A 144,179-nucleotide genomic window follows, 5' to 3' on the forward strand; every position below is an offset into this window, starting at 1 on the left:
TAGGAATTCCAGAAGACTAAAAACCCAGATTTTTATTTCTTGAAAAAAGTGCTGAAAAAGAAAGGTGATAACGTTTATATGAAGTGGCTGGATTTTGACAGCTCACACAATAGCTGGCATAATAAAAGCAGTGTTATTTTTTATGATCTTGATCCATAAATATCTGATAACCGTTTTATCTCTGTATTTGCCTGAATTCGCTTTCTGAGTCATAGCGATAGCTATGAAGCCAAAATCCTCGCTCCAAGATTTACTGAAAATTTCTCTAAATTCGTTCCACTTCTGATCTCCAACCACAAATTCGGTGTAAATGTTATTTAAATCTTTCCTAAAAATATTCAGAAAATTAAGGTTATCTCTCACCAACTGCTTGGGAATTTTTGAGTACGTTTACGCTAAATAGAAGTTCTCAATGTTCCTAGGTCATCCTCTGGTAAAGTATTCCTGACTATATCTTGATTTTCAAGAATGAAGTCGTCAAAAACAACAACGGAGTTATCTTTATATTCATTTAGTGGAATAATTTCATCAGAGTTGCTGATAAAAGTAGTAATTTTTTCTTTGTGTTTATCTTCACTTTTTTTGCATGCTTTTATAAATTCTTGATATTTCGGCTGATCTAAACTTACAAAGTAAACATACCGGTGGTTAATTTTTTTCCAGCTCAACCATCTTGGTTCTAACATATAACTGCCAATCATTAACTTTGTTTTGCTACAGCCACTTGGGCCTATTATTGCACATCGTACAGAATTAGGTAAAAGTTCACCATGTGTCTTTTTCTGTTGCTCTTAAAGAATTATGATTTTTGGCTCCCAACCAGTCTTCATTTATTATAATAATATAATAATAATAATATAATATAATAATAATATAATAATAATAATAAATGAACAGAATTGTTGAACTCAGTGGTAAGTCTTCGACTTTAGAAAAAAGACTGAACGCACCTATGCCAAGTCTGTTTACAAGAATAGGACTGGTTGGATTTTACTCGATATTTTTTACTCGAAATGTTGGTGTGAAAACAACATACTGTACTTCGAGGAAGACTGTGACTTTAACACGTTGACTATTCCCACAGGCCAGTACAGTATAGATAATGTAGAGAAATATATGCAGAGTCACCACCCATTCAATGCTGATAATTTAAAGATTAAGCAAAATAGTAAGCTCAACAGAGTCGAAATTACGAGTACACGCCATACGCTGTATTTTTATAGAGAGAACAATATTGGGCGGTTGCTGAGTTTTACGGAGATCAAACTGTGGAGCTCGCAGTAACCGCTGTTGCAGCACAGCTGCCGAAAATCATTCCTTTCGATAAAAACAAAGTCCATTTTTATTTAGCAGATAGCATCCTCGTAAAGGACTCTGTTAATTTTCATAGGGAAACGAACATTATCCCTTCATTTAAGCCAGTTTGAATTAGCTGGTCATTTGCAGTTTGGTAGTCCTATCATATATGAACCAAGCTATCCGTTATTTTTTCCAGTTCATGATTAAGTTCAAAATATGCAAGTCACTATTATGGATGAAAACGATAGACGATTCTGTGTTAGATTTTGGTGGTGCGAATGTAGCTGTTCGTCGAGAAATTGTATAATATAGATTACCCAGATAGAAAGTTACCGGTCTTAGTCTTTTTCAGTATATGAGAAAAAATAATTTGAACTTTCCAAACAAAGTTGTAGAAAAAGGCGTCGAAGCTGGTGATGGCTGGTTTGATAATAATGCTCACTTGTACATGACATTTTATGTGACACATGATGACGGTTCAGATTATACTGCCTATGAAGGCAAATCGAATGTAAAAAGAGTTGACAATTTTCCAAGTCAACTATTAAGTGTAGGAATTGTCAAGGAAAGAGGACAGATTATCTACAGGCTAGAACATCAAGGCGTTTCTTCAACAGTTTAGTATGAACTAACGTTTTCTCTGGTCGATGACGATAAATTTGAGGGAGGTTTCATTAACAACGGGAAGTTGCAAAGAAAAGAAAATGAAGTACTTCATCAGCTGAAAATGCTGGGCGCCTTTTCTTTTTAAGATTACAGAGAAATCATGTGGGAAGGAGATTTAATGATAACGTTTGTAGAAAGTCCATATGCTGGCGACACGTTATAGAGATGGGTTTCAAAGAACGATGATGGCACTGACATTCCAGATTCTCGTCCGTACCATGGTAAAGTGACAATTACGAATATAGAAATTCGAGTGCCTATTGTAAAGTACGAAGCAAACTATGAAATGGAATTGAGAGAAAAGATCCTTAAACAGCCTAAAATATCTATTTCATTTTTTGACCTTCAATTGCAGGAAATAGCGGGAATCACCGGGAAAAGAAATTTTGAACTGGATATTACAAATTAGTATAATTCTATGGAATTTGACATGCCGTATATTGTGTTTGTGGTATTTCAGACCAGCAGGAAAGGAAACCACGATGCAGACTCGTCATTGTATGATCATGTTAGGCTGCAAATTATTTATCCCATGAACGGTCGAAACGAGAAATTTCCCGAATATCTGTCGAACATTAGTCCTCCAGGCACTTGTTTGAATGCATATAATGCGTTCACAGATTTCAGGAGATCAGCTGAATATAGTAATGCTGCTAAAAGTAGTGTATACGCTTTCGTTAATTCATATCCAATTTATGTTATCAATATGATCAGGCGCAAGAATGTTGTCACTGCTCAAAATACAGCTATGAAACTTAAGCGACTTTACACGGACCTATTCCTGATGGCGCTTTGGCATTCATCATTATGTATAGCAAGAGAAAATTTGACTTACGATCTTAAGCATGGAATAATGACTGAGAACGATTAAGCATATTTTTAATGAATCTTGATCCATTAAAAATGTTCACTCAATATTTCTATTCATAACTGTTCTGCTCATTGGACAATTATTTTGCAGTAAACGCCCTTTTTATGAAAAAAGTTGTCTGCATTTTCTTAGCACAAATCGGCCATTTCCATCTGTTAAACTTGTAGAACAATCATTTTCAGGTCATTCGGTTAGTATTTCATATGGGCATAATATCTTTTGTTTCGACGATTCAGATAGATATTGTAATTTTGAAATTAATTCACAGTTTACTTTATGCAGAAATACCATTATAAAATCTTGATAGTTTTGACACAGCGATATACCACTTCAGAATAATCTATCTTGGAAAACTCTCATCAAATCTTCAGACTTTTATGATGCAATTACATAAATCCCCCGTCCAATCTATCTGCGAATTCTCGCATGACATTTTGAGACAGCTTTTGATGTGCATATATATAAAATCAGTTTAATGTCTAGAAACCCTCTCATGAAATCTTCAGACTGAGTTTGATGTTTTGATACGTGATACCAGTATACTTTGTCTTGAAACTCTCTAATGAAATCTTCAGTTTGTGCTTCCATGCTATTGCATACCAGTCAACCTATCTTTCAATTCTCTTATGAAATATTCAGACATTTCCCGATTATACCAGTCTAATCTATCTTGGAATTCTCTAATGAAACCTACAGACAGCATTTTGTTGTATGATATTTGAATCTGTCTTTCAATTTTCTCATAAAATCTTCAAACAATTTTTTGATTACATGGTATTTCAGACCAATCTAATTTGTCTTGAAAGTCTGTCATGAAATCTTCAGTTTTTCCCTTCTTGATATATTTCTCCATTTGGAACGTTTGAAGGGATTTTCTTTTTTGATATAATCAGCAATTATTGCAGCGTATGTTTCATTTGACGAATAAAATTTTACACATTTCTTTAATCATCTGAATAAGTTTTTGTTGTTCAACCAGTGGCTGAATAGGTTGTTCTTCTTCTTGTTGCTTTTCATTCTCTTGAGCATTATTAATGTCAATAAGTCGCTGTTTTTCAGCTTTAAAACCATTTTTTTCGCTTCATCTTTTAGTTCTTGCGTAGTATAATTGTTTAAGCCATTTCCTTTCGTAGCCGTTTTATTACATACACATATACATAAGATATTTCAATTATGCAATTCAATTTTCATATAAGACAACTCGTCAGTTGCTGCTGACCAGAGCCTGACTGGGACCGACTGGAAGTCGCAAATTTGCACCCGCAAAAAAGTACTCGTAGAAAAGTGGCTGCCAAGAAGTAGTTGCAGAAAAAAGGACCGCCAAAAAGTGGCTGCCAAACAGTGGTTGCAAAAAAGTTTCCGCTAAAAAGTGCTCGCCATATTTTTGTCAAAAGATGCGGGTTGTCCTCAACCGCCGCATTTACTTTCAGTCGCCAAGATTTCTGTAAAAAAAGCGCCGCCAAAAAGCGGTCGCCATCTTTTGCGCAAAACGTTGAGGGTCCAGGAAGGCGTCAACTTTTGCGCAAAATGTTGGGGTTTTTGATCCATACTGCCCCCTTTATTACTAATTTTGGCGTCATAAATTCCGGCGACACAAAAGAGACCACCGAAACGGAATGTGCTTTGTGCCGATTCTGTTCACAAAGTCTACGGACCTTTCTTTTTTACAGTGGAAAGTGTAACAGAAATGTCATACCTGGATATGATCCAAAGCTGGTTGTTTCTTCAACTTCAAGAAGATTCCAATAATTTCACTTTTATGCTTGATGGTGCACCACCTCATTTTCAGTTTGGGGTGCGACTTTATGATAACATTTTGAAAGAAATGGTCGGCAGTATCTGTAAAATACTTTTTATTAAAAGTCACGACAGGTTTCGCGTCAAGTGAAGCCGCATCCTCAGGTGACAGATTCGTTTTAACAAGTCATGGCAGAAAGATAACTGCCTTAGCGCCACTTTCCGTCTTGCAACGTTATAAACAAATAGCATGCTGAAAAAGGTAGTCCAGAGGTAAAATGAAGGGGATAGGAAAACTGCCACGAGCAGGGATGTGGTAGAGCCGCAGCAGGCTAGACGGACCATCCCACAACGTTGGATTGGGAGAGGTGGATAACGAGATCTTGTTCACTGCTGTTGGCCTTCCAGGTCACCAGCCCTCGCATCTTGCGATTTTTTTTCTATGGGGGTGCGTAAGTGAGAGTCGTTGTCGCACCAGCAGCAAGTACCCGTCAAGAACTGAGAAACGAATTCTTGAAACTGTCGATTCAATAAGCAAGACACTGTCGGCTCGTGTGCGGAATTAACGTTCCGATGTGTCTCGAGCACCACATGGTTGTCACGTAGACTGTATGGTATAGTGTCTGTACGAACGTAAAACTTTGAAGATTCCTCTATACATTGACATTCCCAATGCATTTCTCTCTTTCGTGTTTTGTCTGTGATAAACAACTGAAATGTGTTGTTCCTTCTTGAACCAGCATGTAGTACGTCTACAACGCATTTCTCATCCCCTAAATTTGTTGTCGACTGAGGTCGTGTCCTGAGCAGCGTGCACGTCAGGCTCCGGAGGTGCGAGCCCAGAATACGCTGGCAGCTAGCTGGGCCGGCAGCACGTCGCCTTGCGTGGGAGACGCCATTTCCTGCCGGCACCTTCATATCCGGCGGCGCCTCACCCCACATCCGTCACGCTAGCGCCACCTTTGTCCTGGCGGACCAGCGGGCGCTCTGTCTGGGATTGAGGACAGCAGTTTACCCAATCTGAGTACACATGTTTGTAAAGATTACACCCACAGGAAAAAAACACGAACCTAACGATGTATATTCATCATTTGGATTTGTAGCTCTTGTCTCTTTCGTGTTTGCAGTGTGTGCTTCACAACACCTCATCAGGATGCTGCGAAAAACAGGCTTGTCAGACAAAAACGTAAGTAAAAACGAATATATGCGTGAAATACCGTGATGAACTAAATTACGTTTAAAGGATAAAATAATAGGCTAACTCCCAACAATAAATTTCTCATCAACATCGTTTAGTTGCAGATGACAAGCTGTTAGTACGAAATAATACGCAAATGGTCCTTCACAAAACATGTGAACCGAATATTAACGTATTAATTAACAAAAACAAATAGTTGTTTGAACTAAATATTTCCATAATTTTGTAATCATTTAGTAAAAATATTTACATTTTAGATGAAATAGAACAGAAACCCACTGTTGATAGAACAGAGGTGCTGAAAGATGTTTGGAAACTTTGCAAAAACAGTGTTTTGTATAACTGGCGGACCTTACATCCAACAATCCTAACGATACAGTTTATACGTGTGATTAACAATAATAAAACAGTTTTGGAGTCACAGTTTGAAAACAAAAGAGCAGGGAGAATATAACGCAAAAGACTCGTAATGGCTTTAACGTTGTCCATCTTTCAACAGGACCTGGTAAGGGGGGATGTAAGTGAAATGGGGTTAAAACGTTGAAACTTTTTATGGTGACCACTTAGTGCTGTAGCATGATAGAAGTTATGTCTCCAATTTTCAGAGCTGAAAATGAAGTAAATGCCATCTTGTTTCAACCAATACGTAGTGCGACGATCTCTTTCCTATGCGACTCGGTCCTTGTTTGTGATGTTATTCTATTTCCTGAGGATCAGAGAAGCATAGGAAGAATATAGACGGCAGTGAGGCAGGTTACGATGCGCTATTTTTGGCTGCCATTAGCTACATGTATAGACATACATGACTAGATTGGAAGTACCGTACATAGTATCATCGGTGTTACTGATGCCGACACTTTAATGTATCAATATGGCGGCGAGCGCAAAGAACATGTAAACATTTGTTTATACACTTATAAAACAATCGTAAGGAATGGGATTAAACTGATATAACTACGTTACCTTTAGAGTTTTGACAAATTAGTTGATACATACGACATGAGAGGTTGTAATTTCTTTTACAGCATACAGTAGATACAAGTAAAGGAACATGTCACAATGTTAGAATAACTAAAATATCTTCCCTATTTTTGCTTTTGTGTAATTACGTTAAGTTTGTCTTCTCTGAAACAGCGGTAATTTGTTTATGTACTTTTAGGGGGTTTCATAAATCTAGTATTAACAGACGTAGCTAAATGATGTGTTCTTAACCAGTTTTCAACAACTTTGGCTTTTCCTCATTGAAAGTGCTCCTTTAAGTAGAACGTGCTATTTGTTGTTGATAACAAAGTATCTTTATTCATTTGAGTTTTGTTATGAAACCGACGATCTGCATTAAGAGAGTGTATATGTAATATGACGTTCTTCTCATAACACGATAGTACAATGTACGTGTTATCCTCAACTAGCACGCAAATATTTGCTCATCTGCAGAACTTCATTAAACCACCTCATAAATTTACAACTTTATTTGTTTTCATAAAATCGTAGTAATACCATACACTAACTCATCAAACGTCGGGCTTCAGTAAAAGATGCAACTGTGACAGTCTAGTAAAGTATGTATGTGGCTACATGGACGTAAAGATTAGCTATCTCTCACAAGTTGCTATATGGTCACGGATTAAAACAACGCTCCAAGATTTGTAGAACGATTTTCTTTTATTTTCGTCTATGATCATAAAACATTTGGTCCTTAGACTACCAGTTTCGAACATCAGCGACCTAGTTTTCATTATATTTTAAAGTTGTGCTACGTTATTATGGTGATTCGGTGTATATTTTGTGCCACTATGGCTTCATTATTCTAGGACATATTATAAAACAGATCTAAAGATGGTCACTGCTGAGCGAAACCGGTAGTCTAAGGTTAACTATATTTGCCTGCTGTTATTGTCTTTGTTGTAGTAATACGAACATTTATTGTTCTGCTGTTACTTTGAAGAACGAATGTCTGTAAACTCTTGGACTGAATTTCCCTTTAAAATGCCAAGACACAGGGGTTTTTAAGGAAGTATCTACAAGACGTAATTTAAGTTTATAGTTTCAGCAAGTTATTCTAAGATATTGGTAACATGCATGTTGCTAGTTTTGAAATTTCATTGAAGAATGTAGCCAAAAGAACACGCTACAGAACAATAAGACAAATGATTGGTTATGGCTAACATGAAGGTACTTGTTTGTGGCTTAAATCCTAATAAAAATCTCCTTTTTACATTCCCCACAAGTTACATTTTCAGTGAATAAAGAATATTTTATGCTGAATCACTACAGCTAAAAACGTGAAATTTTCTACAGACTTTTTAAATAATGTAACAAAACTTTAGGTGATACAAAATTTTTCAAAGTGCATTATTGCAAAATTTATTCAAAATTTAGAGAAATAACAGTTGCTGTGTATCAAGCACATAAATTTCAAAACTGACTGTGAGATTTGTAAAACTGATATTAAATAACTGATTTCTTTATCTGACCACTAAGAATAATGTATAAGATTGTGGGAGTTATAAGTAAACTAATCTCTGAGAAAATGTTCCACAAGTTGTAGTATGTTTTCTAAAACTATGCAATATCTTCATGATCTAGTTATTTGACAAAAAATGAAAAAAATTCAAATTTAGCAAAAACCTTAATGACAACATTTGCAAAATTTAGTTCAATTATCTCTCAGACTACAAACTATATTATCATATGCCTATTCATGCATTTTTCTCATACATTCGCCCTTAAACCTGTGAGTAATTATAGGGCAAATAAATCTTTATATATCTGAAGGTGCAGAAAAGTCAATACTTTAAGGTATGATTTAAACTCAATATTTTACACCTTACATGAGAAAAGCAATTATGTGACAATATTAAATAACAGGTCTAAAGAAGAAGACACACTTTGCCACATTGTTGCAGTCATAACAAGTGATTTTTTGCTATTGAATAGGATATGTACTGTAGTGCATATTACAGAAAGTGAAGTTTTGTAATCGAAGGATTTGAGGGTTTTAGCTAATTTGTCAGACAGCTTCCCTAAATGTGGAATAGTACACCAGTTGGTTTCAGGTATGACTGTTGCACAGGGGGAATACACATAGGAAAAAGTTTTCATCTTTATTTTTGTGTGAAATGTTGTCAATTAATTCAGAGGTATAACAATTGTTTGATGCAATATGTTTAATGGCGTGACATTGGTATGGATGTACATAGATGTACCACAGAATGGAAGGTAGCATGTTTGTATGATATTGGGTGTTGTGAACATGATGGCATTACATTGTCTGTTGTGGTGTTCTTTTTGTAAATTTTGGAACGATGTGTATTTTTAGTGACATCTATATTGAGGTCTAAGAAGTTAATGGATTTTTCACCAATGTCTGCAGTCAACTGTATGTTTTCTTGTTGTGAGTTTAGGTATTTAGGGAATGTGTTCAGTTGACTTTTGGTTCCAGTCCACAGACAGCAGAAATGTTCATGGACCATTTTAAAAAACAATTCCAACTTGGTAAACCTCTCAGTGATAATATCAAATATTGGTATAGATTTGTAGATAATGTACTGTATTCATTCCCTCTACATAAGCAGTCTGAAGCTCTACATGCAGCAGAAGGAAAGTTATCTTGTTTTTGTAAAGTGACTGACTTTCGTCAGAGTATGCCATGGTACGTTACATATCTAAACAATAAAATAATAAACAATACTTTCACCAGAGCATGCAATGGTAGATTACATGCTTAAAGAATAATATGTACTGTTGATTTCATGTGTTTGATTTTGACCACACTCGCATAGATTTTCAAAGAACAAATGTATGCCGCAGATCCAATTTGTACATTTAAAACAAACTCTCTTCACATACTTCCACATTTTTGAGCTTTGTTGATCTGAGTGGCCTAATAAGTTTCCTCCAAATTGTTAGACAGCTTTAGAAGCTCTTTTCCAGTCGCGTTCGGAATAGACATCAAGACTTGGTCTAATTAGGTTAACTCTTCTCTGCAAGTTTTCTTCAGACGACAGTGCACATTAGCCGCTATTTGGAGGTTCGCTTCTTGTTACAAAAACACGAGCCGCTTCTGTCAGGCATAGATTAATGGCCACCTTATCTGGCTTGCTCCAACTTTACCTCCGTCGTTTCCAGTTGCTTCAATTAAACTTTCAAATTAATAACGAAAGTGGTTGCAAAATTTAGCGGTATCGAGTTAATATTTAATTAAGGAATCCGAGAGCTTCTTCCTTTCGCTGGCGGTCTAGCAAAAGAGACGATTTATAAAAGAGTACAAACAAACAACGTAGCCTGCAGAAGCTTCTAACGACTTTACCACAGATTAATGTCTGTCGCTTTTCGAATCGTTTCAGTAAATAGCCGAGCAAAAGACTTGCTACATTTCATTTAGAAGGCTTGAAGTGGCTGATGTTGCTGTCGTGTATCATTTGGTGCTTTCTACTAAGTCTTTCACAATAATGCTGAACTTTGCTGAAAGTGTCTGTCAGCTGCCATTATTGTGCTTTTAAAACTTACAGAAAATGAGCGAAACTATAACCTTGACCTTTTTGTATTTTTATAACTTAAGCAGAAATTTGTGACATATTGAAATTTCACTATTAAATGTTACATGTTATAATATCAACTACAACACTTTGTAGAAGTATAGATCTAGACAGTATATTTAAAAAAAATTCTACCTTTACTATTATGTTCTAGTTATTATTTTTTGTAATAAATATCATTACAGTCAGATTCTAAAAACACACTTACCTGAACATAATTGTTTTACTATATACTATTTATGATACAGTTGATATGGAGAAAGAATGGGAATTCCCCTATTTTCAGCACCTCATTTTCGCACCGTACTCTTCGTCTTACCTGTGACAGAGCGAGTCTTTTTCCTGAATCTGTTGCATCTGTGTAGGCATTCCGAGCTGCTAGTGCATCTGTGGTAGTTGAAATGTACTTATGAGCCACAATCATGCCGATCATTACAAACTTTAACAACAGCGTGTTGATAGTGTCAGTGTGGGTACTACATATGTGACGACAGCCCCAGATCTCCTAGCGGCATCTATATTTCTTGTGTCAACTATCAGAAAACATACGAAGTTTTATGAGTGTGTCGTCTGCCAAATAGTTAACTGGATCTTACTGACAGAAATTTGTGTGCCAATAGAGAACTCTTTGTTACGAAAGTTATTGCTGAGATTTATTTGTTTCAATACGAGATAGCACACAGTGTCAACAAAAGCATCTTGTGGGTATAATCAAGTTTTTTTCCCGTCTTAGGTTTCAACTGCTAAATAAGATTGTATTTTGAATTTTTCGCGTGAATGGGGACGAGGCGCCTCTTCAGGACAAGTCAGAAGTCGACAGACGTCGAAGTGTTAAGTTGCCACACCGAGATGAAAATACCTGGTCGGAGGCGATTATAGAGGTTCCATGAAGGAAGCTGCCGCCCTAGCAGAGCGCTGACTTTTCTGGATAAAACATAAAAAACGACAATGTAAGGATATTTTTGAAATACAGTTGCGTCTGAGGGTTCTTCCACTTCTTCTTCATCTTTATGGTCTAGGTCATAGATCTGTTCCGTCCTCTGAGTTTCCATCCACCTTTTTCTTGGTGTTCCCACACGTCTCGTGCCAGTAGGCCTGAAATTTAATGCTTGATCTGGTGGTCTAGAATTTGTGATTCTTTGTAGATGTTCCAGTCAGCTTTGCCGATTAGACTTTATCTTCGCCTTTACAGCATTCATTCCAAGCTCAGCTCTTACGCCTTCATTTATTAGTTTATCTAAGCTTGCGCAGCTGTTTATTCCTCTTAGAAATTTACTTTCTGCCTCTAGTATCCTACTTTCTTTGCTTTTATAATAGTTGTTCAAGTTCCAGTTCCAAATGTTGCCTTATAAAACTCGTTTATGTGCGTTTCCAAATTTTATTTTTCATTCTTCTAATTGATTGTCCTGCATGTCATTTGATGTTTCTGCAGTTTATTGCAAATGTCGAGTCGATTCTGGTAGTTTGAAGAATTCCCAGGTAACTGAAACGACTTACTTGTTCAGTTGTTTTGTTTCCTATTATGATCTTCGTCCTCAGCGGTTTCTTCCCTATGAAAGCCATCACTTTTGTTGTTGGAGTGGGTATTTTCATATTATATCCTTCAAAACTTGATTAAGTCTACAGATGGATTTTCTAGTGGGGCTTTACTATCCTGCACGAATGGGAGAGAGCAAAGGGCATAGTGTTAATAAATATGTCTTGTGATAATATCAAGTCTGGATCAGTTTGGTGATTCCATGTCTCAATCATGTCGTGAGCTGGAGTAAGTGATTTGCATATAAAGTGGGAGGCGTGTATTACACGTATTAGTGTGCGTAGATCTCTTTCATCTGAGCACATTTTAGTGTAGGACTAGCATAATAAATACTAACGTGGATATAATGTCTGTTCTTTCGGACATGTGTCCCTCCCCAACACACTCATTACTCGTGGAAGATATTCTGACCACGTCCCGTGAGAGTTCGGGGAATATGTATGAATCCGTACAGAAGAAGACGGTCATGGCTGGTATTGCCAGAACTATATACTTATATGGATATCGTGTCTGTTCCTTTGGACACACACAGACACACACACAAAAAGGGAAAAAAATCCTCAGATCTCCTGTCCATTCTCTCTCTCTCTCTCTCTCTCTCTCTCTCTCTCTCTCTCTCTCCCTTTTCTCCCTCCCTCTCTCTCTCACACACACACACAGAAAAAGTAATAATAATAATAATAGTAATAGTAATAACGCAAAATCCTCAAACCTATCTCTCTCACCCCCCCCCCCCCCTCCGCCACACATACACACACGCACAGAGAGAGAGAGAAAGAGAGAGAGAAAGAGAGAGAGAAAGAGAGAGAGAAAGAGGGAGAGGGAGAGAGAGAGAGAGATAATTGATTAATTTCAGGCATAGCCATAACAATTTTCAAAGTCACAGATGACAATCAGTGAAACAAAACAGTCACTGTTGAAACGCAATACATTAGGAAAACCACGCCATGTGGTAAAAAGGTATGAGTTCATAATTTTATGTGTTTTCTCATTTATCTATAATTACGATTTAAAAACTAATATTTACATGTATACAAACAGTAAAGAACTTCCTTCGTCTTCAAAATCCATAAAGTAGAATCCAACTCTAGATGCTGCAACAGCAGTGAAACATGTTTGGGTTAAAAAACAAAACGGGTGTTTTGCTAAAGGCGGCCCCTATGCAAAAACATATGTATTGTTAAAGCAAACGCGGGAAAAAGAGAGCTTCAATGCCAAGATGAGTACATTCCTTTAATTTGTCTGTCAGAGCGAAATTTGCTACAGTTAAGCTTATGTTTTTAAATGATGAATGTAAATAATCTACATAATCTCCACCAACAAGGAGATATAATATGTTCAGTTACCTCATAAATGTGAAGTCGTAGCAAGTTGAATGGGTACGAGAAAACATCGAAGTCCACGTCTACTAGGAATTTGCAGTCTGAAAATTTGTCTGATTCAAAGAGATCATGAGAAAATTTATTCTGCTGACTTGTCTGCCCATAACCACATTCCATATCAGTCCCACTGGTTTTTCCAAACATGACTCTAAGTGGGTATTCACTAACGTGATTGATTTTTCTCATGTTGAGAAATGTGAAGGACCGATTCGCTTTACTTGATAAACTCCATCAAAGGTGGATCATCAGCGTATGGAAGACGACAAGAAAACTAAAATATATGTGAGAATATACACTCCTGGAAATGGAAAAAAGAACACATTGACACCGGTGTGTCAGACCCACCATACTTGCTCCGGACACTGCGAGAGGGCTGTACAAGCAATTATCACACGCACGGCACAGCGGACACACCAGGAACCGCGGTGTTGGCCGTCAAATGGCGCTAGCTGCGCTGCATTTGTGCGCCGCCGCCGTCAGTGTCAGCCAGTTTGCCGTGGCATACGGAGCTCCATCGCAGTTTTTAACACTGGTAGCATGCCGCGACAGCGTGGACGTGAACCGTACGTGCAGTTGACGGACTTTGAGCGAGGGCGTATAGTGGGCATGCGGGAGGCCGGGTGGACGTACCGCCGAATTGCTCAACACGTGGGGCGTTAGGTCTCCACAGTACATCGATGTTGTCGCCAGTGGTCGGCGGAAGGTGCACGTGCCCGTCGACCTGGACCGGACCGCAGCGACGCACGGATGCACGCCAAGACCGTAGGATCCTACGCAGTGCCGTAGGGGACTGCACCGCCACTTCCCAGCAAATTAGGGACACTGTTGCTCCTGGGGTATCGGCGAGGACCATTCGCAACCGTCTCCATGAAGCTGGGCTACGGTCCCGCACACCGTTAGGCCGTCTTCCGCTCACGCCCCAACATCGTGCAGCCCGCCTCCAGTGGTGTCGCGACAGGCGTGAATGGAGGGACGAATGGAGACGTGTCGTCTTCAGCGATGAGAGTCGCTTCTGCCTTGGTGCCAATGATCGTCGTATGCGTGTTTGGCGCCGTGCAGGTGAGCGCCACAATCAGGACTGCATACGACCGAGGCACACAGGGCCAACACCCGGCATCATGGTGTGGGGAGCAATCTCCTACACTGGCCGTACACCTCTGGTGATCGTCGAGGGGACACTGAATAGTGCACGGTACATCCAAACCGTCATCCAACCCATCGTTCTACCATTCCTAGACCGGCAAGGGAACTTGCTGTTCCAACAGGACAATACACGTCCGCATGTATCCCGTGCCAGCCAACGTGCTCTAGAAGGTGTAAGTCGACTACCCTGGCCAGCAAGATCTCCGGATCTGTCCCCCATTGAGCATGTTTGGGACTGGATGAAGCGTCGTCTCACGCGGTCTGCACGTCCAGCACGAACGCTGGTCCAACTGAGGCGCCAGGTGGAAATGGCATGGCAAGCCGTTCCACAGGACTACATCCAGCAGCTCTACGATCGTCTCCATGGGAGAATAGCAGCCTGCATTACTGCGAAAGGTGGATATACACTGTACTAGTACCGACGTTGTGCATGCTCTGTTGCCTGTGTCTATGTGCCTGTGGTTCTGTCAGTGTGATCATGTGATGTATCTGACCCCAGGAATGTGTCAATAAAGTTTCCCATTCCTGGGACAATGAATTCACGGTGTTCTTATTTCAATTTCCAGGAGTGTATATCTTACTGTACATTGTGATTTTTAAGACTTAGCATTCATCTATGAGCGTTTGTTTACGCACTTGATCATTTGGACAAGGTGCTTTTTGCCTGTAAATGTTTTATCTCTGACAAACCTTTGTATAGTAGATTTTGCTCAGTAATATGACAACTTGGCATGCGGTGCCACCTTACAATGAACACGCTTTGTAAGAAAAGTATTTGGTAAATAGGAGATGATAGCAGAGTCTCAGTAAACGGTTTTCGAAAATAAAGAAGTATTTATGCGATTTTGTCTTGGCCTGGCTTGGCGTTGACCTAACAGTCATCTACACTGGTAACTTTTCGTACGTTCGCACCACCGCCTGCCTGCTCCGCAAGCCACCAGTGAACTAGTGGTCTGAAGGTGACGAGTGTAAGAGGTTACCAGAAAAATTAAAAAATATTAGTTATGATCTAGATCGACTGTTTTTCTTATATTATTAGTTGTAAATCTTTCGTTCCTTTAGACAGTTCATGTGTCTCAATGGTGTTTTGTGTATTTTACACTGCTGGAATGAAATCACGTATTTGTTTTCTTCGTTTTCTAATATAAGGGGCAAAGACACATGGAAAAAAGTCAGTAGACTTTTTCTATTTCATTTTTAATACATTCATCCCACCGTGAGAAAAGACAGTCGGCTTCACAGCGAAACGTTTACAGCATAGTCGAAAAAACCTTGGCAACATGTGGGCAGGCATTATCCTGAACAGAATGATGGCATCCATGAACTTTCTTGGGCCTTTCGATTACGCTGCAGAAGTATCGCTAGGAAGCTCTTACACATCCTTTATACAGTCGCTATCCGTACCCATACGGTTTCTATATTTTTCGAGTGCTGCAAAAAGATATTTGTGGCCGTCTATTTGCTTCGGACGAAGAGGTGCACGCCTGGGTAAAATCATGGTTTCGCAGACCACCGCAAACATTTTTCTATAAAGCCACTGAGCCTCTTGACTCACAGTGCGATAGATGTGAAAACAATTATGGTGACTACTTTTCAAATAATAAACAGTTTACTTACTTTTTTCCGGCTGTAATAATGTATCGGTCCCATACACACTGACGAAAAAAAAAATTACTTATAATGTAGAGCAATGAAATTTAGAGGCTACATCTGTTTCGGTAACTTTTTTCAGTGGTTAACATTATAAGATCTCAGGTTAATGTAAGCGTGAGATAAGCCATTGCACATGTGAAATTCTGGCACATTCATAACCGGCGTAACAGCCAGAATGTTGAAATGAAGCATGCAGACGTGTATGAACTCTGTTGTACAGGTGCCAGATGTCAGTTGTGGGTTGGAATTCCAGGCCTGTTGCACTTGGTCGGTCAATACAGAGACGGTTAATGCTGGTTGTGGATGACGCTGGAGCTACCGTCTGATAACATCCCATATGTACTTGACTTGAGATAGAGATGGCCAAGGTAACATCTCGACTCTCTGTAGAACATGTTGGGCTACAACGGCGGTACGTCAGCGATTGTTATCCTGTTGGGAAACACCCACAGGAATGCTGTTCATGAATGGCAACACAACAGGCCTAACTACCAGAGTGACATACAAAACTGTCGTCAGAGTGCGTGGGATAACTGCGGGAGAGCTCCTGCTGTAATACGAAACTGCTTCACAGACCATAACTCTAGGTATAGATCCAGTGTGTCTAGCAAGCAGAGAGGTTGGGTGCAGGCCCTCATCTGGCCTCCTTATAAGCAACAGACGGCCATCACTGGCACCGAGGCAGAGCTAGCTTTCGTCAGAAAACACCTACACCTTATCCTCCAATGAGCTCTCGCTTGACACCACTGATGTCGCAAATGGCGGTGGTTGGAGGTCAGTGGAATGCACACTCCAGGGAGTCGGGCTCGGAGCTATCTTGAAGTAATCGACTTAACAGCAGTTCGTAACGTCAATATGGTGCCAGCTGCTGTTCAAATTGCTGATGCAGATGCAGTACCATGCGCCAGAGCCCTTCTCGGGACCACCAGATGTCAGCAACCATGTGCAATGGCTACATTCCTGCCAAGTCTTTCTGCAGCTTCTCGTAGCCCTATTACACGGCATCGTTCAAACTCAATCAGGTGTTCATAATGGCGTCTTTGTTGCCTTAAAGGCATTCCTGACTAACATCAACTTACCACGTCCAATATTAAACGTAACAAACGTTCATGATTGTGACAGCGTGTATTTAAAGGAAACCCATAGAAGAAAATCTCATAGTGGTGCTACTATTGCCACTCGTATGCGATTGGCCCTTAATCAGAATAGACATCTTTCGAATGGTGAAACATGCCCGTCAACCATCGTCAATGATGTACAACTCCTTCTTGGGGTTGCGATTCTTGTCCGTCATTTTATTATGGGATCTCTGCACCTTAAAATTCATCTCGACACATTTGGTTCATGCATTCCACATTTTGTACCTTTTTATCGTTGAGCTGCACTTACTGCGTCCTGTTTACTTACTAAGCAGTTTTTGTGGTATATTTCTCATCTTTACAAAGTTAACAAGTTTCGACTAGCTTGCCCAGTAGTTTACAATACGTCTGAGGATAACTGATTCACGATTTCCGTTCTGACGATTTTCTTGTAATTCTTTACTTCTGGGAAACGTAAATTAAATTAAGCTCCAGGATTCATACACTCCTGGAAATGGAAAAAAGAACACATTGACACCGGTGTGTCAGACCCACCATACTTGCTCCGGACACTGCGAGAGGGCTGTACAAGCAATGATCACACGCACGGCACAGCAGACACACCAGGAACCACGGTGTTGGCCGTCGAATGGCGCTAGCTGCGCAGCATTTCTGCACCGCCGCCGTCAGTGTCAGCCAGTTTGCCGTGGCATACGGAGCTCCATCGCAGTCTTTAACACTGGTAGCATGCCGCGACAGCGTGGAGGTGAACCGTATGTGCAGTTGACGGACTTTGAGCGAGGACGTATAGTGGGCATGCGGGAGGCCGGGTGGACGTACCGCCGAATTGCTCAACACTTGGGGCGTGAGGTCTCCACAGTACATCGATGTTGTCGCCAGTGGTCGGCGGAAGGTGCACATGCCCGTCGACCTGGGACCGGACCGCAGCAACGCACGGATGCACGCCAAGACCGTAGGATCCTACGCAGTGCCGTAGGGGACCACACCGCCACTTACCAGCAAATTAGGGACACTGTTGCTCCTGGGGTATCGGCGAGGACCATTCGCAACCGTCTCCATGAAGCTGGACTACGGTCCCGCACACCGTTAGGCCGTCTTCCTCTCACGCCCCAACATCGTGCAGCCCGCCTCCAGTGGTGTCGCGACAGGCGTGAATGGAGGGACGAATGGAGACGTGTCGTCTTCAGCGATGAGAGTCGCTTCTGCCTTGGTGCCATTGATGGTCGTATGCGTGTTTGGCGCCGTGCAGGTGAGCGCCACAATCAGGACAGCATACGACCGAGGCACACAGGGCCAACACCCGGCATCATGGTGTGGGGAGCTATCTCCTACACTGGCCATACAACTCTGGCGATCGTCGAGGGGACACTGAATAGTGCACGGTACATCCAAACCGTCATAGAACCCATCGTTCCACCATTCCTAGACCGGCAAGGGAACTTGCTGTTCCAACAGGACAATGCACGTCCGCGTGTATCCCGTGCCACCCAACGTGCTCTAGAAGGTGTAAGTCAACTACCCTGGCCATCAAGATCTCCGGATCTGTCCCCCATTGAGCATGTTTGGGACTGGATGAAGCGTCGTCTCACGCGGTCTGCACGTCCAGCACGAACGCTCGTCCAACTGAGGCGCCAGGTGGAAATGGCATGGCAAGCCGTTCCACAGGACTACATCCAGTATCTCTACGATCGTCTCCATGGGAGAATAGCAGCCTGCATTGCTGCGAAAGGTGGATACACACTGTACTAGTGCCGACATTGCGCATGCTCTGTTGCCTGTGTCTATGTGCCTGTGGTTCTGTCAGTGTGATCATGTGATGCATCTGACCCCAGGAATGTGTCAATAAAGTTTCCCCTTCCTGGGACAATGAATTCACGGTGTTCTTATTTCAATTTCCAGAAGTGTATTTATAAGCATGATGCACACCAGCCGTTTTTGTACCTATTCTCAAAGGAATTATGAATACATTTTCATAATGTTCCTGGAATTAAATATGAAGTGGTCCATTGGGATATCATTGCACTTAATATTTTGAAGCATTACTTATGGTAGTCAAGGACTGCCATTCATTACGCATCTTGTGTGTCAACAACACTGGTAGGTTTCTACACTTCACAAATTTTTTGATTTGACGTTTCTGGTACCTCAGTCTGGCGTCTTCGAAAATCCGTCGGAGAGCATCGAATGGGATCTCGGCCTATTGGAGGAGTTCCTGACTGTCCTGTAAGTTCCGCCGAGCAGCGACAAGAATCTCTCGAGGTGACTACACTGCAATCAAAATTTAGTGATTTTTTTATATTTATGGTACGTGAAGTTCAGAACTGAAATATCAATAACCCGAAGCTCTTCGATGCAACTCTCGAAATGCTAGAGAAAATCGTCTTCACAGTTTCCATAACGCTTAAATACCTGAACGTAAGATCAATTTTCTCGATGGGCAACGTGGAACTGAAGTAGAATGCTTGCTTCCGTACAGGGTTCCTGAAATTGGTTCTCTGTTGAAGGAAACTTTTTTAATGGAGTGTCTTGTTCCACTATCATTTATGTGAAACTTAAAATACATAAAGATGCAAAATAAGGCAACAGAGTTCGAGAGTTTTAATTGTTTGTTCAGTTCTCGTTTCAGTCATTACCTTTTTCGTCTTTCTGTTCTGTTCGAATGTCTCCTTATTTCTAATTACATATCGCGCACAAGAATGCTGTTTACATTCCAGATATAAATTAGTAGCTACCAGTTTTTCATAAAAGATTGTTTAAACAAAGAAAACACTACGATTTTCATCCTTATGTATTTCACGCATCACAGAAATGATAATGGGACATGCACTTTTGTTTAAAATTTTACCACACCCAGTACGCGACCACAGGTCATCTCCGTGACTCACTGAAATAGAGATTCCTTTCGGGTGTCAAAGACAGTCGGAGAACATAGAAGTCGATTTTCTCGAGAATTTTTTACAGTTGCAAGGAACTGTTTTGGGCTATTAATATATGAGTTCCGAAATTCAAGTACACAAATTAAAAACAAAAACATACAACAATCCGATTGATGTGTGGTCTTCTTGTCAGTGACGTGTTCGCTTCACTAGCGTTTTGGTGTTACACACTGTTGGTCCGTGGTTTCCACTTCCGCTACGTCGTAGGTTCTCTCTCTTCAGAATATTCGTCGGCCTTGCTTTATCCGTAGTGCCATCTCCACTTGTCCTCTTATTCATTGTTGTGTTTTCTGTTCTCCTCCTAATTCCGCTGTTGATGCCTACATATCATCGTGTTTCTTTCGAGTGATTCCCTATTACTGTCGGAACTTTGTCACTAGAGCAATGGTAATATCAACGCGGCAATAATTTTGGTTACTTTAATTTTCACATAGGATACAGTGCATTTATTTAGTGATGTTTTGGAACACTGTTTACTTTCGCTGGAGAATGTCTGCCTGTTTCTCGTTCATTCAGTTGCCTCTCCTTCTTTATTTGCTTTCATCTTTGTTGTTTCTCGTGTTTGTGCCTAGGGTAATAGATATTTTGTCTTATATTTAAAATTTTAATTATTTTTTTTCTGCTTTCACCATATTTTGCCCTGGAAATTCATTCCATGTTACACATACCTGACGAAATCAACTTACTGTACCTTGTATTTCATTGCATCTATAGCTGCTTCTTATTAGGGGAACGCGGATTTAGATTTCCTGTGGTTTCCCTAAAATAGATGAATCATATGTTTTAAGCTGCCTGCAATGGCCACATCGTTTTCGGGGAGTTAAAATCAACTTCTCTCTAACAGAGTAAAAAGATTCTAGAGTATCTCTGGATTCTACAGTGAGTTGCCATAGTCAGGTGAGATTCTTATATTCGGCCATCCAATCATACATTTCCTGCGCCTTTACTGAATCTATTAAGAAGAACATAGTGATGGTTTATTTGTAAATTAACAGTCGATTTCGTTCTCCACGTTGTTCGGTTGTGTTTTTGTTCAATCACAAATGGAGTAATGATCGAATAGTTTAGTTTCTCTTACTTTCACTTCTACATTACATAAAAAAAATTGAGCAACCTGCTTTAGTATTTCCGATTATTATTGATTAACTTTATTCAGCGCTCGTGGTCTTGCGGCAGCGTTCTCGCTTCCCGAGCACGGGGTCTTGGTTCGATTCCCGGCGGCGTCAGGGATTTTCACCTGCCCCGAGATGACTGGGTGTTGTTATAGCGTCTTCATCATCACCATTCGTCCCTATTACGGTCGGCAACGGCAAACCACCTCCACGAGGACCTTGCCTGGTGCGGGTCTCCCGCATCGTTCTCCTACGCTCTGTCAAGAAGCATGGGACTTCATTTCCATTGTTGGAGACTCACCGCCGCTTGTGTTTGCCCATGACCACTGTGGTTTTCCACTTAAAACTTACGATGCATATGGGCACACAAGTACAATTTGGAAGAACAAACATACAAAGCTAACGTTGTGGTGATACTTATAAAGTTATGCCGATATTTTTGTGCTTATCTTTATAACTTCTATATTTTAACACTTTTAAGAAAAATTTTCATATTTTTAAAATTATTACGATGTTTCAACAACAGCGTATCTCTTCGTTTCCGAAAATCTGAGGATAGTTGCTACTCAGCCGCTACCGTTTATCATTAAGTTATTATTATATTATATTCTGATCAAGACAATTGAAATTTATTCTTAATAATATGGGTTACTGTGTCTCCTTCACCTGACGATTCGAGGTCTTACAAAGAATATACTGACAAAATTAAAAGAGGGTGAAAGTCTGTGGCAAGACAAACGTTTATTTATGTATCAATTGGCGTCTTATTAGAAAGACTTTATTATAAAATTGCAATCATAATGTTATTTGTACTAAAGTACAATTTTTAACATAAAAAAGTGTGTACTATGAAACGAAATTGGCAGGTATATGCTATCATACACTAAAGAACCTACATTAGTAAACAGCTATTCCAGAACGCAGTACGAGGTGCAAGTTGCCTATCTAGTGGCTTCCAGAGGCAAAAAAATTGATTTTCAACATTTGGTATAATTACAAAAAGAATTTAAAAATTTAAAATCCTGTCATAATCAATTATTTACGAATAGTAATCGAAAGTTAATAGTTTAAATACTAAAGTTAGAAAGTGAGTGTTTTTCTAGATGTAGCATAAATGACAGCACGCAAATATCTGGATGTTTTTCTCTGTTATAAAGATATCATTAAGCAACTTACAATAACCTTAACACATAATTTCAAATCATTAGGAAAATTTTTCTCGCTGTGTACCCTCTAAAAACTGATGAAAGAAAAAAATTTTTTTTTGGATTCTATATTTTCGCTGTTCACTCGGTCAAAACTTCATCAGACATTATTTTGAATTGCCTACTTCTTCACTACCAACTCAATTCGCCCAAGCCATCCCCACCTGTCCACCTCCTCCAATATGCTGATGACAGTGCCTTCCTGGTCCCAGCGCACCCTCCAAACCCACCATGACCAGTTCACAACTTGGTATAACCAGAGGTTCCTCTGTATCAACCCCTCCAAAACCCAGGCAATCATCATAGGCCACACCATCTGCTCCTTCTGTCCCCATCATTTCTACCTCACTATTTATGGTCATCCCACCCAGCTCACCCCCACACTGCGATACCTCGGCCCCACCCACAGCCGTCACCTCACCTGGAGCCCACATCTTCTGACTATCCAGCAGAAACCCCATTCCCACCTCCAGCTACTGAAACTCATGTCTGACCAGACATGGAGATTGCATCCTTCCACCATCCTCCAAACCGACAAATCTCTCATCTGCCCTATCCTCTGTTATGTCAGCATTGCCCAAATCTCGCCCCACCGCTCGCCGTTTTTAGAAGGCTCTCCAAATCCTTGAACGCCATGCACTCCGCACTGTTTTCTGTATCCACCTGTATCATACAGGACACAAGTCCTGTATGACCTACTCCTCATCCTTTTCTCTAACATCTCGGCACCCTTTACACTGTCTGCAGGCTTGATCCCTCCAGCCTCTGGTTTCCTCCTTCCTCTCCTCCCACTGACTGTTGCTGTGCCTGATGACTGTACCTCCACCCCCCTCTCCACCTCCAAATCCTCAATCTCCTTCATTCAGCACCTCTTCCTACAGCTTGTTGAACTCTGACATGACAGCACCCTTCCTACAAACTATAGCCTGGCCTTGTTCCACTTCCTTTCCCAGGGCCTCCCTTTTTCCTCTCCCCTCCTTCTCCCAGAGCGGATTTCCCTCCTTCCCCCTGAGTCCCTGCACCCTTCCACAGCTGTTTTCCTCTCCCATCCCTTTCCTCCCCAGCCCTCCTTCGATGTGCCCTCACCTCATCCCCCTTTCCCTCCTCTACTTATTGCTTCCTTTTGGTTTCTCCCTTTATACCTCTCCCCCCTTCCTCCCACGGCAGAACCTCCCCAATTTTTATTCATTATCTAGTGCGCTGCATTTGTGTTGTGTTCGGTGCCGTCATAAAGTGTCAGAAGTGATGAGGTTTTAATTCTGTGCTCGTATATAGTCCAAGTTGTTCATGTGCTATTTATACTGTGGACGACCTTTAATTGTTTTCGCTCCAGTGCTTTTTCATTGCACTACACATTGCCAGCTGTGTTCTTTTTAACTTAATATGGACTTTTTAACGGTCCCCCATTGCATGTCCAAGTATTATAGTGTATTTTAACTCACATCATCTCCATTTACAGTGTTTTTTGTCTGTCTTTTTTATCCCCCTTTTATGTAAAAGTTCTCCTTCTGTATTTGTAAAGCCCTTTGGCTGAAGAGTGTGAACTGTGCTACTGCCAGCCATCCCCTGCCTGTGTTGGGCAAGGGAATGAAATTATAATAAAGAAAAAAAAACGCTAGTATCCTCGAACATGTCCACATCTTCTACACCTCCAGCCCACTTGATCCCCCTCATCCACCAGTTGCTGCTCTCCTCTACAATCCCCGCCCACTGCCTCACCTCCACCGTTGTGTCCCCCCTACCACTGCCCATGATTAGCGGAGCAGTCTAGGCGCTTGAGTCATGGACTGTGCAGCTGATCCCGGCGGAGGTTTGAGTCCTCCCTCGGGCATGGGTGTGTGTGTTTGTCCTTAGGATAATTTAGGTTAAGTAGTGTGTAAGCTTAGGGACTGATGACATTAGCAGTTAAGTCCCATAAGATTTCACACACATTTTGTCCCCCCTACCCTCCACATCTACACGCTTCATCTCTTTTTCTGAGGTGGCTTCCATCAATTTCCCCTCCCAGATGATTCCCTCTCTCCCTCCATTTATCCCTCCTATCAACTATGATACTCACCCTCCCCATCCCTCCCTCCATCCCTTTACCAAGCTCCCTCTCCCCCACTTACATCCTGTTTCTTCTCCAACAACTCACTCCTTGATTTAATTCTCTCCTCCCCTACTGAGTTCTTTTTATTTCTCCTCCACTGTCATCCCTACACCTTTCTCGTATCTTCTCTGCTCCCCCCTTTTTCTGTGCCCTCTCCCTTCATCGGCTCCCCCAGTTTCCCCCTGTTCTTTCTGGGTCCTCAACCCCCCACGTCCATGTGTTTTTGTACTCTATTGTGCAGTGTTGTGCATCCCCTTTTTACAGTACTGTGAACAGAAACCAGACTGTCGCCATGCTTTTTAATTGTGTCTGTCTATTTCCTAAGTGTTTTAACCAGCAATACTGATCTCTTTGTTTTTATGTATTCTTCTCAACTTTATCGCCATGTACCACTTTTAAACAGTTACCATTTTATCACCTCTTTTTATTGTTATATCTCCTCATAATGTTTTTAACTTTATCTGTTGGCTGCAGAAGGCGTATTATGCTGCTACAAGCCTCACACCCCGCCCCTCCCTGGGATGGGGGAATCGAAATACAATAAAGAAAAAAATGCTTATCCATCATCCTAGGTCATAGCACTCGCTCCTTCCAGCTCCTCAAATTTTCCCTTACCATCTGCGCTCGTCCTGTCTGCCTCTCCCCACCCTCACCAATCTTGGACTCACCATTGACTGTCACCTCACCTGGATCCTGTATCTTCACTCTATCCAATCCAGAGCCCACAATTGCCTCCATCTCCTTAAACTTCTCTTAGGCTGCACATGGGTATTGAACCTCTCTACCATCCTCCACACATACAAACCCTTAATGAACCCCATTCTCTTTCATGCCAATCCTGCCTGGATATGAGCCCCTTCCCCCAAATTCTATAAGTCCCAGTTTCTCGAGCGTTATGCACTCTGCCTTGCCTTTTGTATATGCCTCCCATCCCCCAAGCAGATCCTCTATGCCCTGATTCCATTCACTTATACGCTATTTTTCCTTGAACATGTCTGCATCCACTCTCTACACCACCTACCGACTTATTCCCCCTCATCCTTTGGTTGTTCCTCTCCTCTCCAGTCGCAAACTCTTGTCACATCTACACTGTTCCCCCTCCCCCTCTACACCCCTCATCACCTTTCCTGAGGTAGCTTCCATCAACTCACCCTCCCAGATGATGCCCTCTCTCCCTCCATTTATATCTCCTACCAACTATGATCCTCACTAACCCCTCCCTCCCTCCCTCTGTCCTTATCCTAGTCTCTCTCTCTCCCCCTTTCATCCTGTTTTTTCTCCAACAAACCACTTCCTGACTGCATTCTCCTCCACACACAAAGTTCTTTTTCTATTCCCTCCACTGTCCTCCCCACTCCTTTCTCTCATCTGCCCTGCTCCCCTACTTTTTCCATGTCCTCTCCCTCCATCGGCTCCCCACTTTGCCCCCCTCAACTTTTTGGGTCCTCCCCCACCCATACCCATATGCATTCGTATAGTGCAGTGTTTTCCATGAGTGTTCAGTGTTGTGCGTCCCGTTTTTACAACGCTGCAAACAGAAACGACACCGTCGCGTGTTTTTAGTTGTGCCTGTCTATTTCTTATGTGTTTTTAATGAGCATCACTGACCTCTTTGTTTTTTATGTTTTCATCACAACTCTATCGCCATGTATCAGTTTTAAACAGTCACCAATTTATCACCTCTTTTTATTGTTATATCTCCTCATTATGTTCTTTAACTTTATCTATAGGCTGCAGAGCGGCATATTACGCTGCTGCTAGCCCTCCCCCCCCCCTCCCGAGGGGGAATCGAAACACAGTAAAGAAAAAAAACGCTTGTCCAGTCATAATAATTACACGGAAGACACAGTATTGTTAAAATGGTACATTTAACAGTCGCAGAAAAGATATGTATGGCTATCGTGATCGAAATTCCAATAAGCTTGTGCTATGTATGTTGATAGTTATCCTGGCAGACAGTATCCAAGTGCTCGGACCTTTTTTCGGATTGTTAATGTATTTAAAGAAACCGGAAGTGTTCAGCCAAAGAATAAGACGCAACCAAAATCTGCAGCTAACGAAGATGCCAAAATAGAGCGGGAATTTCAAAAATATCAGTTTTGAGAATTCTACCTCATCATAGATTTCATCCTTACCATATTTCATTGCACAAGGAATAACATAGCGATGATTCATAACGTCGTGTAAATTTTTGCCACTGGGCACACAATACATTACGAGACTATAACAGGTTTTTTTCTAGAGTTCTTCTTAGCGACGAAGCGTCATTCACAAACATAGGTATGGTAAACCAGGATAATATGTACGACTGGGCAACAGAAGATCCATTATGGATGCGACGAGTGGAACATAAGCGAAGCTGCTGGGTTAATATATGGTGTGGAATTATGGAAGGACATCTAATTGGGCCCTATCTTATCGATGGCAATCTAAATGGTGCAATGTATTCCGATTTCCTATCTTACCGATTCTACTACAAGATGTTTCACCACATGACAGAATGGCGATGTACTTTCAACACGATGAATGTCCGGCACATAGCACGTGTGCAGTTGAAGCGGTATTAAATAGAATATTTAATGAGAAGTGGATTGGTCGTAGAAGCACCATGCCATATGGCCTGCATGTTCACAGGATCGTACATCTCCGGACATCTTTCTTTGGGGAAAATTGAAAGATATTTGCTATCGTGATCCACCGACAACGCCTGAAAACATGCGTCAGCCCATTGTCTATGCATGTGCAACAATTACTAAAGACAATCCACTCGCTGTTGAGAGGAATTCCGTTACGCGTACTGCCAAATGCATTGAAGTTGACAGACATAATTTTGACCATTTATTACATTAATGAGACTATTACGGTTGCTCACGTAGTAACAGCATGTGTTACCATAACTTATAATAAGGTCACAAAAGTAATTCTATCACATTGGAACAACATAAATGGTTCAAATAGCTCTAAGCACTATGAGGATTAACATCTAAGGTCATCAGTCCCCTAGACTTAGAACTACTTAAACCTAACTAAGCTAAAGACATCAGAGACATCCATGCCCGAGGCAGGATTCGAACCTGCGACCGTAGAAGAAGCGTGGCCCTGGACTGAAGCGCCTAGAACCGCTCGGCCACACCGGCCGACCGGAACAACAGAAATAATGCCCAAACGCAATTTAAAAAACTACATTCTTACAAACTGACCTTCTAAATGGTTGAGGCATATTGTAATTGTTGGAATATTTCAGCGTCATCCTCCACAAAGCAAATGTTCCAACTTTATTTATAGTCTCATTTATTTACGTACTATACGAATATGTAATAAGAAATGGGGGTACCTGGTTCAAAAAATGCAGTTTATATTAATTTGACCTATAGCAGCGCCATCTAGTGGGCAATCCATAGCACCATCTGTTTCCCTCGTCAGCCTCGAACAAATTTGTTCATCTTATTTTTTCGTTTGATGATAATTTCGTGAGATATTGGGCCCGATCACTATCAATGGATCACCCTGTATAACAGTTTGATTTTAGCTTACGTTAGTATCATTACAATATTCGTGTGCCACATATAAGTGCACCCTCAGTAGATTCTATTCAATTAGAGTTCGATTCTCTTTAAAGACTGGAGACTTTTACTTTTGGAAACTAATTCCCTACTACCTTTGGATTTTTATTCTACACACGTTCAAGTAAACGGATTTTGGATGTTCAAAGTTTCGTGCTCGTCTCCTAAATACTTCGATTCGCGACATATCCTTGTACCAAGTCACAAGGAGCGGTAAGAAAGAGACAAAAGAACTGGAAGATAGGACCACTCCTATTGTTTGCAACTGACAATCAGCTGGCACGGACAGCGCGACGGAAGCAGATTCCCCAGTTTATCTGCGGTCCCACTGCAAGGCAATCTGGGTGGCCTCCTGAAGCCAATTACGGGGAGCCACCCTGGCCGCCAAATCAGCGTTAGCGGTCGGAGGCGGCGGCTAGTGGTGGACCCGATATCGCACCCTGCGGAACGCGGAGGGCAGGCAATCACATCCGAGCCGCCCGATTGGCCAGCCGCCGCTAGGGCTTGGTCCCGGTGGAGGCGGCTGTGTACTGAGCCGCAAACGAGACGGTGCAGGGGCCTCCGTTGCAACTACAGCACCGCAGGAAATTCTCTTTGCACGTCCGACAACGATGAAAACCACAGGCGGCAGCGAGGGCCAATTGCCTTATTCCGTATGGGTCGGGGTTCATTTGCGTCTTCAATCAGTTCCAGAAGGCGTGAGGTTGTAATGAAACCATTACAACCATCTACACCTACAACAACGTTCGTATTCTGAAAGCCTCTGTTAACTGTAATACTACTTATTCCCTAACCTGATCTCACGCATATAGAGCTAATGGGAGAATGACTGCGTCACGACCTGGAGAAACTGCAATCGACTCGTCATAACTGTGGGTTCTTCGGTTGCCCAGTGAGATGGCTGATCGTATATGCACCATAGGAAACATTAGCTTACTTTAATGCAATAACTATAAAAAGATGAGCTGAACGTCATACAATCCATTGCCACAGAAATGTGTAGAACGTTTACAACCGTCTTTGAACAGTGAAGCATAAGTTGATGCACCCAGTTACAAACTCTTCTCTCGAAATACAAGTCAACTTCTACAAAATTAAACATCCATCTGTGACTTGAACAGCACCGGTGTCATGACTAGATGAGGCTGACTGCTTCATTGGATGTAACAAACTCTAGCAGAGTGAGTCCATTCTCGGCTTTATATCGACCTCTATGGGATGGGGCTACGATATTGGGAGAGAAGGCGCTTCTTCAGGAGCGCCTCCCATCTGTCGTTGCGGATTGCAAAGAGGCATCACTGATGCCTGTCGTATCGATTCTCGTGGCCGACTTTTGTGTACCACCGCTATCTTATGATGATACCACTCGTTCGTAGGGGCCTTAACCTTACGATCCTTACTCAAGGTTAACGTTGTAGGCTGTAAAATAATGCTGCAGTCTACCACATTTTCTGTTTACAATAGCAATTCGCCAAAAGAAACTTTTTCCTCCATATATTCCCATCGAATATCATGTGATATTTCTGTATCTGATGCAAGTGACTGGTTAGCTGTGCACCTCAAAATTTCGTCGATTTACAGGGTACGGCCAAACTTTCAGGAAACATTCCTCACACGCAAATAAAGAAACGCTTAATTTATATCTTAGAGCTCATTTTAGTTTCGTCAGTATGTACTGTACTTGGCCCAGTTGAAGGAAGGTAATGTTGACTTCGGTGCTTGTGTTGACATGCGACTCATTGCTCTACAGTACTAGCATGAAGCACATCAGTACGTAGCATCAACAGCTTACTGTTCATCACGAACGTGGTTTTGCAGTCAGTGCAATGTTTACAAATGCGGAGTTGGCAGATGCCCATTTGATGTATGGATTAGCACGGGGCGATAGCCGTGACGCGGTACGTTTGTATCGAGACAGATTTCCAGAACGAAGGTGTCCCGACAGGAAGACGTTCGAAGCAATTGGTCGGTGTCTTAGGGAGCACGGAACATTCCAGCCTATGACTCGCGACTGGGGAAGACCTAGAACGACGAGGACACCTGCAATGGACGAGGCAATTCTTCGTGCAGTTGACGATAACCCTAATGTCAGCGTCAGGGAAGTTGCTGCTGTACAAGGTAACGTTGACCACGTCACTGTATAGAGAGTGCTACGGGAGAACCAGTTGTTTCCGTACGATGTACAGCGTGTGCAGACACTATCAGCAGCTGATTGCCTTTCACGGGTACACTTCTGCGAATGCTTCATCCAACAATGTGTCAATCCTCATGTCAGTGCAAATGTTCTCTTTACGGATGAGGCTTCATTCCAACGTGATGAAATTGTAAATTTTCACAATCAACATGTGTGGGCTGACGAGAATCCGCACGCAATTGTGCAATCAAGACATCAACACAGATTTTCTATCAACGTTTGGGCAGGCATTGTTCGTGATGTCTTAATTGGACCCCATGTTCTTCCACCTACGCTCAATGGAGCACGTTATCATGATTTCATACGGGATACTCTACCTGTGCTGCTAGAACATGTGCCTTTACAAGTACAACACAACATGTGGTTCATGCACAATGGATCTCCTGCACATTTCAGTCGAAGTGTTCGTACGCTTCTCAACAACAGATTCGGTGACCGATGGATTGGTAGAGGAGGACCAATTCCATGGCCTCCAAGCTCTCCTGACCTCAACCCACTTGACTTTCATTTATGGGGGCATTTGAAAGCTTTTGTCTACGCAAACCCGGTACCAAATGTAGAGACTTTTCGTGCTCGTATTGTGGACGGCTGTGATACAATACGCCATTCTCCAGGGCTGCATTAGCGCATCAGGGATTCCATGCGACGGAAGGTGGATATATGTATCCTCGCTAACGGAGGACATTTTGAACATTTCCTGTAAGAAAGTATTTGAAGTCACGCTGGTACATTTTGTTGCTGTATGTTTCCATTCCATGATTAATGAGATTTGAAGAGAAGTAATAACATGAGCTCTAACATGGAAAGTAAGCGTTTCCGGACACATGTCCACATAACATATTTTCTTTCTTTGTGTGAGAGGAATGTTTCCTGAAAGTTTGCCGTACCTTCTTGTAACACTCTGTATTTCTTTAATCCGGTGTCGCGTAAATCCCAACCACTCGAAGTGTACTCAAGAATGGATTGCATATGCGTTCTGTATAAAGTCTCCTTTCTATGAAGCGACCACATGCACTCGTTCCATTTCGTGTCATTTCACAGCACTAAGCCTAGATGTCTTAGTTAACAAATTTAAACTTTGGTTTGGCATCTGGTTTATAAATGGGTGGTTTCACCTAATTTTGGGGCGCTGAATTCACTGGTAAAATCAGTTTTTCTCTGTGACGTTACATTTCCTACATACACACAGAATTAAAAATGGTAATTGCGAAAATTGACACAATTAAGTCAGTCAAGAATACACCTTCAGAACGTTTAAAATCAATAGTATTTTGTATGTATATATGGGCATGATGCCAATAAAAGGTCCAAAATAGTTCAGAAAATATTTTCACCGGTAATCGTCTTTGGCTTTTGAAAAATGCGACGACGGAGCTCCTCTTTTGTTTGCCGTTTCATCGCTCACCCTGACAAGACCCCAGGAGCAGTCACCCATCATCAAAGCGTTCCAATGGCCTTGGTGTTCCATGGAAAAATGGCTTGGTGAAATTGTTCGCCATGCTCACCGCTTACAGCTCCTAAAGTTTCCGGAGAGAAATCAAAGTGAGAATGTAAAAAAGAGAATTTTAAGCGACGTTGTACACCCTATGGCCTTACATTTGTCCAACAGATCATTCACAATGGTAACATAGTTTATGCCTGTTCTGTTACCGAAAAAACCCTTCACAATAGCTTTAAAAGGAGACCAAGCAGCCGGCCGCGGTGGCGGTGCGGTTCTAGGAGCTTCAGTCCGGAACCGGGTGACTGCTACAGTCACAGGTTCGAATCCTGCCTTGTGCATGGATGTGTGTGATGTGCTTAGGTTAGTTAGGTTTAAGTAGTTCTTAGTTCAAGGGGACTGACGACATCAGACGTTAAGTCCCATAGTGCTCAGAGCCATTTGAACAATTTTTGAGACTAAGCAGTTAATCTGATATCTGTGAGTTTGGTGTCAAAGGTCGGATCTTTCAGCAATTTTCTTATTTGTTATACGACCAATGTACCCTCTTTCAGCTTTGCCTCCCTTAATTTGGGAAACTTTTCTTTTAAGTGATTGAAGGCCTCACCTTCTTTATCTAAAGCTTTTACAAAGTTCTTGATAAGGTCGTACTTGATATGGAGGGAAGGCAAAATGATTTTATCGGGCTCAACCAATGGGTTATTGTTCACATTTACGTTTCCAGGAACATATGACTTCCTTATAGTCCATTCCGTGACTGTATAGCTGTTCTTGATGTCACGGCTGCCCCAAAAGCACAAAAAGCAGCAGTATTTCATGAATCCAGCCTGCAAACTTGTAAGGATTGCAACAACTTTTAAATCACAGCAAAGCTGTCTTTCATGATCCTTATATTTGATTTCCTCTAGCAGCAAATCCATGGTTTTCCTAAGTTTCTTTCATGGCTACTGCGTATGCCTTATGTACCGATGGAAATGCATTGCCATTACGCACTAGTACTGCTTTCAAGTTGGTTTTACTGGAGTCAATAAATAGTACACCTAGCTGCATCATCAGACCATTGACAACTCTACATACACACATTGAAATCTGCCTATCGAAATATTGAGCGAAGGAAACACCACTTAATCTGAAATAGGAAATTTTTGTCCCTGGAGGTAGAAGGTTCAGTTGTTGCAGTCCGGAGCCCAAGAGTTCAGCTTGCTCTTTAGAAAATTTTAGATCGTGAACCAAATCGTTCAATTCCTTTTGGTTAAAGAGCTGAGGCGAAGTGTCATGATATTGAGGGCAGTGTTCAATACTTTCTTATTCACTTGACAGGGTGTCTGGTGCCGTGGCTTTGAAGTCACAGACAGGAACAGGTAACCCCTCACAATGGGGCACAAGGCAAATGCACGGAACACACACTTGGATACTTTGTTTTATACCCCGAAATATTGTTAAGGCAGAAGTAAAAGTCTGAATAATGGTCATTAGGCTCACATCACACCATCGGAACAGCGGATGGCATGGCTCGGCGTTTTCCTTTCAACCACTCGGTTAAGGTTGTAGTACAGGTTATAAAGGTAATATGAGATGCAAAAATTTTATATTGATCACCAATAGGACAATCAAAATACAATTTATATGCCTTCTTAACCAAGTCAGTGGTTGGTTTTCTTTGGGCTTTGGAGTGAATTTCCCACACACGAACCAAAAGTTGTCTGGGTTCCTTAGACAGCAACGAGATTTACTAATTGCAATTTTTCTTAGTGTAAGTTTGAGACACAAAACGTTTGCCTGTCTTTCATAGGAAACACTTACTGAGGATCTCTATTTCACACCACTGTATTACCAAACCAACCATTTACTGACGATTTGTAGATCTTCTATCTCTCCTCTGCAAATCAAAAACAAACAATTAAACATCAAAACAGAAGAAGAGCAAAAAGAGAAGTACTGAATACGAAAAATAACAAACCTTTAAAAACTCGAAAATTTTACGTGCAAGAACATTTTGAAGCATATATTCGGATTCCTCACACCAAAATACGTAGTAATTGATGTATCACATTCGAAATACAAAATGGCTGTTAGCTAGTGTATTTAGTCAATATAATTAAGTTAAGCACTATACAGTAGCAGTGTAATGCTGCAATACAAGAACGTTATTTCTATCTGTCTGTTTCTAAGGCGCGCTGGTATCATCAGACAAAATATAATGTCTGATCAAGACGTCCTGAACCCTCCTGCAGTCATTACAGCTGCGGATTTGGGAGAACGAATATTTACCAAAAATCCTAGAGAAATTTGTTTGGCATAGATCCTTGCTGATTATAATGCTGCTTCATGAAACATCACAATACTGATAAAACATGACCTAGAGAGATTAAGAAACATACTTTTGGTGTGAATTATCAATCCTTCTATTTAGTCGATCTCGACGATTGCGAACGACTCCCTTACACTTATACAGTATGTAAACTGACCATTTAAGACAAAATATGCTTAAATGGAAGGAAGTTTATTTTCTTAGAAAAGTCAGCTGAAAACTGTAAATAGTATTTCATGCATCACGTATCTATTGAGAAAATCGCCGTTGTCGCACGTAAATGAGGTGCTGAAAGGAACATACTGCATAAAATGAATAGTGCGTTTATTCTATGATTCCATCTTAAGCTACCAACATGTAACTCTATTCTTATATGTACTGCTACTGTTTAACAGTAGCAAATCTGTAAACACGTCGAAAAATAATATTATTTTTCTTTCTACAAAAGCTATAGTTTTCCTGAAAATGTAACTTACATACACTTAATTATAAAGAAAAATTGAAAATCTGAAAATGTGGCATGAATTTACTACCGTGGGGTCCTGCACAATTATATACACAGTCCTGGAGTCAATAAGCATCTGTCTGGGTGTAAATATGGACTAATCTATAAATACAGAGAAACCATCCTGAAAGTTTTTATTTTGTTCAGGGAAAGGAAGAAAGACTGCTGTGCAATATTCCATCATAGCATGTGTCTTATCTTTACTTACAAGATTACTGTTTCAAAATATGAGACCGATCACATATTGGGGATACCCTATTCCATCGAAATGTCTTGTGAGCGGACAGATTAAAACACTTGCCGGACGTGTCCGGCAGTGTAAAATAGCTTAGGTTCTAGTTCTTGTTCGAGCGTACTACTTTTTTCTTCAGTTACATGCCATAATGTCACTTGAAGTTTGGAGCAGTACACTTTTTATAGCATATTTGTATCGATTAAGTGGGTAGAGAATAAACTATTTTTTATATCATACAGTATACCTTCAGTAGTGTATTTGTAATATTCAGTGTTGTAACCGCAGGAACAAGCCAAGTCTAATTGCAGTACCTTGAGAATAGTACGTAGGAAGAAGTTAAAGTTGTAGTGCTGGACGCCAGGCGTGGCCGAGGGGTTAGCCGAGGCGGCACTCAAACTGCTGGGCAGCGGCGCTTGATAAGAAAGTAAACAGCCAGCAGATACAAACAAAGGTCTATGTAGGGACTCATGATAAGCAGTCAATTAAGGAGTATCAACAGAAAGCATTCCTGGCTAGAGAGAGAGGTCTGGGAGTGGAGAGAGAAAGAGGGCCCTTGGTGGGGTCATTGCTACGTCATAAGGAGCCAATGAAGGGCTCAGGACGCAGTGCGCGACCATATAGGGAGAGGCGTTTGAAGAACAATAGCAACAACGATCCTTTAACGACACAAAATAAGGACAAATTGCCTTCGACGCTAAGTGATGCCAAGCGCTGGCGGGGTCGAAGGGGAAACGCTAACAATACCCGAGAGCATGCCGCTCTGCGGGTCTTGTCGTCTTGTATTGTCGGGTCGAGCAGTTAGAGAGTGATAGCAGCAGCCGACTTGGGCTGAGGAACAGTCTGTAGGCAGGTAGCCGGAGATGGTCGCTGAAGGGCGTTAGGGCGTAGCCGAGGGACTCTAACGTAGGGTGCTAGGAAACATTGCAGAGCCTCTAGTAGGCAATCGGAACGGTGGAGTCAGTTACCGTTACGTGTTAGACTTGGCCTTCCTGTGAATGCAATCACCACGCAGTTAGGGTGAGTTGTATTCATTCAGAATAAACTGCAATTTGTTAAAGTTATCAAGACTTTAATTCTACCCACTTCCTAGCCTTGTACCATCACACAAGGGATTTCTACAGCTTAGCCAGATCAAAAGTCTCCCTCTCACTAAGGTCAACCGGATAAATCCCTTTTACGAACCGTGTCGCTCTATCCCTCGCTATACCCCCGCTTGGGACGCGACAACAGTTCGTGGAGGAATATTATTACATGATCTCAATTTATGTGATACGTTCGCTTCATTAACAGTTTTAACTGGAATTTATGTACTTTCGCCATTTCTGTTTCAGCCATTAACGTCTCAGTTGGTACTGCTTGTGTTTTCTCTGTGGACGAGGTTAACGAAAAAAACGTGACTTTCTCCCATAAGTTTACCTGATTACGTCATTTCAGGTAGTGCTGCACACCTGAAAAATTTATGATGATATTAGTGTAGACGAATGCAAACGCCAAATTAAAATGTTCTTGATAGTTCGCAGGGACCGAAACAAATTTGCGCCCTCAAATTCTTAACATAGTAGCATATGTCGCTGGCAAGTGTGGAACGGAGCCCATTAGCAACTGTCAGATCAGGTAGTATTTAGGAATACAAACTTATGACATGTTGTAGGACAAACAGAAGACCAGGAGTAAACTATCGATGGAATAGAGCAGAACACTGAAGCAGACCAGTACGTGTACGAACCTATCGCAGACACGTGTGAAAAAGAGTGCAATTTTTCTAAAAGATACTCTCACGGAAAAAAATTAATCGGCCTGAACAAGAAACAACGATTGAGTAGTCGGAAATACAATGAAAAATTCTTAAATAGGGTAATGGTAGCGCAGCACTCACACAACGTGGTATAACAACCATCACTCACGCTTAAAAACCTGTTAGAAGATATAAGAGATGATACAGATGAACGTGAGGGAATTCTCAACGTTACCGGTCGAAAGCACGATTTAGTGTTACCGCAGAGTGTCAGTATCCACACCGCAATATTTGCGAAGCACCTTCTCAGCCCTTCCTTTTAATTATAGGAAATAGAAACTGAAGGCACGTACCTATAGGAAGATGCCTTATGTAATAGAGGGCTGTAAAAAGTTATTGGTCACTTATGGAGCAGTAGAACCATTAAAAATCTAATACTGTGAGAGTTTTTCACCATTTTGGCGAGCAAGATGATATGGAAATGTGTTAATAAGTCAGAAAAGCATCGCTATACAGGACTGTGGTCGGCATGAAATTACTCATCCCTGTTCAAGACAAAAGCGTATATCTATCAAAACCCTAATCCCGCCGACAGGTCTGATAGCTGTGCGGAAAAAAAAAAGACGGAGGCTCTGGCAGTGTTGTAACTGCGTGCAACATGGCCAAAAACAGATAGTGTGAACTGTGCAATGTGCCCGAGGTGTCCCTTTAGTTCAGTGATTCAGTGAGACGAGGCAGTGCCGTGGGGGACGGATAGGAACACTCACCGATGTTGGAGTCGCGTTCACGCCAAACATTTCTTTTAGCTAAACATCAAATTTTATCCAATTTACACATCCACAACGCGGTATCTTACGTGTTTATTTCTGTTACTGTTACCTATTATTAAGCATTAAGACATAACATGCACTTTTTGCAGGCGTAAATGATCGCTTTGTTTCTTCCATGATATAAATAAAGGCAACAGAAAATAATTCTAGATGCCGTAACACAGTTTGTATCCAATGAGGTACAAAAAACGTTGTAAGGTGGCTACACTAGATTGCACATTATGCTAGGCACAGTAATTCTACTCTGTACATTTCACGCCCAGGCTTATCTTCACAGAGCTGATACGTACACATTTGAAAACGTTCGTTTCAGAGATGATGTTCAAATCGACCACTTGGCTCTTGGAAACATTTCACCGCTCGCTGGATCATACTTTTCTGGACCGTAAGCAACACGTCTCCATCCACCATTGCCAAAGAGGCATGCACGCAAGATATTATTTCATGTATTATAAACTTGTTCCTCTAAGCGTCCCCAGAAACAAAAATATCTTGGATTAAGTTCCGGGGAACTTGGAGGCCAGAACAACGGACCTCCACGCTCATTTCACCTTCCTGGAAACGGTTCATTTAAATAGTTACGCACATTTATTTCAAAGTGTTGAGGTTCACCATCATGCTGAAACCATTTCTCTCGCATAACACTAACTGGAAAGTTTTCTAATACTTCAGGCAAAATATTACAGAGAAACGTACGATGCATTCAACTTGTCCAGAGAAAGGTAGATGCCCAAATGCACTCCTCCCACAATTACAGCTCACAGGTTTATGTCAAAGCATGCTTGAAAGCCACGTTCAGGGCTGAGAAGTGGATTGTGTTCCACCAATGAAAGCTGTTTCAGGGGTTGAAAATATCTTCAAGGCTGATGCTAGATTCGTCAGTCCGTATCACGTACTTTATAAAGTGTTCATTGTCTTCCACTTGGTGTAAAAGCCATTCATAAAACTGTACTCGTCGAAAGCGGTCTTCCGGCTGTTGGTGTTGATCTGGGTGCAGTTCTTAATCGTGAAATATCTCAATAATCAGTCTTTGAGTTAACTGGAACTACTTTGAAATATAATGTGTACTCCACAGAGGTGATTCGAGGACGGTTCCAAGAATTGCATCGGCTGTTTCTGGAGTATGTCTGGATTTAGACGTCCTCTGTCCGTTTTTTATGGACGAAAATTACCAGCTTCCAGAAGTCGTTGTTCCAGGCAACGAGAAACGTTCTTGTCGGGATGGCGCCTTTGAGGATACCGTGCAGTAGACACACGAGCAGCACCAGCAGCTCAGCTTGATTATCGGAAGCACCCAGCACCTAGAGCATATCGACGTTTGTGTACTCTGTCGGGGCCGCCCTACGTCGTCTTGACAGGACCAATTATAGCTCTGCACTGCGAGGTTATTAGAAACATGACTACAGTTTAATGGATCTCACTGTCATGCGATGGGGTACTTTCGTGTGACAAAATGCTGCCCTCCTCGTAAAGGACGAAACCTAGGGAACGGGCGCCTGTAAAATAAAGAAAAGGAAACCTAATGAGGATTCAAACTACACTCCTGGAAATGGAAAAAAGAACACATTGACACCGGTGTGTCAGACCTACCATACTTGCTCCTGACACTGCGATAGGGCTGTACAAGCAATGATCACACGCACGGCACAGCAAACACACCAGGGACCGCGGTGTTGGCCGTCGAATGACGCTAGCTGCGCAGCATTTGTGCACCGCCGCCGTCAGTGTCAGCCAGTTTGCCGTGGCATACGGAGCTCCATCGCAGTCTTGAACACTGGTAGCTTGCCGCGACAGCGTGGACGTGAACCGTATGTGCAGTTGACGGACTTTGAGCGAGGGCGTATAGTGGGCATGCGGGAGGCCGGGTGGACGTACCGCCGAGTTGCTCAACACGTGGGGCGTGAGGTCTCCACAGTACATCGATGTTGTCGCCAGTGGTCGGCGGAAGGTGCACGTGCCCGTCGACCTGGGACCGGACCGCAGCGACGCACGGATGCACGCCAAGACCGTAGGATCCTACGCAGTGCCGTAGGGGACCGCACCGCCACTTCCCAGCAAATTAGGGACACTGTTGCTCCTGGGGTATCGGCGAAGACCATTCGCAACCGTCTCCATGAAGCTGGGCTACGGTCCCGTACACCGTTAGGCCGTCTTCCGCTCACGCCCCAACATCGTGCAGCCCGCCTCCAGTGGTGTCGCGACAGGCGTGAATGGAGGGACGAATGGAGACGTGTCGTCTTCAGCGATGAGAGTCGCTTCTGCCTTGGTGCCAATGATGGTCATATGCGTGTTTGGCGCCGTGCAGGTGAGCGCCACAATCAGGACTGCATACGACCGAGGCACACAGGGCCAACACCCGGCATCATGGTGTGGGGAGCGATCTCCTACACTGGCCGTACACCTCTGGTGATCGTCGAGGGGACACTGAATAGTGTACGGTACATCCAAACCGTCATCGAACCCATCGTTCTACCATTCCTAGACCGGCAAGGGAACTTGCTGTTCCAACAGGACAATGCACGTCCGCACGTATCCCGTGCCACCCAACGTGCTCTAGAAGGTGTAAGTCAACTACCCTGGCCAGCAAGATCTCCGGATCTGTCCCCCATTGAGCATGTTTGGGACTGGATGAAGCGTCGTCTCACGCGGTCTTGCACGTTCCAGCACGAACGCTGGTCCAACTGAGGCGCCAGGTGGAAATGGCATGGCAAGCCGTTCCACAGGACTACATCCAGCATCTCTACGATCGTCTCCATGGGAGAATAGCAGCCTGCATTGCTGCGAAATGTGGATATACACTGTACTAGTGCCGACATTGTGCATGCTCTGTTGCCTGTGTCTATGTGCCTGTGGTTCTATCAGTGTGATCATGTGATGTATCTGACCCCAGGAATGTGTCAATAAAGTTTCCTCTTCCTGGGACAATGAATTCACGGTGTTCTTATTTCAATTTCCAGGAGTGTATATCGCCAAAGCGGATGCGGGTTCGGCGTCCCAGCAGTCTACTCACCGCACTACACAGCTGGTACGCTAGTGTACAGTGATACCCGATCCTCTGCACATTTCGATATGCTCTACGATGCAAACAGTGCTGGCAGCTCCTCGTGCTGCGCGGGATAGCCGCGCGGTCTGGAGGCATTGTCACGGTGCGCGCGGCTCCCCTCGTCAGAGGTTCGAGTTCTCCCTCGGGTATGGGTGGGAGTGTTGTCACTAGCGTAAGTTAGTTTAAGTTAGATTAAGTAGTGTGTGAGCTTAGGGACCGATGACCTGAGCAGTTTGGTTCCATAAGATCTTAACACATTTCATCTTACAGTTCCGTGTTTTCATACACGTGTTATCAAGATGCAACCAACCTCATTTTGTCAATCTTTTAACTCTCTATGAGGTGTCGCATGTCGACCTGCAACTGCAGCATAGTTTATTCTGCATGCACAGAATGAATGCATAGTCGATTGTCCCAGTATGTACTATTCCAACAGCGGCTCATAACGAAGAACACATGTTTCCATCTCCTCCGGCCTTCTGAAGACACGTTCAATTAAACTGATGATAATACTGACGATGTTGCGTTTTTCTCTCAAGACGCAGCGCGAAGTAGGTCAGCGAATATGCTGCAGAACCGCATGAAATCCCCAAACACAAGATAAATATACCAATCAGAGCATCAAAATCTCAAGGCAGTATTGTTTGCCCCAAGACTTCAACAGTGGCATCTCCTTCACAGTGTCGTCAAAATATTGATGTGCCATTCGCAACAATTCACGATGAAGATCTTAAAAGAGAACTGGAAAACTGAGACTTCGTTGTGTTTGCAGCTGTTGTTGGTTTAATGAATTCTCTGAATGTAGTCAACACAGATTGTGGATTGAGGTAGTCAACTGAAGCTTCCTACCTACGGATTGAAGCGGTACTACTTGTCAACAAAAATAAAAAACTGCTACTCTAATTGAATGTAGAGCGCAGGTGAGGGAAACATGTCAAAATATAATACTTCGATGCATGGGTCGACAGCTTTTATGTAATCATTGAACACAGTCATATGCGCTGCGATCGTGTTTCCCTCTTTTTTTGTGACATAAATTTCGAATATTCCTCATATTCGGGCAGACATCTCAAATGCCCGTATACGTGTTTACATTGAAGATTTCTGGCTGAAGATGAATAATACTTAAACTTCAGTTGGAATAAATAAATAATAAAATACTTTTTTGACAAACTTAAGCTGAAACAAACACGTTAAATCTATCAAAGTACAAAATACCTACTTCACTGTGTGAATTACAACTCACGCAAATGGTGCAGTTGTGATTATTTACAATATGTCGCTACGTTATTTGTACTCCTTTAGGGTTCTACGATGTGCATGTTTGTAAGTCGTATGAAACTTCCCCTTAGAAAAATTATACAAAACTGTGCTTAAACTGACACACAATATTTTTGGCGCAACGCAGTCTGACTTCCAAAAATCCCTACAAAAGAATGGTCCTGACCAACATTAACCTATACGTTTCACAAATCGCTTACCTCACAAAAATCTTGGTTACTCAAACTACTGCAATACACCGAGCGCCACTACTGCCAGCTAGATAAAAGATTCAAACTACGGAAGGCACTAACTACTGATAGGCATAGTTAGCAAATGAAAGATTTTAGTAGAGAACAAACAATGTATTTACCTTGATAGTCATAATATATATAGCAGTTCAAGACATTCAGTCTTACAAAGTTTAAAACTCCGCCATCTCTCTCCCCACATCCACCGCTGCTGGCGGCTCACCTCCAACTGCGCAACGCTACGCGCCGCTAACAGCCAATTGCCAAACGCTACAATGGCGAGTATTACAACAATGCCAACCAGCCACAGACTGCACACAGCACAGCCAGTGATTTTCATACAGAGCGCTACGTGGCGTTACCAATGAAAAAACCTAAACAGCCTACTTACAGTCGGACGGGTAGACATTAGCAATACGAAAGAGAGTACTGACCTCTGAAAGAAAAATTATTGCTTGGTATTTTATCCGTTAGTACTGCCAAAAAAACTACTCTTGCCACCACTAAGTATTAAACAAGAGAAAGTGGAATAGCGTTTTGTGCATGCTCAGTAAGTTTCCGTGGCACAATGAGGCAAAATTCAAGGAAAGCATATCTGGAGATTGTGACATGTTGGTTCTTTGATGAAAGACGATCATTTTGAGACAGTTGCAAAATTAACTTGACGAAAAGATACTTCCAATTGCAGAATTCGCAGAAAACCTATCGCGGTAGGAGATATATTAAATGTCAAAAAATCTCGAACAGAGCATGGAAAACAACATGAATGATCCTGAAAAACTGTATTGTCATCTCTGTCAGACAGTATTAATAAATTTAGATTATAACAAAATTACTTCACCATTCGTCTTGCAACTTTGCATTACAAATTTTCAGATAAGCTGTTTTCATTTACTAAAATGAGAATGATTAAAAAACCTGCATTAAACACGATTGACAGCTGAGCGTACATTCGATATAAGCCTTTAGCCACGTCTGCAAAGGTATAAAATTGATCTAGTGCTGATTAATTATAAGTAATGTTAGTGCAAGAATAAGCAGTAGTTTAAGGTCATTAAAACAATTGATACTGTCATAATTCAAAGATGCGTTATTTAGTGACAAAAATTTTGTTTATAATAATTAATAATTACAAACTAAGGTATATGTGATTGGAAGACAATAAAATGTATTTTGAATTCGTTGTAGTTCAGGAACTAAAGGCACTTTTCATGGGTTCATTTTGTCTGGTGCTTAGGAATGGAGTAGGGAGAAAATAGATGTAATAAGAGTTAATGGATTCACGGAATAATTTCTAAAATCCGTAATTTGTGACACAAGGGAAGCTATTTACAATGTTCACGCTATAGATTTAGAGCAACAGAAAACACCAACCGACAGCGGAGACATCTGTACGTTACTTGAGGGTCTGAAACAAGCTTACAGTAATAACCGTCGTTATCTGACTAAAATATGAGACTTACACTGACGACCCTACATAAACAAACATTTGAAACAGTGACTATCTACCTTAAAAAACTGTTAGCAAACTGTGTGATATCGGTATTGTGCATTTGCAGCGTCAGATGCAGTTAGTGCAATGTTCCTGTGCGAGGGAGAGCTGACAGCTTGGTGCTCTCACGCAACGCAAACCAAATTCTGACGGCGATAACGAGTTATGTGAAACATTAAAGCTGCTCAATAGTTTCATCTGTCACTGCATTCGAGATGTGACATCAACCATATGGCGTAACTCGTTAAATTTCACGCATCTGCATTCAGTAATACGTTAGCTACAGTGTCACGTGACAAATTGCCGTATTATATGATAGACCTCAACGCTATTAACAGTGATGTCATACCACGCAGTTCCCTTGAACATTAATGTGACAACATTTGTGGCATCGTGATGTACCAATTGAACGGTATACTTTAATATCGTTAAAAAGCTCTCCATATTCCCTGAAATATTAAAATGCGGCACCGTTGTGTCTCTTTTAAGAGTTTTCAGTGATTGGTATTCATCCATTTCTTTCCAATGACTTAAAATCTGAGAGGTAGGAGGCAGCATAGTGCAATATGTTCTACAACGTAATTACAAATAATCTGTAATTGTGCGTAGATTAAATGATGTATAGTAATGTGACAACGATAGTTTCCACCATGCCAAATGAGTGTTATTTCAAGTATTGCAGGAAATTTCGGATCAGTTAACCTCTATCATCGCACATTCATTTTACAATCCTCATTTTGAAGCGGAAACAGTAGTTCTAAAAGTTCCATGTTTACAGTTTAAAAGGGTATTTTTTAGCTGATACCACAAACCTGTAATGTAGATAGAGCCTGCAGAAGGAAAGAAAAGAAAATCTAAAATCAATTGTCTTAGCTTCATTTATCGGTATAACTTATTCTAAAGGTGATTTCAAAAAGTTCTTTATAGCGATAAAATAGTTCGGTCGTTTCATTGAGAAGTTACAGTAGAGTACAAATGGTTCAAATAACTCTGAACACTATGGGACTTGACCGCTGAGGTCATCAGTCCCTAGAACGTAGAACTACTTAAACCTAACTAACCTAAGGACATCACACACATCGATGCCCGAGGTAGGATTCGAACCTGCAACCGTGGCGGTCGCGCGGTTCCAGATTGTAGCGCCTAGAACCGCTCGGCCACTCCGGCCGGTCCAGTAGAGTACACTCAGAGTTTGTGATGGGGGTGTGGTATCCACACCCGCGGAATCCGTGGTGTTGAACGGATAACCTTTGATATACAATGTCAGTAACTCAGTGCGAAGTTCTTATTAAAACGAGTGCAGTTTGCGGAACATGGGCTCCAAATTGTTGTAGAAAGGTGAAACGATGTCCGCGTTTTTATCAGGAAATACAGGTTAAGCAGAAGTTATTCCAAGTTGTGCAAGTTTTTTTTATGTCACTAGGTTATATTTTCGTGCTCATCAGGAACTCCCCTCACATTTCATTTTCTGAGGCCAGAGTATCCAGAAGTCTTAACCTTTGTTAAAGTTACAAATATTTTGGGTCAACTTACGAGTGCAGTTTGCGGAACATGGGCTCCAAGTTATTCGCCTTAACATATGATGGTTTGGGAACGCGTGACTGCACATACACGCTGAGATGATAAAAAGTTATGGGTGAGGATGATATGTATCGATGAAAAATTATTGCAAAACTTTAGTGACGTAACCCACTCCATGTAGCTGGAACCCATAATTTTAATCTAACACTTCGCAATTTTGACACATTACCCTTGGGTAGTTAGCAGCATAATAACGATGTTGTTGAAAATCAGTTTAGAATCTCTCCTCATGAGTAGGTAATGGATCTGTATCAGAGATGCGTTGCAAGCGGCATAATGTCATATATCTTAAGCCAAAGTAGTATGCTTGCAACAAAGCATCGTATAGACGTGCCGTTGGCGGAAATGTTAATGTCACAATTTGCAGAGCATCCAAATCGTTTAATGTTGCTTATAACGTTACAGCACGAAAGCGTCCTAACAAACATGTCTGAAAAAACCGAGCGCAACATAGCAGTCGGGGGCGGGGAGTCTTAGTGGTCATTTCCTATATCAGCTAGGAACATGGTTGAAAAAGTTTGTGGTTTACCCCAGACCTGATGGTCATAACCATTCTAACATTTGTCTTACTGTAACTGTGTTACACCATATTAAGCAGGCTTTGTCTGTAGACTACCTCCTAGTGGTACATCCCGGGCAACGGTATAATCGGCAAAAAGCCTATCCAGATGCAAAAGTACAATCACAGACTTTATTTACGTCCGAAATGAACCGCAGAAATCTCGCTCACCGTTAAGGCCACTTGAATAAAATAATCGGACCTTCAGTCCGGATGTTACAGTAGAATTGTGAAGGTTCAAAATGGTTAAAATGGCTCTAAGCACTGTGGTACTTACCATCTGAGGTCATCAGTCCCCTACACTCAGAACTACTTACACCGAACTAATCTAAGGATATAACACACATCTATGCCCGAGGCAGGATTCGAACATGCGATCGTAGCAGCAGCGCGGTTCCGGACCAAACAACCTAGATTCGCTCGGCCACAGCGTCCGGTAATTGTGAAAGGATGTCTAGATCGAAGGGCGAGTACATTGCACAAATTACTGAGAAAGAGTGCACCAGCATCATCTTGCTCCAAAAGCTCCATGTAAATAATGCCAATGAGCTGAATAACAGGGTAAGAATCTGACTGAATTTCGTGCAGAGCCGGTAGTTGTACTGAAGGTGGCCTGCACTGAAGATTTCCTGGAAAGCCGAAAATTCAACAAAACATTACTTCGTTATACAAGTATCCTAATGTAAGATGGCATGATGACATAATCACCACTGTGTATCACCCACCTGTATACGTGGGTGACTTCCACAGCCACCAAATCTCCTGGGAATATGCATCTAACAGCAGGGAAGGTGAGACAGTGTCGGAATAGGCGGAAGCTAACAACCGGTACCTCCTACATGATGCCAAAGATAGCCAAACTTCCCACTCGGCTAAGAAGGCAAAAAGACCACAATTCGGACCTCCGATTTGTCATTAGAGACCAATTTGATGGCCCAATACCCTCATGCCGTGAAGTGTTAAACAATTTCCCTTCGAGTCAGCAAAAGCCTGTCTGTCTCACGATAAGTCTTCAAGTGCCAATCATTGAAAAGTTCAAACTAAAATGATGGGATTTTAGAGGAGTGAACTGGGACATCTTCTGTAAAGAGGTCGAATTGAACATTGAAAATGTTCAACCTACTATTGGAAACCATAAGACATTTGTAGCCACCCTGAAAGAGGTAGCCAAAAGGAATGTACCTCGGGGTTTTCGTAACGGTTGGTTGGGCTGCGGAAGTATTGCTGAAAAGAAATATGAAGAAACTGGAGATCCGGTGACTGTAAACCAAATAATACAATTATTAAATTCCACCAGCGCACAGAGATGGAAAGAGACGAGAGAAGAAAATTTCATGAACTCCACTAGGAAGGGGCGCCTCAGGTGTTTTGGCACTGCTGCTTCCCCACCGGAGGAGACATATCACATAAACAAGGCGTTCACCATACTATCCACATGGCACTGTTGGTCCAGATTGTCCCACTCCTCTACAACGAGTCGGCGTAGATCCCTCAGAGTGGTTGGTGGGTCATGTCGTCCACAAACAGCTCTTTCCAATCTATCCCAGGCATGTTCGATAGGGTTCATGTCTGGAGAACATGCTGGGCACTAGTCGAGCGATATCGTTATCCTGAAGGAAGTCAATCAGAAGACGTGCACGATGGGCGCGGGAATTGTTGTCCATAAAGACGAATTCGTCGTCAATATACTGCCGATATGGTTGCACTATCGGTCGGAGGATGGCATTCACGTATCGTGCAGCCGTTACGGTGCCTTCCATGACCACCAGCGCCGTACGCCGGCACCCCAACACAGCAGGGAACATCCACCTTGCTGCACTAGCTGGACAGTGTGTCTAAGGCGTTCAGCCTGACCGGGTTGCCTCCACACACGTATCCAACGATTGTCTGGTTGAAGGCATATGCTACACTCATCGCTTAAGAGAACGTGATACCAATCCTAAGCGGTCCATTCAGCATGTTGATGGGCCCATCCTCATCACGCTGCATGACGTCGCTGGCCCCGGTGGCCGAGCGGTTCTAGGCGCATCAGTCCGGAACCGCGCAACTGCTACAGTCGCAGGTTCGAATCCTGCCTCGGGCATGGATGTGCGTGATGTCCTTAGGTTAGTTAGGTTCACGTAGTTCTACGTTCTAGGGAACTGCTGATCTCCGATGTTAAGTCCCATAGTGCTCAGAGCCATTTGAACGATTTTTTGCATGGTGTCGTGCTTGCAAAGATGGACCTCGTCATGGACGTCGGGAGTGAAGTTGGGCATCATGCAGTCTATTGCGCACAGTTTGAGTCTTAACACGACGGAATATGGTTTACGAAAAGCATTATTCAATAAGGTGGCGTTGCTGTCAGGGTTCCTCCGAGACATAATCCGTAGGTAGTGGTCATCCACTACAGTAGTAGCCCTTGGGTGGCCTGAGCGAGGCATGACATCGACAGCTGCTGTCTCTGTGTATCTCCTACATGTCCGAACAACATCGCTTTGGTTCACTCCAAGACTCCTGGACACTTCCGTTGTTGAGAGCCCTTCCTGGCACACAGTAATAATGCGGACGCGATCGAACCGCAGTATTGACCGTCTAGGTATGGTTGAAATGCAGACAACAGGAGCATTGTACCTTCTTCCTGGTGGAGTGACAGGAACTGTTCGGATGACAGACCATCTCTGTCTAATAGGCGCTGCTCATGCATGTATGTTTACAACTTTGGGCGGGTTTAGTGACATCTCTGAACAGTCAAAGAGATTGTCTCTCTGATACAATATTCAGAGTCAACGTCTATCTTCAGGAGTTCTTGGAACTGGGGTGATGCAAAACTTTTTCTAATGTGTGTATGTATCAGAAGTACGTGCTTTCGATCTTAACAATAAATTGGCTTACAAAAAACTTGTCTATTTTGACGGAGAAAGAGTACGGCTCAAAACCTGCCCCACATACGTAGGAGCCACTCTGGATAGATCATTGAGATATAAGCAACATCTAACAAAATCTGCCCAGACAGTAAAGTCAAGGAACAACATTCTCAGCAAACTACCTGGAACCCATTGGGCAGCAAATGGGAATACACTGAGAAGCGCTGCGCTGGCCTTAATCTTCTCTGCTGCAGAAAACTGCGCTAAGGTGTGGTAGCCGGTGTGGAGCCGTCTTACCAACGAAGTCGACGTCCAGAGAAACGAAGCAATGAGGATCATAACAGGCATGTTGAAATCCACTCCCACTGCATAGTTGCTGATCCTAGCCAATATCACACCTTCTCAACTCGAAAAACGGCCACGTCCCAAAAGGAGTGGTTAAAAGTAAGTAGCCATAAAAATTTTCACTCCATCCGGAGAACTCTATACCCCCTTCTACCAAATCGTCTTAGATCTCGTCGCCCTGTCTGGACCGACCTGGAGGATAACTACTACAACACAGCCAAAGGGACTGAGCATGTCACCAGCAATAAAGAAATCAGTAACACGGGCGTTAACTCACAATCAGCAGACAGATCTCCGGGAATGCACCTACCCCGTCAAATACAGAGCCACCTAAATAGGTTTAGAGTAGTCACTGGTAGCAGTTCAGACATGTTTTTCAACTTGGGCTTGGAAAGCTCACCAGAGTGCAATTGCAGAGCACCGAATCAGTCCACGGAGCACATCCTGAATGAGAGCCCCGGAAGATCATTCCCGGGTGGCATTATACAGCTGCACTCCGCTTCTCCAGCAACTTTCTCTGATCTGGATATAACAGTTCAGGCTTCGCTTTCTTGCTTACTGCCTATTTCATACCCAAATGAGTGCATTTTATCTACTGTATCTTAACTGCCCCCGTGAACCATTGACCTTGCTGTTGGTGGGGAGGCTTGCCTGTCTCTGTGATACAGATAGCCGTACCGTAGGTGCAACCACAACGGAGGGGTATGTGTTGAGAGGCCAGACAAACTTGTGGTTCCTGAAGAGGGGCAGCAGCCTTTTCAATTGAAGAAATTTATTATGAAATAAAAGAAATTATTTAGATAGTGAAGGGAGATGAAAATTTAATAGTCATGGGTGACTGTAATTCGAGTGTAGGAAAAGGGAGAGAAGGAAATGTAGTAGTTGGATATGGATTGGGGCTAAGAAATGAAAGAGGAAGCCGCTTGGTAGAATTTTGCACAGAGCACAACTTAATCATAGCTAACACTTGGTTTAAGAATCATGAAAGAAGATTGCATACATGGAAGAACCCTGGAGATACTAAAAGGTATCAGATAGATTATATAATGGTGAGACAGAGATTTAGGAACCAGGTTTGAATTGTAAGACATTTCCAGGGACAGATGTGGACTCTGACCACAGTCTATTGGTTATGACCTGTAGATTGAAACTGAAGAAACTGCAAAAAGGTGGGAATTTAAGGAGATGGAACCTGGATAAACTGAAAGAACCAGAGGTTGTACAGAGTTTCAGGGAGAGCATAAGGGAACAATTGACAGGAATGGGGAAATAAATACAGTAGAAGAAGAATGGGTACTTTTAGGGATGAAGTAGTGAAGGCAGCAGAGGATCAAGTAGGTAAAAATACAAAGGCCACTAGAAATCCTTGAGTAACAGAAGAAATATTGAATTTAATTGATGAAAGGAGAAAATATAAAAATGCAATAAATGAAGCAGGCAAAAAGGAATACAAACGTCTCAAAAATGAGATCGATAGAAAGTGCAAAACGGCTAAGCAGGTATGGATAGAGGACAAATGTAAGGATGTAGAGGCTTATCTCACTAGGGGTAAGATAGATACTGCCTACAGGAAAATTAAAGAGATCTTTGGAGATAAGAGAACCACTTATATGAACATCAGGAGCTCAGATGGAAACCCAGTTCTAAGCAAAGAAGGGAAAGCAGAAAAGTGGAAGGAGTATATTGAGGGTCTATACAAGAGCGATGTACTTGAGGACAATATTACGGAAATGGAAGAGGATGTAGATGAAGATGAAATTGGAGATATGATACTGCGTGAAGAGTTTGACAGCGCACTGAAAGACCTGAGTCAAAACAAGGCCCCCGGAGTAGACAACATTCCATTGGAACTACTGACGGCCTTGGGAGGCCAGTCCTGACAAAACTCTACAATCTGATGAGCAAGATGTATGAAACAGGCGAAATACCCTCAGACTTCAAGAAGAATATAATAATTCCAATCCCAAAGAAAGCAGGTGCTGACAGATGTAAAAATTACCGAATTATCAGTTTAATAAGCCACAGCTGCAAAACACTAACATGAATGCTTTACAAACGAATGGAAAAACTAGTAGAAGCCGACCTCGGGGAAGATCAGTTTGGATTCCGTAGAAATACTGGAACACGTGAGGCAATACTGACCTTACGACTTATCTTAGAAGAAAGATTAAGAAAAGGCAAACCTACGTTTCTAGCATTTGTAGACTTAGAGAAAGCTTTTGACAATGTTGACTGGAATACTCTCTTTCAAATTCTAAAGGTGGCAGGGGTAAAATATAGGGAGCGTAAGGCTATTTACAATTTGTACAGAAACCAGATGGCAGTTATAAGAGTCGAGCGGCATGAAAGGGATGCAGTGGCTGGGAAGGAAGTGAGACAGGGTTGTAGCCTCTCCCCGATGTTATTCAGTCTCTATATTCAGCAAGCAGTGAAGGAAACAAAAGAAAAATTCGGAGTAGGTTTTAAAGTCCATGGAGAAAAAACAAAAACGTTGAGGTTCGCCGATGACATTGTAATTCTGTCAGAGACAGCAAAGGACTTGGAAGGGCAGTTGAACGGAATGGACAGTGTCTTGAAAGGAGGGTATAAGATGAACATCAACAAAAGCAAAACGAGGATAATGGAATGTAGTCGAATTAAGTCGGATGATGCTGAAGGAATTAGATAAGTAAATGATACACTTAAAGTAGTATAGGAGTTTTGCTATTTAGGGAGCAAAATAACTGCTGATGATAGAAGTAGAGAGGATCTAAAATGTAGACTGGCAATGGCAAGGAAAGCGTTTCTGAAGAAGAGAAATTTGTTAACATCGAGTATAGGTTTAAGTGTCAGAAAGTCTTTTCTGAAAGTATTTGTATGGAGTGTAGCCATGTATGGAAGTGAAACATGGACCATAAATACTTTGGAGAAGAAGAGAATAGAAACTTTCGAAATGTGGTGCTACATAAGAATGCTGAAGATTAGATGGGTAGATCGCATAACTAATGAGGAAGTATTGAATAGGATTGGGGAGAAGTTTGTGGCACAACTTGACAAGAAGAAGGGATCGGTTGGTAGGACATGTTCTGAGGCATCAAGGGATCACCAATTTAGTATTGGAGGACAGCGTGGAGGGTAAAAATCGTAGAGGGAGACCAAGAGATGAATATACCAAGCAGATTCAGAAGGATGTAGGTTGCAGTAGGTACTGGGAGATGAAGAAGCTTGCACAGGATAGAGTAGCATGGAGAGCTGCATCAAACCAGTCTCAGGGCTGAAGACCACAACAACAACAACAACTGATTATATTTGATATTTGTAACTGTTCATTTTAATTATCTTGTTTTATTTAATATCTATGTACTTAACATGAACGAGCTTGGTGCTAGTCATTGTTATTACGTTGTCTTGTGTACTGCAATCTTTTGTGTTTCTCATACGAAATACAGGTACAGTTATTAAGCAAGTTTTTGACAGACCACACGTAGAACGTGCTCAGGCAAATTGTGCGGATCGATTAATTCCTTTCTCAAAATATGTAAATTGGGCATAAATTAATGCTCAGCTAATGACATCATTTGTATGTGTGCCGTTCGGATTTCACGTGCAGAAACAGTCACCCTTCAGAACTCCGGATTGGAACGAGACTGATGGTACAAATTTGGTCCACCGGTATAACAGATCTTGCTGTAATATAAATTTTAACCATTTCAAAATATCTGGCTTCGTTTGGATATAAGGTGCAAAAAACTCACCACGTCTATACGTTAAACGTGTAGGAATCCGCTCAAACTTTGCACGAAGGTAGATAAATGAATAAAATCAAAACTAATATTTGTATACGGTAATCTATATCCGTTTGAATTTTAAATATTTCTGGGAGGGTTCTGAACCTTACCACTCCTATACTTTAAACTTATACGAATCTGTACATGCTCTACACGAAGTAGATAAATGGATGAAGTCGAAAAGTTGTTTTTTTTTGTCCAGTTATCTTTATCCGTTGTCGAGATAGGATGGCGTGAAGTCGAACTAAATATAGCACGTAAAACTCGTTCTCAAATTAACTGAGTGCGGGTGAAAGATTTAAAGTGAATCCAATTTTAAAAAAGAATGACATATTATCACGGTAAAATGCAAAACCCACTTTTAAAAATTTTAGATTTTTTTTTACTTTACGTGCCAAAAACAAGCTTTTTTAGTTATTTCCTTGCGCGCCTCTTCTATATTTCAGATCTGTGGGAATAGTTTCAAATTTGGTAAGAAGGTAGTAAAACACATAATATTAATGGACGTCCTGTTGCTTTGTGAAACCTTTATCCGTTGTCTTGGTACAAGCAACATGGTTAGAAAGACAATAAAAAAACGTGTATCGGATCAGTCGTCGCACGAATCAACAAAAATTTACATCGATTGCGGAACTATGGCAGTCTAATGTCAAAGTTATGGTAGAGTATAAGTTGGTAACTAGAACGAAAATTACTCCTGTCGCAGCATAAAAAAAACGCGAGTATTTCCTTGGCAAACTTAGGTATATAAAAGAAGGGAACTACCTTTTTGATTTGTCTGCAGCTTCAGTGACATTTAAGTCCTAATACCTTGCCAAGTTCGTGCTTTTCTACGATTAACTCTACTTCCTAAGTGCCGCGAGCTCAGTTAGACTCTCTCCCTATTACATATATGGCGAATGGTGTAGGAACAAATACAGACGCAAATTTATATGCTTCTGAAGGAGGGTATACATTTGCAAAAGAAAGTGTTCGAGACTAAGGGTGCATCTGTCGTATACTATAGTGAGGATGTATGCATCGTAAATTTTTATGATGAAGTCATACTCCACGACATGAGAGATGCCACGTTGCATGATATGATGGCATGTGTCATGTTATGCGACATGAAATCAAGTATCATGTTCCCTTACTTGACACGATGTATTATATTACATTACATGGGTCTTAATACCTCGAAGCAAAAAGTGCGAATATGTCGAGATGTTTTGATGTAAATATCTTTAAAACTACCAGATATATTGGAAAACTAGTGCTCTTCTTTCACGTCCCTGTTCGTATTCTTTCGCCAAAAATCAGATTACTGATGGTTGTTAGTGGGATTTGCTGCTGCGCGCATTGTCAGGACGTTTACACGATGCTCTTTCATCCGTTTCAAATTCAGGACTTAACAGTTCCTAGGTGGATAGGCAGACCGGTGTTACAGGGACGCCACAATTGACGTCCCAGGAGGTAAAACCGTAAGAATATTATATCTGATGCTCAGTGTATAATCTGTAAAGCCAGAAAAGAAAATGCATGAGCAAATAATAGAAAGAGGTTTGCGTATTTGGTATATTAACAAACTTAGCAACGAATCCCAGCACTAACGAAAATAGTTTGTATGCTAAGGGCTCGACCGCAGATTTAATTCAGTTACATCAGCCATACAAACGTTAACAGTTTTCATATAAGAAAACGTTTGCTATTACCACACTATTTGTTTACTTGTTTTCGTAATGTACGTACAAATAGAATTCTTAGTTTTTGACTATACGAAATTGACAATTATTTGTGAAGAAAGCTGCAAGAAGAAACACAGTTGCTGAAATACAAAAGGAAGACGTCGTGAGCCTACATTGCGTTTCAGAAAGGTAGAGCGAATGTTGGTATTGAATGAAAATTGTTACATTTTACAATTTGATTCATAGGGAAATTTTTTCGAATGGCGTAATTCACTAAAATGAATCAATATAGAGTGGCTCTGACTGAATTGTAAAGGGAGTCGTAAAAACAGCGATATACTTTAGAGACACGTTTCTTACACAGAAATAAGTAAAAAGGTCTAGTAAACATGGGCCCTAAAATGCATATGAACACTTTTTATCTTCGATACTATGAAATAGATGTCTTCTACTTCAATGTCTTTCTCTTCCATGTTATAGGAGGAAACACATCTCTTTTACTGAACAATTCTCTCAAGGTACGCATTTTAGAGCCCACGTTTACCAGATATTTTGTTCTTGTTTTAGTCCATACTTCCTCCTCCCGGTATAAGAAGAGCAAGAGCTTACTGTAATAGGTATATGTTCCACATGGGTGGAAATATACGATAGTCGAAGCAAAAACATCTCAGTAGACGTGGGTACGATAGCGAGACTTTGCAAGATAACTGCGAAAGTATAATTACGAGATACCACTAACTTTAGTATGAAATAGTGTCCTAGTCAGTACAAATTTGTCTGAAATGTAAATTTTTCAGTTAAGTCCCTATCGAATTGGGCTCAAACATCGAACTACTCCAGCGTTGGGAAACGTGCCACATGTATGATGGGGCACCGGCACGTAGTTTGCTGCCGGTGTAATATGACATCTAACGAAGCACTTGGCCGGAGACCGATACGTCAAAGGGGGGCTGTATGTCATCCTCCAAGATCACATGACCCTTAACTTTCTGATTTTCCTGTCTAGAGTCATGTAAAGTCATAGGTGGAATATAGAGCACTCCTGTTGATAGCGTAAAAGAAGTAGTGGAACGAACTGTGTACTTTCGTCAAGATCTACGAGATGATATGGGAATTTTGAACGAATTCGCATGTGACTGTAGGATGTAGTGCATATTGCATACAACCGTCATTAACAGGTACTAAAGTACAATAAAATTACATTGTCACGTGCTGGAGTAGGACTGGATTTTTTGCTGAGGTAGGGGGTAGGTTAGGACATGTGCAAAATTTGAGGCGAATAACTTCGAGACTTAATCAATAAGTTAACATTTTAAATAAACTTTTACTAACTAGGACAATATTTCATACCGAAGTCATTTGTGGTTGGTAGCAACACATTCGCAATTACATTGTGAACTGTTGCAGGCAGACCTGTTTTTAACGGAGTATGTTTGTTTCTATTGTACATTTTCGTCAATTTCAGCTTTCTCTATTAATTATGACATGCCTAGCACAGTACATAATGCAGTGCAGGAAATAAAATCTTTCGCTTTCGGTATTTTATCGCTCATTCAACACTTCATCATTAAATGTAACCGTAGGCTTCCGCGGCCGTTGTCAATGTCAATAAAATTCTTCTGGGTTAGAGACCGCATTGTCATTTATAAAATTCCAACGTTTCGGCGTCTGTTGCAAGACGCCTTCCTCAGGGTGTGTTGCTAACTGCTGAAAGAGCGCAAGTGTGGGTGCATATATACTATGGAAGAGTGTTGTGATTGGATGTGAGGATGAGGAGGAAGGGTACTAGGAGTTCATTTTATTGGCGTTTGCATTGCGTCTTGTTATTGGCGAAAATAGGCGTTTTCCATTGGAGTTACCTTTACTGCCTGCCATTGGTGGAAATCGGCGAATAGGAGACTTAGCGGCGACTGCAGCGTAGCGTTTTTTACTGCCTAGTATCGACTAGGCCGCGTCAGCGTTCTGTGTACCATCCTCCGCAGTGGCCTACCGCACGCCTGTTGCTTTGCGCGAGCTGTCCTTCCGCAAAGCTGTCACAGCAGGCAGCCAAGACGCTGGAAGTCTGTACCCGTCTTCTCTGTTCATATTATCGGGTCGCTTGGCTATTTCTATAGCCTCTCTAATCTTCCTCCTCAAACTAAACGGCTGTTTCGCCAGTACTCGGGCCTCTCGAAATTCAATGTTCATCCTGCACTGCTTATGATGTTCTGACACCGCTGATTTTCTATATTGTTTGAGGCGGATATATCTCTCATGTTCAGTTAGCCTCGTGCTTATTGGACGCCCAATCTCACCTACATACACCAGTCCACAGTCACACTCGATTTCATAAACTCCGGCGGCATGAAACTTGTCAATTGTATCTTTTGTCGGGCCCACAATGTCTTTTATTTTGTTGTTGCTACGAAAAATCGGCTTAATACCTGCCCGACGGAGAATTTTGCCCAGACGTTCAGTAACCTCTTGTACATACGGTAGCACGGCGGTGCTCTGAGCTTCGTTCAGTATTTCCCTGTTGCCCTCCTCCTTCGGCGCCATGGTTTTGCGTATCAGCCTCATGTCGTAGCCATTAGCTCCAAAAATGGTCCTGAGGTTCTGCAGTTCAGCTTGCAGGTTGTATTCATCGCTGATCCTGTAGGCTCTCTTAGTTAAAGTTCGCTGGGCCGAATTCTTTTGCATAGGATGGTGGTGGGAGGATGCATGCATGTACCTGTCCGTGTTGGTGGGCTTCCTGTAAACTCTGTGTCCAGGCTTCCCGTCTGGCTTACGATAAACTTCTACGTCGAGAAAAGGCAATACCCCGTTCTTTTCAATCTCCATGGTAAAATGAATTTTGCTGTGCTGCTGGTTAAGATGTTCGTGGAAGTTCTGAAGCTCTTCTTCTCCATGTGGCCAGATAACAAAGGTGTCATCCACGTATCGTAGCCAGCATTCCGGGCGTAATGGCGCGGACAGGAGTGCTGTTTCTTCGAATGCTTGCACAAAATAAAAGACATTCTGGGCCCGACAAAAGATACAATTGACAAGTTTCATGCCGCCGGAGTTTATGAAATCGAGTGTGACTGTGGACTGGTGTATGTAGGTGAGATTGGGCGTCCAATAAGCACGAGGCTAACTGAACATGAGAGATATATCCGCCTCAAACAATATAGAAAATCAGCGGTGTCAGAACATCATAAGCAGTGCAGGATGAACATTGAATTTCGAGAGGCCCGAGTACTGGCGAAACAGCCGTTTAGTTTGAGGAGGAAGATTAGAGAGGCTATAGAAATAGCCAAGCGACCCGATAATATGAACAGAGAAGACGGGTACAGACTTCCAGCGTCTTGGCTGCCTGCTGTGACAGCTTTGCGGAAGGACAGCTCGCGCAAAGCAACAGGCGTGCGGTAGGCCACTGCGGAGGATGGTACACAGAACGCTGACGCGGCCTAGTCGATACTAGGCAGTAAAAAACGCTACGCTGCAGTCGCCGCTAAGTCTCCTATTCGCCGATTTCCACCAATGGCAGGCAGTAAAGGTAACTCCAATGGAAAACGCCTATTTTCGCCAATAACAAGACGCAATGCAAACGCCAATAAAATGAACTCCTAGTACCCTTCCTCCTCATCCTCACATCCAATCACAACACTCTTCCATAGTATATATGCACCCACACTTGCGCTCATTCAGCAGTTAGCAACACACCCTGAGGAAGGCGTCTTGCAACAGACGCCCAAACGTTGGAATTTTATAAATGACAATGCGGTCTCTAACCCAGAAGAATTTTATTGACACTTCATCATTAGTTCATTTATTTGATATATCACTCATAGTTTACTGCCTGTCTTATACCTTTACATTTTTTATTTATTTTTTTATTATTCTTGAGGATTCGGAAGCTGAGTGATACATACATACAGGGTGTTACATAAAGGTACTGCCAAACTTTCAGGAAACATACCTCACACACAAATAAAGAAAAGATGTTATGTGGACATGTGTCCGGAAACGCTTAATTTCTATGTTAGAGCTCATTTTAGTTTCGTCAGTATGTACTGTACTTCCTCGATTCACCGCCAGTTGGCCCAGTTGAAGGAAGGTAATGTTGACTTCGGTGCTTGTGTTGACATGCGACTCATTGCTCTAGAGTACTAGCGTGAAGCACATCAGCACGTAGCATCAACAACTTACTGTTCATCACGAACGTGGTTTTGCAGTCAGTGCAATGTTTACAAATGCGGAGTTGGCAGATGCCCATTTGATGTATGGATTAGCACGGGGCGATAGCCGTGACGAGGTACGTTTGTATCGAGACAGATTTCCAGAACGAAGGTGTCCCGACAGGAAGACGTTCGAAGCAATTGATCGGTGTCATAGGGAGCACGGAACATTCCAGCCTATGACTCGCGACTGGAGAAGACCTAGAACGACGAGAACACCTGCAATGGACGAGGCAATTCTTCGTGCAGTTGACGATAACCCTAATGTCAGCGTCAGGGAAGTTGCTGCTGTACAAGGTAACGTTGACCACGTCACAGTATAGAGAGTGCTACGGGAGAACCAGTTGTTTCCGTACGATATACAGCGTGTGCAGACACTATCAGCAGCTGATTGCCTTTCACGGGTACACTTCTGCGAATGGTTCATCCAACAATGTGTCAATCCTCATGTCAGTGCAAATGTTCTCTTTACGGATGAGGCTTCATTCCAACGTGATCAAATTGTAAATGTTCACAATCAACATTTGTGGGCCGAGGAGAAACCGCACGCAATTGTGCAATCACGTCATCAACACATATTTTTTTGTAAACGTTTGGGCAGGCATTGTTGGTGATGTCTTGATCTTGATTGGGCCCCATGTTCTTCTACCTACGCTCAATGGAGAACGTTATCATGATTTCATACGAGATAATCTACCTGTGCTGCTAGAACATCTCCCTTTACAAGCACGACACAACATGTGGTTCATGCACGTTGGAGCTCCTGCACATTTCAGTCGAAGTATTCTTACGCTTCTCAACAACAGAATCGGTGACCGATGGATTGGTAGAGGCGGACCAATTCCATGTCCTCCACGCTCTCCTGACTTCAACCCTCTTGACTTTCATTTATGGGGGCATTTGAAAGCACTTGTCTACGCAACCCCGGTACCAAATGTAGAGACTCTTCGTGCTCGTATTGTGGAAGGCTGTGATACAATACGCATCAGCGCATCAGGTATTCCATGCAATTGAAGTTGAATGCGTGTATCCTCGCTAACGGAGGACATTTTGAACATTTCCTGTAACAAAGTGTTTGAAGTCACGCTGGTACGTTCTTTTGCTGTGTGTTTCCATTCCATGATTAATGTTATTTGAAGAGAAGTAATAAAATGGGCTCTAACATGGAAAGTAAACGTTTCGGGACACATGTCCACGTAACATATTTTCTTTCTTTGTGTGTGAGGTATGTTTCCTGAAAGTTTGGCTTTACCTTTTTGTAATACCCTGTAGAAGTAGAGCATACACTGCGGTGTGTTCTGGGAAATTTGATGAGGATTAAAATTCGATTCGTGCATCTGTTGTTACTGATTTAACTATCTCATTCTGCTTAGAACAGTCTGTTGCTATGATTGGCGCCAGCTTCGAGAATTTCCGTGGACTGAGTAGGCTCTTCAACACCTTCATAGTAAGAAGCACGGAACATTGCATACATGTCAAATGCTAGACTGTATACATTCTGGTCCCACTGTTGCTGTTAATTGTCATACGAACAGAATCCAGAATTCAAGTACACTCTGGTATTAGTTAAATTACAATTGTCAAATACGGCAGAATCGTTTGTTAAATTCCCCTTCTATTGGTCTGAAAAGCAAACATGATGAATCTTTGTGTTTCCAGCTCCACAGAGGTTTTAATAGCCCATGTTAGTCTACTCGCAGTCGATAGTAATGGATACTCAGAAACCTCCCATGACTGGAAAGTTAATGGCAGACATGTACCGCTATTCAGAACTCTTAAAAGCTTCAACACACGTCGTCTGCCTCAGTGATGTGTGGCATTTCCCACATAATTTTATTGATCATGATCTGATTCTCCTCTTGAGCCCATTAAGACGCTATTCGTTGCACCAGAATAAGTTCCTGTTTAACATTCATAATAATTTTCTGCACGTCCTCAAGGTACCCCATAAGCATTTTTAGTGGTATGCATGCAGTAAATCGGCGGTACTCTTCTGCTGTTCTGCCCACAGGGTCGTCTAAACCATTCAGATCCGAGAGTGATGACGACACATACATATTAGGCGTTGCCTACATTACGTGTATGATCAATCTCTATCCTATTAAGTTCATATCGTATTCCCTGCAATAGAAATGCCAAAGTATTAAGTATAAGCTTTGATCCCACTGTATGACCACCATCCTTTTTCTTAAATGGTCCAGTCAAATATATGAAACACTTGCAAGGAGCAGTTAAAACGTCTTGGTGCTGGATGACTATCCTAATTTCATCGTTCTTGTTAAATGCCTGGGTGTTGTGTGTTGTCCTTAGGTTAGTTAGGTTTAAGTAGTTTTAAGTTGTAGGGGACTGATGACCATAGATGTTAAGTCCCATAGTGCTCAGAGACATTTTTTTTGTTAAATGTATTTGAAGCATAAGGTTGATATGAGAAGTATTCCTGGCGTATGATTCGCTCATCATATTGCACTGGGTGTAATATACTGATCGACGGTATCATTGCGAAGCTTCAAGTCTAATGATTTAAGAAACTCGTAGTTCGCACGTATTATCATCTTGCGTTTCTGCTGCGATGCACTGTTCAGTGCGCTGTTTGCGTTCCTTTATACCTTACGCCCATCCTGTCCTAGATGTAGTTGTACAATGATTTCCTCACCACGAAAGTCAACAGGTTGGTTATTTTGGTCTACAATACGCAGCTCCAGGTAGTCCAATGTCTGAATTGCCACCGGAAGGAGTCTCAACATTCTTATACCCTGTTCCATTTGACAGGAAGAATCCGTAAACTGAAAGAAGCAATGCTATCGTTGAGATATGAGTTCGTTGCAATGTCTCACTCAACACGGGTTGTAATGACAGGAAGAATATCCACTGCCTGATCTGTAAAATTTACTCAGGCCCGTCTTTAAAACCTGCCCTGTTGTGGAAGCCAGTAGTGGGCCTACTGAACTTTTCTGCTGAAAGTCAATCGTTGCATTCACTGTCATTATTTCAGATTGAAGCGGACTGATATTTGCACGGAGCTCAATCTCTTTTCCAGACTGTTTAAAACTTCGTTTAAATCGTCAACATCGTATACACCAGATTCAATTTCCACAATTTCTTTTTTACCATTAATTTACAGATGCAGTTTATTGTTAGCCTTTGTGATATTTGGGATGGTGTTGTATGTCTCCAGTCCAATCAACGCAATACTCGACTCTTCAATTGGTGGGAAGTAATTCGCACATAATACAGGGGAGATTTCTTTTAAAGTCAGAGTGGACGACATCGCATCTAAACGTCAACTGGTGAATGGATGCTTAAGCCCGTCCTTGTATATCATTCGTAAACGTCAGGAGGAACATAATGGGTAGATGACCACACAGGAATGCATTAAAGTCTTAGTAGCGTCGAAAATTGTAGAACACATGTCTTCTGCCTGTGACGTATCATTGTAATTTTTCTGGAGACTGAGGGTCGCTGAATGAGTCGAAATAGTAGACGATAATTGTATTTCTTTTTTTAACATATGCTGCGCAGTGAGTTCCAGGTCCTCCTGCTACACCTACATTCACAATTCCGCACTCTCCTGATTTCCACACAGTCCTCGTTAATGTACTGCGCATAACCACACATCGAAATGGTGAATTTCTTCTTAACAAACTTAACAGTAGATCGGTATTTGTAAGCGCCCTGTCTGGTAGACTGACAGGGAGCTTTTTTTGTTTATGAAAAGACTTAGTCTTTTCTCGCGTGGTTTCAACTACATCCCTTTTCCGATGGCTGCTGCCTCCATCTTACGGTTATGTCTTCATGCCTTCTGCAGCTGCTGCTGAGAGTTTTGTGCATTCTTAACTGTCCTGGCAGTAGCTGCAGTCCCGCAGCCAGTGAACCCACCGCCGAGATACCGTCTAGCGCAGGAAAGAGGAAGGGAATAATTCTGCCCTATGTCGTGGGTAAGCCGGCCAGAGGGGGAGAGCGGTTCTTGGCGCTACAGTCTGGAACCGCGCGACTGCTACGGTCGCAGGTTCGAATCCTGCCTCGGGCATGGATGTGTGTGATGTCCTTAGGTTAGTTAGGTTTAAGTAGTTCTAAGCTCTAGGGGACTGATGACCTCAGAAGTTAAGTCCCATAGTGCTCAGAGCCATTTGAACCATTGTCTTGGGTAAAGGTAGAGCCCTAAGTGGTTTCACGGATATTCTTCTTCCCGCTCCTTTCTGCTTCAGGACGCCTTTAGCTACGTACATCGCTGTCAGGATGCAGTTATCCATGCAACCTTTGGTTGTCATCGTCTCCCTTAGCGCCCGACGTGGAGCGCTCATAACTTAGCTGAACTTCTTCACGCCCAAACCCACACTAACTTTATCACGCATAGTTATTTCAACTGTAAACACTGCAATGCGTTGACCTATACCAACATTCCTTCTCATACGTACTGCCTTAGACTTATCAGCTAAAATTCGATCGGCGGTGTGACGCTCTATACAGGGTGTTACAAAAAGGTACGGCCAAACTTTCAGGAAACATTCTTCACACACAAAGAAAGAAAATATGTTATGTGGACATGTGTCCGGAAACGCTTACTTTCCATGTTAGAGCTCATTTTATTACTTCTCTTCAAATCACATTAATCGCGGAATGGAAACACACAGCAACAGAACGTACCAGCGTGACTTCAAACACTTTGTTACAGGAAACGTTCAAACTGTTCTCCGTTAGCGAGGATACATGCATCCACCCTCCGTCGCATGGAATCCCTGATGCGCTGATGCAGTCCTGGAGAATGGCGTATTGTATCACAGCCGTCCGCAATACGAGCACGAAGAGTCTCTAGATTTGGTACCGGGGTTGCGTAGACAAGAGTTTTCAAATGCCCCCATAAATGAAAATCAAGAGGTTTGAGGTCAGGAGAGCGTGGTGGCCATGGAATTGGTCCGCCTCTACCAATCCATCGGTCGCCGAATCTGTTGTTGAGAAGCGTAGGAACACTTCGACTGAAATGCGCAGGAGCTCCATCGTGCATGAACCACATGTTGTGTCGTACTTGTAAAGGCACATGTCCTAGTAGCACCTATCTCGTATGAAATCATGGCGGTGAATCGAGGAAATACAGTACATACTGACGAAACTAAAATGAGCTCTAAGATGGAAATTAAGCGTTTCGGGATATATGTCCACATGACATCTTTTCTTTATTTGTGTGTGAGGAATGTATCCTGAAAGTTTGGCCGTACCTTTTTGTAACATCCTGTAAATCAGCGTCATCAGGAGCAATAACCAAGCGGATACCGTGCCATTTCACTCTCTCACACGCTAAATTCCATTTGCAGGACTGTAACCCCAATTATCAAAGGTGACATTGTATTTATTCTGCGGGCTCATTGTACTGAATGAATTTATGAAAAATCTGTATCGTTTTAATAGGCGAGTTTTTCTCTCGCTCTTGTGAAATCCCTTTGCATATTTGCTGACAAATACAGGGAGAAACTACCAACTCGCAGTTCTCTACTATACAAACATTAATTATGTCTTCCATTAATAGGCTTAACTAGTACCCACCACATTGTTCGAAAGCGCTTACGGAAACCCTTGATTCAATAACGAGCGTCGTGTGCAAGTGATAATTTCACAAGGCATAGTGGATGAGCATTATTTCTACGAGACAGTAATGGAACCCGTGGAGACGAATAATGTGGGAGCTGAGCGCAAATCTGAAGTCATTTAGTACATTGCATCACCAAAATGTATAAACATGGTATGTCATACTGCGTTTTAGCTGTCTTAGCAGAGTCACTTCTCACATACATACTTCAAACGTTGTCTTTGAGTTAGTCTCTATAAATCATTTCCCGTGGTGGTTCAGCGTTCACACATTTGCCGCCTGCTGTGCTAGGTAACTTACTTCGCTTAGGAAATGAGGAACAGGAAAACGAGGAGTCGGAAGAAGAGTACACACACACACACACACACACACACACACACACACACACACACACACAGACAGACAGAGAGAGAGAGAGAGAGAGAGAGAGAGAGAGAGAGAGAGGGAGGGAGAGGGAGGGAGGGAGGGAGAGAGAGAGAGAGGAATGAAACAGAAAATTGTAGAGCTCGTCTGTAGCCATAATCACGAGAGTTAATACTGATATGTTTCCAGTGAGCAACAGCTACATTCTGTTTTTACTTTACGTTGTGCACAGGCGTTTCGCAAAAATGAAATTCAATGAAATTTCAGAATATCTGGAAGGGTTAGGAAGGTCTCGGCAAGAAGATAAATAGGGTGTTGAACAGCATTTTCTCAAATAATTTCTTCCAATTTGTGTAGCTTTTTAGTCTCTGCAGCACTTATATTCTCTTCGATTATCAGTGACTGGGATTTCATTGACGCGGTTCCTACATCAGTAGTGTCTGACATCAAGGAGGACGTTAGAATCCTAAAAGTTTAGGTCAGTAGTAGTTGTTTGGAAAGAGAACACGGGAATAGTTCTTCTCTGGAGAGAAAATGCCAATGAGCATTGCTTGTGGCTTACTTCTATGAGTGTGTCATACTTTAGGAGAGAGTACACACTTTACTCCAGAAATGGCAGGCCATGATTCGGATAGTGACTCATTCTTACAGGACTACAGACAGTATGTCACTTGGCATGATGGGCTCTGTATGTCATGAAACAAAGTTTTGCCAGGAGCTTGTTAATTGTTTATTGCAATTAACAACTGAACAATAAAACGAATGATTTGATCGTGGAGACTGTGATATCAAGAATAGTAAATGCTAACAAGTATGTCTGCATGGCTATTACCCACAGTAAGAGCGCAAGGTGGTCATTAATAAAACCGACAAACTCCAGGAATGCAGTCCCGACTGGAAATGTAGGGAAAATGATCCTATGGATATGTGTCTATAAATTGACGGTGTGCATGCAACAACAAACCTTTCTGGAACACAATTTAGAGCTATTTCGCATCCCCGTGACAACAGACGTTCAACGTGGCCTCCATGGGGATGCAGATGATAGGGATAGTAAGGTTTGTCATGCACATTATACACAAAGATAATATCTACATATTTACTTTTGCTCATAACTTTCCATTAATTGAATTTTTTAAAAACATCCTCCTTCGCTGCTGTTTCCTACATTTTCTGAGCAAAAAATAATACGGGTAGTCATTCTTAATACGTCTGTTTTTATACTTATTTGCCCTAACGTCCCACACTGCCGGCAATGATGTATATATTTCGGAGCACTCTTATTATCCTGCTCTTTCGTATTATTTTGAACTCAGTTTTCACACAACAAGAACGAAACTAACACAACCTAACCTCCTTGGTCAGTGCGGCATGCAAGAGACTTGTCAAAAAAATGGCTCTGAGCACTATGGGACTTAATATCTGAGGTCATCAGTCCCCTAGAATTTAGAACTACTTAAACCTAACTAACCTAAGGACATCACAAACATCCACATCCATGCCCGAGGCAGGATTCGAACCTTCGACCGTAGCAGTCGGGCGGTGCCGGACTGAGGCGCCTAGAACCGCTCGGCCACAGCGGCCGGCAGACTTGTCAAAGATGTCGTCAATACTGCACATAGCCGCCACAATATTTCGTGCAGCGCAGTATATTTCCAACGCTTTTGATTTTCTCAATATTAATGCGCAACCCCTGATCCTCAATCCTGTACTGTCAAAACTGTTTATGAAATATTGTCAGTATTATTCACCGTCCAGGGGCCGCTCTAGTCTTTCGCTGCCGGAGAGAAACATAAGAAATAGGCAGAGCCGTTAAAGTCATCTTATTTGAAGGTAACACTAGCTCAGACCGAGGTTAATCGCTGAATTATTACTCTGATATTTTATTAAAAACTTTACTAATGTATTTACTGCCCACGAGGGAAAACGGAAAGCAAAAGAGATGCTACAGTACGATGAAGTAATCTCAAGTGGAACATTAGGCAGACAAAATAATATGGACCATGGCCTAATGCCAGTAAATCAAATATCAAGGGTGCAAATATCGGACGTTAAAACTTGCGTTATATGATTTGTCCCTTCTAGTTTTGTGGAATATTCTGGTTGGGGAGAGCACTCTAATGAATCAGTTCATAAATCTAAAATCGGCGCTATGGTAATATGTATGACTGAAGTAGCTGTTTTATTTAGCAAATCTTACACACTTTATAGTTGAAATGTAATATTACATTGTTACATTACATTACATTGTAGTATTTCTTGACTTCCGAATAACATTGCCTCACTACCATATCGATTTTTACTACTGCACAGAGTAGAACCCTCTCAAAAACGCTGCAAAAATATCCACTCAGACGTTGATAAGATTTCAGGGTGATGCAAAGATTGACAACTTGTTTGAATGATTCTGAGTTTTAAAAAAGTGTAGTCTTCACAAAACTTTAAAAGTTAATATTCTATTACAATATCCATGAGTCACAATTGTCACCAGTCAGTATCTGTGTTTGTAGGGATACGTAATGAAACAGTCACGTAGGCTCAGTTGCAGGTAAGCCAGATGGCAACCACTGGTTGATTGGCAGAAGACCACGGAAATGCAGTCAGTTTACAGAGAAGACTGCTTAAGAATCATTTGTATGCCTCACCTTAGAAGGGGACTGCGCTTTCTCGCCACCATCGATGTCGTCCAGATGTCGTTCGGAGCTTGGCCAGTAATGAAAGTGACCGTAGCTGGAGTTCCAGACGGATAAGCGTAAAAAGAAAAAAAATTAAATTTTTGACGTGAGATTCGCGAGACATGAGCTACTTGTGTTAGTGCATTTCTGAGGCAAATTTTGACAGATGATTTTTACGTTACTTAGACTGCAAATAAACCGAAGAAATGGTCAGTGTATTGTATTTATTAATATTTTCATAAAAGGTATGAAAGGAGACCGCGAAGGAAAATGTGGAATTGTAAATAATTCTTAAAAATATTGTGATTACATCGTCCAAGAGGAATATACAAATAACTTTCCAAGAAGGGGTTATAACTAAGACGTACAGGACTTCGCATTCCATTAGTTTCATTTTTACCCTCAAGGAGCCGTTGGAAGCTGCACGAAAACAAGTGGTTTTCGGTGCAGCTAAAATCGGCCCATCGAGAGAGAGAAAGAAATCATTTGCCGAGAACATTGCATCTAAATGAATTATGTTGTACATCACCACATATCTTCGCCAATATTTGGTGAAATGTTGTGTTACGTGTGATTTGTTGCCAAGATGTGCCTTGAGAGAGAACCTTTTATGAATGTAAACGAAATCTGTTTTTTCTATAGAAGCTTTTTAACAACTATGCAATTCTAAAAATGTGACGTTCATAAAATCTGCAAGATGCCGGAACAATAGGCTATTTCCCTATGTTAAAAATATCATAGGTTTTTTGTTTATTCGGAGTGATTATAACATTCAAATCACATTCACGGTCGATATTCTCACAAAATATCCCTTATTTTTATGTAACTGAAGCTTAAAAACTATTAAATATCAAGATTTGGTCATGTGATCGAAATCACTGCTATTGACTGAAGCTCTGGTGACGTCACTGGCTAGGAGTAAGACGAAGGTATTCAGGAGTGTTAGCCGAAGCTACTACGTTTCTACGCACTATTTCTGCAAGTAGTTTAGCTATTTAGTGATGAAAAATGCATTTATAACTCTTAAGTGACAATAGAATGGAATTTTGTGAGCGCTGATAGTAGAAACCTTATCAAAATTGATGCTTTTATGCTCTACTCATATAGAGAGGCGATATGTGCAAGGACGGACATTCCTTTCCGTGCTCCCTGCAACGTCATTAAACCGCTCAAAACTAAAGAACTGTGCACCTTTTGTGCAAATTGGTCCCCATCTTGTACATAGATTGTCAACTATCAGGTATGAAGTACGACCCAAAGCACAATAAAATTATTCTTGGAGAATATTAGTGCAGTGATACAACCAGACCGTGCGCTATGTGGCGCAACGGATAGGGCGTGTGAGTATGGATGAAAGGAACAAAGGTTCAAATCCTATGAGGGTAATAAATCTTTAAAGGTTTTATGCTAAATATGAAAATACCGTTAGCAATATTTCATTGTAGCTGTTGTTTCGACATTGGGATGTATTTTATATAGCTTTGCATTAATTTTTGTCTGAGAAATGGACAACTGAGGATAAACGTATCTACTTTGCTTACAAAAAATTACCTTTTTTTAGAAATCGTTTCCAGTAGTGAAGATATGACCACACTCCCACAGTACAACGATGTGTAGGGCGATGAGGTTTTGTATGCGTAGGGACAGAAAGCTTGTACAGCACGTAGATAATACAAACGTAATAACTGTCTGTTTATGTATGTAAACTAACGTGAGTGTCTGAAGCCGACATCATTTCATGTTATGTAATATGAAAATTCAAAAGCTTAATCAACAAGGACCGTAGCAGGCTAGTACGAATATAAAAAAAGATAAAAAAAATATTACTGATAAAATAAAAAGTGTGTGGTCACATGAACTATAAAATATATTTTTGACTGTGGCGTGTGTGAGCAGCTATTACAAATGTAAGCGCCCAGGAAAATACAATAATTCACTGTTTCTTACAGGTGTGGTGAAGTCTTGTAATTGTGATTTGGTTTTCATATGAAAGGAGTATAGATTTGTTTTATAAATGAGTTAAAATATTATTGGAGGCTAGATTAGACTCAGTGTCTTACGGATATCATCTTTTAATATTCGACAGTTCACTCTCGACCATTTGAGCTACCAATGATGTGCAAGCCAGAGGATATTTCGAAAATTTTTACTAAGTCTTTAATTCCATCGAGAGACGCTATTATTCTTTGTAACAGTGGGAAACCGTATCTCGGAGGTAAATTATGTTAACTTCAGAGTTCAAGACATTTTTAATTAATCGAGGAAACTTGGGCATCGACGTGATGGCATTTTACCGGTACACTGCAACCAATTTTTACACACCTTCTCCGTCTCTGAAACATTCAAAAACAATTTTTCATCGATGTATTCGTACAGTGTGGTACTACTCACCATTAGCAATCCATTATCCGAATCGGAAATTCTAAAAAAAAGACGTGTCTGTGAATTAAATTTATAGCAGTAGCAGCATCACATGACTGGAATGGAACATTTTAATGGGCTGTTAAATTATTTGAACTTAATTTCAGTTTTTATAAAAGAATACTGAGAAGAAGAACGCATGTTATGAGCGGTAAATGACATAATTAACCATTTAAGATGATTACCATGAAAACAGTCAAAAACCTTACTGCTCCCATTGTTTTACAATGAATAGCACCACAGCACGCACAAATCATCAACTATAAATCAATAAAAGTGTCTAATTTCATATACAAAGTTCGCGTGTTAGTCTTACAATGCCTTCCTTGACATTCATTTGCCAACCCCAATTTCCTTTTGCCTTCTCCTTTCGTGTCTTTTATGAAAATAATCACAATATACTGCGCACAATTTTGGTTATTTACAGTGTAAGTAACGCAAAAATTGAAAGTAAAAAGAATCTGTTTGGGCATTAGACGACCATTTCCTTTCTGTACTCATTCCACTGCTCTAACCTCTTCCTGGTAAATGCATTAACATGAATGGCTCATACCTTACCAAAATTGTGCAAGTTTTCCGAATCGCTTGGCATCTGGAGCTCCCACCTCTCTCACTTTCGTTTCTGGCCAACCCCTGCACATCACATTAATTTGGACGACGTCGGTGATGTCGTGTTGGCTCAGTCCCGTTGGTAGAGTGTTGTTCAGGTGTGCGGGACCTGCACCGAATCAGTCTAAGAGCGGATATTAAACGTATACAAAGAAGGGCAGAACGACTGGTCACAGGTTTGTTGGTCTCATGGAAGAGCCTTAGGAAAATGTTGAAGAATGTGAGTTGGCAGACGCTTCAAGGCAGAAGCAAATTACCTAGCCGAAGCCGTTTTACAAGTTGCAAGAATCCGACCGACGTAAAGAATCTAGAAATACTTTTCAGCGCCCTTCCTTTTTTTCATGTACGAATTGTGGACACGAGACCAGACTAAGTATAGAACGGACAGGGGCGTTTAAACAGCTTTGCTTCCCACGCTCAGTACGCGATTACAAAGGGAAGAATAACATGTGGCAGCAAAGCAACTGTCCTCTTCCATGCAATTCATACTGGTTTGCAGATTGTATATGTCGATATATATGTGAATAAGCTACCTGCGTGTCCCAATGTTCATTCGCTTCAGTTAATTCTTATGGGACTGAGTATCGAGATAAATCTGCTAGGCCACGAAGCAGTCAGTAGTCTGCAGTCAAGTAAGCCAGAAAAGTATCAGTAAATTCGTGAGAAAGACTATTTTACCATTCATGATCCCCTCCATGGTGATTTTAAAAATTTGCAAGAATAAAGCCTCCAAAACCGGACATCAATGAAAAAGAAAATAATCTTGTTTGTATGTACACTAAGCATTCTTTTAACTGTCTTCGTTGCCGACAGTCAGGAATAATCAGTAAGAGATCAGCTCCACTATATTACCAGTATATTACTTTTCGCCGCTAGTTCTAGCTAGAAATCCGTCAACCTGAAATTGTGTTTTCCACATTAGGCACTAGGTCACACGTGATGAAACATTTCCACCATCATTTGTGGTTGTCCGTCACAACAAAACATCAAACGCTTCGTCAATTGTCATCTGACTGAGGACATTATAAGTACTAACTACAATCCCGATAACGTGTTCGCCCCCCAGCCTAAAGCAATTGATTCATGAACTCTTGATATTAAATAAGTTTTTCACACAGCAGTGCCTTTCTGGTTTGTAACTTTCTGACCTGTTTAGTTAAATCTCCTCAGCATCTGTGTTATGCAACGGTAATCAGAGATAAACTGACTGCGCAAAGCAGGAAAGATTGAATTACTTACCTTTGGATGAGGAGTGAACTGCATTACATGTAGGTAGTAGAGCGAATGAAGTTGCTGAAAACTTGACGTTTCTGATAAGTTCGGTTTGTCCTGAAGGACTTCGGAAAATAGGCGTACTCAAAGAAATGACGCCTAAAAAAAAAAAAAACGAGGTTCAAATGGCTATGAGCACTATGGGACTTAATATATGTGGTCATCAGTCCCTTAGACCTTAGAACTACTTAAACCTAACTAACCTAAGGACATCACACACATCCATGCCCGAGGCAGGATTCGAACCTGCGACCGTAGGGGTCACGCGGTTCCAGACTGAAGCGCCTAGAACAGCACGGCCACACCGGACGGCTCAAATGACGTCTCAGGTTCATTTTAAAGGTTATCGCAGAGATACCATATATAATCTGAGGAAGACCGATGAACAACTACTGCCTTTAACCTGCATCCCCCAGTTTTGTAACACTAAATCCCATGCGGGGTGGCTCCTGTCGTTGATGTGCTGTGCTCCACAGGACGCCAGATGCCGCATCCGCCCGTGTCATATTTCTAGATCCACCTCTTTTCCCTAATGAAGATAAATTGTCGCGTCCATAAAAGTGATTAATGCGGCCGATTCCTCTCTTTTTATGTGTATATAAATATTCCCGTGGCCCGCCATGGATCGCTGCACCTGACGGACGGGGCACTAAATATCTGCGCAAAAAAGGACCCGCTTAGTAGTCCTTCGTGCATTGCTTCCCCTTGACTGTAGAATGACGTCATCCTACGGCATTTGTCTTCACTGCGTCCTAAGCGTCTAAATGTCACAGAGCAGTGAAAGAAGCTGGAGTGAATAACGGTTTGATTCGAATGACGTGAACTCTACCTTCATGCGCCCTTTTCTGTGCCATTGGAATGATGATAATGTAACCTCTGTAACTCTCTTGATCGCTGTATTACTGTCCACCCCCAGTAGCTGAATGGTGCTGGCACGGTAGCTCAGCGGTTTCTGTCGGAAGGTTAGCTGTCCTCTGTAATAAAAAAATGAGTGAATGGATCATCAATGAATTTGAACATGTGCAGGGGACGTCCGCCCCGGACAAATGCTAAGAACATTAACGAAAAAAAATTAGATCAGAAAAAAAGTGGTCAGTGCGACAGAATGTCAGTCCTAAGGGCGTGGGTACGATTCCCGGATGGTGCGGAGATTTTCTCCTCTCAGGGACTGCGTGTTGTATTGTCCTAATCATCATCATTTCATCCCCATCGACGCGCAAGTCGCCTAAGTGGCGTCAAATCGAAAGACTTGCACCCGGCGAATGGTCTACCCGACGGGAGGCCCTAGTCACACGACATTTTATTGCTGCATTACTGCAACATACATCCAATTGAACCGGTCATGCTTTAGTATCTTTCTCTACACGTTTCACCACCACCTCTCCCATACTTCACTTTTTACCAAATAATCCTTAGTGCATCACTGAGAGTTGTCCTATAAAACATTTTTCTTCGTGAATCGATACAGTAGGTTTGCTTCAGTTACGCGACCAACCCATCTAATCTTCAGCACAATTCTATAACATCACATTTCAAAAGCTGTTATTTTTCTGTCTCTACTGTTTTTTTGCCCTTGTTTAACTCCATATTAGAAGACCTGAAAGACAAAGCGCTTCAGAAGAGATTTCCATACATTTAAACTTTATTTCGTAAAGAACAACATTTCAGTTGTCATGGAGACGTATGTGACTCATAATATTCATTTTAAGAACCTTTATTTTCCAGAACAGTCATATAAATTTCAAAGGTAAGTTACCGGCTACGGCCAATAGCTACTTTCTTTGTATCTACCAGACAGACAACAAAATGCAAATAAATTAAATATGAAGCTAAACAACTTGCTTCATAATTATAATAAGTAAAATGATGACGTCATATCATAAAGTAATGTAAGTTAAGGCTAACTCAGGTGTGGAAATGTAAAAAAAAAAGGAAAGCTATTCATATGTACTACACTTTCAACGAAAGTTTTGAAATACTATCGCCCTCATCTCGTGGTCGTGAGGTAGCGTTCTCGCTTCCCACTCCCGGTTTCCCGGGTTCGATTCCCGGCGGGGTCAGGGATTTTCTCTGCCTCGTGATGGCTGGTTGTTGTGTGCTGTCCTTAGGTTAGTTAGGTTTAAGTAGTTCTAAGTTCTAGGGGACTGATGACCATAGATGTTAAGTCCCATAGTGCTCAGAGCCATTTGAGCAGCCGTTCCCCAGTCATACAAACGTAACGCCGCCGCTGCGGCGCAACGCGAGCAGTCCAGTGTCAACAACAGCTTCATTCAGCTGGTGTTCAGCACTGCAGTAACATGCCACCAGACACTACTTTGCTAGACTCAGGAGAGTGACTTTACTTTCAGCAGGTCATACACGGCAAGATGTCGCAGATCAGGTTTAAATGTCTTTCGAAGTATTGTGCCTAACAATTGGAGAAAGAGCAGAGACACTGGAAATGTGAACGATACACCTTACAGCGATCGTCCTCGTATAACAAAACCAACGTAGAATCATTTCCTCCAACTCTCGCCTCGCAGGCGCTCAACGTCAGCGGGCAACAGGAATTCGTATCTCGGACCAAACAGTGCGTAGAAGATTTCATCACGGTGGTGTTCATTCCAAAAGACCATTGAGAAATTTTACACTGAACAAACGGAACCGAAGGAGTCGAACGAACTGGGCTCTTGCACAACAATATTGGAACATTTTGGACTGGAGTAATGTCATGTTTGCCGACAAGACGAGGTTTGTGACCGAAGCCGGCCCCTGTGACTGAGCGGTTCTAGGCGCTTCAGTCGCGAACCGCGCTGCTGCTACGGTCGCAGGTTCGAATCCTGCCTCGGGCATGGATATGTGTGATGTCCTTAGGTTAGTTAGGTTTAAGTAGTTCTAAGTCTAGGGTTCTGATGACCTCAAATGTTAAGTCCCATAGTGCTCAGAGCCATTTGAACCATTTTTTGCGACCGGGTGCTAGACGTGTTAGGTTTCCAGGTGGTTGTGTAATATTCTGGGCGGCGATTATTGTGGGACGACGTACCACTCTAATTCCCATCTACAGCAATTTGACTGGTCCCCGATACCTCCAAGAGGTCTTACAAACGATCGTAAAGCCCTAGAGAGGTTTTTTGTTTACAGTATGTGCTCTTACGAGAGGGCTGTTTTCCTTTGTAATGATTTTCTGTAATTAAAAAAAAGTCAGTCTTGTTTCCGGAAGTAATTTGTTTATTTATTTAATAAGATATTGTACGAAAATCAATGGATGTAGTATATGAAGTCAGTCTAGTAAACTCTTTGGTATTCCAAACTTCTGTTGAGGTATGCATTATAAGGACATTTGATTTATATGAACAAAATTTAAAAGTTCACTGATAGCTGATTTAGTTCAGATAATATGCAAAATTATTTTACAAAATCCGAAACTAGCAAGCGTATTTTAAATTACAGCTGCTCTTATCGAATTTCATTGTATTTTACATGTTTTCATTTTGATTAAAGCCGGGTAACTTCGCTATTTACATTGTATTTTGACTCTAAAGATGGACAGTTATTGCGAAAATCTGAAATTTGCATATACATTTTATATGGTTGTGCTGTACGATACACGATTTGAAAATTTACATAACATGAGGCAGGAACAGATCATAAGGCCTAATTCTGGAGAAGCAGCAGAAAAACGGATTTAAATATAAATTATAGGTTAAGACGTTTCCCATTTCCAGAAAAGTGTTTTCGATATTGCCAGTCGGCGTTTTATGTATTAGTTACTTATGCCATAGTCAGTTATTTTGCTATTCACGTAGCACAACCGTCGATTAATTTCCAGTCTCATTTTCTAATGTAATTCCTTCAGCACTGGCAGACTTAATTCAAGTATGCTCCATATTCGTAGTTTTACTTTTATTAACATTCATTTTATTAGACTTCATTCTATTACCACTGTGAGCGAGACACTGTTACGTGCTCTGAAAGTGTTTGTCGCATAGATGTGCCTCGCACCACAAACTTATTCTTTCTGTATTACATCCATTAGGTACGAGATTTTAGAGATTAATGAAAAACACTTGGAGAATTTGTTCTTCATTTTGATTCTTATCTGGATTCTTCAGTTTTCTTCATTTTGCATACGTGTCAGCTATTGACACCAGTATGAGTGAAGTGATCAAATACCCACTCCTCTATAAACTCAGGTATCTCTAACCTTTCCAGGAAATCCGTCCTTTATCATTATATAATACTGGGGACTTAACAAAACGTTACATAGTGCACAACAATGTGTCGTTCTACGCAGTATAACACACAGTGCAACGAATGGTGCGTCTGTAATCCAACAGACAGCCGCAAGGAGACTGGGGCGTGAAATGTGACCAAATGCATATAGAAAAACAACGAGTACTCTTACTTTCTGGACGTGGGAAGAAAGGTGAATGAGATCATATGCAGATGTCTGCATTATCAGGAGGCAGGACCTAATCGAGGTTCTGAAAGGAAATTACTTCCCAAAATCACTGATGAACCTCAACAAGTCATTCCTGATATCATATGCAGACCCCTGTGCAGAGCAAAAGCAGGAGCTAAATACATTGTGACCCTATTTGATTTATTTTGAAAGCACATAAAACTGTACAAATGAAAAAGTGCCAGCAGTACTCCAATAACCGCAGTTAGTAAACGATTACTTCCCATAAGTTGGCAAAACTGGGGCAGTTTAGTCATATAATGCCCACAATGTCACTATCCTATGCTGTTGAGAATTCCTGCATGCAAGCAGCATAGTAAATTCCAATTTCTAAGTACCAACCAGAGGTGAACCCCATTGGCAGTGTTCTGGAGTAACCACAGGCGCCGGAACGAAGACGAAGATAGCAAAGTCAGAGAAGGTGGTGAGGAAACGTCAGCCAATAACTCGCTGACAAGGACCGCGCCGCGCCAAGAGCGCCTCCTGCAAGAAGTGAATATAAGCCCCGCTCCTGCCAGCCTCGGCCGCTCAGATCGGCTCCGTATGCGGACAATAGTGGACAGGATTCGGGGAGCAGTATTAGGGACGAGTGTTAACTTCCAGGAACATTACGCTTAGCCAAGGACTCTAAATTATATTGCATGTCACCCCTTGTTCGCGACTACTACTTGTAAATCTCATAGTTAAGTATTGCCAATCTGCTTATTTGAAACAAAACTGCTAATGTTGTTTGAATTGTTGTATAGCATTCAGAGAACGCAGCATCCTGTAGGCACCATATAAGAGACGAGTGAGAAATATCCAACAGGGAGAATATTCAGAGAGTTAAATAGGGGTATGAGGACATTTTGTTCCTGTAAACAGATGGGATGGGAGAAGTATTTAATGTTACTTGAAGAGATCTTTAGTAACTTGAAAACATGTTTACAGAGTGTACGTCAAGTGAGCTGATGTTCAATAAGAGTGAATAGGAAATGAATGAATGGGTAAACCCATTACTGAAATTACAAAGAGACAATGTAACTTTGGAAAAAAAGTCCAATAATGTTTACAGAGAAAGCAGAAGAGAGAAAGAAGTGTTTCGATCCAATATTTAGACGAGTATAGCAATTGAGAATAGGGGAAAGAGTTTTGATTCAGAATCACCAATGGTAGATTCTTTACTGAGGGTTGTTTACCATTTGTGGCATTGTGCAGGAAGACTGAATGTTTGTTGATGTAGTCTGCCACTCAAAAAATAATAATGTTATACCCCCATCAGCTTACAAAGGAGTGTTTTGCTTAACACGTATGATGTGGAAGAAGCAAACGTTTGTACAAAGTGTCACATATTTATGAATATAGATGTATACAGTATCAGTAGAGAAAAGAGATTTTTACTTAGTATGTAAATGAAAATGATAAGTTTATGTATATAGAGATATGTTATTTTAGTGTGTTCTTAGTAACACTTTCGTTAGTATATGTAAGTAACTTAGTATATTTATTTGAAAGGCAGAGTACAATAACCTTATGCTGAAAGGGGTACATGAAGGACAGTTATGGGGAATTAGAGAAATTCATGAGCGCTACTCACCCCACAAGACAATTACGGAGTGAAATACAGTCGAGTAATTTGAGTGTAAAGCGACTTATGTATATGGGCTGATCATTTGCTTAAGTTTAAGGATTTTGTTGTTGTTGCTTATGAGCATTTCAGCAGAATAATTATAGTTAAATCTTCATTAATAGTAATCGACTTTTGCAGTCATTAGAGTGAAGTGCTTCTGTAGTTTCAAGGAAGGGTGGCTGAATAAGAAATAAAGACACCATTAGTGTATAACCTTTATTTTCATGAAGGGCTTTGAAAAATAAAAGTTATCTGTATTTAAAAGGAGAGACATTTAGACACAGCAAAACTATGACACTAATGCTGTCACAACAAGACACCAGTACAAGATGCGATACGTTCTGTTGCATTCTTTACTGTATTCATTAGATTAAACTAGATTTCTTATCCTCGTTTGTGGGTGTTTCGCCGTCTTCACTTCGTGCTATTAATTTATAGGGCAATTTTCTAGTGCAATGAACTTGATGAAAGTGATCTTGTCATGAAAGGGTGTAAAATGAGGTTGAGCCTGCTCTGAATTGATCAGTTCTGCAGCCATGAAAGGATGATCAAACAAGGACGCAATTCCGGACACTAAGGAGCAGAGATGCTCAAAAATGGTTCAAATGGCTCTGAGCACTATGGGACTTAATATCTGTGGTCATCAGTCCCGTAGAACTTAGAACTACCTAAACCTAACTAACCTAAGGACATCACACACATCGATGCCCGAGGCAGGATTCGAACCTGCGACCGTAGCAGTCGCGCGGTTCCGGACTGAGCGCCTAGAACCGCGAGACCACCGCGGCCGGCACTGGCGCAGAGATGCTATCAGGGTTTGGATATATCAATGTTATCAAGTTGTTAGACTTGATTTTTGTATAATATAGTCCGTAATCGCGAGAAAGTTGGGATAGTGGTTTCTGGAAAACCATATAAAGAACAAGGGGTATGATTCCGATGATTTACTGTACGTTAAACATACATATGAGGCTCAAAATGTTCAATTAAGCAGTGGCACGTTAGTGAACTGACATTATAAGAGGAACAGAGGAAGGAAGTAGTGGTAGTGCGCCTGCCAGACATGAATGAGCTGCACTTGTCTTTCTCCATAGCGCTGAACTCAAGGAAGTTAGGTATGAGTGTCTAATCTTTTGCACGTGGAGACATTCTCGAGTAAAAAAGGAAAAGATCCTGTGCCAGTCAAAAAAAAAAAAAAACAGTTTATCTTCCTCAGGAGAGTGAAACTGCCAACACACAGTGACTGAACTGCGTTGGAGGCAACAATCAGCTTTGTTGGCATTGTGGAATGCAAATCAGGTGATGAAATTTATGTTAAATGGTTCAAATGGTTCTGAGCACTATGGGACTTAACTACTGAAGTCATCAGTCCCCTAGAACTTAGAACTACGTAAGCCTAACTAACCTCACACATCTATGTCCAAGGCAGGATTCGAACCTGCGACCGTAGCGGTCGCGCGGTCCCAGACTGTAGCGCCTAGAACCGCTCGGGAAACACGGCCGGCAAATTTATGTTATGTTCGAAATATTAGAGACAGGCTTATGGCTGCAAAGAGCTCTAAGCTTTTGGCCTAGCTGAAACTGGAAGCAGTATGAAATGTGAAGTGTATGGAGGCAATAAGCGACAGGAAAATGGAAAACAAGGTTAAAAGACAAACGTTCTTTACAGTCCACTTGTAACACCATAGCTGTAATACTCCAATGATTTATTTTGATTTTTGTTTCATTTAATGTTACATCACTGAGCTTCTGTAAATGTGTTGTTTGAATCGATAACATAAAATTGTATACTCATTTCTTTGTAAGAACTTCGATGTCATGATATGATTCTATGCAATGTAGTGTATCTGTCATTTAAATTCTTTTTTTTTGCCGGCCGCGGTGGTCTCGCGGTTCTAGGCGCGCAGTCCGGAACCGTGCGACTGCTACGGTCGCAGGTTCGAATCCTGCCTCGGGCATGGATGTGTGTGATGTCCTTAGGTTAGTTGGGTTTAAGTAGTTCTAAGTTCTAGGGGACTAATGACCACAGCAGTTGAGTCCCATAGTGCTCACAGCCATTTAAATTCTTTGTCACATTTGGAGGGAACAAAACTTACTGTATATGATTCTAATTTTGTGTGAATAATTTTTGGTAGAAATGTCAATATGTGCAAATGTTTTGTTTTATTTAATGTATTTCTTTACTGTTATGTAAACTGCTGATCCTCACTTAGGGTTCTTTGTTATTCTGTATGTAAAAGTTGTTGTGGTTCCCCTCGGGGACGGAACTGTGTAGCGCGCGCAAATTGTGGTTGGCCTAGGCAGAAAAGGTGGAACTAAGAGTCAGTCGTGGACGAGCTACGAGTCGGGGACGAGCTACCAAATTGTGCACTGCCATGTAATAGTTGCATATTGTGCTGGTTCCGAGAGAGGTTTTTCTCTGCCACTTTCCAATGCCTCGGATTGATGGATAAATAGCTGGAACTATTCTGGAATTTGTATCTATCATCGCCACCAAGAAATGACAGTGTCCAGCAATTCTACCTGCAATTCCACCTACCAACATGCAATCGCCACCACATTGCGCAATCACTGTAACGGAGTACTATAATAATGTACAGTGAAGGATCAGCTAAATGGATGTGTCAGTGCGCTCAAATACACTCCTGGAAATTGAAATAAGAACACCGTGAATTCATTGTCCCAGGAAGGGGAAACTTTATTGACACATTCCTGGGGTAAGATACATCACATGATCACACTGACAGAACCACAGGCACATAGACACAGGCAACGGAGCATGCACAGTGTCGGCACTAGTACAGTGTATATCCACTTTTCGCAGCAATGCAGGCTGCTATTCTCCCATGGAGACGATCGTAGAGATGCTGGATGTAGTCCTGTGGAACGGCTTGCCATGCCATTTCCAACTGGCGCCTCAGTTGGACCAGCGTTCGTGCTGGACGTGCAGACCGCGTGAGACGACGCTTCATCCAGTCCCAAACATGCTCAATGGGGGACAGATCAGGACATCTTGCTGGCCAGGGTAGTTGACTTACACCTTCTAGAGCACGTTGGGTGGCACGGGATACATGCGGACGTGCATTGTCCTGTTGGAACAGCAAGTTCCCTTGCCGGTCTAGGAATGGTAGAACGATGGGTTCGATGACGGTTTGGGTGTACCGTGCACTATTCAGTGTCCCCTCGACGATCACCAGAGGTGTACGGCCAGTGTAGGAGATCGCTCCCCACACCATGATGCCGGGTGTTGGCCCTGTGTGCCTCGGTCGTATGCATTCCTGATTGTGGCGCTCACCTGCACGGCGCCAAACACGCATACGACCATCATTGGCACCAAGGCAGAAGCGACTCTCATCGCTGAAGACGACACATCTCCATTCGTCCCTCCATTCACGCCTGTCGCGACACCACAGGAGGCGGGCTGCACGATGTTGGGGCGTGAGCGGAAGACGGCCTAACGGTGTGTGGGACCGTAGCCCAGCTTCATGGAGACGGCTGCGAATGGTCCTCGTCGATACCCCAGGAGCAACAGTGTCCTTAATTTGCTGGGAAGTGGCGGTGCGGTCCCCTACGGCACTGCGTAGGATCCTACGGTCTAGGCGTGCATCCGTGCGTTGCTGCGGTCCGGTCCCATGTCGACGGGCACGTGCACCTTCCGCCGACCACTGGCGACAACATCGATGTACTGTGGAGACCTCACGCCCCACGTGTTGAGCAATTCGGCGGTACGTCCACCCGGCCTCCCGCATGCCCACTATACGCCCTCGCTCAAAGTCCGTCAACTGCACATACGGTTCAAGTCCACGCTGTCGCGGCATGCTACCAGTGTTAAAGACTGCGATGGAGCTCCGTATGCCACGGCAAACTGGCTGACACTGACGGCGGCGGTGCACAAATGCTGCGCAGCTAGCGCCATTCGACGGCCAACACCGCGGTTCCTGGTGTGTCCGCTGTGCCGTGCGTGGGATCATTGCTTGTACAGCCCTCTCGCAGTGTCCGGAGCAAGTATGGTGGGTCTGACACACCGGTGTCAATGTGTTCTTTTTTCCATTTCCAGGAGTGTATAAGGTAATTTATAACTGCATTTATGTACCTACCTTGATTTTTCTCCTTATCATAACACCTCTCAGGTTCCTCTCCGTTTGAACTAAGTGATTTCCGAGTGTCCCTACTGAAAGAACATTAACAGTGTTTTTGATAATTAATGCCTCTTGAACATAAAAAAAGAAAGTTAATGAAAGTAATTTTCCTAATAAAACTGCTTATTAATGCATTGTTGCCAACTTCAAATTAAGAGTTCGTAAAACTGAGGCTTATAAAGTTTTGCTTCGTAAATGATCTCATTACTGCCTGTTGTAAATCACAGAAGGTGAGTCAGTATCTTACATATATGTTAATTTTGTGTCTCAATGTAGTAAAAGTGGAAAACTGCAGTGTGGAACGTTATATACCCAAGTTTGCTAAGTGTTTGTCTCTCCTGTGTATTAGAAGTGTTTATTAATAATATAACAGGATCCACGGTTTGTCTATTGGGTTAATGCTTGGTAACAAGTAACGGAAAGACCACTAATTAGGAAAACCTTAATTTCTTTAATCAAATGATAGTGAGGAGCAACCTGTAAGTGGATTCAAATTAACTTTCATTTTGAATAGTAACGTACTTAACTGAGAGAGACTTAACCTATATCCAATTAATGATTCTGCAGTTAATAATAATAACGTTATAAAGACCATCCAGTTTGTGTAACCCTTAAAGTAATAGTGTGTTTCAGGATCTGTTATAATTTTGCAAATAGTTTGTGCTGCTTTAACTGTTAGTTTCAATCTTACCTTACACATATGTATGTGTCAAGAGTTCACTGCACTCGCGTGTGACAAAGTATAGGTTGTGTTTATCCATTCAAGTTACTAATAACTATTTTCTTGAACGAGTATGTTAATCATTCTCTTACCTAGTTAGGCTGGCGACCGTTTCCTTCCCTGTTAAACAGTGCAGATAGGCCAAATTTTGTTTGTTACTGTTCAAATATTTCCGTAATTCTGACTTTCATTTCCGATAAGCCACCTCCGTTAGGTACAACACGGTCAACACAACAAAATTCCTCCCAGAGGGTAACACTGCTCTGTTGCGTTATACCATAATTGCTTTAATAATATTGTTTTATTTCACAACCTGCTTTAAGGTTATGGTACAGCAGTAGCAGACAATAGTGTTATACACTGACCTTTATTACCTCGGATTCTAGAAAGGTAGACTAGAATTTTATTTTTAATGAGAACAAGGAGTAAATCCTCTGCGTCCAATATATGTAATCCACTTTTACATTATTTCCTCAACAAGCATGAAATGTTATTCGTTATCAGCTGTATTTCTTTTGACTGTTTCCTGTTCACGGTCTTGTCACGTGGGATCGCGAGAGAAGCAGCCCCTCTACTTGATCCTAGCGGTGAACTAACCACCACCGATTGTTCCCTTCTCTGACTTCATCAGTTTTTACAAAACCTTTCCATATTTTGACGATGTACATCTGACCGTCCTTTATTAAATTACGTATTTGCATTCACCATTTGTTAACGATAAGGATAGTAAGCTCTGTCACTATTCGTCACTAGATGGCTTTACTTACCCTTGCAAAATGACGGTAGCTTTTCTTCGTCTGCGGCTGCTTTCTACCACCGTTTCACACCGTACCTCAATGTGCAGTTGTCAGCTGCTGGCCGTCTGGTATCCAGTATGGGGGGGCCACGCACCTCGTGTTGAAAGTTCTCTTACGTTCTTCTTTGATTTTCTCTTAATTTTTTCTCTTTCTTTTCTCTCTTTGATCGCTCCCTTCTTTAGGTAATTTTATTCATTATCTGGTGCGACACCCGTGTGTCATTCTGACAGAACCAACCGTAGCAACTGCATATTTAAAGTTGGGGTGTGAATTTCTACTATTATTACAAGAAGCAAGTGTTAAGTGGTTATAGTTTCTTATTATAGTTCCTCTATTTTATTACTGCATTTTTTTCACCTGAAGATGAGCTTATAACCAGCAGAAACCAATCATGATAAAAACAATAAAACTATTCACAACTGAAGTGACTTATTACCTGATTATCACTGAGATGTTTTTAAGCCTGAGGACTTAATGCCTTTTCCCTTGATGAAATATGAGAAAGTTCGAATAATTAAGTTTAGAAACGTGTGATGTATCATGTTTCTATCCAATGCCAGTCACTTCTTTTATCATCTTTGATGATCATTTTCTGTAAGCGACATAGGACCTGCATTTTGGATATGAAATTCTGCCAAAGATTACCTTTAAACACTGTGATTAAAAAAAAAAAACCTCAGATTCATTAAAACGAAGTGGAATGGACGAACAGCATATGCCACCAAGTATTCTGTTCGATTAATGCAAAATCATGTTACAGCGTGAAAACTTGATAAAGGTACTTTAGCTGCAGTTAAGATCTCTGATTACAGTGCAGTGTGTTTGTAAATGCCCTCACCATTTCTGTCTGAATGTTACAAATTTTGACCTTTTTGCAGATAATATAGAGGAAAGTACACAACAGAAGAAACAACAGCTGTTGTTGCTGACCGACTGTGTCCGTGACTACCTGTATGTCACTTTTCCTAGGAGATGGGCTGGCTGTGCATCACCAGCACTTTGGGCGCCCAGCTCACCCGATTTGACAACAATGGACTTTTTCATATGGAGATACATCAAGTCCGAGGTGTATTAAGTTAAACGAATAATCTTCAACCACTAAAAAAACCACAGCCCTGCTGATAGGGAATAGATAAAGCTAGCTGTGTTAACAACGGTCCTCTGAGCTACACAGGAACGATGAGATTTGCGCTTAAGTTTGCTGGGTCATCAAATTCTACATCTACATCTACATACACACTCCGCAAGCCACTGCACGTTGCATGTCGGAGGGCACCGCGTACTGTAAATTAGTCATTTCCTTCCCTACTCCACTCGCAACCAAAACGAGTGAAAAACAACTATCTCCATATGGGCCCTCATTTCTCTTACCTTCGTCATTATTAATCAAATCGTTCTGCAGTAGCCTTCGATTCTCTAAATTTCCACAACAGTACTTTGCAAAATGACGTCGTCTACCCTCCACCAAGCCCTGTCTGTGTTCACGAAGCATCTCCGTAATACTTGCGTGCTGATCAAAACTACCGGTATAAATCTAGTAGCGCGCCTCTGAATTGCTTCGATGTCTTGATTTAATCCGACCTTGATGACCCAAGGGCTACTGCAATGCTCAAGGATGGGTCGCATTAGTGTTCCATACACTGAATCCTATACAAATGAACCACATTTTCCCTAAATCATCCTAATAAAACGAAGTCGAACATTCGTCTCCCCTATCACCAACCAGACGTGCTCGCTCCATTTCATATCGATTTGCAACATTATGTTTACTTATTTAATCGACATGACTGGGTCCATCAGCAAACTGCTACTCGAAGGTTGTAGGACTGCTTTTCCTAATATCCGTTTTCTACATCTACATCTACATGGACACTCTGCAAATCACATTTAAGTGCCCGGCAGACGGTTCATCGAACCACCTTCAAAATTCTCTATTACTCCAATCTCGTATAGCGCGCGGAAAGAATGAACACCTGTATCTTTACGTAGGAGCTCTTCTGCAAATCACATTTAAGTGCCCGGCAGACGGTTCATCGAACCAGCTTCACAATTCTCTATTATTCCAATCTCGTATAGTGCGCGGAAAGAATGAACACCTGTATCTTTACGTACGAGCTCTGATTTCCCTTATTTTATCATGATGATCGTTCCGCCCTAAGTAGGTAGGTGTCAACAAAATATTTTCGCACTTGGAGGAAAAAGTTGGTGATTGGAATTTAGTGAGAAGATTCCGTCACAAAGAAAAACGCCTTTCTTTTAATGATTTCCAGCCCAAATCCTGTATAATTTCTGTGACACTCTCTCCCATATTTCGCATTACTACAAAACGTGCTGCCTTTCCCTGAACTTTTTCGATGTACTCCGTCAGTCCTACCTGGTAAGGATCCCACACCGCGCAGCTGTATTCTAAAAGAGGACGGTAAGCGTAGTGTAGGCAGTCTCCTTACTAGGTCTGTTACATTTTCTAAGTGTCCTGCCAATAAAATGCAGTCTATGGTTAGCCATCCCCACAACATTTTCTATGTGTTCTGCCGGCCGCGGCGGTCTAGCGGTTCTAGGCGCTCAGTCCGGAGCCGCGTGACTGTTACAGTCGCAGGTTCGAATCCTGCCTCGAGCATGGATGTGTGTGATGTCCTTAGGTTAGTTAGATTTAAGTTGAACTAAGTTCTAGGGGACTCATGACCAGAGATGTTAAGTCCCATAGTGCTCAGAGCCATTTATATGTGTTCTTTCAAATTTAATTTGTTCGTAATTGGAATACGTAGGTATTTAGTTGAAGTTATGGCTTTTAGATTAGACTGATTTATCGTGTAATCGACGTTTAACCAGTTCCTTTTAGCACTCATGTGGATGAACTCACACGTTTCGTTATTTTGGGTCAACTGCCACTTTTCTCACCATTCAGATGTTTTTTCTAAACCGTTTTGCAGTTTGTTTCGATCTTCTGATGGCTTTATTAGTCGATAAACGACAGCGTCACCTGCAAACAACCGAAAACGGCTGCTCAGATTGTCTCCCAAATCGTTTATATAGATAAGGAACACCAAAGGGCTTATAACACTACCTTGGGGAACGACTGAAATGACTTCTGTTTCACTCGATGACTTACGTTCAATTAGTACCATCTCTGACCTCTCTGACAGGAAATCGCAAATCCAGTCACATAACTGAGATGATATTCCATAAGAACGCAATTTTACTACGAGCCGCTTGTGTGGTACAGTGTCAATTGGCTTCCGGAAATCCAGGAATACGGAATCGATCTGAAATCCCTTGCCAATAGCACTCAACACTTCATGTAAATAAAAAGCCAGTTGTGTTTCACAGGAACGATGTTTTATAAACACATGTGTGTCAATAGACCGTTTCCTTCGAGGTAATTCATAATGTTCCAACACGATTTATGTTCTAAAATTCTGCTGCATATCGACGTTAACGATATGGGCCTGTAATTTAGCGGATTACTCCTACTGCCTTTCTTGCATATTGGTTTGACGTGTGCAACTTTCCAGTCCTTGGGTACGGATCTCTCGTCGAGTTAACGGTTGTATGTGATTTTTAAGTATGGAGCTAATGCATCAGCGTACTCCGAAAGGAACCTAATTGGTATACAGTCTGGACCAGAAAACTTGCTTTTATGATGTGATTTTAGTTGCTTCACTAATCCGAGCATAATTACTTCTACGTTACTCATGCTGGCAGCTGTTCTAGATTCGAATTCTGGAATATTTACTTCGTCTTCTTTTGTGAAGGCATTTCAGAAGGCCGTGTTTAGTAAATCTGCTTTGGCGGCACTGTCTTCGATAGTATCTCCATTGTTATCGCGCAGAGAAGGCATTGATTGTTTCTTGCCGCTAACATACTTCACATACGACCAGAATCTCTTTGGATTTTCTGCCAGGATTCGAGTCGAACTATAACATCTCTATACTGACACTGTCTCTAAACAGACACTGTCGGTAAGATCAAACACTGTTAGTAGCTACAAGGTATGAAATATTTCCATTGAATGTGGGTTGTCTAACAAGTTGTTGAAGGTAGTTTTCGGAAAACACGTTCAAAACAACAGCACAAGAACGTCTGACCGTACCACCTGCATTGAATACACTGACGTCCCAATCTATACTCGGTAGGTTAAAGTCACCTCCAACAGATACTGTATCAAGAAATGTCTCAGTGAATGTTCATGTTGGTTATAGTTCATGACAAAGTGTTCGGGAGGAAAATGGTAACTGACTTTATAAACACGTTGTATTTATGTATGTTAACAAACGCAAGAAAGCACTAGGGCTGAAACCGCACTTTAGCAAACTACTGGTATATTGTTAAGATGTAGTAACCACGCTAATCTTGCAAAGCAGTCGTCACAGATGACATAAAAACTGTTAATATATTCCCATTCTTATTCGAAAGCATTATTATTTCACCTAACTGTATTGCATCAAGCTACGTCACTACTATTATCACAAATCTCTTGTGCTTCTTAACATCTGTGCTGGCAAAACTAATTTTACAAAGTAGTTTCTAGCACAGAAATTAAATTCCTTTGTGTATTTTGTGTTGTGAACCAAGTAAATGACGTAGTTTGTCCCGCTCCGCAGATAAGTGGGCTATGCGGAGCGTCAGTGGAAACGTCTAGGAACTAATCCCTCTTATAAACGGTAACAATGCCCACATATAAGCTAGGGACAGAAAGCAGGCTGAAACCAATAGCAGAGAAATTCTAAACTCTTATTGGAATGTTTAACACAAAGATAGGTTGAACGCTGGGGGTGGAAGGCCTGTTTATAGCAATAAAAATGCAACAATATCTAAAGATATTAGTACAGATCCAGAATGCGAAATAATTTGGGCGAAAATAAGTAATAAAGATGGATCAAACATGATCTTCGGATACTTTTATGGTCTCCCTGCGTCATCAGCAGTAGCGGCGGAACAATTAAGGAGAAACTTGGAGAATATTTGGCTTAAATTTCGTGGTCCTGTTGAAGTTTTTGGTGAATATTTTAACTCAGCAGCTATATACTGCGCGACTCAACTTATTAGGACGAGTAGTAGGTATAGATAACGATACGAAATTTTTCTGAGTGTATTATCGGATAATTACCACGTTCATGTAATCAGAGAACTGACTTTCGAAGGCAATATCTTAGATCTGCTGATAGCAAATGGACCCAAACTTTTCAACTCAGCGTAGAGCAGATAATCAGTAATTACAATTCCGTTACAAAATCAACAAACACGGCTGTAGTAGTACAAGGAAAGGCAGGAATTATTTCTGTTCATCAAGAACAACAAGAGACAGAGTTCAGATTAACTGAAAGGTCATCACGAAAATGTCATCTCCAGCAGTGACAATGTTGAGAATCAATGGACAAAGTTCAAGAGCATTGTCTAATAATCTTTAAACAAGTACGTTGCGAGGGATGGGAAAGACCCATCTTGGTGTGACAACCATGTCGGGGTTTGCTATGAAACCAAAGTGAACTTCATTGCAAATTTAAAAGTAACTAAGGTTTCACAGAAACCTTAGCGGCTGGCCGTTGTGGCCAAGCGGTTCTAGGTGCTTCAGTCTGGAACCGTGCGGCCTTTACGGTCGCAGGTTCGAATCCTGCCTCGGACATGGATGTGTGTGATGTCCTTAGGTTAGTTAGGTTTAAGTAGTTCTAAGTTCTAGGAGACTGATGACTTCAGATGTTAAGTCCCATAGTGCTCTGAGCTATTTGAACTAAACCTTAGGGAAGCCAAACTTAACGTAAGGTGGTCTATGCGTGAGGTGTTCAACGAATGTGAAAGTAAAATTATTTTTACAACTTCACAGAAAATCCTATGAAGTCTCATGTTAAATCAGTAAACAGATCGATGCCATATGTCCAGACATTCCGTGACCGTAATGGGACTGAAACAGGGAATTGCACACAGAGGACAGAAATACCAAAAGTCTTTTTGCAAAGATCACGCTGTTGTTTCTCCTTTAAATCGTCTTAATTAAGCGAAGATGACACATATCATCTCTCGATAAATGACCAAGGGGTACAAAGGCAAATGAATAGATTCAACACAGAGTACGTGAAATAACTTACCCATCTTCTAGTAGCCGTGTACCATGACGCTCTAGACAAGCGATGCGTTAATAATGAATAATGATTAGAAAAAACACAGGTCATTCCCGTGTGCGTGAAGAGATGCCGAAGAGACGTAGAATCTATAGGATGTTATCTCTGGCGTTGGTCTGTTGTAGAATTTTGGAGCATGTTTTATGCTTTCGTATTACGAAATTTCTGGACACCGAAAATCTCCTTTGCAGGAACCATATGTTCTTCTCTTCGTTCACGAGACCCAGAAAGCAGTAGATACAAGCGCCAGGTAGATGCTGTTTTCTTGACTTCCGGTAAGCGTTCGATACAGTTCTACATTGCCGCCTAATGTATAAAATAAGAGCATTCGAAATATAAGATAAACTGTGTGACTGGACTGAACACTTTCTAGCAGAGCACAGCATGGCAATTCCGGGCGGAGAAAATCTATGACCGGTAAAAGTAACTTTAGCTGTGCCCAGTGAGAGAGATATAGGAACACCACTTTTCACAGTATATATAAATGACTTAGTAGATGTGTAGGAAAGCTTTCCACGGATGATACTGTTGTATACAGAGATATCGCGACGCTAAAAAATTGTATGGAAATACAGTAAGGACTGCAGAGGATCAACGCCTGGTGCAAGGATAGTGGCAGTTGATCTTCAACATAAACGAATGAAAGGTACTACGAATATATAGGCATAAAGACCCTTTACTGTATGATCACACAACTGAAGATCAATTGGTGCTAACAGTTACTCCTATAATATGTCTAGGAGTATGCGTACGGAGCGATGTGATTTGGAACAACTATCTATATAAAATTAATCGCGAGTGAGCCTGAAGCCAGACTGAAAATCATTGGAAGAGTCGGTCGGGCGAGGTGGCACAGTGGTTACACACTAGACTCGCATTCGAGAGGACGACGACTCAAACCCGCGTCCGGCCATCCTGATTTAGGTTTTCCGTGATTTATCTAAATCACTCCTGCCAAATGCCGAGATTGTTCCTTTGGAAGCGCACGGTCGACTTCCTTCCCCGTCCTTTGCTAATCCGATGGGACCGATGACCTCGCTGTTTGGACCCCTCTCCGAAATCGAACCAACCGACCGACGGTGGAAGAATCCTCAGAAAAAGTTGTTCGTCAACAAAGGAAGGAGCTTACAAAACCGTCGTTCCACCAATACTTGAATACTGCTCCTCAGCATAGGTTTCGCAACAGACAGAGGAAACAGAGTAGATCCAAAGAAGAGCAACACGTAGCTTACAGGTTCTTTAGGAAGCACAGAGATGCGCAGAAAATTACAGCGCCAGAAGCTGCAAGAGAGGCGGTTTGCATCACGGCATAGTCTACTGGTAAAAGTCCAGAGAACCAAGGGAGAAGTGACACTGGTACATAAAGACCCTCCGCCACACACCGGAGGCTGGCTTTCGTAATATATGTGTAGATATAGACGAGAGGGGTTCAATTCCCGGTATTGACAGCGATTGTTCCGTTGCAGTTGGTTCGAACAGGTGCACTCAGCTTCGTGATCCTAATTGAGGACCTGCTTGAGTGAGAAGTAGCAGCTCTAGCATCTGAGAAACTGACAACGGCCCAAAGACCTGTGTGCTGACTCCATGGTTCTCCACACCTCATCCCAATGACGCAGGGGATGGTACTGAATGACCAGTCATAGCCAGTACGTGGAGCTAGTGTGTGGTACCGTACCAATAGGGTGTTAAATCGTAGGGATGGTGAGCTTGAATATAAAACGAGAGCAAGTAATTCTCACAAAGGTAATAATAGAAGCCAAGAACTTTTTCTGTAGATTGATAAATCGAAGATTTAACTGATTTTCAATATTACAACGACGAAAAAAAATGCGCCTGGCTTCTTATAAAAACTGAAAAGTGGTAAGGGTAGGAGCGGAACAACTGTAAAGCGAAATATTTAGGGTGAGGAATCACTGCAGCGCAGCGTGTTCCGTTCAAATTTTTTTATAGATTTATCAACGATGGAAGTCCAAAGTTTCCAAGACGATATAAATAAATTTGGCGCAGTTGTTAACAAGTGTTATACGCATACGCAAATAAGTTTTCATGTTTGTTGGTGTTGTACGTTTTTAATTATAAGCAGTAGAACTTTTCCAACTAGATACGTACAAATGTTTCTTTTTTTGAAAGATCTCTCGAACGAAAATAATATTTTTTGTACAAAGTTTGATATGCCATTATTAAAAACATATATGGTACAGAATTTTGATATCTTCTTTTGCTCAATTTTTTTCTCCAAATATATGGGAAAAAATGTATCAAATTTTAGGCTATTTTCCTTACATAAATGTCCATAAAGGTTCCACAGGATATTTCACTACTGTACTGACATGAAAAATGCAAGTACACTTACGTAAACGGTTAGTGAGGTAACATAAAATTTCCCAAATGTGAGTTACCTGAAACCTGAATCAAAGATTTGAGTGTTTGTAGAAAGCCTTATCTACTGTAAATGAACTAGTGCAAATCATATACTTGCTCCTCTTCATCCTCAAGCAGTCTTGCTAGCTTGTTTTCTTTCGGTGATTTGATTGTGAAACTCAGTAGCAATAAAGTCATCCGCAGCAATACTCCTGTTATCAATTTCCTTCAGCACCGACTGTGTGAAAGTTTCTGGATCAAATCTTAGCCTCTGTAAAGTTCGTAGTCGGTCATGATTATAAAAGTGTAGTTGTTACACTTTACTGGAACGAGACATTCTGCAGCTTGTATTAATAAATCTACACGCAACTTTCAGAAATATTGCTCCATTGCAACAACTAGTAAACAAACACCATAAACTAAACAATACCAAATCAGTGGCAGTGACAGTATTCCACAGCTTTTTTGATGTACTATACAAACATTTCCTATATGGTGATTTCATAACACTGGAAGGAAACGCCACAGTAATAAATAATATGAGAACACTGCACTGGACTTTCTGCTGCCGTACTGTAATGAAAACTAATTACTGACATAATATCTTACAATGAAGAAGGAATTAGAACATTCACTACACCAGTTCTAAAATGTATGTTAAACTAATAACTCTAAAAATATTTTTAAAGGTCAAATTCGGAAATGTTCTACCCTTGGCTCGAAAGCCAATGATCATGTCGTTTTGATCGCCAGATAAATTGCTGCGTTCCCTCAAAAGGACGACTCCACTGTTCCCTTGCCCCCTCCCAACCCTTACCACCCTCCAACACGCTTCCTATACCCTCCTGTACTAGTGCTGGCATCTTTCGTCTATGAGTGGTTATTGCACGTTGACATCGAACAAAAGTGGTCACATTAATGCGACTGGACCGTGTAAAACTTGTTCGATAATTTATTTACTCGATAGTCACGAAAATTTTATACCGTCAGTATTCTGTTTAAAATTGCTAATTATCTTAATGTATTTTATGCAGCACTCCCTCATATTTCACCTCGATCACGCTTTGGAATAATACTGAACTCATCAATTCAAAAAAAACATGGTTCAAATGGCGTCCACCACTGTCGACGTTCTCGGGCGTTCTCCTCATGTTGTGGCGCTACCTCTGCGTCCCTGCCCACGGTTCTGCGTCTCTTTATCGGGCGCTATGATCTTCACCGACTGCACCATATAACTTCACGTGATTAATCGAAGAGTTCGCAGGCCGCTGTGGGCGGTTCTTTCAGATCGGAACAGCGCGACTGCTACGGTCGCAGCTTCGAATCCTGCCTCGGGCATGGATGTGTGTGATGTCCTTAGGTTAGTTAGCATTAATTAGTTCTAAGTTCTAGGGGATTGATGACCTCAGATATTAAGTCCCATAGTGCTTACAGCCATTTGAACCATTCTTCTGAATCGATGAGTTCAATATTATTCCAAACTATTTCCTTGTCTTATCAGTGCTCTTTGTTACCGGATTTCGACATAAAACTGGCTCTGAATTCAGGCTGAATTTAACTATTATTTTACTTTCAGGATGGATTTAAGATTCGTTTTTTGAAATTTGTGGTAAGATCTTGCCGGACCAAACTGCTGAGGTCATCGGTCCCTAAGCTTACATTTACATTAAAGACAACACACACACCAGTGCCCGAGGGAGGACTCGAACCCGACGCAGCCAGCCACGAGGACCGCGACAATACGCCTTAGACCACGCGGCTACCCCACACGGCTTTAACCATCGTTTTACCTGTACAGAAGTTGTAATTATTTATAATTAATAAAACCTGAAGCGACATAGAAGATTTCCGATGATATGGTCACCTTACATGGTGCAGGAGGTAAGAACGAGGGCGCACTGCAGTGTTATTGGGCATTCGGGTCTGGGGCGCAGAGCAGCTGTGGCCCGTTGGCGAGATGCCACCGCGGACGGCTGCGCCGCGCTCGTCCCAGGGGAAAACAGCCGGCAACGGCTCGGAGTGGTGCAAACACGCTAGGCCGCTGTTTGGTTTTCATTAGCTGCCGGTCCCGATTGGCGCGACGCGGTCGGCAGACAGTGACCCCGCGGCAGAGCGAGCGTGTTCACAGCAGTTGCTGGAAAGACCAGTATCAGTTTCCACATTCACCAGCACTCGTGTCTAGTCCGCCGCCCACTTTATTGACTGTTCTGTTACGCATATACGTTTCTTCTATAGTTTTTAGGGTTCAAAGTTCACCGCTCTGCCGACACAGGAGTTTCTGTGTAGTAGGCTGTGGCTCAGTCTGATAAATATGAAGACTTTTAACAACAAACATGTAGACTATCAGTGGAGTCCCAAACCTTTAGGGTCAAAATCATACGGAAGGTAAGATGGAACGAACTTTTTTCACTATTTTGATGCCGTCCTCCACGAACTCCTGTCAGGGGCTAAAATCTCCATCTTGCACTCAACATCTTCAATTACAACTTGAATACACTCCATTCTCTTAATCACAGAGGTTAATCCCTAACGTCTTAAGAAGGGCCCTATTGTTCTATCCCTTCTTTTTGTGAGCCCTTCCATTTGTTCCTTTCTTCGTCGGCCTTGCAAAGAACCTCCTCATTCTTTATCTCAGCAATCCACCTAATTTTCAACATCATTCTGGTGCACCACGCTTTAAAAGATTCGGCTGCCATCCTTCCTTTCCTCACAGTCCATGAGGCACTACCATGCACTGCTGTCCTTCAAACGTACATTCTCGAAAATCTATTCCTCAAGTGAAGACCAGTATATTAGAGTATAGACTTCTTTCCGCCACCGTAGCTCAGTGGTCAGTGTAGATGGCTACTATTGCGGAGGATACGAGTTCGATTCGTAGCACCACCAATGACTTTTCCGTTGTGAGAGAACTGTAACAGGCTGCACTCAGCCTCGTGATGTCAGTTGAGGAGCTACTTCCGTAAGCAATAGCGGCTCTAAGGTCTGGAAACTTGCAAATTTCCGGGAGAGCGGTATTGCCCCTCCAAAACGCATCCCATGACCCCACAAGTCGGAAGATGACACGGTACCCGGTAGGCACCCCTTGGGCCTTCACGGCCTGGAAAGGAGGTCGTTGGCTTGTATGGATAGGAATGCCCCTATGGAACTTTTTATATCCTCCTTTCTTCGTCGGTCGTGCATTCTTACGGTTGAGAAATTGACATTTCTTGCGTCACGTATGACATAGCGTTTGAACCCAGTTTTTGTTTTCGTACAATAAATGAGTAATTTTATACATAAGGCCATAACCTCAGGGAAGTAAAGGAAGTCGTAAAAATACCCTAACTAACCTCGTAAAATAAATAAAAGATATTAATCTGACTGTCAGCAAGGGTAACACCAGATCCGTAATGGTTACCGATGTCTCCCACAATATATACGAACCATCATCTGGATTGGGAAAACAGATCGTCCTTAAGTCTATGCTTCTTACCTTCTCACTAATCGATTCGCGTCTTACTACTTGGCACACAACATCTACATATACTCACATGCTTCACATTACGTAGCGCACAGTACTAAGAAGTCTTTCTCCTGCCATCGTCATGACTTCACCGGCTGAGGGAATGGCTTTGAACTTTTTCTTCGGAGGAGACGTGGTGTGCCGCCATTCCACGGATAGCCGCTATGTTTCCGATTCGAAGTGATGAACAAAAAATTTTCAACATCAGCCTCATAACGAGGAAGCAACCCCCCCCCCCCCCCCCCCACACACACACACACAATGTGGGTTAAATCTTATGGGACTTAACTGCTAAGGTCATCAGTCAGCTTAACGCTACTTAACCTAAATTATCCTAACGACAAACACACACACCCGTGCTCGAGGGAGGATTCGAACCTCCGCCGGGACCAGCCGTACAGTCCATGACAGCAGCGCCCTAGACCGCTCGGCAACTCCACACAGATGTCATCTGCAATTACATTCTACTTTACCAGCCAAACGCACTTTCCTGTTCGAATATTTATCATATAAACATTACAATCAACATGGTATCTCCAGTCATATCAGACATTTCCTGACCCAGACACTGCTTAAAATTCCATCATCTTCTGGTTATAGATTGCATTCTTTTCTCGGCTAGTTTCGGTTGAAAGAAAGGGAAATTTGTTGTGGAACTTCATGTAATATTCCTGCTCCATTCGATATAGTTTTATGAATTTCCGGTAGGAGCTCTACGTAGCCTTCAAAAAGGCGTCTCTAACGGAAACGCGTTTCAATTAGAGAACTGGCACTGTATTTCTTTTCCTGGAAAACTAGGGCACAGGAGATATTCATTGAGACCTGGCACTGAACGAAAGCACGGTGAGTCGTTGGGTGAAGCGTCTGTCATAATCGCAACAAGATCGCGCAAATCCGTCCGATTCCCCGCACATCCGCCGGGCGCACACACCTGTAACTCCTGTAATGTCGGAACGTGCGGACACACTCACTGAAGGTGTCCCGCGGTTCACAGTAAAATACCTCGCTGCCCAACTGTACGTCTGCGTTGGTAGTGCTGACACACTCAACCACCACTTAGGGTACTCAAAGGTGTTTCCTCACCAACTGTGCGGAGTTGCTTCTGCGTTATGAGGCTGATCGTGACACTTTTTGGCGAACATTGTTAGAAGCGATGAAATATGAGTTCGTCACTTCGATCGGAAACATAGCGGCTATCCATAGAATGGCGTTACATCACCTCTCCTCCGTCGAAGAAGTTCAAAGCCATACCCTCAGCCTGTGAAGTGATTGCGACGGCCTTTCTGTGACACTTTGCTTGATGTTCTCCCTCATGGTGCAACAATTAACTATGAAGTGTACTATACTACCCCCTCCCCCCCCCCGGAAATTAATGAAACGTCTTGAGTGTGTTCGTCGTCATAAAAGTACAAATGAACTTCTCCTTCTCTATGATAACGCATGGACTCATATAAATCTACACACCCGAGAGAAGGTCACAAAACTTCATTGGACTATTGTTCTTCATCCACCCTACAGCCTTTTCCACGTTCCGACTTATATCTCTTTGGCGCCATGAAGGATGGGCTCAGCGTAAATTAGTACGTTGATGATGGAGAGGTTATTGATTTAGCAAGACGTTGGCTCTGATGTGGACCAGTAGTGCGGTACCATGCGGGCATTCAGGCCTTCTCATTATCTCCGCCGTGTTGAAGGAAGTTTATGTTGAAAAACAAGGCTTTGTAGCCAAAGGAATGGGGAATAGTATGGTGTATTGGAATCCTGAATAAAATCAGCCTTTCAGAAAGAAAGTGTAACATTATTTATTGAACATCCGTCGTGCCTCCCAAGGAATCCATTGACCGCGTTGAGCCCTGGTGCTCCTCTTCTGACACACCAGCTCTTTGGCAGTACTATCGATTACTCGGCTGTATTACTATCTTTGCCCCTGTTGTGATCAGGCGACGGGTATTCCCGGTACGGAGTTGGTCGTCGGACACGCTACGAGGCGCTAGGACGTGCTTGGAGGGACGATGGGGCAAAACACGCGGGCTCGGCCAGCGGTGGCGTGGCCGGTCTACCAAGACGGTCGCGAGTTTGTGCTGGACCTGTCTGATGTCAACTTCGGGCGCTGCTCGTCGCATTGCTTTGGAGCCTGTTTTCTCAGAAAGACCCATCCCTCGAGACCATCTCTCCATCGAAAATTAAGTGGTTTTGTTGCCATCGTTTCGTCAAACGATTTGCCTTGCAGGGAGTATACTTGTTGATTGGTTGGTTATAGTGTACGTGTTGTCGAAGTAAGAGCAGCCGGCAGAGTCTGTGTGACTATATGGAGACTATATGGAGACCTTCGTAAAAATGTTTCCAGACTAGCGTTGGTGTCATTCCGCAATACAACGGATGTCTGGTGACGGTAGCGAGAAACTGCAATACAGACGAGGTGGGGCTACTCTTGCACACTGCTCGTACACTCGTACCTTAAGCCACGACACACAGCAAGAGGAACATTATTGTCTCAGCAATTCCGGATCGGTTCTTAAGTCACGTGTTTGCTTCTCGTTTCTGTCGGCATTGTTATTAAAATAGCACTGGTAGCTTCCCGATTTTCTATAATAACGCAATATCTCAAAGCCATGTAAATTTTACGAATAAAATAGCTCCTTCTCTTAAAAGATGTTATTTAAAAACGAAGAATTTTACCGCTGCTGCTATGAGTAATTGATATTTCGGTATTTTACTCGGTATTTAGTACAAAATAATAAATTCCTGTTATATTCGAGACCAGATAAATACCTATAAATACCGGTCACCCACAACCAAAATACCGGTATCGGTCTTAACCGGTCGGTGTTTCTCATCCATACTGCTCCGCCTACGCAAGCTCTCGACGCTGTTACCGGTCGAGGAACCTAGACGCACCGAGTCCGAGTTATCGACCTAGGAACACACCACAGGAATACGGAGTCTGTACAACATTACTGTCTATTTTTGTGCCTCAGGATAATTATCCATCCCTGAATTCATAATTAGCCTACTTAAAAATAGCCGGGGCGAACTACAGTTAGTCGAATCTTGAGAACATCAAAACTTCCTATGAGCAACTCACTTGCACAGATTAAATAAATGGTCATTTGCAAAAATATGCTGTCAATACTCTATTCAAAACCATACACTGAAAATAAATCTCTCTGAAGTCAGCATTCGGATGCGCAGAATAGAATTTGTATTGTCAGCGTGGTAACGTGATCATAGAAAGCGTAGATTTTTCCTTAATGCGTCTCATAAATTTTGAATGTCATTATGTCGCTAGTACAGATAGATTCCAATCGTAGCCTCTGCTTATATAGTATATATGTTTAGTGGCCACTGTAATACTTTGCATTTGAAACACGGAATGAGCAACGCTCTTACCTTTGACAAGCAAAGTAAACGGTCATCTCGTCACGGCACCGTCACGTCAGCGTGTATTTACGTCACGTCACGTCGCGTCAATTCGTTTAGCCCAGTACCGAGTGGTGAAAGAGACATTATGCATCACATCCGTGATATACAAAGAGCAGTACTGGAATTCAGCAGCTAACAACGGCAGAGTTTATTAACGGCCAAAGCAAACTTCATAAGGTATCTGCTTAAAACAGTTTTGTTTGGTAAAATGCTGAGAACATCTACATTTATTCGCCAAAGGAAATATGTACACACAAACACATCAAACAATAGATATAGATAAATGGAGCTTGTTCATCTTATCCATTACGTTTCGTTCCTTGCGTAAATGATTAAGTCACAAAAAGCTGTATTTTTCTACTTCATTAAAGCTGATTTTTTCACTTAAAATGTTTTACAATGGAAAATCCTTCGTTATTTTACGTTCTTATTTATAAGCATTGTGGGCTTCAGCTCCGCTCTGTTACTGTAAGACCTACGTAGTTTTCCCCTTTCAGATATCTGATGTCGCTTTCGCAAGAACATTTCGTGGAAAAAGAATCACAGCTATAATGGAACATTTAGCAATAAAACAAAACATAGTAAAAATAAATATTAATAAAGCGCAAAATATCGGCGAAAATAAATTAGGTTATGATGTCAGCAGACAACAATATCGTCATAACTTTCTTCCCGAAAATAACCCGACGTGCCGTGACGTGAGCTGACGGCCCGTTGACAAGTTGCATGAGTGCCGCCATTGGAAATGGATTATGGAATGTTTTGACGTGTGACGTGACGTGACGGTTGATGTGAATTGGCCTCACTCTAGAGATATTTCTAATCTGTTCAGAACCAGCTCTAATCAAACCAACCATCCCAATCCGTCACATAATAACACTACCGTTTAGCAGAGAAAACCATCCAAAGCGACGCCACAAAAATCGCTTCCAGCAGAACTTAAAGTACACGCCACTGTATTTTTCCATAACACGCACAGTTATGCACAACTTAAAACCATTAAATATCCTTTACAATCCATCATTACATTTGAAAAGTCACAATCTATCACGTTCAGCACAGTATAAATCATAAACTATGCACGTACGTATAGAAACAGAGCATTGTTTTTTTGACATTTTCCAAATCTTTCTCTGCCCGGCAGATTATTTGGCGGCAGCTTTATTCTCACACGGCTGACGGCTGTCGGCTGTCTTTTGCTATTCGCTATTTGCTCAGTTGACCAGTCCTTCACCAGCAGCGGCACCTCGTACCTTACTCTAGGTTTTCCGCAAAAATTTTCAGTTCATATTAACAACATGAAAATTTTCTCTTGTCCGGATGTGACAGCCTGTCTCAGCTGTCTACGTAATTTTCCCATTTTGATAAGCTTAACCAGTGCGATCTCTGGTTTTAATAGTTTACGAGGGCCAATATACCCGGAACGTCACAACATCAAATTAAATTTTATATAACTTCAAGTTATGTTGATGACCAATTATACGGATAATTCAGTGCATCCTAACGACGTCTGGAATCCGTCCTTAGTTGCCGTTTCTGTTCGCATGAAAATCGTGTTCACTATACAGGGTGAAGCAAGTAAGACTAGCCATCCCAAATACATCCAGAACCAATGAACATATCGAGATGCGGTTTTCGCCAAGTTACAGTGAACAATATGCCAAATTTACTGGCGTTTACTCTAAACAGATTCCGAAGGATGTAGGTTGCAGTAGGTACTGGGAGATGAAGAAGCTTGCACAAGGTAGAGTAGCATAGAGAGCTGCATAAAACCAGTCTCTGGACTGAAGACCACAACAACCAAATATGTATGTGTGTGTGTGAGTGTGTGGCATTTGAAGTAAGCTTCTTCGTAGGTACATGTATCAGACTTAATGAAATAGTATAAGGTAACAGCTTCGCAAACCACTATTCCGCCGTCAGGACGAGAAGTTCCACAAACGCCTGCTCCGTTATACTGAATGTAGACAAATTAAGTTGAGGAGGTGTTAGATGACCATCAGTTTGGCTTCAAGAATGGTAAAGGCACCAGAGAAACAAATCTGACGTCGCGGTTGATGATGAAAACAGGACTAAACAAAAATCAAGACACATTCATGGGATTTGTCGAACTGAAAAAAGTATTTGACAATGTAAAATGGTGCAATATGTTCGAAATTATGAGAAAAATAGGGTTAAGGGTAATATACAATATGTAATCATAAGGGAATTAATAAGAGTGGACGACCAAGAAGGCCCGGACTAAAAAGGGTTTAAGACAAGGATGTACTCTTTGCCCTACTGTTCATCTGTACATCGAAGAAGCAATGATGGAAATAAAGAAAAATTCAGGAGTTGTATTAAAATTCAGGGTGAAATGATATTAATGATGCGATTCATTGATGCCGTCCTGTCCTGAGTGAAAATGAATAAGAATTACATTATCCGCTGAATGAAATAAACAATCTAATGAGTATAGATTATGAATTGAGTGTAAATCGAAGAAAGACGAAAGTAGTCAGAAGTAGCAGAAATGAAAACAGTGAAAACTTAACTGATTTGTTTGATGCAGCCCCCCCCCCCCCCTCACGAATAAGTTTTCTACTTCACGAAGTAGATGAAGTTAAGGAAATCTGATACCTAGGCAGCAAAATAATTAATGACGGACAGAGCAAGGAGGACTTCAAAAGCTGACTAAAACTGGAAAAAAGGGCATTGCTGGCCAAGAGAAGTCTCCTAGTATCAAACACAGTCCTTAATTTGAGTAAAATATTTCTGAGAATGTACGTTTACCTTTGGAGCACAGCTTTGTATGGCACTTAAACATGGACTGTGGGAAAACCGGAACAGAAGAGAATCGAAGCATTGGAGACGTGGTGCTACAGACGAATGTTGAAAATTATTTGGACTGATAAGGAATGAGATGATTTGTGCAGAATCGGAAAAGAAAGTAGTATGTGGGAAATAGTGACAGGGAGAAGGGACAGGATGATAGGACTTCTGTTAAGACCCGACTGAATGATTGCCATGATACTAGAGGGACTGTATGGGGCAAAAGTTGTTTGAGAAAGAGAGAGACTGGAATACATCCACCATATAACTGAGGACGTAGGCTGCAATTGCTACTCTGAAATGAAGAGTTTGGAACATGATAGTTATTCGTAGAGGGGGGGGGGAGGGGCTGCATCAAACAAATCAGAAGACTGATTACTCAAAAAAGAAAAAAACTCGTGTGTCACTAATGGATTGTGTGTTTATTATTATGTATGCCATAAAAATTGCTACTAATGTTGGTCTTGAGCATCGCTAAGCGCCACACAGTGATTCTGGAGAAACAATACCGCACAATAAGTTTCATGTGGAGTTCATTGCAGCATAGACCAGTGTTATAAGGTATTTCATGCCTTCAGGAGTCGTCGGTGTTTCGTTATAGACTCTTGTTTCAATTTTCGACACAGGGAAATATATAAAAGTGTTAAGAGTGGTTCATGCACAAACCATTTACTGAGGAACCGTTTCACTGATTTCTAAATTTTCTCTTAGGGAGACGTGTCATTACATATGTGGAATGGAAGACACATTTGTCATATTGCTACCACGCTGATTGCCTTATGTACAGTGAGATGTATCCTGCGACTGCGGCGTCAGCTGTCTTAATATCTCGAGACAATGAGTGTATTTAGATTCTCATCAATAGCACAGGGGTCAATACTGCAGGTCTTGAAAACAGGCACCAAACGTTGAAAGATCAAGAATGTCGCCTTTATCCACTTCTTTGAGTCAGTGTGGATATTCATCTGACGATTAGTGCGTATTGCGAAGATTGATTGCCCATGGTTTGTAAGCAATGCTTCTTCTTGAAACAAAAATTAAATTTGTCATAGACATGTCATGTCACTTCGTTCTTTTCGTAGATAATATTCGGTGAATTCTACCCAATTTCTAAGTCATTACCATGAAGCTGTAGGCGCAGCGAAATGTGAAGAGGATGAAATGCAATGGAATTTAGAATTAGTGGAATATTCGTTTGGTTGATGCCTCTCGTACTTCCGAGATGCCTGCTAGTGAGAGTTGCATTGCTACTGCTAAAATGATAATTTCATTTATTTTACGAGTTCTTCTTCTTTTTCATTATTCTTCTTTTATTCTTCCCATTTCCAGTTATAGAACTTTTTGATGTGTGCAAAGATAGATCATGAGCTCTTCACACGATTTTGCTACTCTTGAACATACAGCTTCACCACTTTTCTAATAGTTTGGCTACATTCGCCATAAACGGTAGCCACGTTTTAAACTGGCGCACACATCGTGAATCTCTCAATAGCTTTATTAGCACAGTTATCTGATTGCTACAACAACAGAACACATAGTGATGGGCTTGAAGCGCACACATAAACACAAGAACCATACCCGAGTTAGGTGTTTGCCTACATTTGGTATAATACTGCAGACGTTTGTGGAAGCTCTTCTCTTGACAGCAGGGCACTTGTTTGCAGCGCTATTTTCTTGATACTGTTTGATCAAGCGATGCCACTAGAAAGATCTGAGGCCTTCTGACTCACTAGCTCACTGTCTGGCTCAACCTCCCAGTATCGCTAAAATCTGAGCTAATTATCCTAAACCTCCCAAATCTCTCTACTCTCATATATATTTTCAGGTCTAATTAACACCAAAATAATTATTTCATACAAAGGGTGAGCACTAGAAAATAAATTTAATATATTTCTTATAAAAAGTGTATGTAGGAAAAAAAATTAGGATTTCTAGGAACACCAATTTGTAAATGTTTTCTGAGGTAAGGTTTATTTACAGTTTTACCACCTTCACATGTAGCTAGAATTGTCTGGTAATTATGTACACATTCTGTACTTATATTACATCATCTATCCATTCAATACTTTTCCTTATGAAATTCATTAATATATTTATGTTCTGTACAATTAGTACCATGCTGTAGTTGTTTGATGCTGTCAATTTAAAGAATATAAAATGTAATGGGAAAAATAAAATTTTTAAAAGTTTCACATAGTTAACTCCAGATCAGGAGATTCATTATTTTTATTTTTAAGTTTCTTCATTTCTTTATATCTCTATTTCATCTGTCTATCTTAAAAAAATGGAGTTCCCACTCAGTAGTTAATTTAAAATATCTAACTGCTAAAATAATTTTAAAATCATTGTTAAACTCTACACAAGTTTTTTCCCATATCTAATATTTAAACATTCACATCCAGTAACATTATATAAAACGTTTACCTCTAGCTCATCTATTTTTTTTAAACTCTTACATTGATGAGCTTCTTGATTAGATTATCTATTTATATACAAAAATAATTATTTTGGTTTTTGTAATTTATATGTCCATTTGTAAGTATATCTATTATACAGGGTGTTTCAAAAACGACCGGTTATTTGAAATGGCAATAAAAACTAAACGAGCAGCAATAGAAATACACCGTTTGTTGCAATATTTTCAGGCGGACAAAGTTTCAAAATTACAGTAGTTAAAATTTTCAACAACAGGTGGACTTGCAAGTGATGTGAAAGATATAGAAGACAACGCAGTCTGTGGGTGCGCCATTCTGTACGTCGTCTTTCTGCTGTAAGCGTGTGCTGTTCACAACGTGCAAGTGTGCTGTGGACAACATGGTTTATTCCTTAGAACAGAGGATTTTTCTGGTGTTGGAATTCCACCGCCTAGAACACAGTGTTGTTGCAACAACACCAAGTTTTCAACGGAGGTTTAATGTAACCAAAGGACCGAAAAGTGATACAATAAAGAATCTGTTTGAAAAAATTCAACGGACTGGGAACGTGACGGATGAAAGTGCTGGAAAGGTAGGGCGACTGCGTACAGCAACCACAGAGGGCAACGAGCAGCTAGTGCAGCAGGTGATCCAACAGAGGCCTCGGGTTTCCGTTCGCCGTGTTGCAGCTGCGGTCCAAATGACGCCAACGTCCACGTATAGCCTCATGGGCCAGAGTTTACACCTCTATCCATACAAAATTCAAACGGGGCAACCCCTCAGCACCGCTATCATTGCTGCACGAGAGACATTCGCTAAAGATATAGTGCACAGGATTGATGACGGCGATATGCATGTGGGCAGCGTTTGGTTTACTGACGAAGCTTATTTTTACCTGGACGGCTTCTTCAATAAACAGAACTGGTGCATATGGGGAACCGAAAAGCCCCATGTTGCTGTCCCATCGTCCCTGCATCCTCAAAAAGTACTGGTCTGGGCCGCCATTTCTTCCAAAGGAATCATTGGTCCATTTTTCAGATCCGAAACGATTACTGCATCACGATATCTGGACATTCTTCGTGAATTTGTGGCGGTACAAACTGCCTTACACGACACTGCGAACACCTCGTGGTTTATGGAAGATGGTGTCCGGCCACATCGCACGGCCGACGTCTTTAATTTCCTGAATGAATATTTCCATGATCGTGTGATTGCTTTGGGCTATCCAAAACATACAGGAGGCGGCGTGGATTGGCCTCCCTATTCGCCAGACATGAATTCCTGTGACTTCTTTCTGTGGGGACACTTCAAAGACCAGGTGTACCGCCAGATTCCAGAAACAATTGAACAGCTGAAGCAGTACATCTCATCTGCATGTGAAGCCATTCCGCCAGACACGTTGTCAAAGGTTTCGGGTAATTTCATTCAGAGACTATGCCATATTATTGCTACACATGGTGGATATGTGGAAAATATCGTACTATAGAGTTTCCCAGACCGCAGCGCCATCTCTTGTTGACAATTGTAACTACTGTAATTTTGAAAGTTTGCTAAAAATGTACTGTTGTCCGAAGCATATTGCAACAAACGGTGTATTTCTATCGCTGCTCGTTTAGTTTGTATTGCCGTTTCAAATATACGGGTCATTTTTGAAACACCCTGTACATTAGATAACACATTTTTTATCATCAAGTGGACTCAATGCTTTCTTGTTTATTTCAACTGTGTACATATCATTTTGATATTTCTGTAATGTTTTCTTTTGTTAAACAAACAATGTTTCTGATCTTCTAAGCTTCTATTTTTAACAACATATTTATTAATTCCTTTACATTTTCTCTCTGTTGTACCACAAACTTTACATACATTTTGGCTCTTAAACTACAAAATTCCTCCATTATTTTTAAATTGCATTGATCTTTCATTTTTTCTACAACTGTCTTGTTTACTTGTGGAATTCCATAAATATTTTCTACTGGATAATCACTTGTATCAAAGTAACCAATCATCGATTTCACTCCATAAAAACCTTCAGTATGTATAGTGTAGATATAACTGTCTGTATCTTGATAACACATTTCAATATTTTCTGCATATTTTGGTTTCATTGTTCTATTGTGAAAATCATACATCAATTCTTCAGAAAAATCAAGTATACTCATTACAACATTACTGGGTTTATTAAATGTGATTTTTGCTTATTCATATGAATGGCAACAAAATTTTCATTTAATTTAATTCTTCCATTAGTCTGGGTTTGCTATTAATTTATCACATTTTCCTCCATTTGATATTAATTTTATATCCACTTGTATTTTCCACTGTCTTATTAAACACCGAATTATTCCTCAATTTGTAGAAATCATTTCAAAATCATTCTTCAACTTGCATCCTCATTTGTGTATTTAGCTCTTTATATTTCTTCAACCAGTCAAATTGTTTAAATTTCAAAATTCTGGGTATTTTTGTTTTCTTCATTGCTAGAGATAGGAAATGTTTAAGACTTCTGTAGTGAACTAAATAATTATTTTTGTTTTCCAGAGTAGTTAACAGTTTGCTTTCTTTATTTTCAGGAGTGAGTGGTAAATATTTTTGTAAATCATGCAGTTCTTTTCGATATTCAACATCTACTTTGAACACACATCGAGTTTAGCACTATCTGGTATTTCACCTACTTTTGTAGAATCAAAATTACTATCTTCATCTTGTTCAGATCCAAAATGTGGGAAATGCTGACTCATAGCATAACAATATCAACTTATTTTGGTATTTCACTTACTTTTGTAGAATCAAAATTACTATCTTCATCTCATTCAGATCCAAAATGTGGGAAATGCTGACTCATAGCATAACAATATCAACTTATTTTTCCTAAAACATGTCATTACCGGCACAGTACACAAGGCAATTTGAGAATCTCTTCTGAGGCAGTAGGAAATGATGGAGTGAGCATTGGCATGATTAATAACGTCGTAGACACTATTATTCCAGTTATCACAGACATCTTCAACCTGCCTCTTGTCAGTAGTACATATCCTACTGAGTGGAAGCAAAGTTTAATTCAACCTATACCCAAGACTGACAACCCTAAGTCGCCAGGTGACTACAGGCCGATCAGCATACTACCTGCAATATCTAAAGCCCTAGAATACATCGTCCATGAGCAGCTGACGGATTACATCAAGACTCATAACATCCATGACGAATATCAGTCAGGCTTTCGAAAGCACCATAGTACAGCAACTGCATTAATCAGAGTAACTGATGACATTAAACATGCTATGGACAGACCTGAAGCTACTATCCTAACACTGCTTTTGACACAGTTGACTTCGATATATTACTAATTACAATGAAACAGCTGAATTTCTCAAACAGCGCAATACACTGGTTCGACAGCTACCTCAATAACAGAAGTCAACAAGTCATTTGTGGGTCAGAAAAGTCATCATGGAAAAACGTGCGCTCTGGAGTTCCCCAAGGCTCTGTCATTGGTCCACTACTCTTCTCACTGTACGTTAATGATATTTCTTCAGTGATTCACTCCTGCAACTACTATCTATATGCCGACGACATCCAACTGTACATAAGTGCAAGCCCAAAAACATTGCTGACGCAGTAGCGAGTATGAACGCAGATCTTTGCTCTGTCTCTCGATGGGCACAGACCCTAGGTCTGAAACTAAACCCCACGAAATCCCAGGTCATACTTATGTCTCATTCAAAGTTAATCACCCGGTACTTTTGTGAAACAGTCCCTCAAATACTCCTAATGGTACCCAGCTACCATACCAAAAACAGTAAAACACCTTGGAATGATCTTGGATGAACACCTAAACTGGGAAGAACAAACAGTTACAGCTTGCCGGAAATCGCTCTCCTCTCTACATGCAATTCCAAAATTTAGAAAAATATTTCCAACCCATGTTAAACAAAAATTAGTCCAAACACTAGTCTTGCCTAATCTTTACTGCTGTGATGTAGTTCAATGTGGCACAAATAGTGAAAATTCTAGATGCCTCGAGCTAGTGATGAATGCTTGCGTTAGATACATGTGCAATATTCGGTTGTATGATCATATCAGTCCTTCATACTCCCAGCTAGTTTGGATACGCCCACATAAGGCACACGAACTCCACACGATGTGCTTACTTCATCAATTTCTTAGCCACTGGTGCCTCCAATACTTATCTTCTCACATAAAACACCTATCATCATTCCACAATCGCAATACCAGATCGGATACGTCTAACATCTTGGCTGTACCTTTACATAACACAAAATATTTCTCCGTATCATTCTCCATCTCAACCATACGACAATGGAACGCACTCCCCTATCATCTGCGTCTTATCCAGAACTACTCAACATTCAACAGGAAAGTCAAAAATTACATATTAGGGACGGTATAACCACCATTGTTGTGCCCCTGTCGTCTCCTTCTTTCTCCTCTCCATCACAGCTTCGAATTTTACCATTCTATTTCTCTTCCTCTAACCTATCTACCTCTTATATATCTCTTTCACCCCATTCTACCGTCTCATGTCTCTGCTGGATAAGAATAACTCACAACCTGCAAGAACATAACGAGAAAATTCCCAACTAACAATAAGACTGACATTCACAAAAGAAAAGTATGTTTACTTTCATATACATAGTCATTACTATTATTATAATTATTATTATCATTATTATTCTTGATTGTTATAATTATTTTTTGTTGTTATAGTTATCATTGTACTACTGTTATAATCTCTATTTTTTTCTTTAATATCAATACTGTATAATACGTTATATGTCCTTAATGTTCTGTAGAAACTGTAACACGTTCAATCTGAGTATGCTTGGTTAGGTGTAAGAGAGGGCCTGAAGGCCCTAATCTTGCCAGGTAAAATAAATGCATAAATAAAAATAAATAAATTATTGAATCTAAATATGCCAAATAATTTGAAGTATATCTTGCATCATGTTGTTGTTTTCTTCAGTCCTGAGACTGGTTTGATGCAGCTCTCCATGCTACGCTACCCTGTGCAAGCTTCTTCATCTCCTAGTACTTACTGTGACCTACATCCTTCTGAATCTGCTTAGTGTATTCATCTTTTGCATCATAATTTTTCATACATTTATTATTTGCTTTTACATATCTTTTACAACATTGTAATCATGTAATAATTCTATTGGTCATCCAGGCATTTTCAACTTTCCATCCCAAGATAAAATGGTTGCACTAAAATACCAGAATGGATTTAAATCATATGCTTTTATACAAGTGTTTCTGCAATTCTCGAAAACATCATCTAACAATAGTACATCAGTTTTAAGATACAGATCATGGTATTCACCACAATTTTTCATATTAAAATTTATACAAACCAATTTTGCATGTTTATAGTCTTCAACTCTTATTTCACAAATATGCAATTTTTGTAAAATTCTTGTTTTGCTTGTAATTATGCCTCTTCAAATTTCTTCCAAGGGTTCATGTAATATTATGGATTTACACCTGATCTGATCACTAAATCGAATAATTCTGCTTTGAAAAACTTCTTAATATTTTAAATTGATCTCTTTTCAAATTTGATGAAAGTTTGTCAAGTGAAGAAGCCATAAATTTAAATCTGTCTATAAATCTTATATTCAAACTATCTGTCCTTTCACCAAACCTAATATATCTGTCTTCATTATTGGGTAGTAAATCTATCTCCTGCTTATCCCACTCAAGTTCTTCCACATACAAATGATAATCATATCCAGATAAATTATGTAAATGAAGTGACAGAAAACTTGGATGTTTTAACTATAAATTACATTTATTACATAATGGATTTATATATGTTCCAGTTAAATGATCATGATATCATATCTTATTATTATTTCTTGTATAATGACAAACATACAGTATGTAAACTGTAGATTTATTAAGTCCTGATTCTTCTTCAGTAGTTAATGGACTAATTAGTTTAGTTTTAGAATAAGGCCTTCCAATTACTTCAACCTCTTTTTTTTATGCATTCAGTTAATTTCTTATGACAATGTTGTCCGCTATAAACAACCACATCTTTTTAATGTCCATTAAGATACTTGATATAATAACAGAACCCACCTGGTTCTTGTTTTGATATTTCATTGTACATGAATGTAGTGCATGTTATTGACAGTTGTGCATCTTGAACAGTAAACTTCCAAAATGAGCGTAAATGACAAATGGAACTTTTTGTATATGTTGCCGGTTTTTAATATTAATATATAAACCTTTCTCTGGAATTTCTACTTTTAAAGGTTTGTTAATTAAACAGTTTGATATGTGGTTATCTAATTTTTCTTCACTAGAGAAATGAAGTACACATATATAAGAAATTAGTTTTGTCTCTTTATGTTTTTTATCTGAGCATAAACAAGATAAGTCATTTATCGAACAATTATACAAATTATTTTCGTTCTTAAAATAAAGGAGATTTTCATGTTTCTCTCTCTTACTTTCGTAATTTTAATGGATGCACTTGGAATTTTTCATCAAATAAATAGATGTTGATAGATACATTAATTCTGCACTCAATTTTTGGAATATGGTCAACCACTACAGAAAATTAATTTTTTCAAGTTTCTGATAAAGATCAAGCCCAAGGTCTTTATAGTAACTCTTTCTGAATTTATATCTACAGGGTATAATGCTGATTTTATAGCCCATAGAATACATTTTTCATCATTACTGTCATATTAATATATGCTATTTTCTTTTTTATTTTATTTGCTAATTCAATGCAGGATGTTCTCATGGAAAAATATCTATTAATTGCTAGCTGTAAACCAATAATTCTGTTTAAAGTCCATCAAGAGCCACATGCTTGAAAATCAGCCATCAATGATAAAATATTTTGTATACCAATTTTAAAATTTTTAATTATTTCTCTAAGTCTCTGTCTGCAATTTAAATTCCATAATATTTCTGGCAGCCTGTATTTGGCACTCACGAAAAGTTTCAATGTTATTTTAAGTCCATGGTGTGGTTTTAGATTGTCTTTTATCATCTTGATAATTTTCGGTTTTACTGCAGGTAAGAAATGTATATGTTCAATTAAGTTTATATTATTTTCAAAATTAATATTCTGTAAGTTGTTTTTAAATGCAGTGTCAATGACATAATCTGTAAGTGTATACTGTGTTTTGGTTTCTCAAATAAATTGGTATAAAAAGGGAATAATATTTCTTTATTAGCTCTAGTTCTTGTCTAACAAGCATATTGACAGAAAATGGAAATATTTCTTTCACTGGTTTTCTCTGTAGTTTTTTGTTTCAGAAAAACATCGGCAGAAAATGGAAATATTTGTTTCAGTGGTTTTTCAACTTTAATTAGGAAAACACCATCATTTTAAATTTTATGATAGAGTAATTATATCCAAAGATTGTCTTTAAGGACAGAACCCACATAAAGTGTTAATGTTTTTTAATACAAGTAATTAGATCAGCTTTATTTAATTTACTATATCTTCTCAAGTTATTCATTCTACAATAATAATAAAATTGAGCAACCGCGAATTTCTCGATTTGACTGTTCTATTTAAAGAAAATAAAATTCAATAGATATTTAAAAATAATTATTAAAACAGACCAATGAGAGTATCATTATTTAATAGATATTCAATTAATAAGTATGAGATGCTTTTAACTTTTTATTTTTCATGTATTCTAAAGCACAATTCTTTCATTTATTATTATGTTTATCTTTATTTTAAGGATTTACGTAAAACAACTTAAATCTTTAATCTCTTGACAACCTTTATATTTTTTGTTGATGAATAAATTGGTTTTTCATTATTTTGGACAGATAATAATATTTCCTATTCTTCTTCACTCGGAATCCGCTGTAAATGATTTTTGTAATATTATTTAGCAATGCTTTTTGCACATGCACAACAAATTCTATTTTCATTATAATTTTTTATGTGATTTTTATATACACATGGTCTACACATCGTCCTGTAACCATATTTTCCTATTTCTGTAATGCAAAATTATCAGTTCACTTCCCACTATCACAAAATTCTAAAAGTTTGGATTTCACAGAAGACTGTTGTAGTTCTTGTTGAACCTAGCCTTGTCGAACATGCTGCATTTTCATAGCAAAAAATTTTTTTAAATTTGTGAAAAAGTAGAATTTTCTAATTTCTCTGATTATCTTTCAATATATTTATTATCTGAGGAACTAAGTCTCCACAACAATACCAAATAAAGACAGAGCACTTGTGCTGGTTCTTCCAACTTGTTTGTTAATTCATTACATTCATCGAAAGTATCATTCATCAAAAAATATAATAATCCATTAATGTACCTAAATGGGGAATTCATTTTACTTGGCAATCCAGGAAATTTTATATTCAGAAGTCCTCGTGATTTATATATAAAATTAGTTTCATCTAATGTTCATTAACGAATTAAAAATGTTCTACCTGAATAAGTGTTAACTACTTTACTTTCCTTTTTATGTGGCAAGGGCCTTATAGTTCCATATGCCTGCTCTATAAGCCTCTTGCACTTCTATTTGTCCAATGCACTGTTTGCCCAGTTGCTGACTTCTGTTCATCCTAGTTGTGTCCTCTGGAGTGTTATCTGATTCTGAGTCATCCTCTTCCTCTCATTCCATCTATTGCTCTGCTGGATTTAATTCTTGGTAGTCTATTCTCTGTCATTCTTGCTATATGCCCTGCCCAATTCCACCTTCTCCTCTTGAGCACTTTGACAATGTTATGGTGTTTATACTGTCCTCTTAATTCTTCATTTCTTCTTATTCTCCATTCCATGTTATTTTCCTTGTATACAGGTCCAAAAGTTTTCTTTGTACTTTTCTTTCGAAAATTAACAGTTTTTATTCATCTTTCTTTCTAAATATAAACGTTTCACAACCATATAACGTCACAGGTATAATGGTGAATCGACATAAGCGGATTTTGAAGTTTCTGCTAAGTGATATTTTTCTTACAATTTAGATGAAACTAAAAAGTGTCTTGTTTGCTGTTGCTAAATGGGCATCTGTTTCTATATCTGTTCTCTTTTTATTACTAAAAAGGCTTCCTTGGTACTTGAAGCAGTCAACAGTCTTGAAATTGAATCAGTCTACAGTCAAAGGTGCATCTTTTCTGTACTTCTTACTTATAAACAGGTATTCTGTCTTTTCTTCATTACCATGTAAACCTGTTTTTTCAGCAATTTTGTAGTAATTTTGCATCATTCTCATTAATTCTGTTTTGGAACTACTTACTAGTGCTACATCATCTACATAGGAAAGTCTTGTAATGTTCACATCCTGTAGCTGGATCCCTTGTGGGCTTGTTTTAGGAAATTCTCTATCGGTCCTCTCTAGGACAAGGTTAAATAAAATAGGTGAAATGGCATCCCCTTGTCTCAGTCCGGTGTACACCTTAAAATCTTCAGTTTCCTCTACTGGTCTCTTTATATGAGATAAAGTGTCGTCTATATACATTTTAACTGATCTGATTAATTTTGATGGTATTTTAAATTCCTTCATTATATTTAGGAGTGTCTGTCAGTGTGTGATATCATAGGCCTTTTCAAAATCTACAATGAATTCTCATGCCTTCTCAGTTACTTGTATTAGGCTGAATAAATGATCTAATGTGGATCTGTATATGCAGAAACCGCATTGGTAGTTGCCAATCAGTTCTTCTGTTATTGGAATCAGCCTGTTTAATAGGCAGCTTGATAAAATTTTGTAGGTGACATTCAGTAAGGCAATTCCTCTCTAGTTACTACAAACAAGTCGATTATTCTCCTCAAATATGGGGCACACAATTGCAGTTTTCCAATTTGGAGGAATGGTTTCTGTCTTCCTAATTCCTTATACTAACGTCTTTATTTCTAATTCCAGTTGTGGGCGCCCATTCTTTAATAACTCAACGTATGTCTGGCCTTCGTCATAAGCCTTGTTTTTCTTTAATTTCTTTATTGCTTGCTGTATTTCATTTATTGATGGGGTAGTGACTGTATCAGGTGTATCAGTTGTATCACTTTCTTCCAATTTAAAGTAAGAGACTGGGCCATAGCAGTTGAGAAGTTGTGAAAAGTATGTCTGCCATCATTTTCGTATATCACTTTTGTTGGTCAGTATTTTACAATACTGATCCTTTGTAAACAGTTCCCTTTTATTGAATTTACCAAAGGATTTTTTTATATTTTGGTACATCTGCCTTGTCCCATGATGTTGGAAATCATCCTCTGCCTCTTTGGCCTTATGGTTCTTGACGTTTCTTGGCGGAGTTTATAGCATGTTTCCTTCAATTTCATGCTCTCCCTTTCTTTAATCCATACATTCCTAGCATTTACTCCTACAAGCACTTTTTCATGACTGTGTTAAACCAGATTTTATTAGGTAGTTTTCTTTTACCTATGATTTTGGGAGCTGCTTCTTGAATACAGCCCTTCAGGTGTCTCCATCTGCTTTCGATATCCTATCGTTCTGTATTGGACAGTCTCGGTTTTGTTAGATTGCTCTCAATTTCATTCGTAAAATTTTCTTTTATATTGACTTTCGCGAGGTTTCCTATATTGTTTCTTGTAATTGTTTCTGTCTTTCTATTTAGTTTCCTTTTGAGTTTCACTTTCATTTTTGAGATGATTAACATGTTTTCTGTGTCACAATGTGCTCCCCTAAAGGTTCTGACACCTTTAATACTGTTTTGGAATCGTTTCTGGATAGCTACATGATCTATGTGATTGACTACCTTTCCATCTGGTGACATCCAAGTTCCTAAATGAATGTGTTTGTGTTGAAAATTTGTGCTGCTTATCGTGAGACCATCTGTCACTGCAAAGTTTGTAAGTCACACCCCATTATCTGAGCTTCCCTAGTTTAAAGTAAAATTGCCGATGGTTGGCTTGTAGATTTCATCCTTTACTACTTTGGCATTACAATCTCCTAACACTATTTTCACGTTGTCCCTACTTAATGAGTTGTACGTTTGTTCCAGTTGGCTGTAGAATTCTTCCTTCCTGTTGTCATCCTTATCCTCTGTGGGTGCATGTGCATTTAGAAATGTAATGTTTAATCTCTGTGTCTGAATAGTTATGTACAATATACGGTTATCAACATGTTTGAGCACCCTTATTGAGTCATCTATTAATTTATGAATGTAGAAACCGGTTCCAAATTCATGGCACTTACCACAGTTTCCGTACATTATTGTTCCATCTGCTATTTTCAGCGAACCTGTTTCCTGCCATCTTTCTTCTTGGAGAGCTACCAGTTGCACTCTATATTTTCTTAATTCGTTTGCTAGTATTTGGGCACTTCCAGGGCGAGTGGTTAGTGGTTAGTGTTTAACGTCTCGTCGACATCGAGGTCATTAGAGACGGAGCGCAAGCTCGGCATAGGGAAGGATTGGGAAGGAAATCGGCCGTGTCCTTTTCAAAGGAACCATCCTGGCATTTGCCTGAAACGATTTAGGGAAATCACACAAAACCTAAATCAGGATGACCGGAGATGGGATTGAACTATCGTCCTCCCGAATGCCCAGGGCGATACAGGCTTCTAATATTCCATGATCCCAAAAGTGAATTGATTGTAGCTTTGCCAGTTTTTGTTTCAGTAAGTCCTCTCCTGCTTCTGAGGCTGGTGTTGAGCATCCTGACTGTTTCGTATTTTGACATGAGTAGGTTGGTGGCCCTCTGCGCAATCCACAACCAGGAAGACCAGGAGACATGATTATGGGTACTCTGCCTCTAGTAGGGTTACCTGCACTTCAGGTGGCCGAGCTTCTCCGGTCAGTGCTAATTTTGGTCCACCCCAGGTATTTCATTTCCTCAGTACCCTCTATATCTAGAGAGCAATACCCCATCTGCCACCTGGGAAGGCGCCCAATGTGGGACTAGCAAATCCCACATGTGTTAACTACACCATTTAATAAAACGTTTTTAAGTGATCCTGTGTAGATACTTATTTTAAATACCCCAGAATTAATTGAAACGTGTGTAAATTCGTCATATATATCGTACTGTCAACAAATAGCACAACTTCGCCACTTCATCTTTGAGATGTTTTCTCTATTTTTTGGAAATTTTGAGGTAAGAATGTTAACGAAATTGTTGTGGTTTATTATCACCTATTGAAACGCAATTCAAGAAAAAATGTAAAATTCCATTTACAAAAAGTAAGGGATCAAACTTTTTCATTTGACATAATTACTCAATTGGTTCAATTGTTATAGAAGGTTTTGTTGATGATGGCTGAACTGGTATAGTTGGTTGCGTTATTATTTTTTTACCATCCTAAATTTGAATAGCATCAATATCATGTTGAAATAATTCTAACTGTGAACCGCTGTTGTATGCAAATATTATTGATTCATAAACATCTGAATGAGTGACTAAAGTTTCAAATAAATTGTCAGCCATATTGGTGTATTTTTGTCCATTTTTAGGTACCATAACTCATTATCATCCATACATATTTCTATTGAATCATTATTCTTATTTTGAAAAAATGAATGACCAATAAAATTTCCTTTTCCATCTAGACCCTTTGGATAACGATGAAAATATATTTCTTTTTTATGTAATCGTCTTTTATTTTAAGTTATAAACACAAAATCAACTTGAGGTAATGCAGGAGTAGGTTTAATAATGAATAAAAAATAGGTGTGCGGGTAAGCTACTACAAACAGCATAGTGAATGTATTATTGAGGCCAAGATAGACATGAAGCCCACGCCCACTACAGTAGTAAATGTCTTATGCCAACTAGCTCTACAGATGATGAAGAAATTAATGAGATGTGTGATGAGATAATAGAAATTATATCAGGTACTGCAGGGAGACGAAAATTTAATAGTCATGAGTGACTGGAATTCGACAGAAGGAGAAGGAAGACAAGGAAACATAGTAGGTGAATAAGGATTGGGGCTAAGAAATGAAAGAGGGAGCTGCCTGGTAGAATTTTGCACAGAGCATAACTTAATCATAGCTCACACTTGGTTCAAGAATCATGAAAAAAGTTGTATAACTCGAAGAACCCTGGAGACACAAAAAGGTTTCAGATAGATAAGAAGCAGGCAAAAAGGAATACAAACGTCTCAAAAATGAGATAAACAGGAAGTGCAAAACGGCTAAACAGGGATAGCTAGAGGGCAAATGTAGGGATGTAGAGGCCTATCTCACTAGGGGTAAGATAGATACTGCCTACAGGAAAATTAAAGAGATCTTTGGAGAAAGGAAAACCACTTTTATGAATACCAAGAGCTTAGATGGAAACCCAGTTCTAAGCAAAGGAGGGAAAGCAGATAGGTGGAAGGAGTATATAGAGGATCTATATAGGGGCGATGTACTTGAGGACAATATTATGGAAATGAAAGAGGATGTAGATGAAGATGAAATGGGAGATATGATACTACATGAAGAGTTTGACGGAACACTGAAAGACGTAACTCGAATCAAGGCTCCGGAAGTAGACATTCCATTAGAACTACTGAAAGCCTTGGGTGAGTGAGCCCTGACAAAACTCTACCATCTAGTGAGCAACATGTATGAGACAGGCGAAATTCTTTCAGACTTCAAGAAGAATATAATAATTCCAATCCCAAGGAAAGCAGGTGTTGACACATGTGAAAATCACAAAACTATCAGTTTAATAAGTCACAGCTCCAAAATACTAACGTGAATTCTTTACAAATGAATGGAAAAACTGGTAGAAGCAGACCTTGGGGAAGATGAGTTTGGATTCCATAAAAATGTTGCAACACGTGAGGCAATACTGACCCTACGACTTATCTTAGAAGAAAGATTACGGAAGGGCAAAGCTACGTTTCTAGCATTTGTAGATTAAGAGAAAGCTTTTGACAATATTGATTGGAATACTCTCTTTCAAATTTTGAAGCTGGCAGGGGTAAAATACAGGGGGTGAAAGGCTATTTACAATTTGTACAGAAATCAGTTATAAGAGTCGAGGGACATGAAAGGGAAGCAGTGGTTGGGAGGGGAGTGAGACAGGGTTGTAGCCTCTCCTTCATGCTCTTCAATCTGTATTTTGAGCAAGCAGTAAAGGAAACGAAAGAAAAGTTTGGAGTAGGTATTAAAATCCATGGAGAAGAAATAAAAACTTTGAGGTTCACCGATGACATTGTAATTCTGTCAGAGACAGCAAAGGACTTGGAAGAGCAGTTGAATGGAATGGATGGTGTCTTGAAAGGAGAGTATAAGACGAACATCAACAAAAGCATAACAAGGATAATGGAATGTAGTCGAATTAATTCGGGTGATGCTGAGTGAATTAGATTAGGAAATGAGACACTTAAAGTAGTAAAGGAGTTTTGCTATTTAGGGAGCAAAATAACTGATGATGGTCGAAGTAGAGAGTATATAAAATGTAGACTGGCAATGGCAAGGGAAGTGTTTCTGAAGAAGAGAAATTTGTCAACATCGAATGTAGATTTAAGTGTCAGGAAATTGTTTCTGTAAGTGTTTGTATGGAGAGTAGCCATGTATGCAAGTGAAAAGCAGACGATAAATAGTTTAGACAAGAAGAGAATGGAAGTTTTCAAAATGTGGTGCTACAGAAGAATGCTGAAGATTAAATGGGTAGATCACATAGCTAATGACGAGTTATTGAATAGAATTGGGGAGAAGAGGGGTTTGTGGAATAACTTGACCAGAAGAAGGGATCAGTTGAAACGACATGTTCTGAGGTATCAAGGGATCACCAATTTAGTACTGGAGGGTGAAGTGGAGTGTAAAAATCGTTTTTAAAATATGACGACACTTAGTGTATCTGTATTTTTAGTTTGACAATGTCCATTATGGACAAACGTTAGTAAGTGTAATTCTGCAGAAGGTTGGGTTATTCCAATTGAAACCTAGGTAAATCTAGGTAACTCCGCAACTGAGGCTGTTAATTTTGAATTTAACTTGTAATTATTTTCATTGACTTGTCTTAGTATCACTTTTATTATTGAATATTCTGTGTTATTGTATTCATCAACTAATGTCATACCTAAGTCAACCCATTTATAATTTCCTTGTAAGTCAATTTTTTTCCGCATCTTTCGACAGCAGATGCATTTACTTGATTAAAAGTTGAAGAATAATTCACATTAAATTTTTTTAATCAGTTCCTGACATTCTTTGCCATTATTGGTCTGTAACTTTTTTGGAGTTCTCTCTCTTCAAATTTTTTCAAATGGCCCTGTTATACTTGTAACTAGGAAATTCTAAAAAAAACTTTTATAACAGTTAATAAATATTTATATCCTTTATTAATTTTAGATAATGTTTTCAGTTTACTTGAGTCTGTTTGAACTATGAAATGCTTAACTTAAATCACCAGTACCAAAAAACCACATTTCTTCTTTTAAAATGTTTTCTCTCTCATTTGTGTAATTAATTAATAATTAAAATATTTGTATCATCACCCACTAAATTACCTTAACAAATTTCTCTTTTTAGTTTTACCTACTGTTCAAAGACCATCAATCCCCTATTGCCTATATTTAGTGGTGAGTCTGTGAGGATTATGAATCTCAGTTAATTTTTGGACTTCAAACAGTGGAGTCGATTATGATTATCCATTTATATATATATATATATATATATATATATATATATATATATATATATATATATATATATATATATATATTAAGTTTTCAGTCTCTCATTGTCATCATATTGTAAAAGTAATTCATCAAATATGATTAATTCACCCAAAACAGGTACAGTTTTAACAGATTAATATTTAAATATAAATATTTTATCTTTCTTCTTCATTTCAAGTAATGGATTATTGATAAGTGTTGGATGTAAAATTTGTGTTTCATCCACGTTGAATCTTTTTATCTCTGTTTTAAAATCGATAGGTGACAGGTCATGATAAAAATTGACTCCAAGTAAAATATTTCTCTTGATTTTTACATCATACACAAATGTGTAATTCAATATTTCTCTACCAGTATTCACATCAAATTTCAGTTTATGTTTCTCACACATTCTTTTCTGAAGGGCGCTTACTTGACTTAGATATGGTGTTAAATCTGCTTTTGTAAAATAATCTGTGAAAGCTTTTTATACCCCCCCCCTTTTTGTAAAAATTAATCAATTATGTGGATGTTTAGTTCAAATTACATTCTAGATGATAGGTTAACACCCAGAAAAAGTTTTCATCAATATCGTTTGGTTACAGATGACAGCTACCTGTAGTAAATAATACACAAGTTATTCAGAAAAATCATGCACTCCAAGACTAAAGGTATTACCAAAACACAACGAACTATTGAAACTTCCTTGCTGATTAAAACTGTGTGCCGGTCCCAAATTAGAACTCGGGAACTTTGCCTTTCGTGGGCAAGTGCTCTACCAACTGAGCTATCCCAGCACGACTCACGCCCCTTCTTCACAGCTTTACTTCTGCCAGCCTGTCTCTGCAAAATCCTTTCTTTCAGGGGTGCTAGTTATGCAAGGTTCGCAGGAGAGCTTCTGTAAAGTTTGGAAGGTAGGAGACGGGATACTAGCAGAAGTAAAGCTGTGAGGATGTGGCGTGAGTAGTGCTTGGGTAGCTCCATTTGTAGAGCACTTGCCCACGAAAAGGCAAAGGTTCCGAGTTCGAGTCTCAGTCTGATAAACTGTTTTAATCTGCCAGGAAGTTTCATATCAGCACACACTCTGCTGCAGAGTGAAAATCTCGTTCTGGAAACGAACTATTGTTTAAATAAACATCTGCATAATTTTGTAATCGTTTCATAAAAATGTTCACATTACTGAATAAATAAAATGCAAACCTACTGACGACGGCACAGTGGTGCTGAAACATGTTTGGGTACTGAGAAAAAATTGTGGTTTGCAAAACTGGAATACGTCACTTCATACAATTTTCACTGTAATCACAGTCAAGACAAGGAGCTGCAAATCCAAATGATGAATACCTTCAATTCCATGTTTTACTTCATCAATTGCATCGATAACTGGCTGATCTCCTTTTTTATATTTTTCACACTCTGTTCTTGGTGGTTTTTTCCATATCTTAAACTCTTCTTTTAACTGTTCTCTTACTTTTCTATTTCATTCAGCGTTTTACGCTACTTCTTCAACATATTTTGCAAACATTTATTAGAATAGATTAATTAAAAATTTCTATCATTTATGTTTAACATTTTATGTTTGTGATTATGTTGAAAGTTTTATGTTTTTGTTAAATGTGTTTAGCGTTTATGTTCAATGTTCAAGAGCAACAATTCGTTACCATTGTGTTGCAAAGAAATCTTTTATTTTGGCTGTATATTTTCCTTTGTTCGCCTTTCTAGACATGTCTGTTGTAAACGTTGAAACCCATCATTCGAACATTAACCTCCAAAGAACTCATGGTAAATGTGTTTTAAATTTGCGTAATTTTGTCCAAATGTATTTAAAAGATTAAGTTTATCTCCAAGTATTTTTGAATATGTTTGAGCTAAATAAAAACAATCTAGTTCTTTATGTTTTCTCTAAGAAAATATTCTGTAACTCTATCTTGATTTTCTAGAAGGAAATCGTCAAATACTATAACTCAATTTTCTTGACATCGATGTAATGGAATAATTTCTTCATTATTTTCAATAAAAGTAGCAATGTTCTCACTGTGCTTCCATTCTTTCACGTCTTTTTATAAGTTCTAAGTATTTTGTTTGATCTCAGCTTTTAGGATAAATGTACAAATGATAAATTTTTTCATTGCTGGTTCTTCCGCCTTTATGGGCAGTTTCCCACCCTATGAACAAGAGAGTGTCCTGAGCCTCTCTCCACTCCTCCACTCATCAGCCACTACAATAAAACAGCCTCCGTCAATCTGTTCCCTTCAATTTTGTGGACCAAGAACGAAGTTTATTCATCGTAACCTATTACATGTAATACCAACATAATGATACAACATTTATGAGAACTGTTGAAATGGTAAACTTTGTATGAATCATGCTGAGCTACCATATCGGCGCTCCTTAGACAATCTGGTCAATATCTGCTGCAATCATCAGCCACTACAATAAAACAACCTCCTTCAATCTGTTCCCTTCAATTTTGTGGACCAAGAACGAAGTTTATTCATCGTAACCTATTACATGTAATGCCAACATAATGATACAACATTTACGAGAACTGTTGAAATGGTAAATTTATATGAATCACAAGTTGCTTCAAAAATACAGTATGAGAACTCATTATGTTGGTTGAATCTGTCATAGTAAAAAACTCTTGTAATATCTGTAATATGAACAACTTAAGACCCCATCGCGGTCTTCTTCGATTTTATGTCGACTATGCCCAGATGGAGCTGGGGGGTGAAGGTGGAGGGTGGAATTGTGTTTCCAGTCGTTCAAGCTAGTGCATGTCACATGATATCCTGACTGACACAGTATGAAGCTGTATACAATAACTGTTTTATGAAACACTTGTCATAGCAAGAACATTTTATTATCTATGTTAATCATTTTGCAGTTTTCGCGATAATGTAACAAACCCAAGTGGTAATGTAACTTCACACCTAAAGTAAGGCAACAGTGCAACAAATACTATGTACAATGTCATATGAAAGAAACCCCCTAATGAATTTAGAGTTTCGTTTTAAAAATACCCTACTGACCATTAAAATTGCTACACCAAGAAGAAATGCAGTTGATAAACGGGTATTCATTGGACAAATATATTATACTAGAACTGATATGTGATTACATTTTCACGCAATTTGGGTGCATAGATCCTGATAAAACAGTACCCAAAACAACCACCTCGGTCCGTAATAACGGCCTTGATACGCCTGGGCATCGAGTCAAACAGAGCTTGGGTGGCGTGTACAGGTACACCTGCCCATGCTGCTTCAACACGATACTATAGTTCTTCAAGAGCAGTGACTGGCATATAGTGACGAGCCAGTTGCTCATCCACCACTGAGCAGACGTTTTCAATTGGCGAGAGATTTGGAGAATGTACTGGCCAAGGCAGCATCCGAACATTTTCTGTATCCAGAAAGGCCCGTACCCTACCTGCAACATGCGGTCGTGCACTATCCTGCTGAAATGTAGAGTTTCACACTCATCGAATGAAGGGTAGAGCCACGAATCGTAACGCAACTGAAATGTAACGTGCACTGTTAAAAGTGCCATCAGTGCGAACAAGAGCTGATCGAGATGTGTAACCATTGGCACCCCATACGATCACGCTGGGTGATACTGCAGTATGGCGATGACGAATACATGCTTCCAATGTGCGTTCACCGCGATGTCGCCAAACACGGTTGCGACCATTATGATGCTGTAAACAGAACCTGGATTCATCCGAAAAAATTACGTTTTGCCATTCGTGCACCCATGTTCGTATTTGAGTACACCATCGCAGGCGCTCCTGTCTGTGATGTAGCGTGAAGGGTAAGCGCAGCCATTGTCTCCGACCTGATTGTCCATGCTGCTGAAAACGTCGTCGAACTGTTGTGCAGATGGTTGTTGTCTTGCGAACGTCCTCACCTGCGACTCAGAGATCGAGACGTGGATGCACGATCCGTTACACCCATGTGGATAAGATGCCTATCATCTCGACTGATACGAGGCCGTTGGGATCCAGCATGGCGTTCCATATTACCCTCCTGAACCCACCGATTCCATATTCTGCTAACAATCATTGGATCTCGACCAAAGCGAGCAGCAATGTCGCGATACGATAAACCGCAAGCGCAATAGGCTGCAATCCGACCTTTATCATAGTCGGAAACGTGATGGTACGCATTTCTCCTCCTTACACGAGACATCACAACAACGTATCACCAGGCAACGCTGGTCAACTGCTGTTTGTGTATGAGAAATAGGTTGGTAACTTTCCTCATGTCAGCACGTTGTAGGTGTCGCCACCGGCGCCAACCTTGTGTGAATGCTCTTTAAGTCTAATCATTTGCACATAACAGTTTCTTCTTCCTGTCTGTTAAATTTCGCGTCTGTAGCCCGTCATCTTCGTGGTGTAGCAATTTTAATGGCCAGTAGTGTATATGAGGCATTATTCACCTCTTGTCACTTGTCACTCTCTTCCTTGTTTATCTTTCATAACTTCCATTCGTTTGTAGAATATTTGAAAAAGCAACCATAAAACATTACTTGGTCTATGTTTTATTCCATGAAAAAATGATGTCACTACCCTTCAGTAATGCAGTGTTAAATTTTTTGTCATGTTCCATTACTAGTTACGTTGGAAAGCGATTAGGTTCGTGACGCATAATTTTGTGCCCCACTCGTGCACCATTGTGCGCAGATTAGCACCATATAAAAAAGGTCGAACCTTGTAGTTCAAATTTGTTTAACAAAATCCCATTCATGTTTCCTAGTGCAATGGAATAATTTATTGCATTTCCCTTCATTCAATCCCAGGCCGCCGTCACCAAACTTATATGCTTGCCAACAAAGATTCTGAGCCTGATGACAATTGAAATATAATTGACCATCCGCAAGATAAGTTGCTAAGAACTGAAAATTATCTTTTTATACTCTCCATATTCTGTCCCTGCGGCAGTCTCTGTGATGTGTCCCGACTTCGAAGACTAAGACTTCCGAAGGCTGCAACTATAGCTTTTTCTTTTTTATCGTGATATGTTACAGTTTTCACGTGGATCGTTCTATTCGAGAATTCAGTGATATCATCAGAAGGATTGTACGAGTCAATGAGCATGTAAAATTAGAGTAAGGACATCTCGTGAATCAGAGAGAAGGAGCCGATTCTGAAGGAATGCGGCCAACTATTATCAGGAGCCATGTGAGTTTGTGACTGGAATTAGCGCGTTCGTGTAGGAAGACAAATAGGCAACCCGCAGCTCGCCATTCAGCGATCCTCAGCAGCTTGTGACTGGAATTAGCGCGTTCGTGTAGGAAGACAGGTAGGCTACCCGCAGCTCGCCATTCAGCAATCGTCAGCAGTTTGTGACTGGAATTAGCGCGTTCATGTAGGAAGACAGGTAGGCTACCCGCAGCTCGCCATTCAGAGATCCTCAGCAGTTTGTGACTGGAATTAGCGCGTTCGTGTAGGAAGACAGGTAGGCTATCCGCAGCTCGCCATTCAGTGATCCTCAGCAGTTTGTGACTGGAATTAGCGCGTTCGTGTAGGAAGACAGGTAGGCTACCCGCAGCTCGCCATTCAGCGATCCTCTGCAGTTTGTGACGCAGCTTTCTTCAGATGCAGATAGTATTATTTTGTGGATCAAACGGTATTTACATGAACCACAATGGAATCATAATCATATGACAAGGAGAACGATCAACTTATATTGCTGCATTGCTTAAATTCTAGTGCTACCCCCTCTCTTAATAATTGTGGAAATTCACACACTCTTTGTCTAAGAACTATCAGCCGTAAAGGTGGCCATGAGGTAGACTGCGTATTTTCCATGCCACCTTAATTGTACCTTTGACATTAAACTAAACATTGTTTTCAGCCACCTTTATTTTATCTCCTTGGAGTTTCTTTCCAAAAGGGTGTATCACCCCCTGTCGAGTATAGAAGCATACGATTAATTTATGGTGCCGTCCGCTGTGACCGAGCGGTTCTAGGTGCTTCAGTCTGGAATCGTGCTGTTGCTACGGTCACAGATTTAAATCCTACATTGGGCATGGATGTGTGTGATGTCCTTGGGTTAGTTACCTTTAAGTAGTTCTAAGTCTAGGGGACTGATGACCTCAGATGTTAAGTCCCATAGTGCTTAGAGCCTTTTGAGCCATTTGAACGATTTATGACTATTCTGCAAGATGGTGCCTCAGTGATCGCCTTACTAACGCATTGCACTTGCAGCTGCGCTATTCTCTCATCTGTTGGGGCCTACGCTATGCTGTACTTAAGCCTGGATGCACCTGGGGACAAATGGAGCGCCATGGTGAGCAATATGTTGCTCAACAAGTACGTGAAATGCCCCAGGGATATTGTCACACATATTCTGCGGGCTACAGTAGTCAGTTAGAAACAATAATTAATAATTTAAGTGATCTTCGAAAATATGACTGATCATTCGTGAATTTTACTCGAATATCAACTTCAAATTTGAAATTTTATTGCATGTGAACGGATCTTCGATAGACAAACAGGATACAATAGCACGGAAGATGGGAGAGTCTTGTGATTCCTTGTCGTAAACTTCTCGAGTGCCAAAACAACTGATCGGTAAAATAGTACCATACATTTGTATAGAACTTTTAAGTAAATTGAAGATGCATGTAAAGGCGAGCAAATAAAATACATATGAAGTCGGTTTGATTAGTCCGGTAAAAAGAAGCAAGAAAATATGTTTGCTTCGTAAACAACTCACGTATCCCCTCAAAAAACTCTCTTTTAAGGGATCTACTGATCATCCAGCGATACTCCAGCTTTTTTATCCCATTGGAACAGTAGGACCCCCAAATTCTGCAGAGTACTCGTTGACTGTAACTATCAGTTCCTCATTTTATTAAAACCTCTTTTCAGAAAACGAATGTTCCAGGTTACGGAACAGAAAGAAGTCACTTGGGGCTAAGTCTGGTGAATAGTGTGGATGAGAAACCAATTTAGATCTCATGTGATGCACTTTCGCCATTGTTATCGCTGATGTGTGAAATGGTAAATTATTTTGGTGAAAGAGCACTTTTTTGCTTGCCAATCTTGGTCTTTCTTCAGCCAGCTGAAGTTTCAAACGATCCAACAATGAAACATAATAGGTTCCAGCTGTGATTCTGTCTTTTTTCAAGTAATATATGAAGATTAGTCCTTGAGAATCCCAAAAAACAGCTGCCATCACATTACCAGCTGCAAAATGGTCTTAGCTTTCTTCGGTGCACATTGTCCGCTCTTAGTCCTCGTTTTGACTCTGGCATGTATTGATGGATCCACGTTTCATCTACAGTCACAAATCAGCACAAAAGGTCTTGCGAATTGCGATTAAAATTGCAAAGTACAAGACACATGTAAAGATAAACATAAATTGGTGTTTGATGATTCCATGTCTGCAGTTATATGCGGCACAGTATGCTCACGTCAGTGTTCTGATATTACTGGATCCCATACTATAGTCTTGGTTACTGCACAGGTGACTAGCTTTGAACACCGTAGCCAGGACCGTATTTTACCAAACATGCATCAATAAATGTGTTGTTAATGGAATAATTTAGGCATAAGTACACTCAGTTTGGCCTGTATCTCAAGTTACGCCCACCCTACATATTGTCCATAAACATCATATTCATCCTCGATCATCTTTCTGTTTTCAACAAAATCATAACTTCGTTAGCGAGGGTCCTTTTGCGAATTGTCGAGACCATGATCGTGTTGATGGCGACATGTGAACTAGGATACTTGCCAATAGTAGATTACAATTCTAGCTGCACTGTAGAGTCAGACTTCTGAACAGTGGTCTCCAATTATTGTTCAACAACAGAGTGAGGTTCCTGAAATGTAAACTGGGAGTCTTGCTGAACGGCATCTTCTTTTGGAGTTCTAGGAATTGTGTTTTGGTGTTGTAGGCTCTGAGAAAGTGTTCATTTCATAAATATATTGTTTTAAACATTTGTAAGAGATATTCTGTAACTATTATATTAATAATTAATTTCAGTTATCCTTTTGCAGGTTCCAGCTACTGCAAATGAATGGAAGGCCAATGCTCGACCCTATGAATTTCCACCACTGCGTTGCATCTGTACACGTTAAACCCGTTTTGATCCAAGCTCCTTCAACTTTTGGAAGTGACCATTATAGCTGTAAAGAACAATTTAGCATTGTCCTATTGACTATTGTGGATGCAAGTTATAATTTTATTTATTGAAGTTGTGGTACTAAAGGAACATCAGTGGAATATTCCAGGTGAATGCTTTTTATAAAGTTTTCGCTGACAACCAAGTCAAATTGCCAGATACAGAGCCCATAAAATAAGGTGGGCCAAAGATGCCTGTGCTATTGCGATGACAGAAAGCATGCTTAAGCCATAGCCTGGTAATTACGACGTGATGACTAGAAAGCGCGTTTTCGACTACCAACTATCAAAAGCTATAAGAACTGTTGAAAATGTGTTACGAATTTTATGGATTGTATTTCGTGTATTCCTAACTTCCATATCCTTCCAGCCATCTGAAATTAAATCTGTAATAATGAGGTGTGTATAGCAACGTAATTTTTTAAAGTGATATCGTCAGTCGACATCACTGTTCATCCCACATGGAACTATCGATTCTCAAAATATGGACTTTATTTTTTTTTTTTAAAGGGTTGGAGCCTCTCCATGCCCACACCAAAGTGTTGACTTTCTCAAATGATCTACTATCACCTCAGTATTTTTTAGTTACTAATCGTGGGCAGCACGGTATTTGGGGCCGTCACGTTATCCGTACATCCTGGATAACGTTACCCGCTAATGTGGTGGCATCGAGGAGATATACAGGGTGGACTAAAAGCTAACGGAAAGTAGCGGTTTCTAGGGCAGAGGGAATTAAGTGCCAGTTCAAGCGCGAAGGGAATAAAATTACCTTTGCAATAGCCTAGAGGGGTAGCAGGAGCAGAAGCGGATTTCTTGCTGCCTGCAAGGATAGGTTATGTTAGTAGTGGGTATTACGCATCGATAGCGTGTCGCAGCCAAAAGTCGTTATAGTAAGGGAAATCCAATGTATCAGTCTCCTGCTGCGCCTTATCAGTGGTGACTTGGCGCAGCATGTGGCAGACGTTCCCCGGCAGCGTCTCCCCTGGTATTGGACATCTCCGTTGGTGCCCGGCGCAGTTCTTCTGGACGTGGTCCTCGAGCAGTATCACAGGCTCGAGGCGCACCGCTATGGATACTTCTGTCGGCTTCTCGCGCTTTGGAGACGGCTGCTTCTATTCTCTAGTTCTCGGTGGTCGCTGCCAGGGCGTTAGGCGTTGCCGCCACAACCGGAAGGGTGACGGGCGTCTTCTCGCTGGCGCCTGCCTGCTGCGGTGCCGCTGGTGCGGCTGTACGGGCTGACACTCGGATGATGGCCTTCTTCTTGGCGGTGCCCGTCTCCTGCGTTGTTGCTAGTGCAGTCGCATGGGGAAGGCGCTCCTCTGGCCGCTTGGAGGCTGCGGAAGCCCTGCACGAAGCTGCCGCACGGCCTCCTCCTTGTCAGAGTACGAGGGGTGGAGATCTATTCTGGACAGCAGGTTGAAAAGCATCCCAGATATGCACAACATTGCTCATGCCTGGGAAGTCTGGTAGCCAGCGTAAGTATTTAAACTCAGAAGAGTGTTCCTGGAGCCACTTTGTAGCAATTCTGGAGGTGTGTGGTGTCGCATTGTCCTAATGGAATTGCTCAAGTCCGTGGGAAGGCACAATGGGCGTGAATAGATGCAGGTGGTCAGACAGGATGCTTACACGCGTGTCACCTGTCAGAGTCGTATCTACAAGGATCAGGGGTTCCATATCACTCAAAATGCACACGTCCTACACCTTTGCAGTTCCTCCAAAATGGTTCAAATGGCTCTAAGCATTATAGGACTTAACATCTGAGGCCATCAGTCCCATAGACTTAGAACTACTTAAACCTAACTAATCTAAGGACATCACGCATATCCGTGTGTGAGGCAGGATTCAAACCTGCCACAGTAGTGTCAGCGCGGTTCCTGACTGAAGCGCTTAGAACCGCTCGGTCACAGCGGTCGGCACTGAGCCTCCATCATCCTGACATGCAGGGTCCATGGATTCATGAGATTCATACCCGCATACGTACATTTGGGCGGTACAAATTGAAACAAGATTTGTCCAGTCATCAACAATCCAGTGTCGGTTTAGACAGGCCCAGGTAAGGCGTAAAACTTTGTGTCGTGCAGCCATTAAGGGTACACGAGTGGGCGTTCGGCTACGAAAGCCCGTATCGGTGATTTTTCATTGGATGGTTCGCACGTTGACACTTGTTTATGGCCCAGCACTGAAATTTGCATAAATTTGCGGAAAAGTTGCACTTCTGCCACTGTCTCTTCAGTCGTCGTTGGTCCTCTCATTGCAGGATCTTTTTTCCGGCCGCAGCGGTGTCTGAGATTTAATGTTTTACAGGATTCCTGATATTCACGGTACACTCGTGAAATGGTTGTACGGGAAAATCACCACTTCATCGCTACCTCGGAGATGCTGTGTCCCATCATTCGTGCGCCGACTATAACACGACATTCAAACTTACTTAAATCTTGATAAATTGCCATTTTAGCAGCAGCAACTGATCTAACAACTGCATCAGACACTTTTTATCTGATATAGGCATTGCCGACCGAAGCGCCGATTCTGCCTCTTTACTTATTTCTCTATTTGAATACGAATGCCTATACCAGTCTCTTTAGTGCTTCGGTATATCTTGCAGTCTTTCAAATCTGCCAGAGCTGTAGTGCAATACATGAAATATATTCGCAGTTCCGAATGCGGACAACCATTAGCTAATGGAATGATGACGGTGAAAGTTTGTGATCGATCGATACTTGGATCCGGATTTCCAGCTAATCACAAGAGGTCGTCTTGCCATTTAGCTATCAAAGCACAACTCATGGCCAGGCGCAAACTTCCATATATCATCAGTCATGTGTCTACAGCTTGTACTCGTACATCCGTTATGTATATTCCCGTAAAGGGGAGACCTTTTACTTTACAACGGCGAATACATTTCATGTCTTTCCTAACGTCTGTAGACCCCATAGTGCTGTTCCGTCGGACATGCCTACATCTCTGAAGGAACTTTGCACCCTAATCTGGAATAACACATGCACTGCAATATGTTATTTATCCGCCGACTTTCAAGTACAATGTCTCCCCTTTACGGGAAAACGCGTAACGGATGTAGGAGTACAGGTTGTAGACACATGACTGAGGAGTTATGGAAGTTTGTGGGTGGCCAGGATAGGTGCTCGGATAGGCAAAACGTAAGGCGACCGATCTCGAGAAGCGGAAAATCCAGGTTCGAGTCCCACCCCGACACAAATTTTCAATTTTCTCATTCCATTACACGCCTGATGGTAGTCTATATTCGCATCTGCGAATACCTATAGTGTCAATATTAACTGTAGCTGTAAGCTGTCACTGTTAGCAAGAAACATGAACTTTGAGGAATCCAAACTCCAAGGTATCCACATAATCAAGAACACTCAGTATGTACAGCAGAAAAGAGAGAACAGTACTTAAGCAACTCTGCATCTGTGTATGACAATTTTGCGGTTACAAATATTTTTTCACTTTTGAAGGCACGAATGATTGTTTCCTGTTGCTTGAGATGCAGAGGAGAAAAATGATGCAAGAGAATGACTTGCCTGTTGGAACACGGTTGAAAACTCAACGTTTCACACGAGATAATAAAATACTACGAATGTTGAAGCGCGCACTCTGATTCATGAGGAATACACATACGAGAAACGAAATCTCCCCCCAACAGTGTCTGATTCAGCAGGAAGGTTCAGAACAACTCGGAAGTATACTGCAACTATTTTTCTGGGCGGTTTGAACTAAAACTAGAGCTTCGAACTGAAAAAGGCATTGATGTCGTATCACCATGGTCGTCAACATCTTTTTTCTTTTAAGAGCTCGTGTGCTGCTAAAAAAGGGTAATGTAACTGTGTAGGCTTTCGCAGCCAGATTCAGTTGCCACAAAAGTTTTCTGAGTATCCCAGAGCGTAATGATGCAAAAAGCTATTACTGGAGAAGACAACAGTTCGTCCAAGTTTATAGTGGGCTCCTTCTGTCTAGAAACATTGTTTTCTGCAATGACAGGTTTTTATTTTATGACTCGGTACCCTATTCAAAAAACTTTTATACCAAAAAATGTAAATCTCACAAACGTAAATTTTACTGTTATTCTTCCATCTTTAACTTACTGATGACTCAAACATGTTTTTTTTATTATTATTATTTCAAGTTTCCATGTCCACAAGCAGCTGTAGAGGTGTCATTTCCTGAATAAATACACTGAAATTCAAAATGTGCACTGACTCTGTTTTCTTCTGCTATGCAGTGTATCATTCACTCCTTCTCATATATGTGAATGCAATTCAGCTACTTTTTAATTCAATATTACGGACTATGCAAACAGTACTCGATTAGGCAGTGAGGGGTTATGTGGCGTGCTGCATCCTCCTTCGTCTATTAACCTAGTAATATTAGTGTGTTGGCAAAAATGGGTTAAACAACAGTGAAACATATTACCTTGGATGACACTGAATGGACTGCTGTCGAGTTTGCATTTAGGAGCCGAATATGTACTGGTGCGATAAATAATAATGAGGGTTTAAGGAGCTTGATGCCAGTTTTCATGTTTTTGAAAACAGTCTCTCTAATTAACCAATGTCCTAAAATCAGTTTTCTGGTAGTTAATAAGTTTCTCTGCCTCAAGTCAGGCGAAGAAAAACAAATGTATCTCAATACAAAGAATACAAGTTTAACGATAAATTTAAGTAGAGATGACTGGAAGTCATTTACAAGCTGTTAAAGAGACTGAGACTTTTGAAGAGAGACAGTCCAGCTCGGCACTGAATCAAACAGCTACTTGTTAACATAATTGAAAATTGGGTTTTTGACAGGGAGTATCCAAAACAGTGTCCAAAGTGACAGCGAACATTATACACACAGTAATAAACTTCTAGTCGTACAACACTACCTATTTCATGTCGTAGGTCTGGCAGTCTTATATCCCATAAATACGCATAAAGAACACGTGTCTAAATATATTACGTCTGCAAACTGATTAAACTTTGCCAACGTACAATTTCCCGCACTGCTGACATATGTGCATATTTTGGAAAAATGAAACGAAGACATATATGAAAATGCCTACAGTTCCCAATATTCGGATTATGAATAGGTATCTGTTCAGGACAAGAAAGAAGAGAAATAATTCTGAGTTATACTGCTACGTATCACCAAACACTGTCGTGGGAAACAAGCGAATCTCCTGATGCTGCATGTTGATAATACAGAGGTACGCCATTTATATTTCATATAAAATTCTCCGAGGCTAGCACTGAATATCATTACTACTTATCTCCATACAATTGTAGGACGTGAACGCTACCTTTGCCTTTTTCATTTCAAGGAGAGTTAGATGCACATTTCGTTGACTGTGCGCAGTTTAAACCAGTCATACGTAAGAAGTTCCAGCCCAATGAAGCTCAATTAATGCCTATTAAGTAGTTTTCCTTAACTAAGATAGAAGAGATTTTAAACGATTTCATCTTCACCTTGATTAACTTTAACTGATTTGATCTTGACTTTCACTGAGATTTATGGCACTATGCTTGTGGGGGGGGGGGGGGGGAGATGCAAGGACCCTCTCCATTCAGGGGAGAACGGGAGACCCCTTCGATACGATAAGTGCTATGGTAATATTTTGCTATCAGCATAGAGCACTTGTGCTATTCTAAGAGCACCCATATTATATTGTACGATTACTCCAGGTGTTAATTTAGGGAGCAGCTCTAATTATATGTGTGAAATCAGTTGGCAGACATCATATATTAGTGTACAGCACTGGTGCTACTCTAACAGCGGTTATTATATCTATTATATATATATATATATATAAAGCTGATCCCTCTATTAATACCAGGAGTAGTGGTATATATATATATATATATATATATATATATATATATATATATATATATATATATATATATGAAGGTTTTAGGATTTTAAAGATTGTTTTAAAACATTATTTAACACTTTTTGAGAATTTTTAACATTTTTGAATTTTTTGAAAGTTTCTTAATTTTTTATTTATTCAGATTTTGTGCATGAGAGATACTATTTCTTTATTTCACAATATATACATTTCTTTCACAATGTATATACAGTAGTAGAGATATATTTTTTACGAGAATACTAGACACATCAGGTTACATGATAGGAAAGAAGTAGAAAAGGAAGGAAAAGCTAAAGAATAAACCTCACTCTCTTGTACACTGTACACAAAATAATAATAATAATAGTATAGTAATAATAATATACATTTACTGGATGCAGTGTGTAAAATCGTATTTACATGGATAAAGACAGATAGAGACGGAAATGAACCTCACTCTCTTGTACGCTGTACACAAAATAATAATAATAATAATAATAATAATAATAATATAGTAATAATAATACAGATTTACTGGCTGGAGTACGTAAAATCGTCTGTACATGGATAAAGACAGAGAGAGACGGAAATATATAGAGAGATATAAATCTGTGAGAAACCTTTCCTCTCACTATCTTCCCATATATTTAAACTCAATCAGTAGGGAAGGAATAACGTCCGCACAGCAGAGTTACAGCACCGTCTGTACAGATGAAGTACTTGTCGCCATGATCCGACAGGCCGACTTAGAGTTGCACTGGCGTGTGTATCTCATGTCCTCATGACTGGAAGATTATTTGACGCACCATATGCGAAAGTGCACTGGCGCCTTCGAGCAGGCACCTCATGTAGTCATCCGTCCTGTGGACCATTGAAGCCACACGATGCACACACTTAGCCAGTATTTGGATGGTGCCTGCATCAGTACAGTATGTGTACATCTTTGCTCTCAGCCGCACAAATTCAGCAATCAACAACCCACCCGCCTCGTCCCTCATCAGCCTGGTAGCAGTATTTTTCTGGGGTGTTATTTCATCAGGGTTATCGGCTGCATATCCAGTCGTGTCGAATGCATCGAGATTACACCTAACTGCTTCATTCGGATTGAGGCATTTCATCCAGTAAATGAAATTGTCTGTATCCATATAAAGCAATTTCGGATCTATGAAGTCTGGCTTCACAACCCTGCAGTAGCAGCTGTAAGTATGTAGTTCTGAGAAGTCTAGCACACACATCCCGAAACATACGAGCTTCACTGCAACCTTGGACGCCTCTACAGCCATTATTCCTTTGTTAAAAATCGTAACCCATTTAAAATTTCGTCTGGTAATGTAATCTACAGTGCCATAACGTCCATACCAATGATAAACATAACTAACATCGCGGTATACTCTAATATACTCCAGTGTCTTGCTGAAACTAAATTGTTCATTGACTTAAAAAATCTTTCTGAAAATCACACGTCGTGAGAGACTTGGTTCTGTATTTAATTACATACCTCTGCTTATCCCTCAGCGTTGTTATTGCCCGGATAATAGAGCCATTATGTGGAACTAGTACTTCGGACATAAAGACAAATGCCTGTGAGCGTCACGCGAAGCGGAGAGGTATGCCACGTCTGCCTCCACGACATATCCAACACCAGAGTCCTCATCCTGACGTAGCTTGAAATTCTTCTCTAGTCTGCTGATTTTATCGCTAGGCAGCATTGGAACTCTCCAATCGGCAGAGATTGCCGCATGGCCTAACATCTAAATGGAGGATATAATACAAATCAGCAGATAGATTGTACTTTTACTCACTCATTCCTAGGTTATTCGCCATGGCGTATCTGTGCACGTACTAACAAAGGCCCCAAGAATCCCGCGTTCTAAAAAGAGCAATATGACATCACTGGTCGAAAGTTAGATCCTTACACGTCTTCTTAAGCATGGCGCATTGCGTCCCACAGCAGCCCTGGCAAGACTAAATAGAAGGCAGGTTCTAGAGAGTATGTGTCCATGCTTACACTTAGTAACTTTTCGAAGATGTCCGCGACCAGATGCACGCCAGTTTTCATGTACGGTCTTGCATATTCACCTAAATTAGGGATGCCAAAGTCCTGCCAAACATTCATCCCGTGCCCATAATACGTATCCGTTATGGAAGAGCTGGTGAGATGACTGGTTAATCCGGATTTGTCAGGCAGTGTAGTTTGGTTGTCTCTTTCCATCCAATCCAGGTATTTGCAATGAAAGACCCCCACCTATGTCACTAGCAGAAACCGCACATCATCGGGATATGTTGCACAGGTGTTACGTAAATCCTCCTGATACATCGTCTCAGCCAGTTTCGGACTGAACGCATGCATGAATCACGTGGCATCCATTAATCTGAGCTTAACTTTTAGGGTGATTCACATGGGGAACAGGATGTACTCAGGTGTGACTCTGACCTAATCAGTTTTCAAGCCACCGAGTGAGGTGCTGCAGTGGTTAGCACACTAGTCTTGCATTTGGAAAGTTCTAAGCCACCTCCCTCCATTCTCATTTACGTTCTCTGTGATTTCCCTAAATTGCTTCAGGCAAATGCCAGGATGGTTCCTTTGCAGGGGCACGGTCGATTTCCTACCCCATCCTTCCCTAATCCGAGCTTGTGTCCAACACCAATAACTTCACTGTCGATAGGGCGTTAAACACTACTCTCCTTCTTATTCTCTCCTATTTTCCACGCCTATCGCAACCAAGTGCTCAAGAATAAAATGGGCATTAAACCCACTGACATTATGGAAAAGCACAGATTTGTGGCACAACAGTTTGTGCATCAGGTTGCATTTGTTCCTGTTAGCTGTGTGGACCTTTCCGATAAGGTGACAGCAATTCCCACGGGGAGTTACCGCTTTTCTTTCGAAGCGTTGATCACAAGTATGACATTACAATCTGTTTGATCAATGCAACATTCTCTGGCGATTTGATCATTGGAATTTTGGTGCTGTAAATCACGTCCGCGCCCTTTCAAGTTCTTATATCTCATTGATCAACCAAATCGCCATATACACTCCCCCTTCCCGTGGGCTTATATGTCTCAAAACGATTGCGTGCTTGATGGTGCAAGCGTATATAGAACATGGTAAGCAGCTACGTAAGGTACGTGTCATTCAGTGAAGATCGTATAAGAGGCTCTGGGCTCACCTTCACATCGCTCCACGGGAGCTAGAAGGCATTCAGAACCAGTGTAAACCACCAAGGGGCAGTGGTCCTGGTTGTGGGTATTCTTTAATTCTAGACTTGTCAGGCCTTTCGACACAGACCAGTTGCATGTTAGAACAGTCAGTAAGCTGTTTTTCTCAACATGCTCTCGTCTCAGACAATTTTAGGCACCTCAGACCTAGACGATTTCCTCTCTTATATTTTGAAATCTGAGCAAGAGGTAAGAAGGTCATCTTCTTTATTCATCCATAATGACATTTATCATATTGATCGAATAGCAGAAAATCCACTTGCTTGCGACATTGACGTGCTAGTGTGGAAAAATGAAGGGGGCCAACAGCTTTATCCTTTTTCTCGCTCTGCACAATGTGCTCGTCGTCATCAACGTCCTCTTCTGATTTGGTATAATTATTATCAACAACATCCAGGCTGTAAACATGGATGGAATAATCCCGGTTTTGCCTCTTGAATTGAGATAGGTCCTGGAGTTTTAGGGGGAAGTCGATACCATCGAAGTTTCCATGATCACTATTGTCATTTGTATAATATCTATCACGACGATAAGCATTCTTGGGGTAATTCCTATTACAAGTCCGAACGACCACGTGAAACAACATACATCTCTCTCGTCAGTATTCTTAGACATTAATGCATACCTTTCTAAGAGCAATGTCTTTGGGAAAGGGCTGAAACTGAACCTTCTCCTAATCCTGGCCGTATGAGTAAACTTCAAATAATTCACAACTAAGCACGCTACCGAAACTCTCCTCTGCAGCTGTTAAAAGTGGCCCTGCATGGTACTCCTAACAACGGCATCTAACCAGGCTGTCATTGACTTCCCCCTCCATATAACATTAGTAATACCCCAGATGTAAACAACACCATTGCTGTCGTCTTCTGAGGGATGTGTTAGTTCATAGCTGAAAACAGTATTGCACTTGTGACTTTTTTATGATAACTTTACTATTACGTTGAATGAATGTCTGAACTGTTGAATGGATACAAGAATCGAGTTGTCGTGTACCGTGTTGTAACTGCAAGTGGTATACTTACTCTGTGTTATAGTTGGCAAAACTTTATACGAATCGATTGGGCAATGCAACTCCCAATAATAAAGAAATACAGTCACTGCAAAATAAATTCAGTCTCTTAGGTACTGGATCCTCAGGCCCTGTTCAAAACTGAAAACTTTAGTCCCTACGCACATAACAAATAAATTAAATTGACTTACCTCTATAGCAGCAACGAAATAAAGCGATATATTCTGGTCTCTCATGAAAAACAAAAATATGCTAGCTACAGGCTCAGCAGTGTGCAATGCTGGCCATAATACTTGGAAATGCACATGGAATTCTCTTGGCTGATAAAACAGAACATTTAACAAAAATATATGACCTGGACAGGGAGGCGGTACTAATTGTTGCGATTTAATAACACAATTTTTCTGAGCCAAATTATATTGCAAGGTAAGTTTGCCGTTTCAAAAACATCAGCCAATTGAAGCTAAATTTTTTACAATTGATTTACAAACAATGAGATATAAGCAGCAAGTATTATCTCACTTCACTAATCCAACATAAATGCAAATTATCAAATTACATATAGCTGTGTTAACAAATCCTAGGAACGTTACAAAAGTGAAATATATATCTAGCCTTTTTATCAAATCAGTTTACGTATATTCTGGGGTGACTCAACAATTAAAAATTATCAGCCAACTCATCTATACTAAGGCACTGGCAAACACAAAAATCATAATTATTTAATATCTTTACCTTGCCTGCATGAAGGTTTCTGCTTCCAAGTTCAACAACATTGACATACCTAACTTAATCTAACACTTGATGATTTCACAAAGCACACCACAAAAACTGCCTACTCCATCGTATTTCGCTCACAAACAGCTACCTACAACTGTTGGCCAAGCGCTCTCTTAGTCCATCACTGTTATAATCTCAGACCAGAAACAGTACCTCTGGGTCTGCGGTCTTACACAGTCATCGATATGAAGTCTATCAAAGACATACATCGTTTATGAAATCATATTCGGATGTCACATACAAATCTGCCATAGTAGACTCCTTTCACACTTAATGGCAGAATATCAATGGCCATTGATGATGTGGGAACGTCTCTTTGAAAAATGCTTTCACAAGTGTTTAGGAAAGAGGATCCATCCTGATACCCTTTACTGATATTATTAAGGTGAGCTTGTGGGATACTGTCCTCGAAAGCGCTGCTACCAATGCTCGATAGCTGACAGGAAACCATCGATCCACCATGAAGTTGATGGTATCGCCAGACCCATTGTCTGCAAGGTCGATAGTTGTGGCGACATTTTCCCTGATGCAGCCACAGGTGAAAATGTTGTGAGGTCGTCAGTGTGTCGCAAAGGTCGACGGCTGCGCTAATGGTGGCAGTGGTGGCTACTGAGACCATCCCGTTGGTGGCTACTGAGACCATCCCGTTGGTGCGACTGTTGACAAGAGAGCCCTGTGTGTCTACCATACTGGTCGTGCAGCATCGTCACCCCAGGGGTCGACGGTGATTACGATTATGGTGAGGTCGGCTACGACAGCAGCGCCATCCTGGGAGACCCAGTCACTGAATCTTGTAAGATGGCCTTTCTCGACCAACTGCTTCTCACATGGGGTAGACGGAGTAATCAGCGAATCGATAACTGCATGAGCAGTTACTAATTGATGCTGCTTCTACAGCTTGTCCTTCCGCCTTTTTGGGGCTGTTATCCACTCCAAGGGCAAGAGCGTATGTTTGGGCCTTATGGGCACTCAAAGGCGAGATTTTCAGCAATCCAAGAGCAAGAGAGTTTTGATTAGGCTGTTGGCAGAACAAGGGTGATTTTTTATGCCAGAATTCTTCGGCTCCATTGCTGATGATTTTTACTCGAAATTTAAGCGGAGGCTTGGTTCAAACGTATGACTTTTTCATTTACTATCTAAAGACTGTACCTATTGACCAGGGATTTACCCACTGCCATAGTGAACCTGGGACCCAGTCTATTTTTTAATAATCAAAGAATTACCCTCTAGACCACTGATTCACCAATTGTCATAGTGACTGACAACGTTAAATATGTGAACAGTTGTAGGTTCGGCATAAAGTGCTCTCCCTAGAATGAAATCATCAATTTTATAAAACATTGTTGCGCCATAAGTGGGAACCGGAACCGTTCATATTAATTGTTGAAATGACAAGAGAATATCAGATGGATTTAACATCATAATTCTGGACCATTCTAGGAAGTAAACAGATCGTCACATAATTTTCAAACTTGTCTTCAGTGTTCCCTGTTCCCCATCAGATCGGAAATATGAAAAATGTTTGATCACCCTACATTTTTCTTCACTTTGCTAACGTTTGGAAAACTTGCACTTCCAAGATACATTAGTCCCAGCGGCCACCGAACTGACTGGAAAAAATACCTGAAGTATAGACCAATAAATCTTATCTCATTTATGTAACTATGATTTGAGTCTAAAGTGTAGTTATGAATAACATCAAGATTCACCACCTGCAACTCGAACATTGTAAATAAAGGTTTGAGGTATTATTTAGATGGCCCTCCTCTTCAGTGACTGCCGCAGTGAATCTTCTTTTTCCCTGTTAAGTGTACTGCATGAAGTGTACTGTAGTGATACACCTTCTTAGCTTCACCAGTTGCTATTGTCGTTATACATAAATATCACTCTTATTGATATTGTGCACTTAAAAACTTTTTCTATATGTATGATTCCATTTGCACCATATGTAGCGCATAATTAGCGCAAATTAAAAGACAATGTAGCACTGATTACAACTTACGAATATACACAAGAAAATCTGATAAGCTGCAAATAGCTTATATCTTTAAATCAGAAAAGCGAAATCTTGAACAATGACAGAAAACTTGTCTCAAAAATCCGCGAAGAAAATTAAAGAAATAATAATTGCAGAGTAAGTTCTATTCCTTTTTCTGTAATCATGAACGGAGGAGCCGTTGTGGTGACAATAAGGAACAAGGAACACAGAACACTGGTAATGATATGTTGAATATGTCATCTTTAAGCTGCTCTGCCATACAGTCTATAAAAACACAATACCATCCATCGAAAGACTGCTGGTGATTCATTATCAATAAAGGCAAAAAGCATCTGATAGAGATCTTTTGATTATGAATCAAAGACGCTACCCCTAGACCACGGGTACATTCATAATCAAAACGTCTTCGGTCCCGGGTTCGATCCCCGACACTGCCTAAACTTTGATAAATAATCAGCATTGGCGGCCGAAGACTTCCGGCATAAGAAGTCAGCCTCATTCTGCCAACGGCCTTGTCAAAGAGGGCGGAGGAGCGTATAGAGGTTCAGGGCACTCTCTTGTCCTAGGGGTGGGAAATTGCCCCTAAAGGCGGAAGAATCGCAATGATCAACGACATGAGGATGCAGAAGGCACTGGAAACCACTGCATTAAAGACAAGTAATGTGTATCCGCAGGACATGTGGCCTGTAGTTGAAGAAGTGTCATGATGATCTCTCCATTGGCAAAAGATTCCGGAATAGTCCCACATTCGGATCTCCAGGAGGGGACTGCCAAGGGGGAGGTTACCATGAGAAAAAGGTTGAATAATCAACGAAAGGATAATGTTCTACGAGTCAGGGCGTGGAATGTCAGAAGCTTGAACGTGGTAGGAAAACTAGAAAATCTGAAAGGGGAAATGCAAAGGCTCAATCTAGATATAGTAGGGGTCAGTGAAGTGAAGTGGAAGGAAGACAAGGATTTCTGGTCAGATGAGTATCGGGTAATATCAACAGCAGCAGAAAATGGTATAACAGGTGTAGGATTCGTTATGAATAGGAAGGTAGGGCAGAGGGTGTGTTACTGTGAACAGTTCAGTGACCGGGTAGTTCTAATCAGAAACGACAGCAGACCAACACCGACAACGATAGTTCAGGTATACATGCCGACGTCGCAAGCTGAAGATGAACAGATAGAGAAAGTGTATGAGGATATTGAAAGGGTAATGCAGTATGTAAAGGGGGACGAAAATCTAATAGTCATGGGCAACTGGAATGCAGTTGTAGGGGAAGAAGTAGAAGAAAAGGTTACAGGAGAATATGGGCTTGGGACAACGAATGAAAGAGGAGAAAGACTAATTGAGTTCTGTAACAATACCCTGTTCAAGAATCACAAGAGGAGGAGGTATACTTGGAAAAGGCCGGAAGATACGGGAAGATTTCAATTAGATTACATCACGGTCAGACAGAGATTCCGAAATCAGATAGTGGATTGTAAGGCGGACCCAGGAGCAGATATAGACTCAGATCACAATATAGTAGTAATGAAGAGTAGGTTGAAGTTCAAGACATTAGTCAGGAAGAATCAATACGCAAAGAAGTGGGATACGGAAGTTCTAAGGAATGACGAGATACGTTTGAAGTTCTCTAACGCTATAGATACAGCAATAAGGAGTAGCGCAGTAGGCAGTACAGTTGAAGAGGAATGGACATCTCTAAAAAGGGCCATCACAGAAGTTGGGAAGGAAAACATAGGTACAAAGAAGGTAGCTGCGAAGAAACCTTGGGTAACAGAAGAAATATTTCAGTTGATTGATGAAAGGAGGAAGTACAAACATGTTCCGGGAAAATCAGTAATACGGAAATACAAGTCGCTTAGGAATGAAATAAATAGGAAGTGCAGGAATGCTAAGACGAAATGGCTGCAGGAAAAATGTGAAGACATCGAAAAAGATATGATTGTCGGAAGGACAGACTCAGCATACAGGAAAGTCAAAACAACCTTTGGTGACATTAAAAGCAACGGTGGTAACATTAAGAGTGCAACGGGAATTCCACTGTTCAATGCAGAGGAGAGAGCAGATAGGTGGAAAGAATACATTGAAAGCCTCTATGAGGGTGAAGATTTGTTTGATGTGATAGAAGAAGAAACAGTGGTCGATTTTGAAGAGATAGGGGATACAGTATTTGAATCGGAATTTAAAAGAGCTTTGGAGGAGTTACGGTGAAATAAGGCAAAAGGGATGGATAACATTCGATCAGAATTTCTAAAATCATTAGGGGAAGTGGCAACAAAACGACTATTCACGCTGGTGTGTAGAATATGTGAGTCAGGCGACATACCATCTGACTTTCGGAAAAGCATCATCCACACAATTCCGAAGACGGCAAGAGCTGACAAGTGCGAGAATTATCTCACAATCAGCTTAACAGCCGATGCATCGAAGCTGCTTACAAGAATAATATACAGAAGAATGGAAAAGATAATTGAGAATGCGCTAGGTGACGATCAGTTTGGCTTTAGGAAAAGTAAAGACACGAGAGAGGCAATTCTGACTTTACGGCTAATAATGGAAGCAAGGCTGACGAAAAATCAAGACACGTTCATAGGATTTGTCGACCTGGAAAAAGCGTTCGACAATATAAAATAGTGCAAGCTGTTAAAGATTCTGAAAAAAGTAGGGGTAAGCTATAGGGAGAGACGGGTCATATACAATATGTACAACAACCAAGAGGGAATAATAAGAGTGGACGATCAAGAACGAAGTGCTCGTATTAAGAAGGGTGTAAGACAAGGCTGTAGCCTTTCGCCCCTACTCTTCAATCTGTACATCGAGGAAGCAATGATGGAAATAAATGAAAGGTTCAGGAGTGGAATTAAAATACAAGGTGAAAGGATATCAATAATACGATTCGCTGATGACATTGCTATCCTGAGTGAAAGTGAAGAAGAATTAAATGATCTGCTGAACGGAATGAACAGTCTAATGAGTACACAGTATGGTTTGAGAGTAAATCGGAGAAAGACGAAGGTAATGAGAAGTAGTAGAAACGAGAACAGCGAGAAACTTAACATCAGGATTGATGGTCACGAAGTCAATGAAGTTAAAGAATTCTGCTACCTAGGCAGTACAATAACCAATGACGGACGGAGCAAGGAGGACATCAAAAGCAGACTCGCTATGGCAAAAAAGGCATTTCTAGCCAAGAGAAGTCTACTAATATCAATTACCGGCCTTAATTTGAGGAATAAATTTCTGAGGATGTACGTCTGGAGTACAGCATTGTATGGTAGTGAAACATGGACTGTGGGAAAACCGGAACAGAAGAGACTCGAAACATCTGAGATGTGGTGCTATAGACGAATGTTGAAAATTAGGTGGACTGATAAGGTAAGGAATGAGGAGGTTCTACGCAGAATCGGAGAGGATAGGAATATGTGGAAAACTCTGATAAGGAGAAGGGACAGGATGATAGGACATCTGCTAAGACATGAGGGAATGACTTCCATGGTACTAGAGGGAGCTGTAGAGGGCAAAAACTGTAGAGGAAGACAGAGATTGGAATATGGCAAGCAAATAATTGAGGACGTAGGTTGCAAGTGCCACTCTGAGATGAAGAGGTTAGCACAGGGGAGGAATTCGTGGCGGGCCGCATCAAACCAGTCAGTAGACTGATGACCCCAAAAAAAGAGATCTTTTCTGTTTTAAGACAATTTATGACAGGGTTAAACCAAATTAACAGAAAGAGGTTCACCTAGGTGAGCATGGGACGGAATTAAAACTTGGGAGCTGACCCGGGTCTGGTGATAAATTTTTCCTGTAATGGCGTCATTGTGCTGCGGAGTGAGATCACATTCTGCACTACAGCACGACTGTTATTGCATTAGTAGTGGGTGGCAGACGTCGATTTATCAAAGTCAGTTTCTGCAACGACTCAAAGAGAGCTTTATTGACGTGTATTTGGCGTTTTTTCTCCACGTACGAGCAATTTCAGTACGGGAATACTTACAGAAGGTAAGACTTTGGTTTAATCTCGATATGTTTTGTTTATGTAATCAACCTCGTTACCACCTACAACCACTGAATTGCCAATTTTCGAA

This window comes from Schistocerca gregaria, chromosome 4 (genome assembly GCF_023897955.1).
Source record: "Schistocerca gregaria isolate iqSchGreg1 chromosome 4, iqSchGreg1.2, whole genome shotgun sequence".
NCBI lineage: Eukaryota > Metazoa > Arthropoda > Insecta > Orthoptera > Acrididae > Schistocerca > Schistocerca gregaria.